This window comes from Nicotiana tabacum, chromosome 6, assembly GCF_000715075.1.
Source record: "Nicotiana tabacum cultivar K326 chromosome 6, ASM71507v2, whole genome shotgun sequence".
NCBI lineage: Eukaryota > Viridiplantae > Streptophyta > Magnoliopsida > Solanales > Solanaceae > Nicotiana > Nicotiana tabacum.
Window position 1 is genome coordinate 218,729,037 of NC_134085.1, and position 144,179 is coordinate 218,873,215.

Below are 144,179 nucleotides of genomic sequence, written 5' to 3' on the forward strand. Positions count from 1 at the left end.
GGATATAATAGGCTTATAGCCCAGCCAAAAACAAAAGCAAACCAAACATTATGGGATAAAAGGTTAAATAAGAAATGGGCATAGAAGAGAAAACATATGAGAATCCAGAAATATAGAAACCATGGATATATGTATCAACAGGTATACATCTCAGTATTAATATGAACAAATCAAAAATTGATAGTTACAAATATTTTAAGTACTGGTTAGAAATTCTAAAACATATAAATATGTCAAAAATAATATTAGAAAAAAATATAGAAGAATATCAAAAAACTAAAGATATTAAATACTTAGAATACACACTTGAAAATATAAAAGAAATTTCAAGGTTAATTTCGCTAGCTACAGATAATCATGAAAAAGCATTTAATGAACAGCGCCTCAACTCTGTGTAGGTTTACATTGATATGTGGCTTTTTGCTAACTTGTTTGCTTGTACCTGCAGCTGTATATAAAGCAACTGTGTTATGGGTTTTTTGGAGTTTCCCAACGTCTCCTTCTACCTCTGGAAGTTTAGAGTCTTCCGATTGACTTAGCTCCGCATTTTTATAGTCATGCTGCTGACTTTCTAGCTGTTGTAATCTTTTTCCCATACTCTCCATCTGTAAGGATAGAGTAGTAAGGATTGTAAATATGTCTTTTGATTCTTGGCTTTCATCTGTTTGGGTACCTTTGTCTTGATAGGTAGTCTGCAATAACATTCTTGTTTATTTCCTTTGTAGTTACTGAATCCTGTACTTTCCGAGTTATCCACCATTTTACTTGTGTATTATCTGTTCTTACTATAAATTTGTTATAAACAATATATGGCTCAAATGCTAACAAACATTTATATAATCCAAATAGTTCTTTCCTATTTATTTCCCATTTTAATTGTGGTTCCGTGTATGATCCGGAATAATATCTACAATGGTGTTCAATTTTTTCATTATCATATTTATATTTTAGAACTCCTCCGTAGCTGTGATCACTGTATTATACTGGAAAATGTCTGGAATAGAATTAGCACCAGGAAGTAAAATATTCACAGCAAGATGTAAAAATCTATATGTCTTAACAACAAAACATAAGATAACAGCTAAAAATAAAATAAATAAAATAAAAATAGAAAATCCATTCGAAAGAATAGTATCAGTTATAGACAACAATGATTACAGTTATACAGAAATAGACATGGATGAAGATTTAGAAATAGTAAAAGAAAGATTAAGCACATCAAAACGAATAAATAATGAAATGCCAGAAACATCATCAAGAAGTACATCAAGAAGTACATCAAAAAGAATAAATTATACCACTCCACAAAAATTAATAGAACAAAAAATAGAACGTCATAGATAACTTTTTATCTGTAACAACAACTAGTAACATCAATTTTCTCATCAGAATGTGTTAAATGAATTAACACATTACCATACCTCCAATGAGAGATTGCTCATAGCAAGATATGCCACTGACAGCAGGATCGCCATGGATGACCCAAAGACATAAAACTTCAAAAAATTGGATCTACTTCTCTTTCGACCTAAATATAACAAGAGAAAATGTCTCATTAAAAGGTGAAAAATCAAATAATTAGGTCAATGAGATCCAGTAGCAAACCTAGTTCCCCTGCCAGAATAGACACCAAGCCAATTGCAAGGGAAAAAATAGAAACTCTATCACGAGACTCCTTCTTTGACAATGAAATAAATACATTAGCTGCTATCATCAATTGAGTGACTGCCTGCAGTACATGATACAAGTTTATAAACCACTCCATAAAGATACTACATTAACGGTGGCACAATTCAAGTCAAGATCTTGATGTTGAATTAGTAATATCTTAACGAGCAACTAACTAAATCAGCTTATTTTAACCATTTCTCAACATCAGAAAAATAGCCTTGAAAAAACCAATTCGAAGTTTATGCAATAATAACAGAAATTCAATCTAACAAACCTGAGCGAAGATCAATTTGGCAAGACGATACTTTGCCTTTGCAACTTTCGTGTATCCTACCAAAATGTTTTTTTAAAATAATTAAGAGAGAGCGAGAAAAGAAGTTGGGAAAATGGAAAAGGGGGAAAGTATACTGGAATCGACGACCATGCGGTAGGAGAAATCAGAGCCATCGGTTCCGGACGGCCTCCCTCTTCCTCCTGCCCTTTGATTCATGTTCTCCGCCTTACTTCTTCGAGAACCCCAGTATCGTCTCCGTTGAATATGAATAAGCCTCTATTTTGGCCCAAAGCCACGCACGCAGAAAAGACTAGCAAGTGTGTAGCACAGTGAAATAAACTAGAAACTAGAAACCGAGTTGCCTAAAATCCTTTTTACAATGTAGCGGACAAATATCTATATCTATATATATATCTATATATATTTTAAAGCAAGACCAAGAAGCCAAGTGACAAGCTAATAAATGTTAATAGTATATGATAACTTTATTCTACATTTGACTATTTTAAATATATATATATATATATATATACGAAATTTGAATTAAAAGACAATTTTGAATTTATAGATAAAGTTCTAAAATTTAAATTTAAATTAAAAATAAAATTTATCTTTTTTTATCATGTTATCATACTTAATTCGGTTAATGATCATATGCAATCATGTTAGGAACTTTTGTTATTTTTTCTAATTATTTAAATACTACTTCGCCTCTAGCAAAAAAAAAAACTACTCCATATAACTATAAAACTCTTTCACATTTAAAATCCTATAAGTATAGTTCTTTGAAACACTGTAGCTAGATTTGAATAAAACGAAATTCTTTTAAAATAAATGTAATATATAGGACACACATCTATGTTTATCTAAATAACAAAAAAGTTTACAAAACCAAATAAAAGTTTACTTACATATATAATAAAGTAAACATACATGCTGGAGAAAAAAACATCAGTCAATATTAAAACAAAAGTTGTTTCTTTTTTCTTCTTAAAGAATATTTGTTTGAAGAGTCAATTTGCATAAATGGACATCAAACAAATAACGTAACTTTGGCTATACAATTGCTATCATTAATTTCAATTTAGCATATTCAAGGAATTGAAGGGTATAAGCTGAAACCCCTTCATTAAGCTATAGTCAAGCCAATATTGCAAGGGTATAATATTTTTCCGTTGAAGAATATTAGTTTTTAATCATTAGATTATGTGAAAGATTTTTTTTTCAAACTCAACAAGAGATAAATTGGTTTTTATTTGATAGTTTCTATAGCGGCTTTTAAGTGTAGCAAAGAGTATATATAAAGAAAAAATTGGTATGACGTGAAATATTTTTTTTAAAAATGTAAACAAATTATTTCGAAAAAACTCTTTATTTTTTTAATTCAAAGATAATAAAAAGATAAGATATTTTTGAACATTAATAGAGAGTTTTAAAATTATTATAATAGAAGTTATATCATGGATAAACTCAAGAAACCGAAATCTTATGGAATATTTACATAATATTCGGCCATATTTATTGTTTACTTTTTATAGCTAATATAAATAGATGATATATCGACAACACACGATTACACACATATTATATATGGATTATATATAAATTACACATCATTCAAATTTTTAATATAACTGGTCGGGTGAGCACCTATTTAGGCTGATTAGATAAAGCCAAAAGAAAAATATGAAATAATTTCAACCAAAGACTAAAAATTTAATTAAAGTTCATATGTAGATAAAAAAAATTTAAAACTCATCCTTTTATAGTGAAAGAAATTAATTTTTTGTAACAAAAGAAATAATGACATAAAAAACAAGATAAAAGAAAATAAATATTGAAAATAATGTTAGAAAGATCTAAAAACGAGAAATAAAAGATGACAACAAATTTCTTCTTATGTTTCATCTTTGTTGAGTATAAATAAATTTGAAAGTTAATCACAACGATTTCAAATATAGTTTTTTCAACTCAAGTACATAAATTATAAGATAAGGATATCTTTCAATATTTTTTTTAATTTACATTATGTGTCATTTTTAAAAAATTATTACTAACAAACTGATATGATATTCAAATTTGAATTGGAATGCAATTTGAGTAGTTTGCATTGAGGTTAAGCCAAGTATGATGTCGAAAAATAAACTATTTGACAATTTTAAGACAATATATGCAATATTTTATAATAATAATTGTCACACCTCCTTTTTACCACCTCGAGAAGGGGATAGGGGAGTTTTTCCAATTTAATTGACAATCGAAACGGGATTATTTAATTTAAAATTCAGAGTCGCCACTTGGAATATTTTAATTGATGTCTCAAGTCACCAGTTTATTTTAAATCCCAAATCGAGGAAATTTCGACTTTCCTTTTGAAGTTTGTGAACCAGAAATTCTGAATAAGGAATTCTGTTAACCCGGGAGAAGGTGTTAGGCATTCCCGGGTTCCGTGGTTCTAGCACGGTCGCTTAAACTATTAAAATTGGCCTAATTATCTGATTTATTACACGTTTAAACTTATTGTCATTTTTAGCTTTTATAACCGCTTTTTAATTATTTAAAGCACTTTTAGGATTTATGAAATTATTTCTTGAACAAGTTACGATTGTCGTACACTTGCCGTTTTGGCACACACCGCGAACCACGCTACATGAAATGCAGCCGCGATTCGCGACATATTTATTTTATTATTATTTGAAGTCGTTATGATCGAGTCACATGAAATGCACCCCCGAATTAGGGAATTGGGTATCATAACTATGTCACGAGAACCGTACCCATAGCCACAATAATTTATTAACAATCTCGCGTAAAGCAAACTACGGTGTTTATGAATTAATTATTTTCCGAGTTTTATAATTGAAGTAAGGCATGACTATGGGAAGTGAAGGTGAACTAGGGAGTGTGCTTTTTATTATTTACACCATTTACTAATAAAGGGACGCATTTTTACACTTTAAACCTTTGAGGATAACTTCATTGTTATTAAGCTAAGTCAATGTGAAATTAATTAACAAAGAGGCTACTAAAACAAAAGTATGAGATGAATTTTTGGGATTACATTAATCTTATTCTAACATTTTTTTCATTTAGTGATTTTTCAAAATGGTCCTAACGTCTGAAATGGATCAGACGAGATACATACCCATAATTGGTACTTTAAGCAAAAGCAAAAAGCAAAACGGAGAAACGGAGCCCTTTCTAGATCTAATTTTCAGAGAAATAATCCTATTCTAAAGAGTTAAAATTAATTAAATGAGGGCGATGAGCTTAAGGGTTTTATTTGGCATGGCACACCTCAAACCTTTTTCTATAAGTGTTAGTTCCCGAATCTAATCTTATGAGGGCCATGAATTACAGGTTTTATTTGGCATGGCATGCCTCAAATTATTTTAACAGATTTGTATTTTACTAAAGCAAACTAAAGAGGTTCATATTTAAAATTAATTTGAAATTAGGTATCACAACTATGCCACGGGACCCGTACATGTAGTCGTGATGATTTATTATTAATCGCGCCTAAAGCAAGCTACGGTGTTTCATGAATATTAAAAAAACTATTTACGGACTACTAAAAGAGGGCAGTTATATGATATTAATGGACATAACATGCTCCTAACTATCAAATTACTAAATTAGAACCAAACACAATGGCCATTAAATCCAAGCATAATATGAAAGCAGAGGCCAAATCTGATTTTAAGAATATTATCCCCATGAGGTGAGAACACTAAGGATATGCAATCAAGAACTGCGCTATGTAACTCCAATTCTTCACTAACCATAGGCTCATCACCATGACGTATCAATGCATCCCTTGAAACATATTGGACTATCGTAACAAATCCCTTAAGAATTGTAATGAAACACCTATCTTTTTTGTAGCAAATGGCTCAAACAAGTAAAAAGACAGCTGCTTGGCAAAAATACTCGTCTTCGTGCCTTCGAGCTTATTATTGAGAACCTTTTGGACAAATTCAACCCCTATACTAATCAGCGAAATCCACAAGTCTAGATTTTCATTAGAAATACCCCCCAACTCCAGCTACGTGATCAAATAAATCACAAGGTTATGTGTTTTCAACAATTATGACCCAACCTCCTTAAGAAGAGAAGTGATTAACTTAAGTAGTAAACTAATTTTCTTAAACCAAATAAAATCAAATAAGTGTAAACACAACACCGAGCAGATATTTCAATCAATCGTTATGAATGAAGAGAGTTAAGAATTACACCTCACGAGAGCCAATTTTCAAAGCTAACAAAGAAATTTCGTAGGAAACATGAACTGCACCGATAAACCTCAACAAACCTCAACCAATTCGAACCAAAAGTGTACTGGATCTCAAACGAGACTCAGAATTTTCAAAATCGGAGCTAAACATTTTTTTTCCGATGGCGACGAAAATGAGTTAAAAAAAATCTGATTCAAAGGTCGTCGATAATGGAGTTGTGACCAAATTACGGCTGCTGGATTCGTGAGAGGTCAAGAAGCAGCAACAGCTATGGAGGGTGTTGCTATGTCATTGGCGTTGTATTTGGAGAAGAGGAAGATGATGCTTAGGGTGAGGGTTCAGGGTGTGGTTGACTGGAGGGTGGACATTGTTTTGTGCTCTGCCACTTGAGAGATGAAGAACGGTGGTCCTTGGATGTGGAATCATGAAGAAGAAGACATTATAGGGGGGGGGGGGGGGGTCCTATTTTTTGGTGCAAATCGGCGCTGCCTATCTCTTAGGTATAGATTTGCTGATCTTCCTTTTTTTGCTTTTTGTTCTTCTCTTTAGGTTTACGTAGGTCTAGGGTCTAGTTTTATATTTTGTGTTTTTTTGCTAATTAGTCCCTAGGTCTTTTGTGTATTAGGTCCCTAGGTTTTTAATAAAGGTGTTAAGGATATTGGGCTCGGGAAATAGGTTTGGGAATTATGAGCTAGATCCGAAAATTAAGCCTAAAAATGGGTTGCTCGAGCCCAAGTTTTATTCTTTCCACGCGAACGAGATTAAAAATACAACCTTATTTATTAATTAATCTTACTTAAGTAAAATAACTATTAAAATAAGACTGATCGTTAAAACAAAACTATTTTTGGTATTTTTCAAGATTAAAGATGACTACAAAACATTAATGAAACTATTTTTTTTGTAAATTTCGTTTTCTTGTAATAAAATAAAGTAAAAGAGTAAAAATGAGTTGAAATAGCTATATTAGGCCTAAATTAGATATTTACGTGCTAAAATATGAAAAATCTTGGGGAGAGTCAAAAATCACATGTCCACAGCTGCCCCCCTTTGACTGGAAACGCGAAGCGTTTTCGGACAAAGAACGACTAGACAAGTTTGTTGACCCGACCTTGTAACGACCCGGCCGGTCGTTTTTGAAATTTACGCCCCGATTCCCTATTAACTATTTCCCCTAAGTTCATTTCCACTATTTTGGTTTGCCGGGACGTTCTGTGTTGAGTTTTGGAAAGTTTTGGGACACTTAGTCCCTAAATAAGAGCTTAAGTGTTGGAAAATGGTCCGTAGTTAGAACAGTATGAAGACGGCCTCGAAATAGAAATCTGATGGTTCCGTTAGCTCCGTTAGGTGATTTCGAGATTGGGAGCTTGTTCGGAATGAATTTTAGAAGTCCGTAGCTAATTTAGGCTTGAATTGGCGAAGTTAGTATTTTGGCGATTTCCGGTTGATAGGTGAGATTTTGATTCGAGGGTCGAAACGGAATTCCGAGAGTTGTTGTAGCTTTGTTAGGTTATTTGGGATTTGTGTGCAAAATTTCAGGTCATTCGGACGTGTTTTGGTTAGATTTTTGATCGAATGCGTGTTTTGGAAGTTTTAGAAGAACTTAGGCTTGAATTCGATATAATTTGATGGTTTTGGCGTTGTTTGAGGCGTTTTGATAGTTGGAACAAGTTTGTATGATGTTTTAGAAGGTGTTGGTATTTTTGGTTGAGGTCTCGGGGGCCTCGGGGTGATTTCGGATGGCTAATGGAAATTTTTGAAGTTGGAAAATGCTGTAGAAATGCAGAAGTTAGTGCAGAGCAATTTTGCTCTATGCGATCGCATAGCAAGGGCTGCGATCGCATAGAAGGATTTTTGGGGCTGTTTGGTTGTGCTATGCGATCGCATAGCAGGTGTTGCGATCGCACGGTGTTGTTGGATGTTGCATTGCGATCGCAGAGGTCCAGTTGCAATCGCATAAGGTAATTTTGAGGCCTGGAAATTTTGTTCTATGCGATCACAGGAGCTCTAATACGATCGCATAGGGTTAGCTACAGTGCCCGGACATAATGTTAAAAAAAAAAGTTCATCCGCGAACCCAAACCCATTTTCCACCATTTTTGAGCATTTTGAGAGCTACTTGGGAGCATTTGAAGCGGGTTTCGACTGGGATTGATTGGAGGTAAGTTTTATGAGTTAAAAACATGATTATATTGTAGAATCATCTTTGAAATACTTGAGAATTTAGCCAAATTGTAAGAAATTAGGGCTTGAGTTTTGAATTCTAAATTCGATATTTGAGGGGCTATTTGTGGTCCGATTTGAGAGATTTTTATACGGTTAGACTCGTGAGAGTACGAGAGTTCTGAAAATATAAATTTTACCCGATTCCGAGATGTGGTCCCGAGGGGCATTTTGGTCATTTTATATAATTTCGCGTATTAGCTTAGAATTTAATTGTAGAATCAATTACTTGAATTATTATTTACAATATGCAATTTAATTGAATAGATTTGAGCAATTTGGAGTCGGATACTCGTGGCAAAAGCGTGGTTTCTTGTTAATTTGCACTTGTTCGAGGTAAGTGGCTTGTCTAACCTTGTGTGGGGGACTTTGTCCCTTAGGATTTGATGTTTGGTAATTGAATGCCTTGTACATGAGGTGACGAGTGCGTACTTGAGCTAATTGTTGAAAATCCGTTTTTATTTGAAGTATTTAAATTGAGTTTTCTTGCTTACTTGTTTTACTCTAATTGTAAATTAGCCTGTGTTAGTTTGAAGAGCATGTTTAGTTGACTTACTTGCCTATTTTCTTAACTGCCATGTTTGTAATCTAGGAAGCATGTTAGGCTAGAATTTTACTAGTATTCGTTATGAGTTTGGAATTTATTTGATATTTTGAGCTGTTATTGTTTGTTTTAAATTTGGGACTACGGGACGGCATCCCGGGAGATCCCCTGCACGTTTTATGTTCTGGATTGGGAGTGCGGGATACTAAGAGATCCTTGGCACATGTGTATATAATTATCGAGGATACCAAGAGATCCTCGGGATACCAAGAGATCCCCGAATTATTATTGAGGATACCAAGAGATCTCCGAATCATTATTGAGGATACCAAGAGATCCTCGGGATATCAGGAGATCCCCGAATTATTATGGAGGTACCCCAAATTATTATGAAGGATACCAAGAGACCCTCGGGATACCAAGAGATCCCCGATTATCATGCATGTTGTGAGTAGTATTTACCTTGTATTGTTTTGTCTCTGCTTTCTATTACTGCATTCCTTATTTATCCTGTTTTGATTCTCGTTGTAGACTTTATCTATATTGTTCCCTTCATCTTATCATTTATTATATTTATCTCAGTAGGGGCCCTGACCTTCCTCGTCACTACCCAACCGAGGTTAGGCTTGGCACTTACTGAGTACTGATGTGGTGTACTCATGCCTCTTCTGCACATGTTTTTCATGTGCAGCTCTAGGTACGCACTATCCTCGCGACGAAGACATCTAGCAGAGACTTTGAGGTATATCTGCCACGTCTGCAGACCAGGAGTCACTATCTTATTCCAGCCTTAGTATATGATTTTCTCTTGTTTCGGTTGTGTAGACATTCTGGAGTTAGAGCAATATATTTCATTTCTATTAGCCTGTGTTTCCTGTGAGTTTCCGGGTTTTGGGAGTTTGTTTTGGATTTCGTGATCTGAGTTGTATTATGCCAAGTGGCACTTATATACAATTTTCTCTTGACAGTAAAGTTTTCGGTTGTTTGCTTCTACAAGTTAGTTTTGTTTTCCGCAAGCTGTATAAATTCCGCATTGTTAGGCTTACCTAGTTGTAGGGACTAGGTGCCATCACGACATGTTCACGGAGGGCGAATTGGGGTCGTGACATTTTACTTGCTTTCTAGGTTAGTTTACATTTCTACATTTAGGTATAAATATTTTCTCAAAACAATTCTTAGTGTTTGACATTGCATAACAAGTGATAATTCTCTTACATTCCTAATTGTTTACATATTGTTCCCTATGGGATTCAACCCCGACTTATAGTTGGGTAAATTATATTGAATGCGACCATGTCCATTTACTTTTTAGTAGTGGATTTGGACGTCATCAAAATTGGCGTCGTTTCTGGGGAAGGATTTGGCGTAATTTAGGTTGTTTGAGAAATAAGCGTAAGTGCTTTGGTCCAAACTTGTGAATATTTGTGTAATTGTTTTTCTTACCTTGGTCTATTTTTCTTGTTTTTTTCTTGTTTATTTTCTTAGTTTTGAAAATGGCATCATTTAATGTGTTTACCGTGAAAATGGTAATAACAATTAAATTTGTTAGGGGGCTCTAAAAATACGTGATCTATTTTTATGCTAGTTGTTTAAGCAGTTGATGCTAGATGTAAGAAGTTAAAAGATGAAATGCGAGCTAAAATGGAGCTATAATCGAACTGGGGGTTTATTTATTCGAGCCTCGAACAGATCGATGAGGGGCCTCAAGGTCGATGCCTGGGCTCGGGCTCGAGCTATCGGGGATAATCGAGAAAGGGTTAACAATTAGAATATAATTAATGGAGGCTCTTTATGGCCAATAACAAGCGATAAATGAAGAACAAGTATGAACGTAATAAATGAAAGTGGTAATCTCGAGCGAGTAAGTTAGAGAGAAAAGAGAGAGTTATTATTTTTCTTATGTAGAATAGTTGGAGCTGTGAGCACGTGATTTTTGCCTTACGAAAACTACTCCAAAATAAAATCAAAAAATAAAATAAATTTCTTTTACTGTGTAATTTTTGAATTTGCGTGGTGTTAAATATTTGTGTTATGACCATAAATGTTTACTTTGTCATAAATAAAATGAAAAATAAAATAAAATACATGTTGCATGCATATAGGATTTAATTATGCATTTAAAAGATAATTTAAATAAAATCACAAAAATATGCAATAATTCTATTTTAAATATTCCACTATGTGATTGATGTTTTATCTATGTGTTAAATAATTGTTATAGAATAATTAATATATTTTTTGCGAAGTTAGATTTATTTTATAATTAAAAATTTAAATTAGAAAAAATGAAAAAAAAATAATAAAATAATAATACATATACACAAAATCGGACCTGGATTAAAATCCAGGCCCAAATCGAATTAATTTCCCCCTCACAGCCCAATCCAAACCAACCTGTCCGGTCCAACTCATGAGTAAATCCAAACGACGACGTTTGGTCACACTCCATCAAGGACCGTTGGATGAAATCAATCCAACGGCTGATATCCCCTACCCTTACCCGCAACCCGTAACCCGACCCATTGACCCGATTCAGTCCGACCCCAACGTTAAACCAAACGACGTCGTTTGGTTAAGTGAGTTGATCCTGGCCCTTCATTCTATCTAATCCAACGGACAATATCAATCCACCCCACCCCTATATAAGTCCCAAGCCCTACCCCGGCCCCAAACTAAGCACCCCCCCTCCTACACTGTTCATCATCGTCCCCCAAACCCCCACTCCTAACCCTAGCCGCCCTAGGATCCCACCGCCTGAAACCCGGCGGCATCAACGCCGCCGGTCACCAAAATAACACCCTAGAATCCCCTGAACATCCTCTACACAAATCTAACATTGGTTTCCTTCGAATCAGGTCCCAACTCTTCGAATCTTAAATCGAAGGTTGGCCTGAAAACCTTACCTTCTCCGATGGCTTCCAAAATAACACCACAACTTCCCCTAGATACCCTCATCACGGATCTGTTAGTTGCATGGCTCGAATCCTACTAGAACTGCTCGAATCTTCATTTGAAGATTCGAGTAAAACCTGAACCTACCCCAACCTACCTCAAACTAACACCAAATGACCCCTAGGCCTCCTTCACCCTTGTATCATCTTTGGTTCCCTTCGAATCTACCCAAAAGTGTTCGGATTTAAGATCCAGGAATTTGAAACCCTAAAAATTTTCCAATCTTGGAATTTTTCCGATTCGAGTGAAGGACTGAGGTCTAAGAGACTTTAATCGAGGTATTCTCAACTGAGAATACTTCGAGTAAAGTCTGTTCAGCCTAAAAAATGTCCGAATCCAAGTTGAGTTGAGTTCGGTTGAATTCGAAGGTTCAGAGGTAATTTCTATTTCTTTTATGTGCATTCTGCGTGTATTCCATGTTCATTTCATTAGTTTGTTTGATTTTTTATAATTTTTCTAGTCAATTTTGTTATACTGTCCCCTACCCGTCTACTTGATTCCAAATGAATTGTTTTTGTTGATTTTGTTTGTTTACAATGTGTGTAATCGACTCGATTAAGTTCGTCGATTAGTTATATTACGAATTTTCATTTCTGAAAATGCTGACTGAAACAGTCTGCTTCTATTGTTTTAGACTGATTATGGACAAATGTTGTAAATAGCCAACTGATTAATACTCGTCAATTAAATCATGTTTGTTTGTGAATCAGTGAATTCAAATGTATGCTGTATATGTTGTTTTCTGAACAGGGCATTGTCAGTATATTGACAATGCTCCTGTGTATGTTTGATCTTAGTTCAATTTGAAGATCAGTTTGAATTATTATGCTGAACTCAGTGTAATATTGTTGTAATGTCAAGTTTGAATTCAAGTTTACAAATGTTGATTGGATATAATTGTGTTAGGGGGTTACATTCTTAGTCAGGATTCAGTCCAAACTTTAGGATTGGTTTGTAGCTGTTGTAAATCAGACTAATAATCAGGCTTATACAGATTTTAAAATCTGTATTGTTAAGATGCTGAATTTAAGGCAGTAATACCAGTATAAAACAGTAGGTCAGGGACATTTCTGGGATAGAACAATGAGGATAATATGTTAATAGCAATGTGCTGAAAGTGGAAGTTAATGGTTATAATTTAAGATACTAATGGGGAACAAGGGATAATGGGCTGCTGAAAATCAGGATAAAAAGCACTCAATAGGATTTAAAGTATTCAAAAGTAGTTTTAATGGAACTTTTCTGATTATTTAAAAAAAAGAGAAAGGGTCCAGGCAGCATTTAAGAGAGCTGGACAGACCTGTATAAGAGAGAGGGGAATGGAGACTGATTTGAGAGAGTTTTTAGGGAGACAGAAAACAGAATTTAGGAGACTTTAAGAGTTTTCAGAGAGAAGAGTGATCAGTTAGACAGAGAAGAGAGTTTAGAGAGACTTCATAACAGATTTTGAAAGAGAATTTAAGAAAAATACACCTAGAGTGAGATAAAAGAGAAAAATCCAGTAGAAAAATCAGATTCTTCTTGGAATCTGAAGAGGAAGAGGAAAAAGAAAAACAAAAACAGATATAGAAACAGAAAAGAAAATCAGAAACATACTTTTCTTTGGATCTGTCCTGGTCTATTTGTTTGATATTACTTGGATTAAATCTGAAAGTTTTTCCAAAAATCCTGTTACTGTGCATCTGGGCTCCTCGAATCCTATTCTTGTTCAGATTTGTTGTGTTATCGGTACATTCTACTGATTTTGTTACTGCTGATACTGCTGAAATTTACTCCTTCTACCTTCATTTTCAGGTACTTATCTTTTAAATTCTATGTTGGAAAGAGATTCAACATGACAAATAAACAAAGTTTGAATTGTAATACTGTCTTCTATTCATTTGAGTTCTTTAGTTAAAAAATTTCAGCTTTGGTTTCATGTTGGTTAACCAGTAGTGAGTTCGAATCGATGGCTACAAGTTAATTGTCTTATTTTTGAAATTCACATAAAACTTTGTAATAATGTTATCCATGTCAAATTTCATTAGTTTAGTTATCTATGAGTTGTGTAAATAGGAAGCATTGCAGAAAGTTGGCTTTATTTACATTTTTTTGCGGTATTGTTAGATAGGTATAGCATAATATGGAAATATCAAGGAAAATATGCTATCAGTTTATTTTGTTAGTTAATTAGTTGTTGTTTAAAGCTAGATGATGATTGGTTGCAATTAGCTATCTTTTGGCATAACATTGGTTGTGTTCATAATCTATAGTTGAAAGACGAGTTAGTATAATCCGTTATGTTTATGATGTCAAATATGGTAAGTAATATTGCATGCAATATCATTTTATTAAGTCAATTAGATTTGTTCTCTTTCTTAATAATAAAAGGGTTTAGGAACTTATACGATGCGAAAGTTAATGGTTGTAATAATTCACATAGATTTAGAATCAAAAGGGTTTGATTACATATATAACTCAATCATAGGCATAATTAATTAAATTAATTTCGCCTATTGGATCAAAACAAGTATATAAGAGTAAGATACAAATTGCAAAACTTTATATCAATGGTAATTAGAATAGAACTTGCACTAATTAATAATAATAAAAGTTCTTGAAAATATTCTTTCCTTTATAATTCATTTTCAGTTTTATATACAATTCATTCTTTGGCATATATATGTTTTATAATTGTCAAAAATAGTATTAATCATATTTTTATCCTTTCACTGAGAGTTTGAATAGTCTTGGGATGAACATAATTAATACTCGGAAATTATAGTCAACGGGCAATATTTAAAAATTGTGAATTTCTTTTAAAAGAATTTAAAGACACCCCTTGAATATGAATTTCTCAGTATTTTCATATAAAATGTGTAGATACAACAAACAATTTGTGGAAAAATCCCTAATATCATTGCAAATATTTTGCGCAATTAGGGATACGTTCGCGTACCCTGATTATATTTTTAAAAGCAAAATTCGGATTATGCGTACGCGCAATTTCGAGCGAATATTTAATAAAAGGATTTTTTTTAAAGGCGTTGAATTAATTTCATAAAAACCCGCGATGTGCGGTTCAATATTTAGGAAAAACAAATATTCTTGATTCAACACAATCTCGAAAAATGATTGCTTAATAAATATATTATCAAAAGTTATTGTGTACACGTACGCGTGACACAAGTCCGCATTTTTATAACACGAATATACGTATGCGTAATTCGATTCAAGGAAGGGTCCTTAATCACAATAAGTAAAAGCGGTAGAAAAATCACGTAATAAAACGTATTTAATAAAATCAAGATAATTAAGCCAATAATAAAAACAGTTAAGCGACCGTGCTAGAACCACGAAATTCGGAAATGCCTAACACCTTCTTCCGGATTAACAGAATTCCTTACTCAGGATTTCTGGTTCGCAGAATAATAAACAGAGTCATATTCTCCTCGATTCAGGGATTAAAATTGGTGACTTGGGACGCCTTAAAACTCCCAGGTGGCGACTCTGAAACAAATAAACAAATCCCGTTTCGACTGTCCTTTAATTGGAGAAAACTCCCCACGCGCCCCGCGGGTGCGGTAAAAAGGAGGTGTGACAGCTCTGGCGACTCTGCTGGGGACTTTTGTGGTTTCTATCTTCCACTGTAACCCAGAACCACTGGTTCAGGGTTTAAAGAATTCGAGCTTAAAATAACTGCAATAATTGGCTTTATTTACTATATGATTTTCAACTGTTTATATGCTTAATATGCTAAATGTTTTTTTACCGCTTTAATATTATTTAATTGTGAATATATACAACTGATACGAAACCCCCTTCTTTCTGAGTCTTCTGAATTTATGGTGTACACGTGCGCGTGACCCACCTTTCTGTTAAAGTCATACCAAATAAGACGGAGTTGGGACAAGTAACTAGGTCGGGCAGACTTTCGTGCTCCCGGTACGTTGCCCCCGCTTCGGCTCAAACTGTCCGTTTGGGTAAGCCAGGTTTAGAACAATCAACCTAAGGTTTTACACTTAGAATAACTCAGCCATGTACCGGATCCCTAGTAGGAACGAATATTTGCATCATATGCATTTGGCCTTGGAGACTCAACACAGGGGTTGAGTCTGTCTAGGACAGGTGAACCCAAAATAAAAGACCATCATGATGCATCCTACTTGTTACTTGTGCATTCATTTGCCTCGAACATGCTTGTTGACCAGCTTAAATAAAATCATGGTGAGAAGAAAGGAATAAAATGGGTTGTTTTAAAAATTCCGAAAAAAAAATATATAATTTTAAATTTTGAAATAAAGGTATTTAATAAATAAAAATTTTCGAAAAATGTTTTTTTAGTATAAATTTTCAAAATGAATTTTGACTTTATTAAAATTAAATTTCAGATACAAAAATGAACACCACACAAGGCCCCTCATCCACGAGTACGGAAGAATTTCTATTTCAACTTCAAATATGGTGGTATGATTTAGGCGAAGATGGTCAAAAATGGGTCGTCAAGCATTTGGGAAATCTCACGGACATTATGAAAGTTAAACCCCGTGATGATCTGATTGCAGCGTTAGTAACTTTTTGGGACCCTGCTCACAATGTTTTTCGTTTCTCTGACTTCGAGCTTACTCCTACATTAGAGGAGATAGCTGGATATGCTGGTTTTGACGGAAGTCTAAGAAATCAAAGCTTGATATTCACAAAAGCTCCTTCGGTACATCGATTCTTCGGTTTTCTGAACATCAGCAGTCAAATCAGGAAAAGCAATGTCATCAATGGATGTTGTTCCTTCAACTTTTTGTATTCAAGATTCGGAAAGTCAGATGGGTTCGAAATTCATGAGAAAGGCCTTACTAATAAGCAAAACAAAGACACTTGGCAGATGCACCGTCGATTTGCTTTCATGGTGGCTTTTCTAGGAGTCATGGTCTTCCCAAATAAAGAGCGAACAATTGATATTCGCACCGCAAAAATTGTGCAAATCCTCACCACCAAAGAAAATCACACCTTTGTCCCCATCATTCTATCAGACATTTATCGGGCTTTGACTTTATGTAAATCAGGTGCAAAGGTCTTCGAAGGATGCAAAATTTTGTTGCAAATGTGGGTGATGGAGCATCTCCAACAACAACCCAAGATCATACAGTATGGGTCAAACAATGATAATTGCATCGAGAGCTATGAGGAAAGAACAAAAAATTATCAGGCTCCAGAAGGGATAGAAGCATGGGTATCTCATCTAAAAGCTTTAACGGCAAATCAAATTGAATGGACTCTGGGATGGCTCCCGATGAGGGAAGTAATACACATGTCAGCCTCAAATAGTTATCTACTACTATTGGGATTGAGAAGCATTCAGCCGTATGCACCACTGAGAGTCCTAAGGCAATTAGGGAGATATCAAATAGTTCCTGATGATGAAGATTTGAGTGTGCAAGTAATCGAATTACACCCAGAAGCCACTATTCCCGAGGCTCTACTTCAGCAGATGTGGAATGGGTGCCGATACTTGAAAAGTGATACTCAAGTCCCAGACGCTACAAAGGGTGAGATAAATCCTGGATATGCAAGGTGGTTTGAAAAACGGTCTCGCCTGGATGATGTACCAGAGCCTGAGCTAAGAAGGCCAACAAAAATACCCCATGTTCAAAACTTCAATGATAAAATCCAAGAACGGTTGATCTGGGGAGAAAAGGAAAAAGGGTACAAAGCAACTATCCATGCCCTAAAAGAAAATCTAAGAAGCCTCAGTTTGGAGAAAGATTTGCAAGAACAAGAAGCCGAAGGCGAGAGAAAGAGTCTAGCTTGTGAGAATGAAAATCTTCATGCTCGATTCCAAAAAATGAAAAGAGTTTCTGAAACGCCAAAGAGGAGCTGGAAGGATCAAAAAACTATCGCCAATCTCTTTGAAAAAATGCAAGATTATGATTCCATTCTTGCGGAAAACGAAAGGGCATTGAGCAAAGCAAAAGAAAGGATCCAACAATTAAACGAAGAAGCCAGATCTAACAAAGAACGCCAAGATAGGCAATCCAAAAAAGACAAGGCACAATTCAAGAAGGAAAAAGACTATTGGATGCGATCAGAAGACCAGCTTCGCGCACAACTAGAAGAGGCAAGAAGATGCAACAGAGAATATCAACAAGCAGACCTCGACAGGGAAAGATCGCAAGCAAGATTAGAGCAGGCCAGACTCCGAGCTCTATTAGAATCAGCTCTAGATCGTGAAAATCGTGTCAGAGATATAGCCACCACTCGTCAGCAGCAATTGTAAGACCAAGACCAACGTCTCCAAGGTTTCAGGGCACAAATCCACGACCTGGCAGTCTTCACATCTCAAAGTTATGTAAACTGCCAAGGAATGGATTATGAAAGGTTTATAGAGCATGCGCCCACTTTTGCTCGTCATCTAGCAATGGAGTTGGAAAGGATGTATCGTATGCTGGGAGGCCATCCGGGTCAAGCCCCACATTGAGCAGATAATCCAATATTTGACAACAAAAGTGGAAAGTGGGGCACGTTGTGAGATGTTAAGAATTGTATCTTTTATTTTGATTTAGGTGTGTGTTTTCAAGCCATTTTCTTAAAGTTTTCAAATGTAATTCCATCTTTGTGTAATGAATAAAAGTGATTGCCTTTGGTCCGAACTACGCAAGGTCTGATTCATGTAAGGCATGATACGTAGGCAATCTCTAAGATTCGACCACCACGATAAAAGATATATATAGTAAATAAAAGTGAATGACAATTTTCAATTTCAAGAAAGCTGGGACGACACAAGCAGCCGAGCAAATGCATAATAGAAAGGGATTATTTGTCTAGAAGCATTGCATCTCAACGTGTGATTATATATGTGTTAAACTCTCAAAACTAACAAGTTTGTTCATTTTCAGAATTCAAACAGTTAGTTTCTCTAAAGAGTATACTGGCATATTATCACTATCACACAAGATCAAAAGGACCAATACCCGAAAGTATGTCTATCCCAGATGTTGACACAGGTATGGAGATAGAGGAGATGGATGTCGGGAAAATGAAAGAAGAGATGTTTAAGCTCAAGCAGCAAATGGCTGAGATGTACCAAGCTTGGTCTACAGGACAGTTACCCCCATCTTACCCAAATAACCCTGCTCCATCAATGACTCAAACTCAGGATAATATCACCACTGAATTATCCCCAAACTTCCCCATTTACCAGCACTACCGAGGCACCACCTCTCAAACACCACAGTCTCCACCTCCGAAACCCGTTCCATATTTTCCTCCACCTATGACTCCTGTTTTCGTAGCACCTCCCCCTGCTACATTCCACAAATCTCCTAGTGAGCCTACATTCCAGGCCCAGGACAACCAATATTACCCCCCGGAGCCCACCCTCAAAGCCTCCGAAATTCATTCAACCACTCCTCGTTTTGATCTCCCAACCGAAATTGACAAGCCAGCCAAAAATGCTGAGCAAGAAGAGATGTTCAGGAAGGTCAAGAGTCTAGAACAATCGTTCAGAGACATGCGAGGATTAGGTGGGCAAGTCAGTGTAGCCTACAAAGATTTGTGCTTGTTCCCAAACGTACAATTACCAGTTGGCTTCAAGATGCCCAAATTTGACTTATACAACGGGCACGGTGACCCAGTAGCCCACTTAAGGGGTTTCTGTAGCAAGATGCGAGGAGCTGGGGGAAAAGATGAATTATTAATGGCTTACTTCAGTCAAAGTCTAAGCGGATCAGCTTTGGAGTGGTATACGCGCCAGGACCATGGGAGATGGTACACCTGGGATGACCTGGCGCAGGCATTCGCATACCATTTCCAATACAATCTGGAAATCATCCCAGATAGATTATCTTTGACAAAATTTGAGAAGAAACATAATGAAAGTTTCAGAGAGTATGGTTTTCGATGGAGAGAACAGGCAGCAAGAGTGGATCCTCCTATGAAGGAGAGCGAAATGGTAGACTACTTCCTCCAAGCCTTAGAACCGACTTACTATGCCCATTTGGTTTCAGCGGTTGGGAAATCATTCAACGAAGTAGTAAAGATGGGAGGTATGGTGGAAGAAGGCCTCAAGACAAATAAAATCATGAGCTATTCAGCAATTAAGGCAACTACTCAAGCTATTCAAGGTGGGGTAGGAGGAATCGGAAGAAAGAAGAGGGAGGAAGCAGCAGTAGTTGATTCAGGAATTTGGCCGGGACCCAGAGGTTCACCGCTTTACTATAATCAGCAACAACCTCGCCAATCAACCTTACCACCATGATTCATCCCAACACTACTATCACCCTTCAGAGCCTCATTTTTCCATTAACCATGCTCAAGCATACAATCAGCCACCTGTTCACACCAATTGGCGTGCTCCTGTCACACCAAATACTTACCCACGAGCCTATCCCGGACCAGGTTTCAGGCCTAGGCCAGCATTCAGGGGAGAAAGGGAACAGAAAAAGAAAACTTACACTCCATTGGGAGAGTCTTACACTAGTCTGTTCCACAGGCTGAGACAGCTAGACATGCTGCAATCCAAGCTACCCAATCCTCCTCCAAAGAATTTGGATTACACCATTAGCTGTGAATATTGCTCCGGTGCACCAGGCCATGATACGGAGAAGTGCTGGCATTTGAAAAATGCAATACAAGAGCTGATTGATACTAATAAAATCGAGGTTCAAACCCCCGAAGCCCCAAATATCAATAGAAATCCAATGCCAGCCCATCAAGAGGCTAATATGATAGAAATCATACAAACTGATGGGGAGACAAAGAAGCTGTCACAAACTGTCATGATGATCAAGTCTCATGAAACCAAGCCAGATAAGCAGTTAATGGAGGAGAAGCCGGTGTCTAAGCAGAACAAAAATGGTGATGAACCATCTATGATAGTCGATGAGGGATCATCGAGCAAAGTTGTCGCAAAACAAGAAAGGCCGAAAGTGATAGTACCAGGGGTTGCTAACAAACCCATTGTATTCGTGGAAGGAGCCCGTACAGATCGGGTTATTATTGCACCTGTAATCCAGCTGCCGGTCATCAACAACAAAGCCATCCCATGGAACTACGAACAAGTGACTGTAATGTACAAGGGAAAAGAAATCAAGGAAGAAGTGTGTGAGGTGCAAGGCTTGACTCGTTCGGGAAGATGTTTTACTCCCGAAGAGCTGAGAAAAACTAAAAACAATCCAATGCCAACAAAGAGAGCTGTGACGGAAGAAGAGGCGGAGGAGTTTTTAAGAAAAATGAAACTCCATGATTATTCTGTTGTGGATCAATTAAGGAAGACCCCCGCTCAAATTTCATTGTTGTCATTACTGATCCATTCAGAGGAACACCGTCTGGCGTTGATGAAAATCCTGAATGAAGCTCATGTTCCTGAAAAGATCTCTGTAAATCATTTGGGAAAAATAGCCAACAGAATCTTTGAGACAAACAGAATTACATTTGCTGATGATGAATTACCTATGGAAGGTACCGAGCACAACAGAGCTCTTTACCTCACCGTGAAATGTGAAAACTCCGTAGTAACCCGGGTATTGGTTGACAATGGGTCAAGTGCAAACATATGCCCTCTCTCCACTTTAAACAAATTAAAAATTAAAGAGGAGAGGATCCAGAAGAATAGTATCTGCGTACGGGGGTTTGACGGTGGAAGCAGAGATTCATTTGGCGACATAGTGTTGGAGTTAACTATAGGGCCAGTTGAATTCACAATGGAATTCCAAGTGTTGGACATAACTGTTTCTTACAACTTGTTGTTGGGTCGACCATGGATCCATGCTGCTAAAGCAGTCCCGTCAACACTACATCAGGCTGTCAAGTTTGAATGGGATCATCAAGAAGTAGTCGTGTATGGAGAAGAAAGTTTAAATGCTCACAGCAGTACCATTGTACCGGTCGAGGGAACAGAAAATGACCAGGGACCATGGGTATACCAAGTGACCGACACAGTATCGATAGAGAAAATTCCAGAGGGGAAATATCTTCCAAATCCAAAGATATCCTCTGCATCAGTCATGGTAGCTTATGAAATGTTAAAAAATGGCTTTATACCCGGCAAAGGTCTGGGTTTATCTTTGCAAGGAATTATACAACCAGTATCTCTCCCCGAGAACTGGGGAACATTCGGTTTGGGGTTCATACCCACTGCCAATGACGTAATAAGGGCTAGGAAGCTGAAACACCAAGCATGGGTTCTTCAAAAACCAGTCCCACATCTGTCAAAATCTTTTGTCAAGAACGATGCTAAAAATCGCCCGATAACAACAATTCCTAAATCCCGGGTCAATCCTGAGAAGAAATTAATTGAAAGGTTCGAGAAATTGTTTAGTGATGTGAACATGTTGGAAAGCGGAGAAGGGTGTAGCAACGCAGAAGTTCAATTCGTTGGGCCAGAAACAAAGCTCAATAATTGGAAAGCCACTCCTCTCCCAATTTGAAAGGAGTCTTGGTAGTTTTATTTTGATTTTCTTTCAGTTTGTTTGGGTTACTTCAGGGTTGTAATCCCAAAGCTTATCTTACAGTTTGTTTGAAGTGTGCAAACCTTGTTATCTTTTATCATCCAATAAAAAGCAGTTTCCTTTTTATTATCATTCCTAATAGCTTTCTTTTCTTTTTCTTCTTTCCTGTACAGTTCCTTTTACGCTGGCTCTAGTGATATGGCATGCATGAGGAATCCTCAGCCCAGTCTTAAAAATCAATCTGGTTCCGAAATATTAATTCAAGAAATATATTGTGATTATGAATCAGAATATGATGAAGATGAGGTTTTTGAAGAGATTAGTAAAGAGTTAATTCACTTTGAGGAAAAAATCAAACCTAACTTGAGTGATACCGAGGACATCAATATAGGGGACACGAGTAATATCCGAGAAACTAAAATAAGTGTCCATCTGGAACCAAAGATCCGAGAGGAGTTAATTAAAGCACTCATAAAATTCAAAGACGTTTTTGCATGGTCGTATGACGACATGCCGGGCCTGAGCACTGATTTAGTGGTTCACAAATTGCCCACCGATCCAACGGTGCCTCCTGTCAAGCAGAGGCTGAGAAAATTCAAGCCTGACATGAGTATGAGAATTAAGGAAGAAATCACCAAACAATTGGAAGCAAAGGTCATTCGAGTCACTCGATATCCTGTTTGGTTGGCTAATATCATTCCTGTACCAAAGAAAGACGGCAAAATTAGAGTATGCGTCGACTATCGCAATCTCAACAAAGCAAGTCCAAAGGATAATTTCCCATTACCCAATATCCATATTTTGATCGACAATTGTGCCAAGAATGATATAGGGTCTTTCGTGGATTGTTATGCCGGGTATCATCAAATTCTAATGGATGAAGAAGATGCAGAAAAGACGGCATTCATCACACCATGGGGAACTTATTGCTACCGGGTAATGCCATTCGGTTTAAAGAACGCCGGAGCGACCTATATGAGAGCAATGACCACAGTGTTTCATGATATGATACACAAGGAGATTGAGGTATACGTGGACGATGTGATCATAAAATCAAAGCATCAGGCCGACCACGTTGGGGATTTGAGGAAGTTCTTCTTAAGACTTCGCAGGTACAACCTCAAGCTTAACCCTGTCAAGTGCGCATTTGGAGTTCCGTCTGGAAAATTGTTGACATTCATAGTCAGTCGACGAGGCATCGAGCTAGACCCATCAAAGATCAAAGCCATCCAAGAACTGCCACCTCCAAGAAACAAAATTGAAGTAATGAGTTTGTTGGGAAGGTTAAATTACATCAGCAGGTTTATTGCTCAGCTCACAACAACCTGTGAGCCCATTTTCAAATTGTTAAAAAAGGATGTTGCGGTTAAATGGACCGATGAGTGTCAAGAAGCGTTCAATAAGATAAAAGGGTACTTGTTGAACCCACCCGTGTTGGTCCCGCCAGAGCCAGGAAGGCCTTTAATTCTTTACTTGACGGTTTTGGAAAATTCATTTGGTTGTGTATTGGGGCAACATGACCTCACTGGCAGAAAAGAACAGGCCATCTACTACCTTAGCAAGAAGTTCACAGCTTATGAGGTTAAGTATACTCATCTGGAAAAGACATGTTGCGCCCTAACATGGGTAGCTCAAAAATTGAAACACTATTTGTCATCCTATACTACTTACCTCATTTCTCGGTTGGATCCATTGAAATACATTTTTCAAAAGCCCATGCCAACGGGAAGACTGGCAAAGTGGCAGATATTACTCACAGAATTCGACATCATCTATGTGACTCGAACTGCAATGAAGGCTCAAGCACTGGCCGATCATTTAGCCGAAAACCCGGTCGATGAGGAATATGAGCCGTTGAAAACTTATTTTCCTGATGAAGAAACAATGCATATCGACGAGGTGAAGCAAATTGAAAAGCCTGGCTGGAAACTTTTCTTTGATGGAGCCGCCAACATGAAAGGAGTCGGAATAGGAGCTGTAATCGTTTCTGAAACAGGGCATCACTATCCTGTTACGGCTCAATTACGATTTTATTGCACCAATAATATGGCTGAATATGAAGCTTGCATTTTGGGGTTAAGGCTAGCCGCCGATATGGGTATCCGAGAAATCTTAGTCATGGGAGATTCGGATCTTTTGGTACATCAAATTCAAGGAGAATGGGAAACCCGCGACTTGAAGCTCATACCATACCGACAATGTCTACATGATCTTTGTCAGCGGTTTCAATCAGTGGAATTCCAACATATTCCAAGAATCCATAATGAGCTTGCTGATGCATTGGCTACCCTGACATCAATGTTGCACCATCCGGACAAAGCTTATGTAGATCCAATACATATTCAAGTCCACAATCAGCACGCTTATTGCAATATGGTTGAAGAAGAATTTGATGGAGAACCATGGTTCCACGACATCAAGGAGTATATCAGGATAGGGATATATCCTGCACAAGCCACAGGAGATCAAAAGAGGACCATTAGGCGATTGGCAAATGGATTCTTCTTAAGCGGATGAGTTTTGTATAAAAGAACACCAGATCTTGGATTATTAAGATGCATAGATGCTAGACAAGCTGCAGTTGTCATGTCTGAAGTACATTCAGGAGTTTGCGGACCCCACATGAGTGGATATGTATTGGCAAAGAAAATCCTCCGAGCCGGTTACTATTGGCTTACCATGGAGCGAGATTGTATCAGTTTTGTGCGCAAGTGTCATCAATGCCAAATACACGGAGATTTGATTCATTCTCCACCATCCGAGTTGCACACAATGTCGGCACCATGGCCCTTCATTGCCTGGGGCATGGATGTGATTGGACCAATTGAGCCGGCAGCATCCAATGGACACAGGTTCATTCTGGTGGCTATTGATTATTTTACCAAATGGGTTGAGGCCAAGACATTCAAATCAGTGACCAAGAAAGCTGTGGTCGATTTTGTCCACTCAAATATCATATGTCGATTCGGAATCCCGAAGGTGATCATCACAGATAACGGTGCTAATCTTAACAACAACTTAATGAAGGAAGTATGTCAACAGTTTAAGATTACACATCGTAACTCTACCCCATATCGGCCCAAGGCGAATGGAGCAGTAGAAGCAGCCAACAAAAACATAAAGAAGATACTTCGGAAAATGGTAGAAGGTTCAAAACAATGGCATGAAAAATTACCATTTGCATTATTGGGATACCGCACTACTGTTCGCACTTCAGTAGGAGAAACTCCTTATTTGTTGGTATATGGCACTGAAGCAGTAATTCCTGCAGAAGTTGAGATTCCTTCCCTTCGGATCATCGCCGAAGCAAAGATTGATGATGAGGAATGGGTCAAAACCCGTCTAGAACAGTTAAACTTGATTGATGAAAAACGATTGACCGCAGTATGCCATGGTCAATTATATCAAAGAAGAATAGAAAGAGCATACAACAAAAAGGTGCGTCCCCGGAAGTTTGAAGTAGGTCAGCATGTGCTGAAACGTATTTTTCCACATCAGGTTGAAGCAAAAGGCAAATTTGCCCCGAATTGGCAAGGACCATTCATTGTGACCAGAGTATTATCGAATGGTGCACTATGCTTAACAGACATTGAGGGCAAATGCATAGACATGGCGATCAATTCTGACGCGGTAAAGAGATATTATGCATAAAATTCTTGAATGTTTGTATTTAGCATTATTTCGAAGATTGGAATGACAAAGGCAATTTATTTTGCTATCCAAACACTATACCCTTTGTTTTCCCCCTTTGAGCCATACTTGTTTCTTTCTTACCCTCTCTTGGAATCAATGAAAATCAAATATGAAAAAGAAAAAAAAATTAAACCACTATTATTGTAGTGAACTACGTTTGACCTGATTCCTCAAAGAAGGATACGTAGGCGCCTCACGGCTCGGTCATAGGGTGCACAATATACATAATGTGCACAAAAAGTTATGTCAAGCAACCCCAATCAAAAACTGGGGCAGAGAAACTGTATTGCAAATAAGAGAAAGATTCCAAGAGTTGTAATTTTTAACTCATACCAAAGCTATTTAACTTTTAATACCTTTTCCATTTCTAACCCCATACCAAAAAGACCTTTCGATCAATCTTAGAAAAATGCTGAGTCAAGCAAATGAAGATGGCTCATAACACTCGGGTACAAACAAGAAAAGAAAGTAAAAATGAGAGAGTCTTATAGGTGAAAACCCACACGGGCACCATAAGGCGACGGAAGTTGAGAGAAAAGTAAAATGAGAGAGTCTTATTGGTGAAAACCTTCGTGGGCACCATAAGGCGAAAAGGAAGTGAGAAATGAACAAATGAGGAAAGTTTATCGGTGAAAACTCTTTAAGACGTTACAAGTCCAACAGGTCTGTGAAATGAAAAATGAAGTTGGGTTATGGAAATTTTGGCAAAAACAAAAATGAGACAATTGAAAGGAGATTGATTAAAAGACTGGGTTGATTAATCCGAAATGCATACCCTGATCATTGGTGCCAGTAACTCCAATCAGATAAGTTTTTATTCTTTCTCCAACAGTCATCCAAACTTGGATTTTTCTTTTCATTCTATAAATTGTCGAAATCAGCGTATTTCGTTACTAATAATCTTACTTTTCTAAAAAGTTTTGAGATAAGTTTTATTCCAAACAAATAAGAAGGAATGTCAAGGTATACTACCGAGATTCAAGGTTACAAAATACAGCCACGAAAGGTGGGAGATAAAAGATATGGGTGTAAGAAAGGTGAAATTAAAAAATGGATCAGCAAAGTCAGAAGGCACATATGATTACAGTTAAAAGGGTTTGAAGGAAAACATACAGAGGGGAATCCTATAGTCAAGGATCAATTACAAGGACAAAATAGTCTTTTCAACCACTCCAAGGCAACAAAGAGAAACGAAGAGAAGCATCACCATCAGCAAGAATACCCCAATCAACCACCCTGCTTTAAACTAACGAAGTTTTCTTTTATTTAAAACAGGGGCAAATACAATATTTGTGTCAGGAAATACCTGGATGAAGAAAAGAAGAAGTCAGGCGTCCACCTGGAGAATGAGGATGAAGAATTAAAGAAATCAGGCGTCCACCTGGAGAATGAGGATGAAGAATTAAAAGAAGTCAGGCGTCCACCTGGAGAATGAGGATGAGAATTAAAGAAGTCAGGCGTCCACCTGGAGAATGAGGATGAGAAAAAGAAGAAGTCAGGCGTCCACCTGGAGAATGAGGACAAAGAAAAGAAGAAGTCAGGCGTCCACCTGGAGAATGAGGATGAGAAAAAGAAGAAGTCAGGCGTCCACCTGGAGAATGAGGACAAAGAAAAGAAGAAGTCAGGCGTCCACCTGGAGAATGAGGATGAGAAAAGAAGAAGTCAGGCGTCCACCCGGAGAATGAGGACAAAGAAAAGAAGAAGTCAGGCGTCCACCTGGAGAATGAGGACAAAGAATAGAAGAAGTCAGGCGTCCACCTGGATAATGAGGATGAGAAAAGAAGAAGTCAGGCGTCCACCTGGAGAATGAGGATGAGAAAAAGAAGAAGTCAGGCGTCCACCTGGAGAATGAGGATGAGAATTGAAGAAGTCAGGCGTCCACCTGGATAATGAGGATGAGAAAAGAAGAAGTCAGGCGTCCACCTGGAGAATGAGGATGAGAATTAAAGAAGTCAGGCGTCCACCTGGAGAATGAGGATGAGAAAAGAAGAAGTCAGGCGTCCACCTAGAGAATGAGGATGAAGAATTAAAGAAGTCAGGCGTCCACCTGGAGAATGAGGATGAGAATTAAAAGAAGTCAGCCGTCCACCTGGAGAATGAGGATGAGAATTGAAGAAGTCAGGCGTCCACTTGGAGAATGAGGACAAAGAATTGAAGAAGTTAGGCGTCCACCTGGATAATGAGGATGAAGAATTAAAGAAGTCAGGCGTCCACCTGGAGAATGAGGATGAGAATTAAAGAAGTCAGGCGTCCACCTGGAGAATGAGGATGAGAATTGAAGAAGTCAGGCGTCCACCTGGAGAATGAGGACAAAGAAAAGAAGAAGTCAGGCGTCCACCTGGAGAATGAGGATGAAGAATTAAAGAAGTCAGGCGTCCACCTGGAGAATGAGGATGACAATTAAAAGAAGTCAGGCGTCCACCTGGAGAATGAGGATGAGAATTAAAGAAGTCAGGCGTCCACCTGGAGAATGAGGATGAAGAATTGAAGAAGTCAGGCGTCCACCTGGAGAATGAGGATGAAGAATTAAAGAAGTCAGGCGTCCACCTGGAGAACGAGGATGAAGAAAAAAGGAAGTCAGGCGTCCACCTGGAGAATGAGGATGAAGAAAGAAAAGAAGCAGTCAAGGCACCCACCTGAAGAACGAGGGAATGAAATTGAAGTGTTGAAATCAAAAGCCCGCTCATATGAAAAAGGAGCACACTTAGAATCAATAAAGCAGAGGAGTCCAACAGAATCCCCAGCAAGAAACAACAAGAGTCCCAAAAGAAAATACGGGACACAATGAAAAGGAATACGGAATAAGCCAAATGCCCAAGAGTCACCAAAATATCAAGACAACAAGAAACGCAAGGGCATGATCTAGATAAGATTTTTATAATTCCTGTACCATAATCTAGTTTAATTTTTGTATTTCCTTTAAAGTAAGGTGTAATAAGGAGGTCAGCAAGCAGTAAAAACAGCACAAAGCAGCAGTAACATCACAGTCCCATGGTAGTCCCAGCTACCCAAAATTCCCGAACTACATTGACCTGATTCCTTTATAGCCAAGGATATGTAGGAAACCTTTGAAGCAGAGGTTCGGTCAAATCTTTCTAAAAATGCTTCCCACGGAGTATTTGAACGGGCAAAAATCGCTCGTATCCGCTCACTTTATCTTTGCACGAAAACTCTTCGAGTTTCCGCACAAAGAGGGGCAGCGCCACATCAGGTCCTTTACAAAGTGCCAAGGATACCCCTTATAAAGAAAGCAAGATGGGACAACCAGACAGCACCAGGCTCTATCAATATCAGCTGCGTGCCTTAGGAACTCCCCTCTCCCCGTATTATAGCCGCTAGTATGCAATGCCCCCCGGGGCCGATACCCGATGGCTCCCAGGGTGAGTCTCGACCTCAGCTCCAAGCCTTGAGAAGCATGCCCGCGAGGTGACCTAATGATGGGGAAACCGGACCCTCAGTTTTACCGCATACAGATAGTCTCCGCATTTCTTAGAGTGGAAGTGACAAGAAACAACCTTGAATTTCTTCCTCCTTTGATGTTCTTGCAATCGAAAACGGCCATAAGATTCTAAGATACGACACGCGTGCTGCTCTTGCAGGTTCCCGCATTGACTATGGCAATTGGCTGCCTCTTGGCCTCCTTCAATGCACACATGGTGGTACGTTTACAAATACTCTCATTCTTATTTTCTATAACCCATTTTATGCCCAAATCCCTGAAAAGGTTTGCTCTTCTTTTGCTCTCGTTTTCTCTCAGGAACGCAACTCTATTTCTCCCTTCAGAATCTTCTCGGGATGGTGAAAACTTCCACCTTCTTTGCGGGAGGTTGTGGGCTCATCCTCTTATCTTCTTTCTCTAGGCGAAGTGGCTACACCTCCTCGTGCAGAGGAATGCATCCCAGGACCTTGTGCGATGACCTCCAATTTCAAGGTCGAGAGACCTTCATCGAAGCCAGGGCATTGCGAGCCCGTGACTCGGTATATCAGCTCGGTAAGCTTTCCAGTCTTGGAAGTTGATCCCCGTTGCCCAAAACCAACAAAGGTTCTAAGAGTCAAGTAAATGGTGGGACCCAGCAGAGTGGGTTTTGGCTTGCCCCTTTCTATCTTATTAGTCAAACCTAAAGATACGGAGGGCTTATGAGTCACAGAATTTTAAGCCCGAAAAAAATGTCGGGAGAGTGAGGGCTGACTGCCGCTGAGAGGATACCGTGCTTGTGGAGATTCCTGCTCGGGAAGAAGATCTTACAACTCATAAAATTGACTTTCTGAGTGTGTACACCTATCCGTTCACCTAGGGGCCGGTGGGGCCATCCTCGCCCTTGATCGACCCCGTGATTCTCGACTTCTGTCGAAGTTATCAGGTAACCTTGGGCCAAATTCATCCTTCGTTCTGGTGCATTGTTTATATGATCAGGCCTTACTCAAACATGATAGAGGAGATGCCCTTCACCATCAACCACCTGATCCGGATATATAGTCCATGTCTCCTCCGCGGGGGCCTAATAAAACTCTGATGTCGAGCCCCAAGGTCCCTTTTTGCCTGTACTGAAGAACTCGGAAGTGAAGGATGGGTGAGCTAATTCGTCCGTGTGAGGACCTCTGACCTGATTCTGGTGGAAAAGATCTCGTTCCCCGAGAAGTGGAACGCCGGGCGTAAGTAAATGTGTTGTCGGGTCTTCCTTTGCTTCTTTTTACGGTATTTCTCTAAGAGTCTAACTCTATTTCTCTTGTATTTTTAGCCGTGGCAACCTACCCCGGTGCAGTTTCGGACCTCCAGGACTGGGTCGACCATTTATACTCGATTTTCTCATATGCCAAACGAGTGTGGCAAGATTTATCCCGAGCCTAGTGGGAAGCCAAAGATCATGGTAAGCTTCGAACCTCGTTGCATCCGTATACTTTGATGCAAATCTCTATTAGTAGCATTATTCATTCTTTGTGTTCAACTTCTGCATTTGTGTAGGTCTGGAGGAAGTCCCTTTGACAAAGGAGTAGTCATCCGCTGATAGGGATGCCCTAATGCCTGGCGAGAAGAAGAGAAGGCAGGGGGGTCTGCTGGTCGGGCCACCGGAGTTAAAGAGGGTTAAGGTGGAAGGATCTAAGGTTTACCTGGCAGCTCTGACCTTGGAGACATCGAGAAACCCTCGAGCTGAAGGTGAGAGGGAGAACAGCTTCTTAACGGCCCCCGAGGAGTGTATGGACTGGGCTAATCCTCGGTCCGTGGGAATGGAAGCTTTCGAGCCGGAACCTGATACTGTTGTGGCCCATCTTTGTGGTGGAGAGGCAACGAATGGGGTATCGAGTACTACCCCTGAGTTTGCTGGTGGCCAGAATTCTCCCCGAGTTAAGACGCCCTTGGTGGGCAGTCTAGAGGAGCCCGACTCTGGGGCCCAGGGCGAACAAGGGATGGAAGCTTTGCCTGATCCTATATGTGATCGTTATTGGACCCCCTCAGGGAGTGACCATGCCACCTTCTGGAGTACAAGATGCCCCGCGTGAAGGGCCTTCTGATGTAGGGGCATTAGTCGAAAGTGGAGATGCATTCGAGGGGCTGCCGACGTTCTCGAGGGAAATCCCGATATTGACGCTTCGTCCATTTTCAGCGAGATGGGCAGACATTGCGAGCGGGTAATTTTTACTAACCCCGTCCGCTGCTCTAGGCTACTCCGATCTTTGTTTTTCTAACTTGTCCTTTTTTGCGGCTTCAGGTTAAAGTACTTTACAGTCAGTCTTCCACCCAGTATCAAGAGGATGTGAACCGTCGCGAGCATAAGAGATACTACCTTACCGAGCAGGTTACTCATCCCCCCATTTAGTATTATTTGAATCTTTGTGAGATTCTATTGCTTTTAACATTTTGGACCTGATTTTTACAGTTTGAGAAGGAAAATATCCCACTGAGAGAGGAGCTTCGGGCCAAAGATGCTGAAATTTCCGAGCTTAGTCGGTTCATAAGGGAAATGACTTCTGATAGGGACACCCTCCAGGGGAAGATAACCTTAACCAAGCGTCAGCTCCAGGGTGCGAAGGAGAATAGTGACAAGTATTGAGATCTCCATTCCGAGCTAGTGGCTGTGATATCTCGAATTAAAGCCGAAGCCGAGGCCCTTGTATCCTCGCACGGGGGGACGCTATTGTCGCAAATGCTTGCATTGAGGGAGCGTTTGAGGGAGCTAGCCCAAATTTACCTCGAGCTGCAGATTGTGCCTGGCCGGTTTCCCGAAAGCAGACTGCTGGAAATGCGTCGGATAGCAGCTCGGGTGATGCTAAACAATGAGGGTGGATCCTCGGAGAAGGAAGATGTCATTGAGAATGTAGGCTCGACAATGGATTAGGATCCTGTCAATTTTCTTGCTTGTATATAGTACTTTCATATTGGCGTATGCATAGAATGAACCCTGTGGCTTTGTTTCTTCCGCTCCCCTTTTTGTCCGGAACTCGATCGGGTGCTCCTTTTTTTAGAGTTGGCAAGAATATTTAGATTCGTGATATGCCCCTGGGCTTTTTAGACAGGCTCGGGGCTCTCATGCGTACGGGTGATGCGATCTTTAGTGCAGGCTGGAGACGACGACTCTTACAATTTGGGTCGAAGTGACCTTTTATGTGTGTGGCCCTGAGGCTCATGAAGCTGGCAACGATGGCTCTTATGCCTTGCCCTTAGGCATATATAGTTAACTATTTTGGGTCCGGTCTCCGAATCGGGTTACGACTCGAGCTCATTTTGACCCTCAAGCTTTCAACTTTTAAGCTGGCGACAGTGGCTCTTACACCTTGCCCTTAGGCATATATAGTTAACTATTTTGGGTCCGGTCTCTGAATCGGGTTACGACTCGATCTCATTTTGCTCCAAAAGCTTTCAAATTTTAAGCTGGCGACAGTGGCTCTTATGCTTTTGTGTGTGGCCCCAAGGTTCGTTAGGCTGGCGACAATAGCTCTTACGCTTTGACCTTAGGCATATGTAGGCTTTGTTTTCCTCTTGTTAAATACTTTTGCAATTATTTTGCCTGACCCGTCTTTGGTTCATGAAGAAACTTAATTTCAAGTCGTTAGCAGCGATGTTTGAGCACCTTAGAAGGTTTGGCTCGTAGGCTGAGTATCTCGAAGCCGTGTAATGGAGCTGACATGGTCGAAGCTCTTTTGCCTGTTGAGGGTAGCCTGTTTAACCGGTTCTTTTCGAAGTAGATTCGAAGTAATGGCCTATGATTTTGTAACGACGGTCGGGTGTCCCCGAGTCGCATTAATTTGGCTGGCACAGCCGTATGATCGTAGTCATTTATGTTTGGCCGTAGCCTTTGATCCCGAGTGTAGGTGTCTACATCGAGGGTATGACCTTTCGGGTGTCTTACAAATGCTACGTATAGCCTAAACTTCGGGTTGAGTTTATGCCTGTAGTAAGGTCTTACAAAATTTTCACGCATTTTGAGGTCTTACAATTTTGTTGATGCTTGGTACAAGCATGATTCATGCTTCGCTTGAGGTCTTACAATTTAGTTGATGCTTGGTACAATCATGATTCATGCCTTTCTTGAGGTCTTACAGTTTAGTTGATGCTTTAAATGGGTCTTACTAGACCGAGTTTGCCCGCTCGGGATCTTATGGCCTCGGGTTTTTTAAATGGATGGCGATTGGCGACAGTCTCCGAGTCATCGCGTTTACTCAGGCTCAGGGGCCGTTACTAGTGAGCTCGGAATTGCCTTATTGAAGTCTTTTATGACTTTGGAGATTCCGACACTGAGGTCATGCACTTCCTGAGTCTGTGATACTAGTCTCTAAGTGTTCGAGACAATTTCCCTTTTTGGGGATGTTTTGTAACTTCCGTATTGCCTCGTTAAGGGCTTACAAGTTTGGAGTCCCAACCCTGAGGCCATGCGGGCTCCGAATTATTGACGCTAGTCTCCGAGTATTTCGGGGCGTTCTCGGTGGAGGGATCCTCACTGTGAGAATGCTGAAATTTCTTTTGGAGTACGAGATGCTTTGGCAAAAGATATTCTTTGATTGCTTGGCCTAAGTACATGTTGTTTTGCTGCCGTGAGCCCTGCTTATGCGAGCACTGTTCACTTGATCGTTTGGCCCGGTACATCATTTTCCTAGTTGAACCCTGTTTGGCGCTCCTTGGTTCTTCCGGGTGGGTGGTCTTTCGAAGGATGCCCTCCAGTATTCGGGGTTGATTGCAAAGGAAATCCTTGTACGCTTGTCGGATCCTCCTTAGGTGGTACGTAGGTGTTTCCTCATTAAAAACCTTGCCGTAAAAACCCTCTTTGGGACAATACGGTCGAAGGAAAATAGTGCAGCATTTGATCGAGGATATTTGCAAAAAATTTTGCCCTAGCAATAATACCGTTTTTGCATCGATACATTCTAGTTGCTTGGAAGCTGTTCGCCCTCCATGGTGTCGAGATTATAAGACCCCTTTCTGACTATTCCGAGGACACGGTATGGTCCTTCCCAGTTCTGGCCCAGCTTCCCTTCATTAGGATTTCGGGTGTTGAGAGTGGCCTTACTTAGGACTAAGTCCCCGATCCCAAAATACCGGAGATTTGTTCTCCTGTTATAGTATCTTTTGATTCTTTGGTTCTGGGCGGCCATTCGGATCAGCGAGGCTTCTTGTTTTTCATCGAGTAGTTCGAGGGCCGTTGTCATAGCCTTATTGTTCGAGCCCTTATTGGTGTGCTAGAATCTGGCGCTCGGTTCCCCGACTTCCACAGGTATCAAAGCTTTAACATCGTATACTAGAGATAAAGGTGTTTTCCCAGTGCTTGATTTTGAGGTTGTTCGATATGCCAAAGCACCTCGGGCAGCGTTTTTCTCCATTTTCCCTTGGCACTCTCCAGTTTCTTCTTGAAGTTCTGAATGATAGTTTTATTTGTGGATTCAGCCTGGCCATTTGCATATGGATGGTAAGGCGTCAACAAGATTCTCTTGATCTTATGATCTTCAAGGAACTGTGTTACCTTGCTCCCGATGAACTGCCTCCCGTTATCGCACGTTATTTCGGATGGGATTCCGGATCGGCATATGATGTGATCCCACATGAAATTGATGACTTCCTTTTCTCTTATTTTTTCAAAGGCCTGCGCTTCTACCCATTTTGAGAAGTAGTCAGTCATAAATAAAATGAATCTAGCCTTACTTGGTGCCATCGGCAAGGGGCCGACGATGTCCATTCCCCATTTCATGAATGACCATGGTGATAAAACAGAGTGTAGTTGCTCGCTGGGTTGGTGGATCATAAGAGCGAATCTCTTGCATTTGTCGCATTTTCGGACGAACTCTCTGGTGTATTTTTGCATGCTGTCCTAATAGTAGCCCGCTCTGATCACCTTCCGGACCAAGGAGTCGACACTGAAATGATTTCCACAGGTACCCTCGTGGATCTCTCAGAGTATATAATCTGTGTCACCTATCCCTAGACATACCGCTAGGGGGCCATTGAAATTCCTCCTGTATAAGGTCTCATTTTCATCAAGCGAGAAACGGGCTGCTTTGGTTCGCAGGGCCCTAAATTCTTTTGGATCTGCGAGCAACTTCCCGTATTTTAAATAATCAATATACTTATTTATCCAATCCCATGTAAGACTGGTAGAATTAATCTTTGTGTGACCTTCCTCGACCACTGATTTAATCAATTGGACAACAGATCCGGGGAGTAGGTCCTCTTCTTCCGCAGAGGATCCCATATTCGCCAGGGCATCAACCTCGTTGTTCTACTCTCGGGGTACATGGACTAAGGTCCATTCTTTGAAGCGACGCAGTGCTATTTGGAATTTGTCCAAGTACCGCTGTGTCTTGTCTTTTCGAGCTTCATAGCTCCCATTCACGTGGCTTACTACGAGGAGTGAATCGTATTTTGCCTCGACGGTCTCGGCTCCTAGGCTTTTGTCCAGTTCTAAACCTGCAATCATAGCCTCGTACTCGGCTTCGTTATTAGTTAATTTTGCGGTTTTTATGGATTGTCTGATTATGCTGCCAACGGGTAGCTTTAGGACTATACCAAGCCCGGATCCTCTTATGTTTGTGGCGTCGTCTGTGAACAGGGTCCATACCCCCGAAGATGTTCCTGATTTTAATAGAAGTTACCTCTCTACCTCAGGTACGAGGGATGGCGAGAAACCGGCCACGAAGTCCGCCAGAATTTGGGACTTGATGGCCGTTCGAGGTTGATACTCGATATCATACCCCCTAAGTTCGATGACCCATTTGTCCAATTGGCCCAATAGCTCGGGTTTGTCCAGTATGCTTCGGAGGGGGTATATTGACAGAACGCAGAGACGGTGACATCAAAAATAGGGCTTCAACTTTCGCGAGGCGCTTATCAACGGGAGATCCCATTTTTCTAGATGGGGATACCGGGTTTTGGCATCCCCCAAGGTTCGACTTACATAATAAATAGGAAATTATGTACCTAGCTCCTCTTGAACCAGTACGCCGCTTACTGCTATTTCGGATACGGCCAGGTACAGAAATAGTGTTTCACCCTCTTTTGGCATGTGCAACAAAGGTGGACTAGTCAGGTATCATTTTAGTTTCTCTAAGGCATGTTGGCATTCCGGAGTCCACTCGAAGTTGCTCTTTCTTTTGAGTAAAGAGAAGAAATGATGGCTTTTATCTGATGACCTTGATATGAACCTGCCTAGGGCCGCTATCCGTCCTGTTAGTCATTGGACAACCTTTACATTGTTTACCACAGTGATTTCTTCGATGGCCTTTATTTTGTTAGGATTGATCTTGATCCCCCTGTTTGAAACCATGAAGCCCAGGAATTTGCCCGAACCCACCCCGAAGGCGCACTTCTTGGGGTTAAGCTTCATGTTGTAACTTCTAAGGATATCGAATGTTTCCTGCAAATGAGTCAAATAGTCCTCTGCGTGCAAGGACTTAACTAGTGTATCATCAATATATACTTCCATTGATTTACCTACTTGGCGTTCGAACATTTTATTAACTAGGAGCTGGTATATCGCCCCTGCATTATTTAGCCCAAAGGGCATTACGTTGTAGCAGTAAGTACCATACTTTGTGATGAATGAGGTTTTTCCCTGTCCTCGGGGTTCATCTGGATTTTGTTATACCCCGAGTAGGCGTCAAGAAAGGTAAGGGTCTCGTGGCCGGCCGTAGCATCGATCAGACGATAGATATTAGGCAATGGGAAGGAATCCTTGGGGCACACCTTATTCAAGTCTTTATAATCTACGCACATTCTTAGCTTGTTTCCCTTTTTAGGCACTACTACTACGTTGGCCAGCCATTCAGGGTATTTTACCTCCCTAATGGATCTGATTTTAAGAAGTTTCGTTACTTCTTCTTTGATGAAACTGTGCTTTACCTCGGACTGTGGCCTTCTCTTCTACTTTACGGGTTTGAATTTAGGATTGACGCTCATCTTGTGGGAGGTTATTTTTGGAAGAATTCCTGTCATATCTAAGTGGGACCAAGAGAAATAGTCGATATTGTTACTAAGAAATTGAATGAACCCTTTCCTGAGTTTGGGGGTTAAACCAGTTCCTCGAAATACCTTACGATCTGGGAGGTGTTCGATTAAAATGGTCTGCTCTAGCTCTTCGACTGTTGATTTAGTCGCGTCCGATTCTTCGGGGGCGACGGATGTTTGAGGAGCAAAGAAATCTTCTTCGTCGTCCTCGGGGGTCTTTGTGTTCCTAACATCGTCCGAGATCGGGCACATGGGGATCGGTGCCTTATGGTGGAGTGCGAACATTTCTTTTGCTGCCCGTCGTTCTCCATGTATGGTCGTGATGCCATCCTTTATGGGAAACTTTATTACCTGGTGTAAGGTTGATGGTACTGCCCTCATGCTGTGTATCCAAGGCCTACCAAGTAATGCATTGTACCTCATGTCGTCGTCGATGACTTGGAACTCGATGCTCTGAATTACGCCGTACATGTCGATCGGGATGGTGATTTCTCCTTTCATTACTTCGCCGGTCATGTTGAAGCCGTGGAGGACTCGAGGGATGGGGGCAACTCGATAGAGCAGTCCCAGTTGTCCTACTACCTCTGATCTAGTTATGTTGGTCGAGCTGCTTGGATCCACAAACAAACACTTTATCCTGGTATTGCTTAAAATAAACGAGATCACCAGTGCGTCGTTGTGCGGTTCTATCATGGCCTCGAGGTCCTCCTCGCTAAAAGCGAGGGTATCTTCAGGCAAGTGGTTTCGGGTTGGTCCCTTTTCCGTGATGGATGTTCTTGTCCGTTTGAACATGGGCCCTTGGGGAACGTTGGTTCCTCCAGTAATCATGTGGACATTATGACGGAGAGTCTCCCCTTTCACCCGGGTTGAGTTCGGTGGTGTACCGACATCCAGAGTAGTCATGTACTTCTCTTTGATATTTTCGAGGTTGTTGTTCTCCACTCTGTTCACTGAGCCATACATTTTGACCTGAAATCGAAGATCTTGGACAAGAAAAAGTGTGAAAGATAACTTGTGTTGTGTAACAAACCCAGCAAGAAAAATAATCACTACTATTTTTAGCCCCACGGTGGGCGCCAAACTATTCACCGTGAAAATGGTAATAACAATTAAATTTGTTAATGGGACTCTAAAAATACGTGATCTATTTTTATGCTAGTATTTTAAGCAGTTGATGCTAGATGTATGAAGTTGAAAGATGAAATGCGAGCTAAAATGGAGTTATAATCGAACCGGGGGTTTAGTTATTCGGGCCTCAAATAGGTCGATGAATGGGCTCGGGCTCGAGCTATTGGGGATAATCGGGAAAGGGTTAACAATTAGAATATAATTAATGGAGGTTCCTTATGGCCAATGACAAGCGATAAATAAAGAACAAGTATGAACGTAATAAATGAAAGTGGTAATCTCGAGCGAGTAAGTTAGAGAGAAACGAGAGAGCTGTTATTTTTCTTATATAGAATAGTTGGAGCCACATCATGTCCTTTACAAAGTGCCAAGGATTCCCCTTATATAGAAGCGAATATCCCAACATAGTACAAGATACATTAATGATAAAGAAAGCGGGATGGGACAACCAGACAGCACCAGGCTATGTCAATATCAGCTGCGTGCCTTGGGAACTCCCCTCTCCCGTATTATAGCCGCTAGTACGCAATGCCCCCCGGGGCAGATACCCGATGGCTCCCATGGGTCAGTCTCGACCTCGGCTCCGAGCCTTGAGAAGCATGCCCGCGAGGTGACCTAATGATGGGGAAACCGGGCCCCCGGTTTTACCGAATACATAGTGAAAATTGGTCGGATGGTTGTTGTTCATACTTTGATGACCCTTGTCCTTATTATGGAGTACCACATTTGTGGCAAAATTATTTAAACTCTCCCCGGGGTGGATTGTGCGCACAATCTCAAACCCATGAGTGGAGTATTTGTGATAAGTGTGGTCGTCAAAATGGTCATTGGGAATATTGTGCTTATTTGTCCTTCCCTTCCCCAAGTCCCCGCTATGATGATTCTACTTTTTGTGATGAAAATGATAGGGCTATGGAAGTGGAAGAAGTTGAGCATGGTCAAAATTGAGAGTTCAAACTCATGTTAGAATGCCTAATTGAAGGAGGAAACAAAGAACAAAGTGCCTTGGAGGAGCTTTTGGAAAACAGTCTCCAAAATGACTTGGCACTTGAAAGGTTGCACTCACAAATGGGAGAAATGCTTGAAGCTTTAGAGTTCCAAAAAGCCTCGGAAGTTAATGATAGCCATGAATTTTCCTTAGATGTGGAAGCCGAAAATCCTTCCTTGGCGCTTGATCAAAACCAAGAAGTACTCTTAAATGCTCAAAATGAGAAGATGATGCTCATGTTGGAGACCATTCTTGCAAATGAGGAGAAGCACAACCTTGCACTCGAGGACTTGAAATAAAGCTTGACTCACAATGATGAACATATCCGCACTTTGGAAGATTAAATGAAAATATTGGTTGAGGCTCACTATGCCCACCAACTTGAGAGTGTGAAAGGAAGTCAAGAAGAGTCCGATTTTAAGGAAGAAAGTGAGCTCTACTTTGAGGAATCAAGAATTGGACGTCTGCCAACCGACTCCATGAGAGTTAATGATGCTGAGAAAAATATGGAATTAGAGTCAACCGGTGTAAATAAAAATTTGGTTGAAATTGACTCTAGTACGGGGGAAAAAGAGGATGTCATAATCCGGGAAAAGTTGCAATTTGGAGGGTTGATGTCACATTCCAAGCAGTTTTCAACATTGGAATTGTGTGGTGAAATGGGAATTGAACTACACGAGTCAATGAGGAATTGTGAGGAGGAAAGACAAAGGCCATACATTTTATAATTTGAGGGAACAAGAAGGCAAAATGACATTCCTCATATGAAAGCCAAGAAATGTAAAATGAAGAAATTGAGGTTTGGCTTGATCATCAACTTACCACCCTCCACCGCTCGTGGTCACATGCTTGACCAAGTTGGGTGCCCAATTCATATCGTCCAAGTGGCGAGAAAAGTGGTAAAGTTGAGTTGTGTCATACTACGACATTAAATGCGGTGCTTGGTGAGAGGCAACCCATCGTTTTTCAAAATTTTTAGTCATTTTTAAAATTTTCTTTTTTAGAATAGCTTAGTATATTATTTTTAACTAATCTGCCAAGTTTCAGATTTTTTGGAGTTGAAATAAGGAGTTTGGGACGTTGGAATGGCACAAAATAGTGGCTGCAAATCTGGGCACCAGTTTTCTGGTGTAGCCGCATCTACGGAACTTTGCTCATAGATGCGGGCACCTAGAAGCGATTTTCCTGCCGCAGATGCGGCCCTTTATACAGATGCATTTCCTTCGCCGCATAAGCGGTAAAATAACACAGATGCGAAAATCGGGCAGGATTAAAAAAATAGATCTCTCATTTCATCAGGTAGTCTCTGAATATTGTTCTTTTCCCAAAACCTCAAACTCTCTCATATCTCACACTACTACTGCTTACACTAATCTCACTCGAATTTATCAAGCACAAGACTACACAGGTAACTTGGCCTACTCCTCTCTTCTACTTCTACTTTCTTCTTTTTCTTCTCCATTTCTGAAGTTCCCATAGCTATTTTCCCTAATTCCCCGTTTCCCTCTAATTTATGTGAGATTAGGGTGAAATAATTGGTGGAGAGTGCATGTGTGTGTGCTTCTACTGCTGAATCAAAATGATGGGAAGTCTGAGTACCAATTTTAATTCAAAAAGCATATGTTATCACTGCTTGCAATGTGTTTGATAAATTGTCCAAAAGAAAATTGTATGCTAAGTACCACAAAATCGGTCTCAATAGAATCAAAGTTTCATGTAGTGCACTAATTTAGAATACTTGAGTATAAATTTGGTGACAAAATTGGGTTTAAGAATTGAAAAATGTTTAATAAAATCTAGGTGTATGAACCCTTGTATGAACACCGCAGATGCAGAAATTCTACCGCAGATGCAGTCTCGCACCTACATTGAATGTTCCACAGGTGCGACTTCTGGCATATTGAGAAAAACCACAGGTGCGGAAGAAAACCCGTAGAAGCGGGACCACACCTGCGAGGGTATTTCCTCAGGTGTGAAACTGGGCAGACTGGCAATTTCTAGTAGCTTTGCAACTGGCTTTTCCCGGGCCCGTTCAACTTGATTCTTTGGCCAAATTGCAGTGTTTTAAATTGCTTAACATGATTCTATTGCTCGACTAACAATTTTTGATTTTGTGAAGGTATTTTGAGCTAAAATGGACCCAAACATGACCGCAAATGCTCCGCAACATCATGAAATTGAGGAGAAGGTAGATGAACCATTTGATAACTCATGCCTCATGTCGGCTAACTGTCAACGCATACATTATGACAACCTCATCACCAAAAAGATATTGCTTGAAAAAGGGATCGCCGAGGAGAAATTGGCAGAGAGGCTCCCAGAGTTCTATGCCCGTCTCCAAACCTCCGGGTGGTCATGTTTCATTCCCACTCCGTGCAAAGCCAATGATGAGTGGGTTCACGAGTTCTACGTGAATCTAAAGCGCACAAACTTCGCCGACCCATAACTCATCATTAGAGGAAAATTAGTGAGGTTTGGGATGGAGCATATTAATGACATACTTGGTATTCTTAACTATCCACTTGAGCAGGTGCGCGAGAAGGACCTGTGCGACAACGGGGAATGGCTTGTCTCAAAACTCTACCCTCCAAGCATGAGAGAAAAATGGGGAAACAGGAAAAAGGGTTATAAGTCAATTGACTTTACAGCTGAAGCAAAAATGTGGCTCTACATCCTCTGCAACAAGGTGTCACCTTGTGGGAATGTCTCATATGTCTCCTACACCAGGGCCTTGATCATTGTATGCATCCTGGATGACATTCCTGTGAATGTTGGTTACTATATCCTGCGGGAGCTGAGAGAGTATTTGTTGGACAATGATGCAGGGTTGATCTTTCCTTCGCTGATCACACAGTTATGCATGAGGGCAGAGGTTGATGTGTGTAGCACCGATCATTGGTTACTGACCGATAAACCCTTTCATCCACAGAGAGTGACAGGAGAGGGTAGTGTATTCAAAAGCAAGAAAAGGAAGGTCACCACTACTACTGCCGATCCAGAGTCATCTTCACAGTCAACTGCACCTGAGGGACCATTTGGGATGCTAAACTCTCAGCTTACATCTATTAGGGAGTTAGTGTCACAGCTTCCGAGTGGGCCCTCATCATCCCATCCTGGGCCCGCATACTTCTCCAAGGAAGACATGAGGAGTTATTTAGATGCACATAAAAGTCAGGCAGTGTCTCAGGAGAAGATGGCAGCATCAGTTGGCAGACTCGAGACAGCCTACGACATCTTGGCCAAGGCGCATGCAGATCTCCAGTTAGACTTCCAAAAGGAGAAGGAGAAGAATAAGAAGAAGAGCAAATTCATGATCAAGATGTGGAGAGGCATAAAGGCCATCTTCAAATGGGGTCAGTCGGGCAAGAAGATAAAGTGGAGGCTAAAGATGATAGCAGGAGTACTCCTTCATGTCAGACGCTGCTGGTGATGGTGATGACAATGATGAGACTGATGATGATGAAGCTACGAGTTCAACATAGTAGTGATCAGCCTTCCTCCCACAGTCTGCTAGTCTGATGCACACCTCAAAGAGACCCTCAAACTATTTGTGTTTTATTTTTGATATTGTGCAGTGAGGACACTGCGATGTTGTTAGTTGGGGGTGGCGTACATTTTGTCTATACATTGCTACTTTGACTTGTGCCCTTGCCGGGTTTATTCTGTTGTATGGATATTTTGTGCCCTTGTCAGGCTTGTTTTGATATTTTGTATCATGTGCTCTTGCCGAGCGCAGTGTGAGTAGCTATATATATGTGTAGATTAGTCACTTTTGTTGTCCTATTTTAATTTTTCTTTCCTTTATGTATTGTTCCTTTAATATTAGTTGTTGATGTTAATTATTGTTTTAGTAGTTTTCATTGTTTTCTTTCTTTAGTAGTATTTCTTTGGGTTTTCTTTATGCTACGGTTCTTTTCCGAGGAACATTTTGTGTTGAACCGGGTAATTTTTTCCTATGATGGATGGCGTGATGACTTTCTTAAGGGAATTAGTCTTATTTTGCTAGGAGGAGACTTGTGGATTATTTGGTACTAACAAAATTAGTCTCTTGTATATGAAATGTGAATTAAGAATACCCCTCCGAATTTTGGTTTTGAATTAAAACAAGTAAATTGCATGGTGAAGAATAATTTTTGTGATAAACTTTTGGCTCTTTTAGTGACTCTTTGCCCACTAGTTTGAATAATATTGCTCTAAATACTCTTATTAGAAAATAAAATTGATCTGTCTTGATTAATTCATGTGCCATGTGTGTTAGTGCTTGTACAAATAATTCTTGTGTTTACTTCTATCATCTAGAACTTGCCCGGTTGGTCTTTCAACGCTAATGTTAGTTATGTTTGGTTAGAGGGATGACCTTAGGCATTCTTTGTGATATTTGTAAAACCTCTTTAGCCTTTCAAGCTTACCATTGCATAAATACTATCACTAGTACCCTATTTGAGCCTTCAACCTTTTCTTTGGCCACCTCATTACAAACCTTTCCCCTTTTGTAAAATAATTCCTTCTTTTGAACCCGTCCCTCCTTGAACATTGAGAATGAGGCAAAAGCCTAAGTTGGGGGTGTGGTGTCAAAGTGGAAATTGGTAAAGTTGTACATCATATTAAATTATTCAAGCTCCAAAAGAAAAATATGTATATAAGAAAAATAAAAAAGAGAAATATATGTATGTATATAAATATGGAGTCTTGAAGAAAATTAGAGAGGTATTTAAGGTGTTTCTATGTTGGTAACTAGATGCCAATGAGGCTATGTGGTTTGAAAAGAAACAAAGTGCAAAAAGAAAGACAAATGTGAGTAGTGTTCAAGGAGGGTGTAGTCACTTGTATCCCAAATGCTTATCCGACCCTTCCCTAAACCTACATTATAAGCTTAAAAAGTCCTTATGGGATCTCCAACCTAATGTTCTTGAATAGGCGATGAATTAAAATAAGGGCAAGCTTATGGCATGAGATGTTGTAACACTTGAAATTCTTTGTGAGTGTCTTTGTCAATTTGTCCCTTATGTTGCATTGTAAATATAGTGGTTTGGGGACTTTCTTTCTTGTGAGGGCACATGAATTAGGATTGATTGGTGAAATTGATACACCCGGAAATGAGTAAGTTGAGCATATGTAGTGGACTAGTGCTTTTGAGTCACTTCTTGAGGCTTATTCTAGTCACTTGATTATTTTGAAACTCCCTTGAACTTCTTGAAGTTGTATTTAAATGAGGGAGTTATTCGAGAAAGATGCACACACTTGAGCCTAATTATTAGTATCAACCAAATCCATGAGTATAATGCTTAATTGGAGAATGTGATTTGAAAATGCTAGCAATATGACTTGTGCTTTAAATGGTAGAACCTCATTAAATTGTTGGTTTTGATTTACTTGAGGACGAGCAAAAGCTTTAAGTTGGGGGTGTTGATGAGTGGTAATTTTACCAGTTATTTTAGCCTTTTTTCGTTAGATTTTGCATCCTTTAATGATAACATGAGGTCGTTTATAGTATGTTTTGTTCGACTTTCAGGAAAATGATGTCATGAAGTGCTTTGCGTTGAATTGAAGTAGAATTGAGCAAAAATTGGTTGAAAGAGTACAAAACTCTCCAGGAATTCCGCATCTGTGGAACACAGATCGCAGAAGTGATCTCGCACCTGCGGGAAGAAGTCCGCATCTGCGGAACTGAACATTTTTTCCTGGAATCGCACCTGCGAGTCAAGAACCGCAGAAGTGGTTACGCATCTGTGCTTGAAATACCGCATTTGCGGATCCAGCACTCAGCTTCACCTTCTGCTTCTGCGATGGGCTATCCGCATCTGCGGAGCCGCACCTGCGAGTATTCTTCCCCGGGTGCGGTCAACGGGTATCAGACCTGGGCATTTTAGGTATTTCACATGTTCTCAACCCCAAACCATTTAATACACAAAACAACTCATTTGTAGAGGGATCTTTGGCTTATTTTTAGTTCAAAACACTAGAGAGAACAAGGTTCGAAGCTAGGGTTTGCACACACACTTTGGTCTTGAAGATTTGAAGCTTTTGGTTGAGAATTTCTTACCCATTTATATTCATTTCTTCATTTTCTTGCTTTGTATTGTATATCTAAGTGTGTAGTATTTCATTCAATACTTGAATCTTGTTTATGGAAATAATCATATTTAAAGTGTGGATTAAATACCTTGTTGTGCTTATGTATTGAATGATTTTTATTATTTTATGAAGTGAGTTATTGTTACTTTAATTATTCTTGTTCTATAATGTTTCCAAAGGGATTAGATAACCCTAGGACTCGCCTATTAACTCCGAATTAATTTTGGGAAAGATTATGCGGGGTTGGAAAAGATTAATTAACAAGAACTTGAGGTTTTAACCCTCATTTTATAGATTCTACTTAAGGATAAGATTGAACTACTTGTAGCCATATCCGGGTGTGCTTAATCTATTAATTGTTTTAGGGATAATTCAACTAGGAAGTCTTGTTAGTCTTTGGAAGAAGCTAATATAGAATTATTACCCGTGGCTAATTAACATAAACTCGCTCATAATTGTAAAATCGTAAAATACATTGGATCATTACTTGAGTGTAATTCCCGATGCATCCATACTTGTAGACATTGATCATTTTACTTGCTTTCTAGGTTAGTTTACATTTCCGCATTTAGATATAAATATTTTTCTCAAAACAATTCTTAGTGTTTGGCATTGCATAACAAGTGATAATTCTCTTACATTCCTAATCGCCTACATATTGTTCCTTGTAGAATTCGACCCCGACTCATAGTTGGCTAAATTATATTGCATGCGACCGTGTCCATTTACTTTTTAGTAGTGGATTTGGACGTCATCACTAACCTCGACGAGGTAGCGACGAGGCTACGGCAGGGCATATACAATATAACCTGTAACAATATATAATAAAGCAAAAAGAAAATACGGCACGAATTGGAGCAGTAACTTGCAACAAAATAAATACGGAACCCAATTATCTTGCCAGTACTTAGCTATAACCCATCCTTAAGAGAGATACATTACTACAGGAATAAATCACAGCAGAAGAAGAATACATAAACAACAAATGATGCGGCGCGTATCCCGATCCCATCATATAACTAGTAACAATATGAACATTCACCCTTATTACTTCTGTTGCGGCATGCAACCCGATCCCACCAGTCCACCCTTATTTCTCCTCAATATATCACCCTTATTCCTACTGTTGCAGCGTGACACTCGATCCCACCTATCCACCCTTATTACTCATGTTGCGGCGTACAACCCGATTCCACCAGACAATCATATTTCACCCTTATTCCTCCTATTGCGGCATGCAACCCGATCCCACTATATCAGTAAAAATCATACCATAAGAACAAGTATTTCACAATTTAGCTCAAATCCCTCTACAATATTTGTGCCTCAAACCAAAACAAACGGAAATCTATACAAGTATGAAAATTCATCAATTAATGCTACACAACGAGACCAACCAAAATGTTCCATGAAATACCGATAGGCCAACTTAAGGCAATAATGAGATACAATGAACTACGGAACATCTAATACCTTCAATAAGGAAAACAACATCTATCAAAAAGAAATTAAACATGGAAACACCAATAAGCATGTAGAAGTTAAGACATGAAAACAATATATTTGGAACGGGGAAGGGAATAGATAAATAGATAATTTGGTGGCGCATAGGTAATCGTCACCTCACCTGTACGCCACACACAAACATCAGAAGTTAACTTTTTACATGCTTATCTATCTAGTAGAATTGGTGCCACCAATCATCTAGAACAATGTCTTTTATTCCATTCATTAGTGCTAGTTCCAAAAAGTCACTGTTATCTGCGTTAAGATATGAGAAGTCACTGTTATCTGTGTTAAGATCAGCTTCAGCACAATATTGCTCGTGAATACCAGGCAAGGATAATTGACCATCTGATTCTTCTTATCCCCTCGCTGCTGTATTTGCTTCTTCTGTCATCACGAGCACTCTGTTGGTGTTGGACCCATGATTCTCCATTGTAGTTTCATCTCTGTCATAAGTGGTCAAAATTTGGCTATTTTTGTTAAGTCCTCTCAAATAATTATCCTGTTGTTCAGCATACTCTGCCTTCATAAGCTGATGTCGTTGGGAAATTGTTGTTGATTGTGAACTGTTGTAGTCAGGTTCACAACATAGCTTCTATTGCTTGAGCAACTTCTTGTTCCTCCATATTAACCCCATTCTTCCTATTTCTCTCTGTTATGTTCTTCTTTATTCGGCAGAGAACAGTATCTTGTTTAGGAATATTATTTTCCCAGAAGTAATCATCCCCCACGTAATATTCTCTCATCAGCCAATTAATTTTATCTTGCTTTGATCCTTTACTACTCCTAGTTCGATAAACATAATTTTTTCTGAATCCCACAACAGCTCCCTTACTATTCTTGATAGGATCACCGCCGATTTGGGCTTTCCATGTCCCGTTAGCGCAAGTTCGGCGAAACATTTATGTGATTCCTTCCGCTTCTTCAAAGGAGAAATAAAGTAGCCTATTTTCTCTTCAGGTTGATCAGAAATCTCCCATGGTGGCCGGTCTCCATAGATTTCCCCAAGTCGAATAGGGCATTCACTGGGCAAAGACTCACCCTTCAAAAACTTTTTCAGAAAGTAGATCAACTCTGCATCGGTAGGGTAAAATCGAACACTGGGAAGCTGTGATACCATCGACATGACGGTCTTTGATTTGCTATTATTAATAAAGAAATTAAAACAAGAAGGAGAAAAGAATCACAAGAAAAAACAACCCTTGAATTATCGATGATCTGCTAGTTTTCTTTCAATGAGTCACAGATTGACTCTGCTGTGAAAATACAGAGAGAACAAAGAAAATATAAATTCGCAGTGAAAACAGAGGGAGAAGAAAGAATGAATTATTACTACTATGGAAGAAGAACCTGAAAGAGTGCAGCAGCGGAGGCTAATGTTAAGGTTCTTTATAAATAAATTAGGTTTCTAAAATAAATTCACGCGAAAAGACTAATTTTTTAGGAAAGAACGGAGTTTAGGAAAAATAGGAAAGTATTTGATTTGATAGTGTATAAAGCTGGGTATTAGGAAAGAACACACGGTTGTTGCTTTTGACTGTAGTTTTCAGAGTATTTTTTTCGGAATTACACTCGGGGACTCTAGTTATCTTACCTCTTTTTTCATATTAGAACTTATTTATTTTAAATTTTTAACTAACTTTGTCCTATCAAATACTAGGGATTTTTAAAAGTAACAATTGATTTTACAGGGAAAAAATGAAAAATCGTTTTTTCCACTTTCATTTGCAAGTTAATTGTCAAACTCAACATTCTTTTCACAGAGAAGGAAAATCAAGTTGCTTTGTTTTTAATTTGAAGTTATTTACAGTAAAATTAAAATTTATCATTTTATTAACTGATGAGAAAAGGAAATATAGGTTGCCACAACAATAAATGCCAAAGGTGAAAATCAGAATTTAACAATATGAATTTGTATGCTTCAAGAAACACCTTTTCTAGGAAGTAACTTCACCCACCAGTAAAAGAGAATTATAGCCTCATTTTCTCTTGTTTGTTTACCTCCTTCATTCTTCATCTCCCCTTTTCTGAGAGAAACTAATACTGTTATAGAAGTCACTGCAAGCCTCCATATAGAAAGAACAAAAAATGTTAATGTTTTTATAGTGTGCATATATAAATGCATATGTTTAATGTTTGTATGTTGTGTTCCATTCACCAATCAACATTGTTATTTCACATTAAGTAATATTCAGACTGTCTGACTATGGTTATTCACTACATGAAACCAAGGGGTGTCACTTACGATGCCCTTATGATTAAAGCAAGCAATTAATTTACATTTGTGAAGTAGTTAACCACTATGTAGTAGTGAATCAATTGGTAGTAACGGTTTCTTTTGGATAACAAGAAACATCAAAAGGTGACCTGTGAACAAGTAACAGGGCAACAAGCAGCCCAAAGACTAACTCTAACTTCGATCCAAAAACAAGAACTGATTCATCAGTGACTATGGCGTTCATCTTTGATCATCAGAAAAATCAGGCTCGTCAGGCTTAAAGAGTTTAGGCATACGTAAGCTGGATTCACCAGGGTCCACCCGTGCCACCTTGCCTCTTCTGGTGTTAGCAGCAAATCTTGATGCCAATATTGTAGCTCCAAGATGCTGAATACTGCTTTCTGTTGCATGATCCGAAGCATTTCCACCGTCATAACCAGCTTCTGGATATTCATGACCATAATCATCATCTTGGTCCATCCCTCGTGAGAAGTACAGGCTTTCTTCTCTTGACAATTCCTCCGCTAGTTTTTTCCTCCGATAGCGTCTCCATGCAGCTTGTATGTAGCAAGCTCCCCATGTCCTCCATTGGTGTGAGTAGAACCGGAATGCATGCTGTAATTTCTTACTATGGAGGCGTCTGAACTGGTTTGCAACAAACTTGAGCTTTTCAGCTTTAAGTGCAAATGCTTCAACTTCTTTAAGGCATTTCACTGTTCGAGTTGAAATTGGAAGATTAACATTTGGATTAGGCACTAAGGCCCATGTTAGCAACTCTTCTCCACAAAAATCACCCTGCTTTAACGTAATGGAGTTGAAGAAGCCTGACCTTCCTCCATTAGTTGTTGAACTCTCAAGTTCACCTCTAATTATGAAAAGCATCTCATTCACCGGATCTCCTTCCCGAACAATATACGTGTCTTTCGTGTTCAATGATGAAACAAGGCATTCGCATATTGCATCTAACAACTGATCATCCATCTGGGAGAAGAAAGGGACCTGTAAAATCCAGCAAGCATGAGGTTACTAAATATGAGAACCGTAAGAAAATCTTGGAAGTTCAAAACAGATGGTTGTCATTTTTTTTTCTTTCTTAGATGAGGTCAAGACAGATGGTTTATACAACTGAAATCAGTAGAAAAGAAGATTTTTGCTATTTATTTCACAAAAGTTGAGTCTTAAAACTAGCTATGCAGATTTCGTTAACCATGTGCTACTCTATTGTTTGGTGCAAAAATGTGCGCAATAAAGAGAGCAAAGCTGCATATCCATAAACTGCATCGTAGAGCAATTGCCAACGCATGCTTAACAAGAGACCCACCTCAAGAATAGAAGCTCTCCACAGAAAGTTAAGCTACGAAGTATTTTTAGCCAACAAAAAAGGAAGACCAAACTACACGGCTCCGAATGATCGCAATGTTCCCCTTTGAGAAAGTACAAAACAATAATGACACGGAAAAACTTACACGACGAACAAGAGCCAGGCAGAGGTGCCTCTGAATCTGGCGCCTTAGATCCAAGGGTAAGGAACGCAATATTTCTTCTTCCTCTACACCTCTTGTAGCTACCCATTTATACTGAACAAACCGACGAACACGATCTTGCAGATCTTCAGGCAGTTGACGGTGCCTCATCCACTCTTCTGTGTCCCTTCTTTTAACTCTCCATTGTTCAAGTCTTGCTGTCATGGATTGTAGATAGCTCTTCACAAAATACAACAGTAGAAGCAGTGTCACTTACAAATTCAACAAGATATTCATTCCCTCTGAAGTAGTTCCCCGTTTGCACCCCCCATCCCCACCCCAGAGCCCCCAAAAGAAAAAGACGTATTTGATGGACATAACCTGGATCCTTATTTGATGAACAAGTACACAAGTCACTAGCAATGAATTTGTCAAATGTTGCTCCGACAAGGCAGTTTAGGTGCCGCACCCGTGTCGACACGACACTAGTATGGGTGTGGGTATGAGATCCTTACCGGATCTGGTCAAGTAATTTTGGGTACTTTGACCACGACGGATGAAAAATTCGAGACGAGATACAATGTGATTCCCGAAATCAAAACCACAACTAGGGTAAATTCGAATAAAATAGCATACCTTATCTAGCAAATCAAACCTTTACTTATCTATAACTTGAGGAAAAAAAAGAAAAGAAATCCACATTTTACAAGCTATACTTAAGTATTACACCAAATTTCTCATAATTTAGAGATTTACTTTTTTCTTTTTTCGAATTATTTTTAGCCAAATCCCTGCAACTGTATCCATACTAGGATCCGTATTCCTGAATCTAAGAATTTACATCTCGAAGGATCCGACCTCTATATCCGCACCTGTGTCGGACACCCGCACCCATGTCCGAGCTTCTTAGTTAATAAAATTTAAGGTCAACAGCCATAGTTGCAACCTTAACTCAAATAAGTAATTACTGTAATGCTGTGCATTGGTCATCAACAAGAAAACTTCAGCTTTGTTAAGTTGTATCAAAAGATAATACTGAACAACAATGGGTAAATAAACTATGTCATTGTCTACCATTTCAGAATCCTGCCACCTAGTAGTTCAAAAAGAAACTAACCACTTCCTGTACCACATGGTCCATGGAAAACAAGAGTTGTGAGGGCCGTCAAAAGTGAAAAATAAGAGCAGACCCAAACCAAAAAGTGTTCTCACTTTGATATCTGGAGATTAGGATAACTTCAGCAAGTTGGACACAATCATTTGCACAGATTAAACTTGGCTGTTAATTTTTTATACTTTAAGGTATGTGCATTCACAAACTTACTCAAAAGAAAAGGAGTTTCCTAACTCAAAGGAGGAGCTTTCTGTGTCCATGAACTAGTCGTACAGTCCCATGGTTTAAATTCCCATTCAGAGCAATCAACCTCACACCCCCACGCTGGAGGGGAGAGAGAGAGCACGCACACACGCGTAAAGGGCTATCAGAGTAAAATACCAAGATGCTAATGCATGGTACATGGTTAGGATATATTCAAGCAAATTCTCATTAATTGATCAAGATCAGTCCACAAGAACCAAGGGACTTAATCAACGGGCTGATACTGCTTTTGTTTTATTTTATTTTGAACAAGGACTAATAATCTTTTTTAACACTATTCCCATTAGCTATTTCGCTTACTTTATCAAGTTCATCACTTATTGACAACTCAATTGAAAACCAAGACTATTAAGTTTTCAGGTGTTTCATAGTGCATCTATCAAAAATCTAGGCTTCTTATATGATGTAAGATCTCTTCGTCTGACCTCTCTCTGTCCTTGTCAGGTATATTGAGAGCGTCTTTTACTAAATCTATATTTCTCCAAGGGTGGATGCATTCGTTGATTTTTCGACAAGTATGATTTCATGAAATAAGAAACTCAACATTGTCTATTTCAAGTTGTCCACTTTAAAGTCCAACTCCCAAGTTTTCCTCCTTTTAGTCAATATCCAGTAGCTTAAATTCATCAACGTACATCAGAGACTAAGCAATAGTGTAAAAGAATAAGAAGAAATGTGAATAAGAAAACACATCGTAATTTAGTTTTTCACATGAGAAAATACCTGCATGTTGCCTATCAGCAGTGCAAAGAAGACCAAACCCAGAAGACAAATAAGACTGGAAAAGAGCGTCTCAACAATGTTTATGCTTGTAGTTATACTTTGTCCGTATGAACTGAAAATCAAGATATTGAGGGATCCGTTAAGCATAAATCCTAATGAAATATGGAAAAAAAAACTTTTGCGATAAATATCTTGCACTTGTCACCAATATCTTTTCAGGGTGACACAAAGGACAGTGAGTTCCGAACCTTGCCTCTACCTAATTAGCCCCAGAACCACCATTTAAGCTAAACTAGTAGGTCATGGACTTTTCTCCACATTTTCCTTCAAAATGGCCCCTTAATTCATATTACCGAGGAAAGCTAAGAAAAAAAGGAATTACCAAAGAAAGTTGCACAGTTTTTTGTGTCACAATGCCATTAAATTTTCATTTTTATTTGTTCTCAAAACAGTTAGTGCAATGCACCCACATTTTTATGCCACAGTAACATCCATCTTTCATTCAGTATATAATCAAGAAATGCTTTATAAGCTTTCCATAAAGTCCTGCAGACTAACGCATGATTGGCAGGGATAAAAATTCTTCATAAGAAAAAATCAAGAGAAAATTAAATTTAACATTCCTACTATCACAAGTTCGTATACTAGAATAAAAGATGAAATGTTTCTTGCCACATTGAAGACTCCTTTCTTTTTTCTCGCAAGGAGTAAAAATTGTGGTCCAGTACTTCAACCTGACTACATGAAGTATAAGTTGCAACTCAGATACTTAAAATTGAGTGAGAGAGAGGGCTATTATTTAACAGTCCAATATCAGAACGGATATGGAAGACCAAACCTGTTGTCTAAGCCAGGCTTCTCTAGACACGAATTATTATTATTATTATTATTATTATTATTATTATTATTATTATTATTATTATTATTATTATTTTGATAAGTTCAAGGAATTATCTATATAATGGTAAAAAATCGTATGACTATGTATATGACAAATATTAATCTTCAGCATGCTTGGTTTAAGTAAATGCACAACTCTGATGTTAGGTTCTGCTCCAACTTTAAAAACAAGTTTGCGAAGATGAAGAATTTGCTTTACAGTTTTCTGACAACAGTTGAAATAAATATTTTCTGAGGAGAGAGAGTTCTCAGCTGACTCACGAAGACTAGTTCCTGAACAACTTTTCAGGCCCTGACTTACGATCTACCCACATGTCATTTGCGAAGTATCTTTCGACCACTTGATAATGATTTATTGAGGTGCAGAAGTCCATTAGATAAAGAGTTTTTTATATTGATATGCAGACTATTTTCTAATTAAGAAAATTTAGAAAATAAATTAAGACAGAGAGACCACAAAGGATTTGATAACAAAGAGAATACCTTAGGCTCTTTAAACCCCACCATAGGCAGTAAAAATATCGATCAAAGATGCCAGCAGATGTAACTTCTTCAGTATTTGCATCACCAAACATTCCAAACTCAAAGCTTATATCAGCATTAGCATCGCAATTCTTGAACACCTCAGTGGTTTCCGACCACTCCTGACGCCCAGGTTTACCAAGTGATGAGCAATCAAGGTAGTCTTTATAACAAGCTGGAGCACCCTCCTGCTGCTTTGCGCACTCATCCTTCCAGCATGAAAAGTGCCTCTCAATAGCCATCAGATACCATATAGCTCCTAAAACCTGCACTGACAATTCAAAAACCAGATTAATCACTGATTCAATCTCCAATGAATTAGAAAATATAGTCTGAAAGGCTGCAGGTGCAACTTTTCAATCCAGCTTAAGGAGAAAAGGCAATATTATGTTATGGATCATAGCAATATCATAGCATTTATTATATCAATAACAATGAAAAAGACGTCTTCGACATAAGAAAATTTTTGCTGCTAATTTAGTTTCTTCACTTTTTCCTCTCTTTGCTAGCGCACAATCAGCAACAACCACAATATACATCACCATAATATTTCATGCAAACTCAACTGCAATATTGTAGCTACTACCACCGAAACTATTGCAACATCTGTGACCACTAAGCACCCACCTTTGTTTGGTTTTCCACCCGGTTGCTGGTACCCGCTTTGGGGCCCGACTAAATCTGAATTCGCATGGAGAAACCCTACTTCCTACTTCCACTCCACCACAACTATTTGATGGTCTAACACCCACTTACTACACCAGATGGGACTCTAACCTCCTCAAGCCCTCAAACTATCCCATATTCCGACTTCCTGATTCACTGAAAGAGCAAATGTGTGTGGACATCCTGGTACCATTATCCTTCATTTACCAGCAGGACCTCTTTTAAGGCATAAATCATGGAGATATATTTCAACAGCATTGGCGGTGAGACTTAAACTTATGATATCTATCTACTTAACTTGATAATGAGTTCTATAGTTCCACATCATTTAAAAGCTTGAGTTGCTTGGGAAATATTAAATTTAAAGCTTAAGGTTTCAGAGAAGAATTTTTTTTATTTACTTATTTAATTAGGTCTGTAATAACAACCACATAAAATAATTGGCATGACAAAAAAAAGCACTACAAAGAACTGAAGCAAACCTTATTGTTGAACTACCACTGTGACATTTTCATCAGTAGCCTAAATCAGTGACTTATAGTCCAGGAGTCAAATTACAAAAGTCTCACTGCTTCCTAAGGTGAGGTATTTTCACCATCTGTTAGGTGTTGAGAAGATCCAAATCTTGAAAAGATAATGAAAAATTGCTTTTTCATTACCAATGCTATTGATTATGCTGACAAGGATTAAATATGACAATTAAAGAAAATGTGAGTCTGGAGTGTGGATAATGGATAGATAGCTTCTAATTTGTCAGTTGAGAATATCAACGCGGGGAAGAATGCATGGAATAATGGTAGACAAAAGAGGTATCACCAAAATGTGGACTTGGAACATTACTTGTAGATACTACTTTTGTTTCTCTCAGTCAACCAATTTCCAAAGATTTTTCCTCCAGAGGACCATCACTTAAAGGCAAAAGCTTTTAAAACCTGGGAGCTTTCCCAATTATATACACAGTAGAGTTAATACCAATGACATGCTATAGCTAAACCTGTTAGCGAGCTCAGCTCATATCGGCATCACATGAGTAAGGAGTGTAACAAGCCTGTACTTTGTTTACATTGCTCCTTAAAAAGGCGATATCACATAAACTATAGGTTTTGAGGAGTCCTATCATTCGGTATTTGTTTTTAAGTAATAGAGCTTTGATTTAAGGCAACAAGGGAGGGATAGTCTAATAGTAAGACTCTCCACATCCAACCATAAAGTTGGAATTCGAGTCACAATGGGGCAAAGTGGGAAAGGGCCAATTGGGAATGGACAACAAATTGCATTCAGAAAGATTAGTTCACACCTCTCAAAACTATAATTCATGCTCTGAGAATTTATAGTTGATGAATTCAAAGCCTATAGTTGCCCTTACAATCCATATTTGGTTGAGTAATGCCCAGACCTGATTTGCAGCTTTCTTCACAGCCTGGTCCTCAAACTGGAAAAGTTTACTAATTGGAGTTTAACTGACAGCTGAAAGGTGAGGGTCAATCACAAAATCTATTTGACATGTGTCCCTTCTTCATCCGTTCTAAACTTGTCACTTTTTCTAATCGGTCAACTTCCATTCACTTTCATCCACTAAAATAAGTTGATTTTTCCCCTGCCTGCTATTGTGCGCTAGTGACACCTTTAGTCTGTCCAAAATATGTTATGTCTTGTTTATGGGTTCCTAATTTAGCTACAGGTCTATTTAATGATATCATTTCCAGATTAAAATGAGATAAGCAGAATATGGTTTATTGACTAACTTTACCTTCTCTTGTTGACAACCCGTATTCTATACTTTCTGAAAAAGGATTCCTTTTAGAGTTGTCAACTGAATTTAGGATCTGAATTTAGGAAGGGAGGTGCCTTGTGCACTATTTTGATAAAAAAGAAAAAAAAAATACTATCAAAGACTGCAGAACTTACATGACCTGCCAGCAAGTACAGGAGGAGATTGTATGCTGCACCAGACCAAGCTGTCTTTGCCACAACACCTGTATTCCTAATAATCTTTGAATTTAAGGGGAAAATGACTAACAATCTTGGCACATACTGAAGCATAATAATCAAAGAGATGGCATGATTAGCATGAGTGGCGGATGAGCCATTCAATGGCATTATAAACCAAATAACAATCTGCAAAACCAAAAATAAGACAAAGTTACTATTCATCATACCACCCTCAAATTAATAAACATACTTTTCCAATAAGGCATAATAACAAAATTTGATTTCAGCCTTCAAGTCCAACTATGTTGCACAATGAAAGTATGTCACAAAAAGAAACGGTTGGGCGTGCGAACAAAAGTCACACACTGGTAGCTAAAAAGAAAAGGAAGCTACAAATAAGGTGTTGGGATAATCTTAATGGTGTGAGGTCTTTTGGGAAAAACCATGCAGGTTTGGCACAAAGCAGATAGTATCACATCATATTGAGAAATATCTTTGGGTGACAATGGTTTCGGGGGACGAGTATGAAGATAGCAGAGTGATGGCAAAAGGCTCGCTTACTACCTTTTACCAATCGCAAAGGTAAGTTGGAGTACAAACACATAAGAACCTATCCTCTGGGCTTCGGTGGCTATAAATACTCGAATAATGTGAATGGCACGACAGTAAATCTTCAAATAAGCCCATGAGGTAATGGGACATGTGAAACATAGTTCGGGGGCTTGGAGATGGACCATGTGACACTTAATTTGAGAGGAAGATTGTTGGTGTGAGAATAAAAGCCCCACATTGGTAGCAAAAAAAGAAAAGTAAGCTACATATAAGGTGTGAGGCCTTTTAGAGAAAATCAAGCAGACAATATCACTTAAACCCAGCTCGAAACCATGGATTCATTCAAATGCTAATCCAGAAGTACAACATTAAGAACAAATTATTATGATTACAACGTTGACAAAGAAACATGATATAATGTATGTAATAGACTGACTTGTGGGAGCGGGAGGGCAGCAGCAAGATCAATGGCAAAGTCATTCTTCAAGTAACGGATAGCAATCAATTTCTGATCCATCACCAGCTCGCCCTTACCAAAAACCCGGGTTTTCTTGGAAACAAAAGCCGTACGGAACTTCATAATGATCTGAAACAAGGCGAAGATATCAACCAATACGCGAAAAGTTAATATGGTGTATCCCAAAACATTATCGGTGCTCATGCAGGTTTCCCGAATAATTGGAAGCAACAAAAAAAGAGGATCAACAAATAGACCGACAAAGGAAGTGACCAAGAAAATGTGGTTCCATCTGGCAACGAACTCGCCATTTGGATCGAGAATTTGTTGCCACCAGGGCTTCTGACGGTCGTAAATTAAGGAAGGTTTGGAGAAACGGTGGAGATGGTGCTGGAGAGTGTCCATTTTTTGTTACAGAAGAAACCCTAGGACAGAAGGTCGATGATTGCCATGGAGATTTGAGTATTATCAATGGGTGGAGAAGGAAACGGAGAGCCATTACAATGGAATGCTGCATTGCGAACACGAGGAGTTGTGTCTGTGTCCCCGATATGTGCGTGCAGTTCGTTGAATCAGCGCGCCAAATCAAAACCCCCAACTCACTTAAAACAGATTAGTACTAATATCATAACGGGGAAAAGGGCTAATATATCCCTCTGCTGTGGAATATTGTTACTTTAAAATTTGGGACTTTTACCTAGTTATATTATATTAGAAACTTATTTATTAATGTTCTCTATGTTTTATAGTTTTTAATAAATATCTAGGTTTTTCTTACAAATTGTGTAGATTTCTCCTTAAAAGGCTCCCACCCCATTATTAGTGTCTTCAGTTAAGGGATTCAATTATATCCTTTCCTTTTTTTCCCCTCTCCTCTTCTCTCTCCTTTTTTTACAACAAAATTCCTTAATCTACGCCCAGAATCTCCATCTTCTCTCTTCCCACAATTGTCAATAATTTTATATTATTAAATCATCAATTGCATTGTTCTTTTGTTGGGAGACCGGACTACACTAAAAATGAAGAAATATTCAGGAATTGTATGATACATGTATCATAATTGTATTTAAATTGTATCAGATACATCAATACGTAAAATGTAATTGTATCATATTTGTATCACAATTGTATATAACTTGTAGATGGTACACTAATATCTAAAATAATACCTGATACAATACTAATAAATTAATATATAATTATCATATATTTGTAATACAAACTGTGAAATTCGTCACGATCTCACAACTGCTCATAATTCAAATACAAATTTGATACAATCCTGAAAGAATTCTTACACAATTATGATACAACTTAAAACCGACTCTAAACTTAAACTGATACAATATCGTATTATACTTGTATTAGTATTGTATCATGTATTGTTTTAGGTACAAATTGTAATACAATTCTAAATTATGATACAACTTTGATCTTCATCTTTTTCAAGTTTCAATGTAAAACATCCACCTAGAACCAACTCTAAACTTAAATTATAATACAATATTGTATTTTAATAGTATTAGTATTGTATCAGAATTGTCTTAGGTATTGATGTATCAAATACAACTCAGATACAATTAGATATCTTTATCATACAATCGTAATATAATTCCGAAACTTCATCTTCCTCGAGTTTCATTATGAAATTCAACCTAAAACCAACTTTAATGTAGAGTGAAACTTACCAACAACTTGATTGTAGAGCAAATTTTTGAATTTCTTCTGTATTGTATAAATAAAAAAGAGATTTTGGACGATTAAAGAGAGAAATTGTATATCAACAGCTTTAGAAGAGGAGTGAGTAAGCTAGATTTTTGGGTTAGAAAGATTATGGGTATCAATGGATTTCTTACTATGGGTAAGTACAAAGAGAGGTGATGATTTTGGGGTGCAGTGGGTTTCTTACGGTGATGATTTTGGGTAAATACAAAGAGAGGTGATGATTTTGGGTAAGTACAAAGACATATATAGCTTTCCTTGGAAAAAGGAAGAGTATCTTAAATGTAAGGGATTATGTGTAATTGATACCCAATATTTAATGTATGTTTCATTTCCTCTTTTTTATGGTTTTGTATAAAACTAGTAAATATAGGTATATAAAGTAATTAATAAAGAACCTAAATAAATATAGTAAATAGGTTTCTATTATAGTATAGCTAGGTAAAAATCCCTTAAAATTTTCCCTCTGTCCATCAGGTGATCCATAATCTCCCAAATTATTTAAATTAAGTCGCTTATTCTTTTTCTTGATCCACTATTTTTGAAATAATACCTGCTTTCTTAATTGAAAAAAATAAATAAGAGAAAAAATATTAAAAGTACAACTATTAGTAAGCAAAGTATAGTAAATTGAAGAATCTAAATTAAGTAGCTTGTCTGATTTCCAAAAGTATTTGCAACATTCCTAACTTTAATGAATTCGTTGCACCAAAGATATGGAGACTTTGTAAGTATTAGTGATAGAAATTGAAGTTCCTCAGAGACTTTACATTATTGAATTCAAAGTTCCTTTAATCAAATGTCTACGCATTATCCACTCTTAAGTTAGTCAATCAAACTCTATACTAACCAAACAATAACAAAATATATTTGAATATACATGTACATATATGATGATCAGCTGCATATAATATACAATAAATAACCAACTGAATTGTACGGTGTGTATATTGTTGAAAAATAAATAAAATTTTAAACCAATTCCAAACTCATTATCACAAGAAGAGAAGTGGGTGCGTTGGCAATTAAAAATAGCCATGGACAATTTGTATTGTCTAGTACCTGTAGCATTCACATCCAGTAACAGATTTAGAATTTTAAAGTTATGGGGTGCTAACCGATACAATTTCCAAAAGAAGATAAAAAAGAAATTTAATTGTGGGTGCTACTCTATATATTTTTATAATTGCCTATGCAAATTTACTACATATAATTAAAGGTTATGGGTACTTAAGCACCCACAAAAGCTAATGTAGATCCACGACTATTCATATCAATAATAATTTTTGAAAATAGTGGAGCAAGAAGAACAACAAGTAATTTAATTAAAATAAAATTAGGAGATATTGGATTACTTAACAGATCAAGGAGCAATTTTTAAAAGTTTAGTGATGGTGTAGGTAAATTTTGTTAAATAGTATAAGAATAGGAATAAATTTAATCGAATAATATAACATAGGTTAAATGTAAATAATATCTGAAAATAAAAGGCGTATATTTGACCCTTTTCCCCATTATAATTTACCTAACTGATTGAAAAGCGGTAGCTAATTTTTTTCGGTCACTCAATCACTTCTTATTGACTTGCCAGGTGTCAATTAGAATATCTTATGTAACCGATATCGATCCATAAGTTAACCTCAAAACATTGGAAAATTAACATTTACATTGTGTCCAAGAACTATTGTTTTTCTTAGTATCTCGTTGGTTCGATAAAGTCATACTAACAAATAAGAGGGAAAAGGTCCAAAAATGATTCTGTGATTTGCATTATGGTTACTTTTATCTTCCGTTTAAAGTTGGGTTTAATTATATCCTCGCCATTACAGAACTGGCACACAATTACTCTTATTTTTCAACTTAACTAGCCGAATATTACAAAATAAATAAAAAAGGTCCACAATTGCAATTGTGGATTACAATATTATCCAAACTTGTCTCTTTAACTATTTTTGTTCACGAGTTATTTTATGTTGCTTATATTCACAGCATTTGTTTGATGTGAGATATAGGCTTGCTTATAGTTAATTCAGTTTGAAAGATTTTAAATATTCCTCTATAGTGTACTATTAAAGTTTACTATTTAAATAACCTTCCTATAAGAGTCTCAAGCTCATTAATTCAAAAAAAAAAAAAAAAAGGTTCCATACTGTTTATAAAAGGATAATTCCTCTCGGTTTTGATGTATTTTAAATTTTACTGTGATAAAAATGTTATACTATATTAAACCTCTTTGTTATTTTTTTGGAGAAATATCAGGTATGTCCATTTATAAGTAGCTTATTACAAAAATCGGTTAATTCATAAAATATATTAGCCAAATATTAGTCAATTAGCTATTTGTAGCCAAAAAGGTCAAATTTTTGCTTTCTTTCGAATGAGTGTTATTAGAATAGATTGGGTACATCTTAAGAAACTTGAATCTCAGTTTTGGGATAATGTGGTGGAGTTTTGAGGTGGTTTGAATTGGAAATTCAAAGTAGAAGATGAACACAAAAAATGGTTGGTGTATCACACTGTGTATCACATGTCTATCCATGTATACCTGTGTGTAGATACATGTATCACAGAAGAATTTTTTGAATTCGATTTTAACTACGAATTTGATACTAAAATCAGTCTAAATCACTTCCAATCTTTCTCAAAATTTGTATATTCAGATGTTTTCAATGAATCTCAACTGCACCCATTGAAAAAAGTTATTTTTTTGCTTAGATTTTTGGAACATTGTATATATATATATATATATATATATATATATATATATATATATATTTTTTTTCTTATATTTCATCACTTTATTTGCTAACTCATCCATGAAATTTTCTTTCCGGCTTGCATCTGATGCTATTAATCACGCTTGAACATATGGAAGGAGATTTTTGTGTGCAATTCTTGGAGAGAAAGAACCTTATTTCTTTGGGTTTTCAATTTTTATATGTGCTTGGCTAGTTTTGGTAAGTCTATGATTAACGGCTAGAGGTTGGTAAGTTGGTACTTTTTTGGGACATTTTTGTAAGATTTCTGCTATTTTTTATACTTAATAAAATATATTTTTAATAAAAACGCTATTCAATAACAACAAAATATATATATATATATATATATATATATATATATATATATATATATATATATATATATATATGGAAAGTACCATCCATCTGAAATATAAAGATCACAAAATATTGACCATTTTACCATTGTTTCACTTATTCATTTCTTCTACATCAAAATCGTTATTACACAATTGTGTCCATAAGTTTGTCATAATATATTTTTATAATATTTTTTTTTCATTGACAAATGTGGGGAGAATATTTTATCTCTTTTACTTTCAATATATAATTTTTTTTGTGGAAATTAATTTGCTCGAGGGCAATTTCCAAACATAGGCCAAAACTACACCATTTGGACCTTATATTAGGCCAAATTTTAACCGGAGGATACATATAAATATATTTTCAATGTACAGTGATAAATTTGATTTCGTTTTTTTATTTTTAATGATTTTTTAGCCGAGTTAGAAAATAAAGATGAATGCGTATGTTTTGTAACGGTGAGCATAATTGACCCCAATTTTAAACAAAGGGCAAATATATATTTGCAGACCATAAAGGCAAATTTTCTCATTTCCTCATTATTCAATGTTATTAACTTATCCGCTTGATTCTTATTTTTCACTTTTTCTCATTTAAAATGAAATTTATTCGTTGCATAACTAAGTTCATAAGAAAAATAAGAAAATATCATGATGAGGGAAGGTAATTAATTTTCTTATTTCACATCTTATAAGTAGGGGTGTTAGTGTATGGTATTTTAAAAACCGATTGAACCATTCAAATTGAACCGTAACGAGCCGAGTTTTGGATTTTTTTTACCAAAACTATAAGTTTCGTTATAAATATGACACTACATACACTTGCAACATCGAAAAATACCTAACCAAATCGATAGTTAGATAGATCTTTAAAATACCGAACCAAACTGAATGGTTTCTCATTTTTTTTTTTTGTTTCTCATTCTTCTACTATATTTTTTCTAAATTTTAGAGTTGCCTCTTCCAGATATATGATAAGACAAATAAGTGTTAAATACATTTCAGATTGTTTCGTCCAACAAGAAAGTGAACACCCGGGGAGTTTTTCTTCAACTAGTCAAACAACCAAGCAATACCTGTGAACACACAAAAGCTATAAAAAGAACGTGTTTTAATAGTAAATATTTTGCATCATCTGTAAGGATCTTGTTTACTATATTAGGCATATCCATTTAATTGTGAGAAATCAGTTCTCTGATTATGAATTCGCAAGTTCCACTTGTTGGACTTTAAGCCATTGGGCTTTAAAAGAGAAGAAGTGTGAATTGGAAATGGAGGGAAATAAAATGGAGGGAAAATGAAAATTTGAAGAAGTGAACTTTTGTCTTGCACTTTGTCCCTCATTGGTGAGGGACAATCACATTTATGTGCTTATATATAGATTCACTTCTTAAAGCTCTTAAAAGGAGTTGAAGAGAATGAACCCTCGCGTCGTCGTCGCTCGCTCGGCTTCGGCTTTGGAAAACGATCGATAAGATTATTTTTGGACAAAATTTATTTAATTATTTAATAATTAATTAAATGCCAAATCACTGCTGAACGTTCAGAGGGCCTCACTGGCCGCGGTTCTGCCGCGACCGCGATAGAATCGCGGCAGTCAGGTTCAGAGGGCCTCACTGGCCGCGGTTCTGCCGCGACCGCGGTAGAATCGCGGCAGTCAGATTCAGAGAAGCTCTCTGGCCGCGGTTCGGCCGCGATCGCGGCAGGCCGCGTATTTTCTGAAAAGGCACCTTTCCAGACACCTCTTCTGATATTTGCCTATAAATTATGTGGCAAGGCTGCATCTTCCAGATACGAAAAAGACTCTAGAACTTCTTTCTTTCTGAATATACTGCATCCTAATTCGCAGTCTCTCTCTCTCAAATTCGTAAGTGTGATTTTGCTCCGTTCTTTGAGTTCGTTGGTATCCTGCAGTTTGTATTGCCACTGTTGCAGGAAGGTTTATTCCGTTTTATCCTGGGAGGATTTAATCTATTACCTTGGCAACGTGTGAGGGGGTTAAAATTCCTTAAGGACGCACAAGAAAATTGTGGACTCGGAAAATTTCTGATTCTTTACTATTTGATATATTTCTTTATTCTTCTAACAGTTTCCTGAATTTCCTGAATTTTGTTTTAACTCAGTAATGTTCACACCACTAACCATTATGGAACATGCATTAAAGAAAATATTTTCTATTGATGAGTTTTCCTGATCTGTATTTATTAGTGGATTCAACGCTGATTTTGTTATGATCTTTTATATATGGGGAAGCCCTATGCGAAGTAGAACTTCACCATTTACTGTTCCTGCTCCCAAACCTGGTAGAACAGAGATCATCCAAATGAAGAATTTATTCAGCAACGCAAGACCTTTCATTGCAGCAGTCTTTCTGCAATTTGCTCTAGCAGGATTTGACATCCTTTCAAAAATTGCTCTGAATGAAGGATTGAGTTGCTACGTATTTACCGTCTATCGACATGCAGTGGCCACTCTCATCATTGCTCCTTTTGCGATATTTCTAGACAGGTATATATGCCTCTCTCTTCCCGTGTTCATTTAACATGTTTGAACTTCGATTCTAGCATCAGTAAAAGAAAGCCAAATACAAAAAGTCACGTCTGCTTGATTATCATGTCTTTTCACAGGAATACATGACCAAGAATGACTTTTGCAATATTTGCTAAGGTCGTAGCTCTTGGCATACTAGAGAGTCTCAAACACTAAAATCAGTTTTTTTCTCCAAGCAATCAGTGTCTAAACATTTTTGTCTTGATCAATAGGCCAGTCATCGGCCAGATTTTCTACTCTCTAGGCTTGAAATACACAACCGCAACTTTTAGTGCTGCAATGGGAAACATTCTTCCTGCCATTACTTTATAATGGCCTGGATATGCAGGTAAACTATAGCTTGTCTCGTTCAGATACGCACTCTGTATTTTTAAATCAAACAATTACATTTTGTTCTCGAACGGTCAACGTGATCAATTTAAGACCAAATAAATCATGTTCATTAGAATTACATATGGAATAGGATAACAAAATCAGAATGCTCCACTGAGGGGAATTAATCTCTATGAAATGGATAACAAACCATCATCAAAAGATTTAGGGGCCCCTTTTCAATCAATTTATTTACCCTTGAGATATGCTAGTAGTGAAAAAAACTAGCTATAACCAAAACTAGGTGGATCAATTCCTTTCATACTGAAGTAAAGACTCAGTAAGAAAAAGAACAAAATATAGAGCGCGAGAGGCAATGAAAATTATGTAAAGGAGGAACTCAAAATATTCTGGCAATTATACCCACTCTATGAGTCATGCTTTGACATTCTAATAAAATCAAAACAAGTTTTCACATCCTTCTTTGATTTTAATTCTTGACAGATCTTAAGCTTCTCTCTCTGCGTTATCTTGTTAAAGTATTATGCTGATAAATAAGATTACAAAAGGACAGATTAATGCTATGTGAGATCTAGAATATGGAATTAGAGATCTCTATAGGCCTTCTTGCATTATATGGGTTCGTTTAGTCTTTCTAATACACTGTGTATTAAGGAGTATTTATTGCAACTGAATTTCGTTTTACACATGTTTTGTTTATTCTAGACTTGAGAAGATGAAGCTTAAAAGCATTCGCAGCCAAGCCAAAATAATTGGGACAATTGCTGCAGTTGGAGGAGCCATGATCATGACGCTGGTACATGGACCACTTCTTGAACTTTGGACAAAAGGAAAGCCGAATCATGAATCTCAAAGTGGTGGGGAAAATCCAAATTCAAATCATCTTATCATAGGTGCCATCCTGATTATAAGTGGATGCTTGAGTTGGGCCGGCTTCATAATTTTGCAGCTAAAGATATACTTAGTTACAAATAAGTTGTTAGAAATAAGCAACAAATCTGACTCTCGTATCGCTCTATGCCTAGGCAATCACATTGCGGACCTATCCTGCTGAGCTCTCGCTCACTGCGTGGATATGTTTGTTGGGAACAATTGAAGGAGTTATAGTAGCAATGGTAATGGAGAGAGGAAAGACAACAGTATGGGCCATACATTGGGATGCTAAGTTTTTAGCAATTGTATACAGTGTAAGTCAAATTCACGCCGATTGCTCTAATCATCCTTTTTCTTTTCTGATAATGGTATATATAGACATTAATATAACGATCAACTTTTCCTAACAACTCTAGGAAGAGAAATATTTCCTCTGCAACATGAGATAAGTGAGAAAAGAATCGAGAAGAATAGTTTTTCAAATCACTCATAAATTAAAAGCTAGCTCCTCACTTAACATGTCTCAAATCCAGGGAATATTTTGTTCAGGACTCACGTATTATATACAAGGAGTTAGTAATGAAAAACAAGGATCCTGTTTTCCTGACAGCGTTCAATCCATTAAGCATGGTTATTGTAGCTGTAATGAGTTTATTCATTCTACGCGAACAAATGACCCTCGGAAGGTAATTCTTGTAACCCTTAAAAGTACTCTTATAATAGTTGCGACCAACACTAAACGAATGTAACGCTTTTTTGCAGGATACTCGGTGCTATTGTCATTGTTTTAGGCTTGTACATTGTCCTGTGGGGTAAAAGCAAGGATAACGGCACGGACAATAGATCTCCATCAACAGATGAACAATTACCAACACAGGAACAAGCAATTGGCCTCACAATCTTGGATAGTAATGTAGAGAAGAAGGAAGAACATGGCGGAGAAGATACGTAGATGGGGAGACTTGGGGAACCACTGTAGTAAAGAGAAAAACACACCACTTAACCCAGAGAACCTAACCCTACAAATAAACAATCTCCATCTTCACATTAAAGCCAAAATATTTCTTTGAACCTGCTTAAGTTTAGGGTGAAAGCATAGTCATTAAGGAGAGCATTTAAAGATGGGTTTGAGGATATTTCCAGCAAAATATAGGCTACCCTTTGTAAAAATATGCATTTAAAGAAACACACACTCTTCTTTGAACCTGATGGACAGGTCGGATTAAATTGATAGCAAATGGCAGCACCTCATTTCAGAGTAGTACTTTTTGTTGGTTTCTCCTATGTGAAGATAAATTTGGAGTGGTCCTATTTCTTGGTAAGTATTTTGATGTGAGTACCTTAATTACTCCATAGATGATCTTTGTTTTTGTTTAATCTCCATGATAATCCCATAAATTTTGTTTAGTTTGATTTTGGGATCAAATTGTTCTGCATAACATGATTAGAGATGGAAGCAATGGTAGCAAAGTGAGGGTGGTTCTTCCGGAATGTTAAGACAATTATTTATTCAACCGTTAAGTCAATTATTAACCTTAGCAATGCTGTAGTGGTAGTCACTTTTCTTTGGTCTATTCCAGGTAATAGGGAACCCTATTTCCCTCATTGACAATATACTTTATTTCAAATAATGTTGTGATTATCATTCTCGATAGATTCACAAGCATTGTATACTATAGGTATGCAAAATGTGAATTGTGTGCCTCCAAGGTATCCAAAATATATAATGCTATTGGGTAAGGAAAACCGGAGTACATTCCCATATTAACTGTATACTTTATTTCAGATAATGTTATGGTTCTGTTCTTGCATAGGTTCACAGGTAGTATTATATACTATTGATGTACAAAAATGTGAATTTTATGCCTCGAAAGTATCCAAAATATATAATTCTATTGTAAATTTTTTAGGGGCAAAATTTATAAATAAATACCAACTGATTAAAATATTTTAGATCGGTTGATTAATTATGAAAAATCTCAAGTTTTGACGAGGTTCTACTCGTCTTATATGACTTTCGATTCAAATTATAATTAAATACAAGAATAAGGGATCTCCTTGATATGAATCCCTCTTGAGGGATAGAAATAATCAGGAGTACCATTATGTTAATAGCTATTTGACTCATGGTAACACAAAACATGACAAGGTTAATTGATTTTATGATCAAAAAGTTTAGAAGGTGAAGGATTTCCTTATAGATGACCATTGCAATCGATAAAGGCTTTCTTTAAATCTAGTTAAATCATCATGTAAGCATTGTTACCTTATGTTTTCCTGGTTAATGACATCTTGGACGATAATTGTATTGTCTGAAGCTCTTCTATTTTTTTTTTTTTTTAACTAAGTTGAGTTTGGGTTATAAGTTAAAGTAATAATGGGCTAATCCAATTAACAAATCACTATTTGTGATTATTTTATGCAGCTTCTTTCTTTTTGTTCTTTCTATCGTGTTAAATGAGTAACTTCCATTACTTACTTTTTAACTTTGTCATTTATTCAAAATCATGCTTCTAGCTTTCACAAGCATAATATTTATAGTATACTTACGGTATCTAGACAATTACTATGTAGTAGTAGCTCATAATATCAAAAGTAATAGCAATATATCAAGTGAGATTCTCTTCCATACGAATTGAATCTTTCTGGGCTTAATAACTGAGTGAGGACAAGACCATCAAGTTGCTCGTTTTTACTGTATAAACAACAAAATAATAAGCTATTGAAATTGATAAATACTTTATATATAACTATATCACTTCACTTACAAGTCGTAATGTGTTGACATTCCATGATGGACATTATCCTATTGGTGATGACTCCCGGATGGACCACCGTGATTCAACATACCAAAACTACGCATATTCCAACTGGGTGTGGCTTCATAACTTGTAAAATTCATATATGGACAGTACCCTGTAGAATATATGAGTGTTAATACAAATTCAACACGACAAAAATAAACATTGTAACACAAAGGAAAATTGAAGTTTACCAGTCGTCTTATGGATTATGTAAAGTAGGAGAGAAATTATTTCTTCGCTCCTCGTTCGCCCGTGGAGATAAGTTTAGATCCGTCCAAACTCTTTCAAATGGAACTTGTTGGGCTAAAACTGCTCCAGAATAACCACCTGATGATTGATGGTTAACCCTGCTTTGCGCAACATCATTATTGCGAATGTCTTCAACCTTCACGTATTTTTATCAAAATAAGTTCTTGGTATTCATCCGGAGTCTACAAAAAATCTCTCAGAGTTTCATCATCCTCGATGTTAAACTCAGCATAACAAGCAACCCCTTGCGGAGTCACAAAATACGTGTTTACCGTGAAAATGGTAATAACAATTAAATTTGTAAATGAGATTCTAAAAATACGTGATCTATTCTCGAGCTAGTTGTTAAAGCAGTTAATGCTAAGAACGTGAAGTATAATGATGAAATACTAGCTAAAACGAGGCAGTAATCAAACCGAAGGGGCCTGTTGCCCGGGCGCAAAAATGGTCGATGGGACCTCGGGGTCGGCATTAGTATCGATCTCGAACTATCGGGGACAGTCGGGGATGGGATAGCTGTTAAAGATATAATTAGATAGGGCTCTTTCGGCCAATATTAAGCTATAGAATGAAGAACAAGTTCAGAAAACGATGAATGCCAAAGCGGCCTTGGGCCAGTGAGAATGAGGAACATAGAAGAGAGAGAGAGAGAGAGAGAGAGAGAGAGAGAGAGAGAGAGAGAGAGAGAGAGATTATTGCACTTGTGGAGAAATGGAGCAACATCAGCCCTTTACAAAATGGCATGGGTTCCTCTTATATAGGCGAGGGAACATGATATGGTACAGAGTGCATTAAATGTAAAGATACGAGGATGAGACGGTTAGACAAGACACCAAAGCCTATTGATTCTAGCTGCTTGCCTTGTGTCACGACCCTAAACCCGAACCCGGTCGTGATGGTGCCTCTCGTGAAGACAAAGCCAGCCAATTGAACCAAATTCTCATTTTTAAATAGTTAAATAGCATAAATAGCGGAAATATAGATAACAAAGCGAAAATCCAACCCGACATAGCCCTAACCGGGGTGTCACAAGTCATGAGCATCTACGAGTCATAATACAAGTCTGCTAGATCCAATAACTAGTACAAATGTTCAAAGGAATAGAAATGACAAGATAATAGAGACATGGGGCTGTGGACCTCAACAGCTACCTCGTAATCCCTGAAAGCCGCCTGGAACTGGAGGAATCAACACTCAGGAGCGGAACTAGCAACGCCTGAATCTGCACACATGGTGCAGGGAGTAATGTGAGTACTCCGACCCAGTGAGTAATAAATATAAATAATGACTGAAAGTAAGAAATCACGAAAAACACAAGGCATTTCATACTGAAGCAGTAAGATCACTTAAAATAGTAAAACAGTGAGAAGTCAAGTGAAAATTCCTTTTTCAATAAGTAAAACAAATAATCAACCGGTAAGTAAACAAATATAAATCCGCCCCTCGGGCACAATATCAACAAAACCGCCCCTTGAGCAACATCTCAGAACAGTACCAGCCCATCAGGCTCAATATCAGAACAATGCCAGCCCCTCGGGCTCAATATCAGAACAGTAACAGCCCCTCGGGCTCAATATCACATCACAATGGGTACCCGCGCTCACTAGGGGTGTACAGACTACGGGATGTGCCCCTTACGACCCAAGCGCAATATCAAGCCATCTTGTGGCATCAAATCTAGGCCCTCGACCTTATGTCACTCAAGCCACCTCGTGGCATATATATGTATCTCAGGCCTTCAGCCTCATATCAGCACCAGTGTATCCTCACAACTAGGCCCTCGTCCTTACTCAGTCCGAAAATCATCACAAGCCCCTCGGGTAATAGTAAAACAGTATTTCTCAGCCCAAAACATCATTTAAAATATTATTTAAGTCTCAAAACTATGTAAAAGTGACTGAGTAGTAAAACAGTGAAAAATATCGGGACTGAGTTCGAATAATAATTCAAAATAGTGAGGAAATGGCAATAAAAATCCTCGAAGGGTTCAAATAGTTGGCGTGAAGCCCAAATATGGCGTTCAGCCCAAATAATGATGATAGCAAATAAGTTTCAGTCAAATGCGCGGTAAAATCATCAACCGGAATGGACCAAGTCACAATCCCCAATAGTATACGACCACACGCTCGCCATCAAGCATGTGTCTCACATCAATATAGCACTACGATGTGCAATCCGGGGTTTCAAACCCTCAGAGCATCATTTACGATCATTACTCACCTCGAACCGGCTAAATCCCTAGCCCACGACGCCTTTGTCCCTCGAATTGGCCTCCACGCGCGTCAAATCTATCCAAAATCAGAACGAATACATCACAATATGCTAAGGGGACAAAGCCCAAGCGAAAACAATCGAAAATACCAAAAATCCCGAAATTAGCAAAACCTGAGCCTCGGGCCCACTTCTCGAAACTCGGAAATTTTTACATCAACGGTTCCTTATCTCCCCACGAGTTCATACATATCAAAAGTTCTCAAATCCGATCCCAAATGGTCCTCCAAATCCCCAATTAGAATTTCAAAATCCTAAGCCCTATTTCTTCCATTTTTAGCAAGACTTCAATGATTTTCTAGGTGTATTTCGCAATATAAACGAGTTTTAGGTCCGAAATTCTTACCTCCAATCGATTATCCTTGAATACCTCATTAATTTCCTTCAAGAACCTTCAAAAATGAGCAACTATGAGTGAAAATATACCCAAAATCGCGGACAAGAAGACTTAAAAACATTCTGGCCAGGCTTCATCGAGTTGTACCTTGAGCTGTGCAGGTTGTACATCCTCTTACCATTTTCCCTTGCTATATACCTTCTGTTAAAACGCCCATAACCCCTTGTGAAAATATCTAAATGACCAACGATTTGACAATTTAGAAACTAGACTCGAAGATCTTTCATTTGATAGGTTGTACACTATATAACTCTTTATATATTCCGAGATTTGAGCTTCTAAAGTGCATCAGAAAATTCTGTCGAAATTGCTCAACCAGCCAACTTCGATCAATCATAACTTTCTCATAGAATAACCAAATCATGAATGGTTTAACTTTCTGGAAACTAGAATGCAAGGACTATAACTTTAGTGTTTTGCAATTTTTCTGATTCCTTATAGATTACAAGATATGAGCTTCCAAACTAGACTCCTCGCATCAGAAAGTTTCTGGTGCACAGCTGAAGCTAAAAAGAATCTGCAACTTTTCCAAATATGAAATAGTCCGTTTAACCACCCAAAAATCACCCGAGGCTACTGGGACCTCAACCAAATATGCCAGCATATCCTATAACATCATTCAAACTTGTTCCAACCTTCGAAACGCTCAAAATAATATCACAACACCGAATTCGAATCGGATTCAAGCCTAAGAATTTCAAAATCTTCTAAATTACTTTTTTGATCAAAAACCCGACCAAACCACATCCGAATGACATGAAATTTTGCACACACACATCCCAAATGACACAACGGAACTAGTGCAACTCTCGAAATTCCATTCCGACCACTATATCAAAATCTCACCTATCAACCGGAAAACGCCAAAAATATCAACTTCGCCAATTCAAGCCTAAATCTACTACGAACCTCCAAAACACCTTCTGATCATGCTCCTAAGTCATAAATAACCTCCCGACGCTAACCGAACCATCGGAACTCACATCTGGGCCCTCTAACACATAAGTTAACATCCGGTTGACTTTTCCAACTTAAGTTTCCTTAAATTTTTGCTGATTCACCCTATTCCTCTGTCGCAGGTGTCGGGGGTTCATTCGAGGCGAGATTGGGTTCCCCGAGGGAGGAGGAGAGATTGGTGACCCAGGAATCAAGGAGCGCTAGCAAAAGGAAAGATGTTCCGTGGTACGAGAAGGCTTGCGGTGAGACGCCTCTGCAGTGGTTGAGGGGAAGCGATTCGGTCAGATGGAAAGCTTCCGGGATTGATGCACCATCGGAAGTTGCTTTGGCCCTCGGCGAGGCTCATCGTCTTGGCCTTTTGGTGAGTTTTCGGCCGCGGTAAGGATGTTCTAGCCTCGTGCTCCTTTCTCTTCCCTTTACTCACCTGGCTTTTCTTCTTCAGGATTTTTATAGGCTCAAAGCCGAGTTGCTTCGTTGCGAGGCCCCATTCCGGGAGGCTCAAAATCCCTCAAACTTCTCTGTGCAGCAAAGGAAAATGAGCTCGTTTCTTTACGGCGTGGGGCGGACCGAAGCCGTGCCCAGGAGGCCCTCTTAGAGAAACATGTATTCTGCATTCCATGCTGGCCTGTATTCCCTTTTTTGTCTTGTCGTCTTTGACGTGTTGCCGTTTCAGTTGAAGGACAAGGCGGATAAGCTGGAACAACTCTGAGGCGAGGTCGGCAAAGCCAAACATGAATTCACTGAGCTGCAAGCGCGTGTTAGTGACCATTCTGAGGCCAAAGAGAGGGCTCAGGGCGCGACATCCGTTCTTGAGGCGCAGATTCAGGCCGCTCGTGCGAATGATTCCGCTCGGGCGAAGATGATCGCGAGACTCTCATCTGAGCTATCGAGGGCAAAAATCGAGGTGGTGAACGTACGTGCCGAGGTTGTAATGAATAATACCAGGGCGAGGCAAAAAATGGTGGCTTATTCAAGGAGTGCCGCTGCCGCTAAGGCTGAGCTGAAGAAGGCCCTCGATCGTGTAAACAATAGCAGAGAGTATGAGAGGTGCAGATCCCGGAGGGAGACCCTCGAGGAGATTCATGCCAGAGACTTTGATCTTTCAGAGGAGATCGAACAATCCAGAGGAAAAGAGTTCCATGCAAAGTTCCTGATATCCGATAATGAGGATGATGAGGAGGAGACCGCCAGACCGTAGCTACCAAAAAAAAGGGGGAACGAATATTCCATACCTTCTTTATTATGTAGATATAGCTTTCATTATACGGCACAGGCCGAGATTGCGCTTCGTCATCAATATGTAGTAATAAGAGGGGAAACCCCGCAATTTGTATCGTTTGTATTTCTTCTTGTTGGAGTTTCCATTGGGTCGATTCGACCTTGGATTTGCCCTTAGGCTTGCATGCTTTGACTATATTCGGGTTCAATCTCCGAGTCGGGATCCAACTCGAGCTTAATATACCCTCGAGTTTTGCGTTTATTCAGGCTGGTGATGATGGTTTTTACTTCCTGCCCTTGGGCATTTGGTTGTTTTAATCAGCTTCGGGTCCAGTCTCCGAGTCGTGTTGCGACTCGAGCTTTAATTGACCCCAATGTATTTTTGGACTGGCGATAGTGGCCCTCATGTCGCGCTTTTAGGCATGTTGCAGTTTTCGGATCCAGTCTCCGAGTCGCGTTGCGATTCGAGCTGTAATCGACCCTTGAGTTTCTGGCCGGCGATAGTGGCACTTATGCCGTTTGGTCATTGAGACCTTTCAGTATGTGGCCCGGAGGCTTGCATAGTTAACTATTTTGGATCCGGTCTCTGAATCGGGTTACGCTTCGCGCTCATTTTAATCCTCAAGTTGTCAATTTTCAAGTTGACGACAATGGATCTTACGTTGTTTGGTCGTAGAGACCTTTCAATATGAGGACCATAGGCTTGCTTAGCTGGCGACAATGGCTCTTACACTATTTTTTGCCTGTGGGATTTTTTGTAGGCTTTGTTTCCGCTCGTTAAGGTCTTTTAGAGTATTTTTGCCTGACCCGTTGTCGGTTCTAGAAGAACCTCGATTTCAAGTCGTTGTCGGCAATGTTTCGAGCACCTCGTAAGGTTCATAGCTCGTAGGTCGAGTAGATCGACGCTCTTGCATTTTGGAGTCGACATGGTCGGAGCTCGTTTTTGCCTGTTGAGGGAAGCCTGTTTTAACCGGTTCTTTCCGAAGTATTTTTGGAGTAGTGGCCTACGATTTTTAGCGACAGTCGGGCATCCCCGAGCCGCATTATTTTGGCTGTATCAGCCGTTTTGACCGTAGTCATATGCATTTGGCCATAGCCATTTTTGATCCCAAGTGATAGTTTAGGCGTCTACATCGAGGGTATGCCCTTTAGGGATTCTTACAAATGCGATGTATAGCCTAAACTTTGAGATTTTCATGTTTGTTGAGGTCTTATAGTTTGTCATGCCTGTTGAGGTCTTACAGTTTGTCATACCTGCTGAGGTATTACAGCTTGTAGAATAGATCTGGTTACGCCGAGGCTGCCCGCTAGGGGTCTTACAGTTTCGGGTTTTCCAATCGTATGGCAATTACCGACAGTCTCCAAGTCATCGAGTTTGTTTAAGCTTGAAGATCGCTTCTTGTGAGCTCGTATTTTCCTTATAGGGGCTTGATGAGCCCAGAGTTCCAACCCTAGGGTCGCGCAAGTTGTCGAATTGTTGATGCTAAGTCTCCGAGTATATCGGGACGCATTTGATGGAGAAGCAATTGCTACGAGTATGTTGAAATCGCCTTTTCCGAAATACTAAATGCCGAAAAGATATTCTTTATTGCTTGGCGTAAATATATGATGTAAATACATATTGTCCCGTTGTTGTGAGCTCGGCCTGCACGGGTACGGCTCCTCTGATCATATGATCCTTTTACATGATTCCGTTTTGAAACTTAGCATGCCATTTATTGGCCCTTCCGGGGGGACGGTGTCCCTAAGAGAAGGCCATCGCACGTCATTTGACTGTAGAAGAAAGGCTCGCAATCTCATCGGATCCTCTCCTGGGAGGCAGGCTGCTCTGCTAATAATCTTGTTGGATGGACCTTCTTTAGGTTGGAAGCCCGATCGAGGGAAGAGAGCTCGGCGGGTCCCGCAAAGGCCTCAGATCTCCGAGTGGAGTTTAGAACTTTTGAATGCCTCGGCTGACTGTCTGCGTATAGGTTAGCAAAAGAAAAGAAACAATCAAGGGAGTGGAGTAGTTCTTCCCTGCTGCGGGGTGTGTAGGCGACGTTTCGAGGTCTGGTACGTTCCTACCGTTTTGAGGCACGAGCCCTAATACAGCCTTCCGATGCGTTCAACCAGCCTTGGCCGAAGATGTGGTTCTGCTTACCCTTTGATCCCTTCGAGGGCGGAGGCATTGATGTCGGCGATGGGTAATATGGTGAGGGACCTCTCGTCGCGTGTAGCTTCTTGTCGAATGCCTTAGTCCCACCTTTGTCGGGGAGTTTCATCCCTTTGGCGGAGTGGGGTCGAAGTCGCCTCCGGTGCGGTGTGCCCGTTGTTGTTTAATTGAAACGTTCGTGTTTTACGGGCTCGGCGTTCCAGCCCGAGCTCAGACGGGCTGTATAGAGGGAGCGGCCTTCTTGATTGTTGTGGGGACCGGCGTCTGGAATCCATCAAAAGATTCGAGGTGTGGGAATGATTTGGTTCGATAGTCTGAACCGTCCCGTTGGCTTTGGCCTAACATCGTCGGTATAGTTGACCGAACCACCTGTACTCATGAACACGTTTTTTATTTGAAATAGGTCAAATGAGGGAGGGGGTTACCATCGCGTTAATATGAGGCCGAGGCAAAGTCTCGGCGTCCCCTTCCTTGGATGCAAGGGTGTCCTTTGGGTATATTCCCCGAACCTGTCTTTTCCCGGCAATAAGCACTTTCACTCTGCATTTTATGGATCTTTGAAGGGTGCCTCCGCCCCTTTACTGTCGTGGCAATACGTCGTGGCTTGTCAGCTTAGTTTTTCCCGATCCCCTTCCTCCTCTAGAGCTGGATTTGAGCCTGACCGCTCGATGATACTTGGTGGCGACCTATATTGAATAGCACAGTTGTCGTTCTTTTGAGCCAGTGACCGTGCGCGCCCCGCGGTTCCCGCGCCGGGCCATAGTTCTCCTGAAGGGTTTTGGTCGAATAGGTCTGAGCCGCCTGGCGTTCCTGGTTTCGCTTATAGTGATCACGATGTTTGGTATAGCAATGCTGAAATCGTACTCGGCTGGGCGGAGTTTTCCTTCCAGCTGTGCCTTATTGAATCTGGTTCCATTGGAGGTTCCTCGAGGGTGTTGTCCTCGGGCTATTTCCCTATTGTTGAGAGGTATGTTGCATCTCGAGTCGTTCCTTCCATTTACAGTGCACGGATGATACCTTCATCTGTTTGGCATCAACTTCTTTGTCGGGAATCTGCTTGGATATACCGAACCCGAGGGGGTTCCTGGACGCTTGTCCACGGCCCCGATTCGGGGCTGGTGCCGGGTGTGTGCATCCAACCAGACCTCGGTTGGGTATCTGATCAGGCTTTGCTTGAAATATCCTGAAGTTGTTAGGCATGCTTCGTTTAGGCTTTGGGTGAAGGCTTGTGTTGTCTGATAATCCGAAACCGGGAGCGATCACATTCGTCCTATCAAGTAATAGGGTGCGGCTTTCCGCGACATTTCATTTCTTCTTCGTTTGGCCTCAGGTGTATCGGGCCCTCTCGATATTGCTTTGAGGCACCGGCGCGTGCTTCCGTGGAGGACCACGCTGGTAAGGTAAGCGAGTCTGTGAGGTCAGGTGCCAGGCAGTGGCGCTGCGTCATGGTTTCTTTCGAGAGAGTTTCCTCGAATTTCCTCAACGAGACAGGCTCAAACTCATCATCTTGGATGTCGCTGCCTCTGAATGAGCACGCGCAAGTGGTGGTACGCCCGTAGGGATCCGAGGTCCTATCGCGCCTAGGGAGTTTCGGCGTTCCGGATTGCTGTGAAGCCCGTTTCCTCGGGGGACGGTTGCTGTAAGTGTAAACACCTAATTTTTGACCACACCCAAATTCTATACTATTTTAGTGTAAATATTTCTTTTTAGGTCTAATATTGATATTTTAAACTTTTATCTTAATCTTAATAGGCTTTATTTAGGAAAATTAAAAACTACAAAAATTATTCACATTCTTAGAGTATAAGTTTTGTTCTTATTTTTAAATAAAATAATATATATATATATATATATATATATATATATATATATATATATAGTCTAGAGTTAGTTAATTAATATTTTTTATCTTAATACTTATTTGAATTCTATTAAAAAAAGAAAATAGAAAAAAAAAAGGAAGAAGAATAAGCAACAACTACTCACGTGATGTTTTTAAAAGAGTTTGTAACAAATTTGAATTCAAAAGTTTTGCAACTCATCCATGACTCCTCTGTCACTTCCTTCCCCATTTTCACTCACGTCCCAACCCCATATCCCATTTCTGTCACACACACACACGACCCTCCACCTCCCCACTCTTCACGTCTTTCACTCTAGCACACAAACTCAATTCCTCAACTTCACTTCAAAACAAACGTTCCCCACTCCAAATTGGAGGGAAAAAAAAACTACTAATATTCTTCTCTATAAAGAGAACACTTAGCAAGAGAAAAAAAGTCTCGGCAATCTAACTAAAAGAAAAATATTACATGCACAGAAACACCATCCTTAGGAGATTTTAAAGGAGAAAGAATTTTATTTAGAGGAAACGAAAGTTCAGTCCAGTTTCAAGATCCGATTCGCGGCTATAATTTTCGCTCATGTATTGTAGTTGCTGGAATTTATATTTTGACATTGAAAGCTTAACTAAGGTTCATCTATACTTTCTTTGTTATTCATTTTGATATTATTTGCCTGCTGTTTGAATATGCAATTTGATGTGTTTTAGAGCCTATTCTTTCTATTGTTTTAGTTATATTTGACTCTTAATTTTTGTTTGTGATAATGTAATAAGTAGTATTTTGTTAAGTGAGTTAAAATAGTTTCGATTGTAAAAATTTGCATAATTTTGGCTTTTCTTATTTAAAGTTGTTTAGGATATGCGGTAGAGCATTAAGTTTAAAGAAATATTTTTTTTATTATTCAAAATTCATTTTGGGTATATACCCGATAGTCTACAAATTTAAAGAAATTACAGGTTCTTTATTCCTAAAAGTCATTCCGTTAGTATCTTTAACTTCAGAGTATCTGTAGTATTTTTCTTAAGAATTTAATATATCTAGTCTTTATATTGAAAGCCTATTAATTCTTTTAACGATTTGAGTTTAACAGTTCTTTGGCTCTTTATGTATAGCTTTAAGTTTAGTTTCTGCTAAAAAGTTAATACATAAGAGTGACACAATTAGTAATATTAGTTTAAACTTTAAATGTTTATTATTAAATATCTTTCTTTTCCTCGGATGATTTTGGATCAAAGCTCATCATGTTTTTTTTGAACGTTTAATGCCTTAGCTTACAAAATTGTACATAAGGTTAAATACAATTCTTTGAAGATAAAGCGTAAAATTTTGGGCCAAATGAATTTATTTCCTACTGGCTTAATACTAATAAAAACCAAAGTTGTCCCATTTCTTTTCATGACTAAAAAATAACATACATTAACTCAAAAAAAAAATATTAAACCAAATAATAAAAATATAAAAATAAATATCTCAGATCTAAAAAGATAAATAAATGAAATATGCTGAATAAGCTAGTATGGTTTAGGCGAGTGTTAACCAATCAGTTATCATGCTTATGTACATGTTCGCGTGACATAGTTATAATTTTCCAAATTAAAGGCATAGTATGCGTTTGTGCAGCTTTGACAAAACAATCTTAATAATAATAAAGTACTATTAATTGTGTACACGTACGCGTGACATGATTCCTGACATACCAAACAAAATGAATACACGTACGCGTGATTCGTTTCAAGATAATTCTATAATTACAAATAATCAAGCAATTAAAAGCGGTTTGAGGCAAAAGTGCATAAATTTCTCTAGAACATAAAATATCCCGAATTAGTTAAGCCAAGTATAATTATTAAAGCGATCGTGCTAGAACCACGGAACTCGGGAGTGCCTAACACCTTCTCTCGGGTTAACAGAATTCCTTACCCGGTCTTCTGGTTTCGCGTACTTTAAACATAGTCAAATTTCCTCGATTTGAGATTTAAAATAAATCGGTGACTTGGGACACCATAAATTATCCTAAGTGGCGACTCTGAAATAAATAAATAATCTCATTTCGATTAACGTCACTTTAATTGGAAAAACTCCTATCCCCGTCGGGGAAAAAGGAGGTGTGACAGTAAAAGCTTCCACGAACCTGATTCAATCCTTTCGAAGAGGTTCCCAAGCATCCTCACTGCGGCGGGGTTGGTTACCGATCTGTCGTTACTTGATCTCTCGGGTACTAGCTCGACGTAAGGAGATGTTTCCGGCGCTACTGCGTTGGGAGTCTCCGGGTGACTTTGCAGCCGAGCGATAGCCAACTGTCGTGCCTGCAACATTTCAAAAATAACATGAAGACTAACTTCTTGTTCTACTCGGGCTGGGGTTTTTTGAGCTTCCTGTCGGTCAACACGTTGTATGTTATCATTGGTGCACGAGGCTTCGTTGACCTGTTGCGCGCCTTGCAAGTCCGCGTTCGTTTGAATCGATTCGGATGCGTTATCGGGGTCCTGCGGTGTCGCGCCAACCGTTAGAGCAGCCATACTATTTTCACTGTGATTTTCGGGGTAGTCATTCTCGATTTTGCTTACCGAGCCAGAGATTAACCTGAAATCAAAAGATCTTGGGCAAGAAAAAGTGTGAAAGATAACGTGCGTTCGTGTGACGAAACTAGCAAGAAAATAATCATTATTATTTTTATCCCCACGGTGGGCGCCAAACTGTTTACCGTGAAAATGGTAACAACAATTAAATTTATAAATGGGATTCTAAAAATACGTGATCTATTCTCGAGCTATTTGTTAAAGCAGTTAATGCTAAGAACGTGAAGTATAATGATGAAATGCTAGCTAAAACGAGGCAGTAATCAAACCGAAGGGGCCTGTTGCCCGGGCGCAGAAATGGTCGATGGGACCTCGGGGTCGGCATTAGTATCGATCTCGAACTATCGGGGACAGTCGGGGATGGGATAGCAGTTAAAGATATAATTAGATAGGGCTCTTTCGGCTAATATTAAGCTATAGAATGAAGAACAAGTTAAGAAAACGATGAATGCTAAAACGGCCTTGGGCCAGTGAGAACGAGGAACTTAGAAGAAAAGAGAGAGAGAGAAAGATATTATTGCACTTGTGGAAAAATGGAGCAACATCAGCCCTTTACAAAATAGTATGGGTTCCCCTTATATAGGCGAGGGAACACGGTATGGTACAGAGTGCATTAAATGTAAAAATACGAGGATGGGACGGCTAGACAAGACACCAAAGCCTATTGATTCTAGTTGCTTGCCTCGGGAGTCTCCTGTCTTCGTAACCCTTGCTGGGCCGCGGACAGATCCCTTAACCTCGGAGCCACTGCAGGGCCGCAGATGATCCTCGAGATAGGGAGTCCGATCATGATCCCACAACCTCGAAATGTTGTCATGATATTCCGAATATACCTAAATGGCAGGAAATGGATTCCCCTGACTTCACCGCATACAATACAAATATCTTTTGGTTATTTTAAGATTCACTGAATGTTTGCTCAACCGTATTTTATTGCATAACAACGATACCAGTCTATCGTACTCCATTTTAAGTGGCAACTTAACATGACTCTGTGGAGATAAACTATAATTCACTGAGTTATTCGTCACCACAACCTCACCCTCCCTTCCAATATAATGAAACCTTTACTTTTCGCTCTTCAGACATTATGAAAAAAAGCTTGAGAATTTAACAAGAAGAAAAATTTATCAAGAGTTGAAACTTGTTTCTGAATAAATTTTTGCAAAACCCTTAACGCCTTTAAATAAGGCAATGCCCAATCCGGGGGGGGGGGGGTCAAATTTTTGAAAGTAAAACACGGTTTAAAAGGGCGTTTTACATATTTGAATTATTGTTATGTCAGTTAAACGTAGAAGAGTTATTGATGGGCCCACAAAACAGGTAAAAAGCGTTTACAAAAAACGTTTTATTAAAACGCAATATTGAAACGTGTTTTACCTTAAGGTAAAATGTGGTTCGCAATTGTATTTTACATATTTTGGTTATTAATTTTTTTAAACTTATTTATGTATTTTAAGTCCAAAAACACAACATTTATGTTCCGAACTCTCTAAAGCATAATTTAGTATACTTTGACACGACCTAAACTCGAGGAATAAAGTTCATTTTTATTTTTCATCCTAGGAGTAAAGTGGATTTACCCTATTTTTCACCCCATAGCCCCTAGACTAGAGACCTCGATCGACTCAGCTTAACTCCGTCGCCGTCGACTAAGGATAGTTCACCGGAATATGAGCTATCTCCGGCAAGTCATCCGCTCCCTGTTACTTGCTTTCGTCCTCTACTCTCCTCTTCAGGTAAAACCCTCGATAAAAACTGATGAACGATAAAGTTTGCTTATTCTTAGAGTGATGTTGAACCCTAACTTTTTTGACACCATTAATTGCAGGCTCAAGCAAATACCTCCGTCTCTTCAAGACCCACTTCCCCTTTCTCAATCGCTCTTCAAACCCTTCAAAATCAAATCCAGTAAATTTCTTTGACTGTTTTAACTTTTAATTTCTAACAGTATTTTTTAAAGTTTTTCTGTTCAGTTAACTAAACGGTGGTTGAGAAATTAAGCTCCTGTGTATGCATAAAGGTACACATTTCAGGATGTGGAGCTACTACGACGTGCCATGACGCACGCATCATACTCAGGAGAGAACAACAGAGCTTTGAGCGTTTTGGGGGAGAAGGCAGTTGAGGGTTCGGTTTCTCTGCAATTGCTTAGAAAGAATATCGATATGTCACCCAAGGATCTAAACCAGGCTATTGCGGAGCTGTCTTCTAATGTGGTAGCATCTTGTGCAGCTGACGGAGAGCGCTTAGGTTTGCAGAAGATAGTCAGGGTTTCACCCAAGACAAATTCCTCAGCTCCTGCGGTGGTTTGTGGTGCTTTCAGGGCAATGTTCGGGGCAATTGCGATTGACACGAGTAATTTGGACAGTGCTGGGAAGGTATTTTTTGGAATTCACGGGCAAGGCATGGGGAAAGCTATGGCAATGTAAGTACCAACTGATGTTAATGTTGGCTGATATATTAATTACTAGTGTGAGGGGACTTTGTTTGTTGGAATGTGTTAAAGAGTAGCGACTCTGTGTTTAGCTTAGCATGCGCTATGTAATTACTCGACTTGGTAATATATAACTTATATTGTGTATCTAAATCGTTTGTGTGCCCTGCAATTGGAATATCTTTCGAGCTGCAAAACTAGTATACAGATTGATTGAGTCATCTGGGGGTAATTGCATGCACAATTTCTAGCAGTCTATTATTTAGACAAAAGTACTTGTTTAACAGAGATCATGCGGGTAATGATTATAATTGAGTTAATGAAGACATGCTTCTTAAAGTGGAAAAAAATTACTCCATAATATTGGCTTTGCTAATAGTTAGAATGTATTGGGGTGGCAATTTCTACTATTCCATGTGGATGGTAATGCCAGAGTAGTTTGACATGGCAGTTTCCATGTGATCACAAGACTGGCAAGTATGTCCGACTGATGAGACTTGATGAGAACTACTGCTAGTTTGAGAACTATGTTGAGTCTCAAAAGAAATGTCTTGTTTCAGAACTGGCAAGCTTAAACATGCCTTTATGCGTGAGAGAGATAAATCAAAATTCAAATTTATGTCAGCTTTCTTGACATAAACTACATAAGTCAGCTTTCTTGACAAACAACACAAGTCAGATGTTTAGTGATTCTTTGTGGAGTATTCTTGTATTTATTTCTGATATAGTTACTCTTTACCTTTTCTGTAGCAATTTCTAGACCTTTTTTGCTCCCTATGAGTAGGCTGTTGGACACTATCGAATCCATTTGATTATAGCAATTAGGTACTTATTAAAATGCACTAACATTCGATTATCTTCGCTTGCATATAAGTTTTTGTTATCTTGGTCGGCTTTGCCAGTAGAATTGGATATGGCTTTCAGTGACTTCTAAGCCAAGACTTGTATGTCCCGCAAGTTGGTAGTATGTGATGCTTAGGTGGCCCGAGCCATCTTTGGCAACAATCATGAGTTGGAAACCAAACCACATTTGCAAGTTGATAAAGTAAAAAAAGATTGATTCCTTTGTCCGTGCTTTTTATGCCATTGGAATTTGACATCACCTTATACTTATGTGCATGTCCATTTCATATTTCTTTGCCTTAGTGTGGCTTTCTGTGTTTTAGGCTTGTACTGACTTTCAATATGTCCTTTTTAAGGATGAAAAGTCATCTCAGAAAATCATCTGGACGTCTTTATGGTTAAAACCCTTCTTTTATTTGATCTTATCAGTTTGTAATCGCAAACTTAAGCAGACCTCAACTTTGTTCGCTAGGGAATCTGATCAGTGATTTCTTTTGATTTTTCATTCTAAAGAGGCTACCAATATCCAGTGAGGTTCCACATAAAATAAAATAAAAAGATAGAAAAGGAACAATGAAGATTGAAGAGAGGTCCTTTCAGTTAGAAAAAGTCGAATTTCCTCTCAAAATCTTGTACAAATCCACTTGATTTAATGCATAATTATGTGTTGGAAATGCGAACGGAATATTAGGTGGTCCTCAACCCATCTTCTATTACAAGGCCGGATATTTGTACAAAAAGCTAACATTAGATATTTATAATTGAATTGAAAGAAAAAAAAAGATATTTTATAATAAAGCGGTATTCCATCAATTTGAAAAGGAAAAAAGAAAAAAACAAGCAGTAACCATACACGTAGCATGAAAAATACAATTTACGCCCAATGGTTGTCTCTCTCTAACTTGCAAAGTAAAACCTTTTACTGAATGGTGACAGCCAATTCCAATTGGCGCAGCTGTTGCATACGTCAACTGCGCAGTACTGGATTCTCATCCTTATCCCGCTAATCAGAAGTCCCCTTGTAAAAATCCACAAAGCCGGTCATATCTCCATAATCTGTACTCAAAGTGAGCTTTTGAGCAGCAAGCCTAGTATTATTTTATACCGGTATTTGCCAGTCCCAGTCACCCCTCAACAGTTACAACTTTACATATTACAACCCTCCCACTATAAATATTCGCAAGTGGAACCTATAGAACTCTGAATTCTGTAAATTCGTATTTGAAACGATTTGGCTATGGAGGCACGTGAATTTTCACACACATATGCGGAGCCGAGCGATGAGACGTCGGAGACGCTATTCCAAAAGCGGCGTTGCTGTTTTTGCTTCCCATCGCCAGGAGGCATCGGCTTTAAGTGGTGGCGTAGGATACGGACTCGGGAGGTGGAGGAAGGCTCTGTTTGGGCAAAGGGAATTAACGCTGTACTGAAGCTACGAGAGTGGTCGGAGCTCGCGGCGGGGCCGAGATGGAAAACTTTCATCCGACGTTTCAATCGGAGTAAAAGTGGAAAGCAAGGGAAATTCCAGTATGATCCTCTCAGTTATGCCCTAAACTTCGACGAAGGTCATAGCGGGAATAACGGAGAGGAGGATGAGTACGGGCTCCGGAATTTCTCGACGAGATACGCCTCGATTCCGGCGTCGGCCGTGGGGTCCATGGATTTGGGTAAGGATGGGCCCAACTTCGTTTGAGTTGGCCTTTGAATGGTGCCAACTGCCAATAGCTCAAAACGAGTTCAGTGGTGGAGAATGGGGATGAGGTCATGAAACCTCAGAGCTCACAGCTCATTTTTCGTAATCTTTAATAATGTAATTAATTTACTAATATAGTACTCATATTTTAGTTTTGTACATTTGAGTTGGCCAATGTAGCGACATGTAGTAGGTCAATTTGTGCATAAAATAAAAGATTTAAAAAAGATGTAAATGTTATAAATAGAATTTTATTTATGGTGAATGTCTATATTTAGAGATATTCTATGGATTATTACTTAGTCGCTAAGTCACTCTTTCCTATAAATAGAGAGTTCTACTCCATTGTAATTCATCTCATATTAATAAGAATTCTCTTCTCTCTACTTTTATCTTTAATATTCTTCTTCTTTTATTGTTTCATAACAGTAAATTAGAAATATGCAATTTTTGTACTCCCTTTGTCCCATTTCATCTAACACCTTTTTATTCCAAATTTTTTTTAAATATTTTTATATATATTTAGCAATAATTTAATTTTGAATTTTATTTTGTTTTTAATGATATAATTTTGTTAGTTTCTTAAATATTTATCACATGCATTAGACCTAAAGTTTTAAGGGGTATTATCACTTTTAGCCCGCGCTAGAAGCTATTTACATTCAGTAGCCGAAAAAGTGTATAAAATTTGTATATAACATACAGAATATATATATATATATTTTAACTATTATTTTTAGAACGGCTATACATTGTCATTTTCCCAAGTTTAGTCTAACACCTTTAGATAAAATGGGACGAAGAGATTGCTTTATTATTGCGATATTTCTTTTTGTTGGGCGATAAAGATTTTCTGGATAAATAAAGAGTGTTGCTCACGAAGTTGTCAATTTCACAAAGTGGAGATAATCCTCCTTATCAATAAAGAAGTGGAAACAAGGTAATCCTTTACTTTGCTCTCCACCCTTTATATGAGTTCTTTTTGTGCTTTTATCCCTACTCAACCAAACTGTCAACTGTCAGGCACTAGTATTACGCAGTATTTCCAGTTTTTTTATTTCTAAATTAAATTCATTGGAAGAAGATAAAGATAAGGAGTGATTGGTAAGATATATTTTAGATATCTGGATAAGTGGTGCCTCCTCAGCTATAACATAGATAGTACTTACAATATCGAACCTAAACTTGAATTTGGTTTTACATTTTTTACATGTTTGACATATATGAAGAACTGAGAAATGAGGCATCTCGTTATGCTGACTCCTGTTTGTTCCAATGTTGGGGGTTTGAGGAAATTATGACCAATTTTGCATGAAAATATTGCTATGCTCCGAAAACACTAAGACATCTAATTGTTAGGTCGGATGCAGATTAAGTCAAGAGCACTTCCATCAGGAAATGTCAAAAGTCTACATTAAGCACAGGGCTATACATCTTTTTTAGTAAGGCAGGATTACACATGTTAATAGGGGCAAGCAATGCATAAAGTATCTTTCATGGTTGAGAACTAGGAGGTGATTTTTCTGGTATTATGCAACTTTATATCCAGCAAAATGTCACCTACCACCCAGGGAAAGCCCAGGCAATTAGCACTTCCTTCGCAGTAAGAAGGATGATAAGTAACATGATACCACGCCGATGCCAATTTCTTATGCTCATCCTCCTTGCAGTAACCAGTGAACCACCCTTTGACCTCCTTCTGTAGGCTTTTGGCAGAAACCAAGATTCGATCTTTTAGTTCAAAATACCTCCTGTTGTCCCGCTGCAAATACACAGACTTCTGGCGCAAATTGCCCGTCAGTATCTCAACCTCTTTTTCTGCTCCATAGTAGTTGAGTAAGCTGTTCATTCTATCCAAGTACATTTCTTTGTGATTTTTAGCTGTTTCGATGAATGCCTCGTAACCTTCGAACAAAAGGTCATGATCATAAGCATCTTGGATAGCTCTCACAGAGCCAAGGTCATCTGAGTTACCGCGAACAGAAGACTTGACTATAGCACGATAAAGCTTCCCTAGTACACCTTCAGATATATACATGGGTTTGTCCCACCTCTCCAAGAAATCAGGAAACTCTCTTGGTTTTAGAAACCTGGGCATCTCAGCTGCAGCTCCAGTTTTTGCGAAGTCCACAGCCATAGAGTGAAGGGTTGCTAACTGGAGGCATTTCGGATTCAGAGCTTTATCTGGTTCACGATCTGCATGAACCAAATGTGCAGTAGAGATAGCACCAAGAGTGTCGCTAATCATGTAATCAACAAAGAATCTCTGAATTTCCTGCAAAAATCAGGAAAGAAACCAAAAATCAGAGAGGTATTCAGAAAAAAAACAAGTTTCTTCACTCGTGGAAGAAATAGTTCAAGCTACCTCTAGAGTGACTTCGTGATCCATTATGCGAGGTCTTCGCCCAGTGTAGTCCATGGGTGTCACAGTTTGACGAGGAATGAGGTTTTCAGCCCAGCTTATGAAATAAAGATCTCCATCAAGATCACCACCGGAGCATTCATTTGGATGAGGCCTGTACATGACAATTCAATACTCCTGAGTACTCAAAAGAACATTTAATCCCCTTTGAGCAGTACACAGAACTTAAAAGTGTTCTTGATTTTCTCTCAGAAATGTTTTCTTCATCTATTATAATTTCCCTTTAAGGGGTTAAGGAGGAGGGATGTGGAAGCACAATAAAAATAATAAGTTGGGAAAGGGAAAATGTCGAAAGCAGACTTCTGCTCCAAGACTAACCAACTCTGCTCAGAACTCTTTTCAACTCTTCACACATGCTAAAACATTATGATGAAATATGTTAAGACGAAAAACATGAAAGACAGTCTTTGTGAAAGGGTAACGAAAACTAATGTTTCAGTTGCCAAGCAAGCTCCCTAATGGTATTAAAAGTTTCTTCTTCATTACAGAAGTCTGGCAACTGCATATACACACTAGGTTAAAGTTTGTGGTATAGCTTCATCTGATCTCAGAGCTGTTATTATGGACAGACAAAGCTACCTGAACACCTCTGAAATAACACTATTAGTAACATCATAGAATACATGAATCTCCAGCTGTAGAAGATAAGATATGCAGCGCAACTACTGGAACATCTTAGTAATTAGTATAATTTATAACAAAAAGTGCAATGCCTCAACCACAAGGTAGTAGGGTTAGGCTATTAGTACTAATCAAAAATATTAAATTGAATCTATTAGCACTAGCCACTTAATTTCAGTTATGTCCTATCATTAAACATCCAAAACTTTGCAAGAAGACTTTCCATCGGTCTTCATGAAGACTAGAAAAGGACAGAGTGTACGGCAGACAAGTCAAGTCAAGTAAAATAGTTTGGATATGAAAGTCCCACTGAACTACCGTATACTGAACATTTTCTACTCAAATATCGTATACTGAGCATCTAAACTATACCTTTCACCTTTCTGAGGAAAAATAATGCAATCCACCCAGGCCTTTTCCTCCAATGCCACCTCATACACAGCTTCAAGTACTCTTACATCTCCAGGATGAAGACAAGGGTTTTTTGTTACCACAACCTTGCCTCTTACTACTGCAGTTGTTTCATCCACCTGCTGGAAGAAATTTTGCTGACCACTTTGTAGCTCGGCCTTAGTCATGGTGATTCGTGCATAAACCTGGCCATAATTCAATATACCTGTTTCATCTAGGCATCCTACTAGAACTCGACCTTTGGGTATGAATATACGACACCTACTTCTTAGGTCTGAGAGCTGATTCTCAAAATGGGATTGAAGCATCATCGAGAGATAAGGCTCCAAATTGGGCGCATATCCTTGGTGCAACATCCTCATTAAGATTCTTTTTACGTCACCCCCACCTATGCTCTCCAAAACGTCTAAGGCTGCCTCATTAGTGGTCAACATCTTGCCCAGAAGATGGAGATGATTATCTAGCAGGTCTTCTAATACTTTATCCTCCACTCCCAACGTAGATAAGAGGATAACAATCTCCCGGTTCAGATAGCAAGGCATGGCATCACTCCACTTGGTAATATTAAGCATCCTGTTCTTTGATTCAAATTTGAGCATACTGCCCCGTAGAGATAGCTTTCGAAAGGAATTGCGGTCAACAGCTATCACGCCTTTATAACCACCATATCGTATTTGAAATGCTGATGGGGTATAACTCAATCCACATTTCTGAGCTACTTGACTGGCAAAAGCTTGAGAAATCTTTCCAATGCCATCTGAGAAGCAATAACTAACGCCATCAGAGGTTACTTCAATATCTGGAAGAATCTCAACATGCGGCGATTGGACCTCCATGGTTTGAAAAGAGGTGCTAAACAACTGACCCATCCTTGCAGCACATTTCGAGACACTACGAATCTTGTTGAAGCAGCCCATCCACTCTCTGATATCTTCTGCCTTGACATACTCATTGGAAGCAAACATCCAAACCGAATTTGAACGTAGCTGACTAGCCGAGAACGCCAGGAAAAGAAATTTTTTAGTTCCAATATCAAGTCCATCTCGAAGGATAGACAAAATCCGATGATAGATTTTAGTTCTGTAAGGCTTTGCAAAGATACCTTGTTCAACACTCATAGAAATGGCATTAGGAGAAAGTTTACTCCAATCCTCTTCTACAAAAGTTACTCTCAAGAAATCAGAAGCATGTGATGCAAAGTTCTTCACGATGTAATTGGAGGTTTCAAGCTCTGGGCCCAGGCAGTAAACCTTTGATGGTGTTACCAAGACTCTGTGAACACTCATCATGTTTTGATTCACTAACCTGCTGTAAGATGATGAAGGTTGGTTCTTACTGGTTTTACCCAATACATGCAAGCGTGTCTTGATGAATGGCACGGGCTCGAAACAGGTTGACTGCAACTTATGCATTTTCTGAAGGATCATCATTGCAGTGTCCAATTCTAACTTGCTAAGAACTTCAATAAGATCAGTTTTAACAGCACCAAGACTAATTTTATGTGAGTGTACGAGAGAGTTAAGCTGGAAAAGGATCTCATATGGTAGCTTCAGATCTGATGGGAAACTTGCAAGAGGAACTAATTCAGAAGCAGAATAAATATCTCCTACTTCATCCAGAACAAGATCCATCACATCATTGTTACAATATGGCAAACTAGAAAGCAAATCTGAATTTAACAATCCGTCTTCGATTTCCCAACAAAGAGAGGATGAGCATCCAATAGACTTCATGGCGGAAAAATCAGTTGTGCGAACCCAAAGGAACTCACAATCCTCCTTGCAAACATGGTACCGGTCAGAACTGAACTTTGAAGCAACACCAGGTCCAGAAACTCTTTGGTATAGCTTTGGTGCATGTTTTAGCTGAAAGCAAAAACTCACTGAAATGAAAATCAAAGAAATTGGCTTTGCCTCAGAAATAAAGGTTAAAGAATCTAAAATTCAGCAATGCCAAGATTTCATTACCGCATAATGTTTCTCCATTTCCCTTCAGAGGATTTTCACCTTTTCTTTTTGGTTTGCTCCGGGATTTTTGTTTCTCTTTTTAAGGTTATGCCATAGGTGTATTTTTTTCATAAAGTAATCTCTCGGATAGGATGTTATCTATTGTTATTTTCCATTGCATGTACCAAATACATCAATAAAAGAACTGTTATCCCTTTATTCTGTTCTCTACATAAGACAATATATAGTGGAAGAAATTAAACTCTGAGACTAGTCAATGCATAATAAATGTTTTCTTAGACCAAAAAAATGTGTTCTTAGAACAAATGGTGACAGAAGCATCCGCGACAGATGCACAATCCCGTCTAATTTACCCTGCCATGAAAATAGCCTTATTAGCCCCAAAATTATTATTAAGACTTTTACTGAAACTGTATCCAAGTACTTCAGAACCCCCTTGTTCATTAGTCAAAGCTGCCACAGACTTTTGGTAGGATCAGCTAACTATTCAGAAACCATACAGACTGTGTAAACTGTATGATTCTGTAAAACAAGTTTCATAAGAAATCAAAAGATATCTGATTTAATTCAATACAGCAGAAGAATGCTCTGCACAGTACTGATTCTTCTATCTAAGTTCTACCTCTGACTCTCTATATTATATCCTTGACTTGCTATATAATAAAAGTCTAAAATGTCTTTTATATAGTGAAAGACACAACAACATACGGAGTACTATGTTTTCCCAGCACACTCTTAAATCATATCTTCCCCAAAGCTCGCTCACGATCTGCAGACTTTGCAGCTTATTTTAACTTATGACTGACTTTTAGTTGCATACACAACCAAGAATGCCCTTCTCCTTCGAATTGGATATTTTCAAAAAAAGAAAACGTGCAACTGCAAGTGCAAGTGCAAGTGAGGAAGAAGAGGAACTTCATATAGGCCACTTTATAAAGGTTAGCCCTAGCATCCTTCCTAAATCATAAAATGTGCTTATGGAAAACTTGACACAACTTTAAAATGGAAGTGGAAGAGGGAGGTTTTGACTAGCTTGCATGGGTCGTACGTCCAGCTAGCAGAAGCATGTAACCATTGGGTTCATTAAGAAAACTCAGTTGGTTATATGTTTTGGGAGTTAACACCATAGAACTCCCGGATTCTTTTACATTAGAAGTTTCTATTGTTACACACTAATCCAGTTGATAACTTTTTTATTAGGACTCCATCCCTGTGAATAGTGAGATTGTGTGCTTTGGATTCGTGCTGATTCCCTCTTTCTTCTTACTTAAAGCATTGTAAATCCATTTGCAGAGCTATAAATAGCTCTTACTCTTCAATTTATATTTTGTTCAAACCTTGAGAGTGTATCACTATTATTGGAAGTCTAATATAAACAAACACAGATATCAGTGGCGGAGCCAGGAATTCAAAAAAATCCAAACATGCGAGCTAAAGCAATTTTTGAACTACCTTTGCCACTACAATGAAAACTTCCCTTATGTCGAGAGGATTCATAAATTTATATATACACAAAAGAATTGTTTATGCCCCATTTATGCAGTACAATTATTCAACAAAGGGGGTTCAATTGAACCCCCTTCATTGGCTGTGGCTCTGCCACTAACTGATACACACAATATTGAAAAGGCACTGAGCTCCCAGCACTTGTCAGTGGTCACCTTAGCTCTTGGCAAGCCCTAAAATCAACATAAATTAAAAGGATGTAAAAATAACAAAACATTTCAAGAAGGGTAACATAAAAATCAAACCTTTAAAAGGAGTGCAGGTTTTTCATCTTCCAAAGAGCACCCACAAGTCTCTATAATGTCACCAAACTGGACCTCCAACCTATAACACTCCCCCTTTGCATAACTAACCCAGAACTCAAGGCTCTTCCTTTCAGGCATGATCAACGTCTTCACATTTTCCCAAGTCTCCAAAACTTCCATGTAATCATTCTTTAACAGTACCCCAGTATGCAAGATTCCCTTTTGAAACCTGTAGTTGGGCTCAATGGGCCTGACAATAATATCATCAAAAGACGAGGTTAGAATAAGTTGGTGCCCTTTAAAGATGAGCTTCCCTTGTTCAGATAGTGATAAAGCTTGTAACTTGGATTGCGATGTTTCGAATTGGACTCGACCATGGCCTCTTGATTTCCAATTCTTGTGCTCTGAGAAAATATCGCAGGCAAAGACTGATCCTTTCCTAATTGAAGACTCGAAGAAGTCGAAGAGTTGTTTGGCTATGGCTGTTTGAGGAATGTTTGAGACCCTCACAGTTGCTGTAACTCTCTTCTCTACACCCATTGCTTGAATGGGAATGGCTAATGGGAGCGTTTAATGGGGTTTTTAGAGGGTTTTATTTTTCATTTTTTGTTTTCCAGTCTTGTGAAAATAAACAATTAATTTGATGTGGGCTCAGAGTTTTTCTTTTCATCTTTTCCTAGGTATTGTCTTGTCCACGAGATTTATATCGGGCATTTTTTCATTCATGTACCATATATGAAACTTTATTATCAAATATGTGTATAGTATTTAAATTATCCGCCTAGTCCATATTTTTCCTACAAATTCTATACCATTCGTTTATTAGGAATTAATAGGGCAGAATTTTCCCTTAATAACCCGCGAAAAATCAGGAAAAAATCTCGGGATTGATTGATTCCTCAATTTAGCTCGACAAATTAGGAATATTCAGCTACTATTAATAGTTTAAGAGTAAATCAGAATATTCTAAAAAAATTTGGCATAAATCAGATCAAATCATATTCTTCCAAATATTCTTATTTAGGCACGCTACAATTATGGAAGTAAATATTCATCCAGATATTTTCCACCATTGATAACCATTAAAAAGCTTGAAAGCTTTGAATTCAAATTTGGGTTTTTAAAAATCATTATTTGTTTGGATTGAGTGTTGTTGAAAATAATCGGGAATATGATTTGGGGTTTATATCTCAATTTTGAGGGGTTTTGGTGAAGATTAGACTTGGTTTTGACTGAATTTCATATTGAAACTCGAAGAAGAAGAAGACATATTGCAGAAATTGTAGATAATTTGTAGATTATTTGTATTCTGATTGTAGATGCTTTATTTTCTATTTTCACAAATAAAAAAATGACTAAAACTTCTACGAATCTTCTGAAAAAACGCAATTATGTTAAAAATCCCAATTATGCTACAATTGAATGGGAATTGGGATATTAAAATTCAATGTACCTAGTTTGTAGATAATTTGTAGATTTTTAACATAGATTGTAGTTTAATTGTACTATAAATGTAGTAATTATGTAGATACCCTTACAAATAATACTGTGTTATACATACTTAAACTGATTTGTAGTATATTTGTAGAATTTTTGTAGAAAATTTGTAGATGAAGAGAAATTATTTGTAGTCAACATTTTTTCAACATAGATTGTAGTTTAATTGTAGTATAAATGTAGTAATTTTGTAGATAATTATGAAAATAATATTGCTTTATACATCCTAAAACTGATGTGTAGTTTATTTGTAGATAAATGTAGGAATTTTATAGATATTAACGTAAAATCAGACTTCCATAGAATTTGAAATATATGTGGCATAGGAATGTAAAAATCTCTTTTATTTATTTCAAATTCTGATCAATCCAACCGTAACTACTTCATATTTTTGTTGTATCAAATGTGTGTATAAAGTGTGCGAAATTAAGAAACTCGGATTAGAAATATAAAAAGTAAAACAGAAGTAAAAATAAGAAATGGAAAATGGAGAAGTAGAGAACAAAGGAGTTTCATCGTCGGAAACCGTCAACGGAGGCGAAGATGTATTTAGTTCAAATTATGATCAATCCAACTGTAACTACAATTTATCTACAATTCCTGCAATATGCCTTCTTCTTCTTCTTCTTCTTCGAGTTTCAATATGAAATTCAGCCAAAACCAAGTTTAAATCTTCACCAAAACCCCTCAAAATTGAGATATAAATTCCAAAACATATTCCTAATTATTTACAACAACACCCAATCAAAACAAATAATGATTTTTGAAAACCCTGATTTGAATTCAAAGCTTCAAAGCTTTTTAATGGTTGTCAATGGTGGAATTGCTGCTCTCTTGTCTCTTTGAAGGTTTGTTCTTCTTTATTGAGAAAATTTGAAACTGAAGGTAAATGTGTGTATGAACTTTGAAGATTTGACTTTAATTTTGATGAACTTTGTTGTTCTTCATTGATGAACTTCAACTGGAGTAAAATGGGGAACCAACTTTGTTGAAGGGTTTCTTCAATTTTCTGTGAATTTAGAGGGAGAATTTGGTTTCACAAGATAGAAAATGGTAAAAAGAACGTGGGTATGGGTAAAACGTGGGTGAGACTGAGGGGTTAGGAGAGAGAAACGTGCAGATTCCTTTAATTAAGGAGTAAAAAATGTACAATTAATTATATCATTAATTAATTATGGTATAGAATTGGTAATTTGGTATACTAAGTGTAATTAAGTCAAACCTTAAACATTGAGGGTAATAAGGTTTCCTATATGGCATAGGAATGTAAAAAAGATCGCATAAAATTTAGTCCTTAAATTTATATATATATATATATATATATATATATATATATATATATATATATATATATATATATATATATATATATATATATATATATATATATATATATATATATATATATATATATATATATATATATATATATATATATATATATATATATATATATATATATATATATATATATATATATATATCATAAATCATTGATTATGTAGTTAAACCAAGTGGCAAACTAATAAATATCAATAGTATATGGTAACTTTATTCTATATTTGACTATGTTAGTCAAATTTATATATATATATATAAATTTTTTAAATTTGAATTAAAAATAAAAAAATCTTTTATTACCATATTATCATGCTTAATTCGGTTAGTGATCATATGCAATTATATTAGGAACTTTTGTTATCTTAATTCAAATTATGTAAATACTACTTCGCCTCTGGCAAAAATAAATAAATAATACTCCATATAACTATAAACTCTTTTACAATTAAAATCCTAATTATAATTCTTTAAAACTCTATAGCTAGATTTGAATAAAGCGAATTTCTTTTAAAATAAATATAATATATAAGGTACACGCCTATGTTTATAACAAAAAAAAAGTTTAAAAGTTGATAAAAATTTACTTGCATATATAATGAAGTAAATCTACATGCTGGAGAAAGAAACATTACAAAAATCAATCAATATTTAACACAAGTTGTTTTTTTCTTTTTGAAAAATATTTATTTGAAGAGTCAATTTATATAAATGGACATCAAACAAATAACAAAACTTTGACTATATAATTAATTAATTTCTATTTAACACCTTCTAGGAATTAAAGGATATAAGCCGAAACCTTTTCATTTAGCTGCAGTCAAACCAACATTGCAAGGGTGTAGTATTTTTCTCATTGAAAAATATTAGTTTTGAATCATTAGATTATGTGAAAGATTTTTTTCTCCAATTCAAAAGGAGGGATATTGGTTTCTAATTGATAGTTTCTATAGCAATTTTCAAGTGTAATGAAAACTATATTTAAAAAAATTGGTATGACGTGAAATAATTATTTTTAAAATGTAAACAAATTATTTCGAAATGGGATTATTTTTAAATTATAATGTAATTTTTAAAATAAAAAATAAGATATTTTTAAATTTTAGTAGAGAGTTTTTAAAATAATTATAATAAAAGTCATATCATGGATAAAATCAAGAAACCAAAATCTTATGGATTATTACATAAATATAAAGCCAGATTTATTACTTACTTTTTATAGCTAATATACATAGATGATATACCTATTGCACACGATTATACACATGTTACATATGAATTATAAATAAATTACACATCCTCAATTATTTAGTTTAAGTGGTTGGATGAGCTCCTGTTTAGGTTGATAAGATAAAGCCAAAAGAAAAATATGACAAAATTTCAACCAAAGATTAAAAATATAAATAGAGTTCTTATGTAGACAATTTCTATTAAAACTCATCATTTTATTACAAAATAACTTAATTTTGTGTAACAAAAGAAAGAAAAACATAAAAAATAGAATAAAAGAAAATAAATATAGAAAAAATGTATGAAAAATCTAAAAACCAGAAATAAGAGACGACAACGAATTTCTTCTTCGTTTCATCTTTGTTGGGTGTAAAAAATTTGGAAGATGATCTCATCGATTTCAAATATTTTTTTCAACTCAAATACATAGATTATAAGATAAGGATATCTTAGAATAGTTTTTTTATTTACATTGTGTGTCTTTTTTAAAAATATTACTATTGCTAACAAAGTGATATGATATTTGAATTTAAATTTAATTATAATTTAAGTAGTTTGCATTGAGGTTAAGCCCAACATGGTGAAAAAATTGCTTAGCAATTTTAAGACAATATATGCAATGTTATATAATAACAATCAATTAATCTAACATTTAATGATTCAAAGAACAAAAAATCTGTATATGTAAGGATATTCAAAATTTGAAATTTGTGGCTAGATATATCGATAAACTCAAAATGGAATCATACTGAAATAAAATATACCGACTAAAGAATCATTTAAACTTTTAGCTCGCCGATTAAAGTGAATTTTAAATTAAGGATAATATCTTCACTTGCATCATTATAAAAACAATTATTTTATTGAAATATATATAATGTTGTAGAAATTGAAATTTTAAAATAGAAATATTTTTTTAAACATAATAGCATACCAAATAAGAATTTAAGTAGTAGTAAAAGAGTCACGTCGTAACCAAAGAACCGTTCATATTGTGCCAACCTTTGTGCTTTTCCAGAGCTCATAAATACGAGTTATTATTTCGTGACTATTTTTAGGTTCCAATGACACCAATAAGAATGGTGCAAAAATAAAATTATTATTACGAGATTTGAGAAAATGTTAGCATTTTTTCATATAGTGTCATAAACAATATCTAAGGATTATCTATAATTACCTAGAACATTTAAATTTTAAGGTTATTTACATATAATTCAAATAACTCACATATTTAACATGGTTAATGTCAAATATCAAAATGGAATCATACTAGAAAGAAAATCACTGGCTAAAGAACTTTTTAAATTTTAGATAGCTGACTAAAATGAGTTTTGAATTAAGGATAATATTTCACTTACATTGTTATAAAAATAATTATTATTGAAAAATAAAATTGTAGAAACTGAAAATTTAAAATAGAAATAATTTTAGAATATATCAACTCACCAAATAAGAGTTCAAGTAGTAGTAAAAGAGTCAAGTCGTATCCAAAGAGTCCTTCATAGTCTCAACCTTTGATTGTTTTGCCATAAATATGAGTTATTATTTTGCTTTCTGACTATTTTTTTTGATCCAATGACACCGGCGAGAATGGTACTAAAAAAGAAAAATAGAATTATAACTAGGAGATTTGAGAAATGTTTAATCATTTTCATGTCTTAATTAATATCCAATGATTATCTATATTTATCGAGAAGGTTTAAATTTTAAGATATTTTACGTATAATCCAAAAAACTCAAATATTTAATAGGGTTAGTGTCCGCGCATCTACGCGGGTGCTAATACTAGTTTTTTAGATAAAACGTAAATAATACTCTAGCAATAAACATACAAAAGAAATTAAATATTACAGCAAATATTAACTATAACTTGGTAGATTAATCAAACTCTTCCCGTATGGATTTTTCCAATAACAATAAGTTCTTGATATCATGAAAAATAATAAGTTCTTGATATAGTTAAGCAAGTAGCATATCTATTTTAAAACTACTAGTTAAACCTAATATTTAATTGATTACAGAAACTTAAAAATATGTAAAATAGCTTATTAAAGAACACTATGTGTACCGGTAAAGTCGGGGGGGGGGGGGGGTTTCCCCAACTCCCCGATGAGAAAACGAAGGGGAAGCATGGATCGACGTACTCGGACCAAGTATAGGTTCTGGACCCTCGGAGGCGCGATGAACTGGATATTACAGCGTGAATCCTCTCCCTCAACTGGATATTACAGTGGTAGGGGGCCGTAATACTCTCCCTCAACTGGATATTACAACGTAAATCCCGTTCAGTATCAATTGTAAATCAACATTTACCAAAAAAAAGAAGATGTTTACCTTTTTTAGACTTGTACTTGGACGAAATTCTCCTACTATATAAACGAGAATGTTTTCTTTATTCTGATATATTGTAACACGCAACTCAAAGCAATAAAAATTTACCTTTGTCTTCTAGCTATTGTTCAAGACATTATTCATTTGTTCTATTCTTTACTTGCGATCGAGCTTGAATTGTGGGTCCAGTCGAGGACGAATTCTACTGTTCAATCTAGATCAAGCTTGGTCATTACATCGTGATTGGTTTGATCATTTATTTTATCTTTATCTCATTTACCTGTTGTTCTTATTTATTCGTACTGAATTAAATCACGTATCCTACCGCGTACAAATTTAATTGTTACTCATTTTTGGGGTAAACAGTTTGGCGTTCACCGTGAGACTAAGGATAACAGTGGTGCTTTGATACGAATCTCCATAACACACTCTATTTTATGCATATTCTTTGAAATCTTAATTCTAGGTTAGCCTAAGAATGTCATACTCTCAGTCAGCTCACTTCAACGTTGGTGCTCGGTCAGGCCATCACGACGAGAATAATAATGTGGTGCCTAGTAATGATGTTCCTCCTGTCGATCTCAATGGTGTCCCAGCCGCCGACCCGGTCGATGCTAACTCGTAGGTGGCCATCAGCATCAATTTGCCAATTGATCCCGAAAAGAGTGTTCACGGGAGACCCTGGGCAACGGCTCGAGAAGCGTCTGAAGGTGAAGGTGATGGGGTGAGCCTACTATTGATTTTCAAAATATTGCAGGCTCAACAAACGGCAATAGCAGAGCTGCAGAACCAAAGTCACGCCCCTAACAAGGTCGAGCCTAGTTGGACCTATATTAGGTGAAGGTGATGGGTGGAAATTGTTTCTTATGCCGTATTTGATGTCCGGGACAAATATTAGGCGATTCCACGACGGATCCATCCGGGCCCAAGGCGGAAGGCATGGGCTATAGCACACAAAAAATTGGGACTCGCGCGGATTTGCAGTTTTATGGCTGTAAAATGCCAAAAAATATAATGTGGTCATTTCGAGTGGGTGGAAATTGTTTCTTATGCCGTATTTGATGTCCGGGACAAATATTAGGCGATTCCACGACGGATCCATCTGGGCCCAAGGCGGAAGGCATGGGCTATAGCACACAAAAATTTGGGACTCGCGCAGATTTGCAGTTTTATGGCTGTAAAATGCCAAAAAATATAATGTGGTCATTTCGGGTGTGTGGAAATTTTTTCTTATGCCGTATTTGATGTCCGGAACAAATATTAGGCGATTCCACGACGGATCCATCCGGGCCTAAGGCGGAAGGCATGGGCTATAGCACACAAAAATTTGGGACTCGCGCGGATTTGCAGTTTTATGGCTATAAAATACCAAAAAATATAATGTGGTCATTTCGGGTGGGTGAAAATTATTTCTTATGCCGTATTTGATGTCCGGGAAAAATATTAGGCGATTCCACGACGGATCCATCCGGGCCCAAGGCAGAAGGCATGGGCGCACACAAAAATTTGGGACTCGCGCGGATTTGCAGTTTTATGGCTGTAAAATGCCAAAAGATATAATGTGGTCATTTCGAGTGGGTGGAAATTGATTCTTATGCCGTATTTGATGTCCGGAAAAAATATTAGGCAATTCCACGACGGATCCATCCTGGCCTAAGGCGGAAGGCATGGGCTATAGCACACAAAAATTTGGGACTCGCGCGGATTTGCAGTTTTATGGCTATAAAATGCCAAAAAATATAATGTGGTCATTTCGGGTGGGTGGAAATTGTTTCTTATGCCGTATTTGATGTCCGAGACAAATATTAGGCGATTCCACGACGGATCCATCCGGGCCCAAGGCGGAAGGCATGGGCTATAGCACACAAAAAATTGGGACTCGCGCGGATTTGCAGTTTTATGGCTGTAAAATGCCAAAAAATATAATGTGGTCATTTCGAGTGGGTGGAAATTGTTTCTTATGCCGTATTTGATGTCCGGGACAAATATTAGGCGATTCCACGACGGATCCATCCGGGCCCAAGGCGGAAGGCATGGGCGCACACAAAAATTTGGGACTCGCGCGGATTTGTAGTTTTATGGCTGTAAAATGCCAAAAAATATAATGTGGTCATTTCGGGTGTGTGGAAATTTTTTCTTATTCCGTATTTGATGTCCGGGACAAATATTAGGTGATTCCACGACGGATCCATCCGGGCCCAAGGCGGATGGCATGGGTAGCACACAAAAATTTGGGACTCACGCGGATTTGCAGTTTTATGGCTATAAAATGCCAAAAAATATAATGTGGTCATTTCGAGTGGATGGAAATTGTTTCTTATGCCGTATTTGATGTCCGGGACAAATATTAGGCGATTCTACGACGGATCCATCCGGGCCCAAGGCGGAAGGCATGGGCGCACACAAAAATTAGGGACTCGCGCGGATTTGCAGTTTTGTGGCTGTAAAATGCCAAAAATTATAATGTGGTCATTTCGAGTGGGTGGAAATTGTTTCTTATGCCGTATTTGATGTCCGGGACAAATATTAGGCGATTCCACGACGGATCCATCCGGGCCCAAGGCGGAAGGCATGGGCGCACACAAAATTTGGGACTCGCGCGGATTTGCAGTTTTATGGCTGTAAAATGCCAAAAAATAGAATGTGGTCATTTCGGGTGGGTGGAAATTGTTTCTTATGCCGTATTTGATGTCCGGGACAAATATTAGGCGATTCCACGACGGATCCATCCGGGCCCAAGGCGGATGGCATGGGTAGCACACAAAAATTTGGGACTCGCGCAGATTTGCAGTTTTATGGCTGTAAAATGCCAAAAAATATAATGTGGTCATTTCGAGTGGATGGAAATTGTTTCTTATGCCGTATTTGATGTCCGGGACAAATATTAGGCGATTCCACGACGGATCAATCCGGGTCCAAGGCGGAAGGCATGGGCGCACACAAAAATTTGGTACTCGCGCGGATTTGCAGTTTTATGCCTGTAAAATGCCAAAAAATATAATATGGTTATTTCGGGTGGGTGGAAATTTTTTCTTATGCCGTATTTGATGTCCGGGACAAATATTAGGCGATTCCACGACAGATCCATCTGGGCCCAAGGCGGAAGGCATGGGCTATAGCACACAAAAATTTGGGACTCGCGCGGATTTGCAGTTTTATGGCTATAAAATGCAAAAAAATATAATGTGGTCATTTCGGGTGGGTGGAAATTGTTTCTTATGACGTATTTGATGTCCGGGACAAATATTAGGCGATTCCACGACGGATCCATCCGGGCCCAAGGCGGATGGCATGGGTAGCACACAAAAATTTGGGACTCGCGCAGATTTGCAGTTTTATGGCTGTAAAATGCCAAAAAATATAATGTGGTCATTTCGAGTGGATGAAAATTGTTTCTTATACCGTATTTGATGTCCGGGACAAATATTAGGTGATTCCACGACGGATCCATCCGGGCCCAAGGCGGAAGGCATGGGCGCACACAAAAATTTGGGACTCGCGCGGATTTGCAGTTTTATGGCTGTAAATTGCCAAAAAATATAATGTGGTCATTTTGAGTGGGTGGAAATTGTTTCTTATGTTGTATTTGATGTCCGGGACAAATATTAGGTGATTCCACGACGGATCCTTCCGGGCCCAAGGCGGAAGGCATGGGCGCACACAAAAATTTGGGACTCGCGCGGATTTGCAGTTTTATGGCTGTAAAATGCCAAAAAATATAATGTGGTCATTTCGGGTGGGTGGAAATTTTTTCTTATGCCGTATTTTATGTCCGGGACAAATATTAGGCGATTCCACGACAGATCCATCCGGGCCCAAGGCGGATGGCATGGGTAGCACACAAAAATTTGGGACTCGCGCAGATTTGCAGTTTTATGGCTGTAAAATGCCAAAAAATATAATGTGGTCATTTCAAGTGGATGGAAATTGTTTCTTATGCCGTATTTGATGTCCGGGACAAATATTAGGCGATTCCACGACGGATCCATCCGGGCCCAAGGCTGAAGGCATGGGCTATAGCACACAAATATTTGGGACTCGCGCGGATTTGCAGTTTTATGGCTATAAAATGCCAAAAAAATATTATGTGGTCATTTCGGGTGGGTGGAAATTGTTTCTTATGCCGTATTTGATGTCTGAGACAAATATTAGGCGATTCCACGACGGATCCATCCGGGCCCAAGGCGGATGGCATGGGTAGCACACAAAAATTTGGGACTCGCGCGGATTTGCAGTTTTATGGCTGTAAAATGCCAAAAAATATAATGTGGTCATTTCGAGTGTGTGGAATTTTTTTCCTATTCCGTATTTGATGTCCGGGAAAAATATTAGGCGATTCCACGACGGATCCATCTGGGCCCAAGGCGGAAGGCATGTGCACACAAAAATTTGGGACTCGCGCGGATTTGCAGTTTTATGGCTGTAAAATGCCAAAAAATATAATTAGGTCATTTCGGGTGGGTGGAAATTTTTTCTTATGCCGTATTTGATGTCCGGGACAAATATTAGGCGATTCCACGACGGATCCATCTTGGCCTAAGGCGGAAGGCATGGGCTATAGCACACAAAAATTTGGGACTCGCGCGGATTTGCAGTTTTATGGCTGTAAAATGCCAAAACATATAATGTGGTCATTTCGAGTGGGTGGAAATTGTTTATTATGCCGTATTTGATGTCCGAAACAAATATTAGGCGATTCCACGACGGATCCATCCGGGCCCAAGGCGGAAGGCATGGGCGCACACAAAATTTGGGACTCGCGCGGATTTGCAGTTTTATGGCTGTAAAATGCCAAAAAATAGAATGTGGTCATTTCGGGTGGGTGGAAATTGTTTCTTATGCCGTATTTGATGTCCGGGACAAATATTAGGCGATTCCACGACGGATCCATCCGGGCCCAAGGCGGATGGCATGGGTAGCACACAAAAATTTGGGACTCGCTCGGATTTGCAGTTTTATGGCTGTAAAATGCCAAAAAATATAATATGGTTATTTCGAGTGGATGGAAATTGTTTCTTATGCCGCATTTGATGTCCGGGACAAATATTAGGCGATTCCACGACGGATCCATCCGGGCCCAAGCCGGAAGGCATGGGCGCACAAAAAAATTTGGTACTCGCGCGGATTTGCAGTTTTATGGCTGTAAAATGCCAAAAAATATAATGTGGTTATTTCGGGTGGGTGGAAATTTTTTCTTATGCCGTATTTGATGTCCGGGACAAATATTAGGCGATTCCACGACGGATCCATCTGGGCCCAAGGCGGAAGGCATGGGCTATAGCACACAAAAATTTGGGACTCGCGCGGATTTGCAGTTTTATGGCTATAAAATGCCATAAAATATAATGTGGTCATTTCGGGTGGGTGGAAATTGTTTTTTATGCCGTATTTGATGTCCGAGACAAATATTAGGCGATTCCACGACGGATCCATCCGGGCCCAAGGCGGATGGCATGGGTAGCACACAAAAATTTGGGACTCGCGCAGATTTGCAGTTTTATGGCTCTAAAATGCCAAAAAATATAATGTGGTCATTTCGAGTGGGTGGAAATTGTTTCTTATGCCGTATTTGATGTCCGGGACAAATATTAGGCGATTCCACGACGGATCCATCTGGGCCCAAGGCGGAAGGCATGTGCACACAAAAATTTGGGACTCGCGCGGATTTGCAGTTTTATGGCTGTAAAATGCCAAAAAATATAATTAGGTCATTTCGGGTGGGTGGAAATTTTTTCTTATGCCGTATTTGATGTCCGGGACAAATATTAGGCGATTCCACGACGGATCCATCTGGGCCTAAGGCGGAAGGCATGGGCTATAGCACACAAAAATTTGGGACTCGCGCGGATTTGCAGTTTTATGGCTGTAAAATGCCAAAAAATATAATGTGGTCATTTCGAGTGGGTGGAAATTGTTTATTATGCCGTATTTGATGTCCGAAACAAATATTAGGCGATTCCACGACGGATCCATCCGGGCCCAAGGCGGAAGGCATGGGCGCACACAAAATTTGGGACTCGCGCGGATTTGCAGTTTTATGGCTGTAAAATGCCAAAAAATAGAATGTGGTCATTTCGGGTGGGTGGAAATTGTTTTTTATGCCGTATTTGATGTTCGGGACAAATATTAGGCGATTCCACGATGGATCCATCCGGGCCCAAGGCGGATGGCATGGGTAGCACACAAAAATTTGGGACTCGCTCGGATTTGCAGTTTTATGGCTGTAAAATGCCAAAAAATATAATGTGGTTATTTCGAGTGGATGGAAATTGTTTCTTATGCCGTATTTGATGTCCGGGACAAATATTAGGCGATTCCACGACGGATCCATCCGTGCCCAAGCCGGAAGGCATGGGCGCACAAAAAAATTTGGTACTCGCGCGGATTTGCAGTTTTATGGCTGTAAAATGCCAAAAAATATAATGTGGTTATTTCGGGTGGGTGGAAATTTTTTCTTATGCCGTATTTGATGTCCGGGACAAATATTAGGCGATTCCACGACGGATCCATCTGGGCCCAAGGCGGAAGGCATGGGCTATAGCACACAAAAATTTGGGACTCGCGCGGATTTGCAGTTTTATGGCTATAAAATGCCATAAAATATAATGTGGTCATTTCGGGTGGGTGGAAATTGTTTCTTATGCCGTATTTGATGTCCGAGATAAATATTAGGCGATTCCACGACGGATCCATCCGGGCCCAAGGCGGATGGCATGGGTAGCACACAAAAATTTGGGACTCGCGCAGATTTGCAGTTTTATGGCTGTAAAATGCCAAAAAATATAATGTGGTCATTTCGAGTGGGTGGAAATTGTTTCTTATGCCGTATTTGATGTCCGGGACAAATATTAGGCGATTCCACGACGGATCCATCTGGGCCCAAGGCGGAAGGCATGTGCACACAAAAATTTGGGACTCGCGCGGATTTGCAGTTTTATGGCTGTAAAATGCCAAAAAATATAATTAGGTCATTTCGGGTGGGTGGAAATTTTTTCTTATGCCGTATTTAATGTTCGGGACAAATATTAGGCGATTCCACGACGGATCCATCTGGGCCTAAGGCGGAAGGCATGGGCTATAGCACACAAAAATTTGGGACTCGCGCGGATTTGCAGTTTTATGGCTGTAAAATGCCAAAAAATATAATGTGGTCATTTCGAGTGGGTGGAAATTGTTTATTATGCCGTATTTGATGTCCGAAACAAATATTAGGCGATTCCACGACGGATCCATCCGGTCCCTAGTCGGAAGGCATGGGCTATAGCACACAAAAATTTGGGACTCGCGCGGATTTGCAGTTTTATGGCTGTAAAATGCCAAAAAATATAATGTGGTCATTTCGAGTGGGTGGAAATTGTTTCTTATGCCGTATTTGATGTCCGGGACAAATATTAGGCGATTCCACGACGAATCCATCCGGGCCCAAGGCGGAAGGCATGGGCTATAGCACACAAAAATTTGGGACTCGCGCGGATTTGCAGTTTTATGGCTGTAAAATGCCAAAAGATATATTGTGGTCATTTCGAGTGGGTGGAAATTGATTCTTATGCCGTATTTGATGTCCGGGACAAATATTAGGCGATTCTACGATGGATCCATCCGGGCCCAAGGCGGAAGGCATGTGCACACAAAAATTTGGGACTCACGCGGATTTGCAGTTTTATGGCTGTAAAATGCCAAAAAATATAATTAGGTCATTTCGGGTGGGTGGAAATTTTTTCTTATGCCGTATTTAATGTTCGGGACAAATATTAGGCGATTCCACGACGGATCCATCTGGGCCTAAGGCGGAAGGCATGGGCTATAGCACACAAAAATTTGGGACTCGCGCGGATTTGCAGTTTTATGGCTGTAAAATGCCAAAAAATATAATGTGGTCATTTCGAGTGGGTGGAAATTGTTTATTATGCCGTATTTGATGTCCGAAACAAATATTAGGCGATTCCACGACGGATCCATCCGGTCCCTAGTCGGAAGGCATGGGCTATAGCACACAAAAATTTGGGACTCGCGCGGATTTGCAGTTTTATGGCTGTAAAATGCCAAAAAATATAATGTGGTCATTTCGAGTGGGTGGAAATTGTTTCTTATGCCGTATTTGATGTCCGGGACAAATATTAGGCGATTCCACGACGAATCCATCCGGGCCCAAGGCGGAAGGCATGGGCTATAGCACACAAAAATTTGGGACTCGCGCGGATTTGCAGTTTTATGGCTGTAAAATGCCAAAAGATATAATGTGGTCATTTCGAGTGGGTGGAAATTGATTCTTATGCCGTATTTGATGTCCGGGACAAATATTAGGCGATTCTACGATGGATCCATCCGGGCCCAAGGCGGAAGGCATGTGCACAAAAAAATTTGGGACTCACGCGGATTTGCAGTTTTATGGTTGTAAAATGCCAAAAAATATAATGTGGTCATTTCAGGTGGGTGGAAATTGTTTCTTATGCCGTATTTGATGTCCGGGACAAATATTAGGCGATTCCACGACGGATCCATCCGGTCCCAAGGCGGATGGCATGGGTAGCACACAAAAATTTGGGACTCGCGCGGATTTGCATTTTTTTGGCTGTAAAATGCCAAAAATATATAATGTGGTCATTTCGTGTGGATGGAAATTGTTTCTTATGCCGTATTTGATGTTCGGGACAAATATTAGGCGATTCCACGACGGATCCATCCAGGCCCAAGGCGGAAGGTATGGGCTATAGCACACAAAAAATTGGGACTCGCGCGGATTTGCAGTTTTATGGCTGTAAAATGCTAAAAAATATAATGTGGTCATTTCGAGTGGGTGGAAATTGTTTCTTAAGCCGTATTTGATGTCCGGGACAAATATTAGGCGATTCCACGATGGATCCATCCGGGCCCAAGGCGGAAGGCATGTGCACACAAAAATTTGGGACTCGCGCGGATTTGCAGTTTTATGGTTGTAAAATGCCAAAAAATATAATGTGGTCATTTCAGGTGGGTGGAAATTGTTTCTTATGCCGTATTTGATGTCCGGGACAAATATTAGGCGATTCCACGACGGATCCATCCGGGCCCAAGGCGGATGGCGGGTAGCACACAAAAATTTGGGACTCGCGCGGATTTGCATTTTTATGGCTGTAAAATGCCAAAAATATATAATGTGGTCATTTTGTGTGGATGGAAATTGTTTCTTATGCCGTATTTGATGTTCGGGACAAATATTAGGCGATTCCACGACGGATCCATCCGGGCCCAAGGCGGAAGGTATGGGTAGCACACAAAAATTTGGGACTCGCGCGGATTTGCATTTTTTTGGCTGTAAAATGCCAAAAATATATAATGTGGTCATTTTGTGTGGATGGAAATTGTTTCTTATGCCGTATTTGATGTCCGGGACAAATATTAGGCGATTCCACGACGGATCCATCCGGGCCCAAGGCGGAAGGTATGGGCTATAGCACACAAAAAATTGGGACTCGCGCGGATTTGCAGTTTTATGGCTGTAAAATGCCAAAAAATATAATGTGGTCATTTCGAGTGGGTGGAAATTGTTTCTTAAGCCGTATTTGATGTCCGGGACAAATATTAGGCGATTCCACGACGGATCCATCCGGGCCCAAGGCGGATGGCATGGGTAGCACACAAAAATTTGGGACTCGCGTAGATTTGCAGTTTTATGGCTGTAAAATGCCAAAAAATATAATGTGGTCATTTCGGGTGTGTGAATTTTTTTTCTTATGCCGTATTTGATGTCCGGAACAAATATTAGGCGATTCCACGACGGATCCATCCGGGCCTAAGGCGGAAGGCATGGGCTATAGCACACAAAAATTTGGGACTCGCGCGGATTTGCAGTTTTATGGCTGTAAAATGTCAAAAAATATAATGTGGTCATTTCGAGTGGGTGGAAATTGTTTATTATGCCGTATTTGATGTCCGGAACAAATATTAGGCGATTCCACGACGGATCCATCCGGGCCCTAGTCGGAAGGCATGGGCTATAGCACACAAAAATTTGGGACTCGCGCGGATTTGCAGTTTTATGGCTGTAAAATGCCAAAAAATATAATGTGGTCATTTCGAGTGGGTGGAAATTGTTTCTTATGCCGTATTTGATGTCCGGGACAAATATTAGGCGATTCCACGACGAATCCATCCGGGCCCAAGGCGGAAGGCATGGGCTATAGCACACAAAAATTTGGGACTCGCGCGGATTTGCAGTTTTATGGCTGTAAAATGCCAAAAAATATAATGTGGTCATTTCGAGTGGGTGGAAATTGATTCTTATGCCGTATTTGATGTCCGGGACAAATATTAGGCGATTCCACGATGGATCCATCCGGGCCCAAGGCGAAAGGCATGTGCACACAAAAATTTGGGACTCGCGCGGATTTGCAGTTTTATGGCTGTAAAATGCCAAAAAATATAATGTGGTCATTTCGGGTGGGTAGAAATTGTTTCTTATGTCGTATTTGATGTCCGAGACAAATATTAGGCGATTCCACGACGGATCCATCCGGGCCCAAGGCGGAAGGCATGGGCTATAGCACACAAAAATTTGGGACTCGCGCGGATTTGCAGTTTTATGGCTGTAAAATGTCAAAAAATATAATGTGGTCATTTCGAGTGGGTGGAAATTGTTTATTATGCCGTATTTGATGTCCGGAACAAATATTAGGCGATTCCACGACGGATCCATCCGGGCCCTAGTCGGAAGGCATGGGCTATAGCACACAAAAATTTGGGACTCGCGCGGATTTGCAGTTTTATGGCTGTAAAATGCCAAAAAATATAATGTGGTCATTTCGAGTGGGTGGAAATTGTTTCTTATGCCGTATTTGATGTCCGGGACAAATATTAGGCGATTCCACGACGAATCCATCCGGGCCCAAGGCGGAAGGCATGGGCTATAGCACACAAAAATTTGGGACTCGCGCGGATTTGCAGTTTTATGGCTGTAAAATGCCAAAAAATATAATGTGGTCATTTCGAGTGGGTGGAAATTGATTCTTATGCCGTATTTGATGTCCGGGACAAATATTAGGCGATTCCACGATGGATCCATCCGGGCCCAAGGCGGAAGGCATGGGCTATAGCACACAAAAATTTGGGACTCGCGAGGATTTGCAGTTTTATGGCTGTAAAATGCCAAAAAATATAATGTGGTCATTTCGAGTGGGTGGAAATTGTTTATTATGCCGTATTTGATGTCCGGGACAAATATTAGGCGATTCCACGACGGATCCATCTGGGCCCAAGGCGGAAGGCATGTGCACACAAAAATTTGGGACTCGCGCGGATTTGCAGTTTTATGGCTGTAAAATGCCAAAAAATATAATTAGGTCATTTCGGGTGGGTGGAAATTTTTTCTTATGCCGTATTTGATGTCCGGGACAAATATTAGGCGATTCCACGACGGATCCATCTGGGCCTAAGGCGGAAGGCATGGGCTATAGCACACAAAAATTTGGGACTCGCGCGGATTTGCAGTTTTATGGCTGTAAAATGCCAAAAAATATAATGTGGTCATTTCGAGTGGGTGGAAATTGTTTATTATGCCGTATTTGATGTCCGAAACAAATATTAGGCGATTCCACGACGGATCCATCCGGGCCCAAGGCGGAAGGCATGGGCGCACACAAAATTTGGGACTCGCGCGGATTTGCAGTTTTATGGCTGTAAAATGCCAAAAAATAGAATGTGGTCATTTCGGGTGGGTGGAAATTGTTTTTTATGCCGTATTTGATGTTCGGGACAAATATTAGGCGATTCCACGATGGATCCATCCGGGCCCAAGGCGGATGGCATGGGTAGCACACAAAAATTTGGGACTCGCTCGGATTTGCAGTTTTATGGCTGTAAAATGCCAAAAAATATAATGTGGTTATTTCGAGTGGATGGAAATTGTTTCTTATGCCGTATTTGATGTCCGGGACAAATATTAGGCGATTCCACGACGGATCCATCCGTGCCCAAGCCGGAAGGCATGGGCGCACAAAAAAATTTGGTACTCGCGCGGATTTGCAGTTTTATGGCTGTAAAATGCCAAAAAATATAATGTGGTCATTTCGAGTGGGTGGAAATTGATTCTTATGCCGTATTTGATGTCCGGGACAAATATTAGGCGATTCCACGATGGATCCATCCGGGCCCAAGGCGAAAGGCATGTGCACACAAAAATTTGGGACTCGCGCGGATTTGCAGTTTTATGGCTGTAAAATGCCAAAAAATATAATGTGGTCATTTCGGGTGGGTAGAAATTGTTTCTTATGTCGTATTTGATGTCCGAGACAAATATTAGGCGATTCCACGACGGATCCATCCGGGCCCAAGGCGGAAGGCATGGGCTATAGCACACAAAAATTTGGGACTCGCGCGGATTTGCAGTTTTATGGCTGTAAAATGTCAAAAAATATAATGTGGTCATTTCGAGTGGGTGGAAATTGTTTATTATGCCGTATTTGATGTCCGGAACAAATATTAGGCGATTCCACGACGGATCCATCTGGGCCCAAGGCGGAAGGCATGTGCACACAAAAATTTGGGACTCGCGCGGATTTGCAGTTTTATGGCTGTAAAATGCCAAAAAATATAATTAGGTCATTTCGGGTGGGTGGAAATTTTTTCTTATGCCGTATTTAATGTTCGGGACAAATATTAGGCGATTCCACGACGGATCCATCTGGGCCTAAGGCGGAAGGCATGGGCTATAGCACACAAAAATTTGGGACTCGCGCGGATTTGCAGTTTTATGGCTGTAAAATGCCAAAAAATATAATGTGGTCATTTCGAGTGGGTGGAAATTGTTTATTATGCCGTATTTGATGTCCGAAACAAATATTAGGCGATTCCACGACGGATCCATCCGGTCCCTAGTCGGAAGGCATGGGCTATAGCACACAAAAATTTGGGACTCGCGCGGATTTGCAGTTTTATGGCTGTAAAATGCCAAAAAATATAATGTGGTCATTTCGAGTGGGTGGAAATTGTTTCTTATGCCGTATTTGATGTCCGGGACAAATATTAGGCGATTCCACGACGAATCCATCCGGGCCCAAGGCGGAAGGCATGGGCTATAGCACACAAAAATTTGGGACTCGCGCGGATTTGCAGTTTTATGGCTGTAAAATGCCAAAAGATATAATGTGGTCATTTCGAGTGGGTGGAAATTGATTCTTATGCCGTATTTGATGTCCGGGACAAATATTAGGCGATTCTACGATGGATCCATCCGGGCCCAAGGCGGAAGGCATGTGCACAAAAAAATTTGGGACTCACGCGGATTTGCAGTTTTATGGTTGTAAAATGCCAAAAAATATAATGTGGTCATTTCAGGTGGGTGGAAATTGTTTCTTATGCCGTATTTGATGTCCGGGACAAATATTAGGCGATTCCACGACGGATCCATCCGGTCCCAAGGCGGATGGCATGGGTAGCACACAAAAATTTGGGACTCGCGCGGATTTGCATTTTTTTGGCTGTAAAATGCCAAAAATATATAATGTGGTCATTTCGTGTGGATGGAAATTGTTTCTTATGCCGTATTTGATGTTCGGGACAAATATTAGGCGATTCCACGACGGATCCATCCAGGCCCAAGGCGGAAGGTATGGGCTATAGCACACAAAAAATTGGGACTCGCGCGGATTTGCAGTTTTATGGCTGTAAAATGCTAAAAAATATAATGTGGTCATTTCGAGTGGGTGGAAATTGTTTCTTAAGCCGTATTTGATGTCCGGGACAAATATTAGGCGATTCCACGATGGATCCATCCGGGCCCAAGGCGGAAGGCATGTGCACACAAAAATTTGGGACTCGCGCGGATTTGCATTTTTATGGCTGTAAAATGCCAAAAATATATAATGTGGTCATTTTGTGTGGATGGAAATTGTTTCTTATGCCGTATTTGATGTTCGGGACAAATATTAGGCGATTCCACGACGGATCCATCCGGGCCCAAGGCGGAAGGTATGGGCTATAGCACACAAAAAATTGGGACTCGCGCGGATTTGCAGTTTTATGGCTGTAAAATGCCAAAAAATATAATGTGGTCATTTCGAGTGGGTGGAAATTGTTTCTTAAGCCGTATTTGATGTCCGGGACAAATATTAGGCGATTCCACGACGGATCCATCCGGGCCCAAGGCGGATGGCATGGGTAGCACACAAAAATTTGGGACTCGCGTAGATTTGCAGTTTTATGGCTGTAAAATGCCAAAAAATATAATGTGGTCATTTCGGGTGTGTGAATTTTTTTTCTTATGCCGTATTTGATGTCCGGAACAAATATTAGGCGATTCCACGACGGATCCATCCGGGCCTAAGGCGGAAGGCATGGGCTATAGCACACAAAAATTTGGGACTCGCGCGGATTTGCAGTTTTATGGCTGTAAAATGTCAAAAAATATAATGTGGTCATTTCGAGTGGGTGGAAATTGTTTATTATGCCGTATTTGATGTCCGGAACAAATATTAGGCGATTCCACGACGGATCCATCCGGGCCCTAGTCGGAAGGCATGGGCTATAGCACACAAAAATTTGGGACTCGCGCGGATTTGCAGTTTTATGGCTGTAAAATGCCAAAAAATATAATGTGGTCATTTCGAGTGGGTGGAAATTGTTTCTTATGCCGTATTTGATGTCCGGGACAAATATTAGGCGATTCCACGACGAATCCATCCGGGCCCAAGGCGGAAGGCATGGGCTATAGCACACAAAAATTTGGGACTCGCGCGGATTTGCAGTTTTATGGCTGTAAAATGCCAAAAAATATAATGTGGTCATTTCGAGTGGGTGGAAATTGATTCTTATGCCGTATTTGATGTCCGGGACAAATATTAGGCGATTCCACGATGGATCCATCCGGGCCCAAGGCGAAAGGCATGTGCACACAAAAATTTGGGACTCGCGCGGATTTGCAGTTTTATGGCTGTAAAATGCCAAAAAATATAATGTGGTCATTTCGGGTGGGTAGAAATTGTTTCTTATGTCGTATTTGATGTCCGAGACAAATATTAGGCGATTCCACGACGGATCCATCCGGGCCCAAGGCGGAAGGCATGGGCTATAGCACACAAAAATTTGGGACTCGCGCGGATTTGCAGTTTTATGGCTGTAAAATGTCAAAAAATATAATGTGGTCATTTCGAGTGGGTGGAAATTGTTTATTATGCCGTATTTGATGTCCGGAACAAATATTAGGCGATTCCACGACGGATCCATCCGGGCCCTAGTCGGAAGGCATGGGCTATAGCACACAAAAATTTGGGACTCGCGCGGATTTGCAGTTTTATGGCTGTAAAATGCCAAAAAATATAATGTGGTCATTTCGAGTGGGTGGAAATTGTTTCTTATGCCGTATTTGATGTCCGGGACAAATATTAGGCGATTCCACGACGAATCCATCCGGGCCCAAGGCGGAAGGCATGGGCTATAGCACACAAAAATTTGGGACTCGCGCGGATTTGCAGTTTTATGGCTGTAAAATGCCAAAAAATATAATGTGGTCATTTCGAGTGGGTGGAAATTGATTCTTATGCCGTATTTGATGTCCGGGACAAATATTAGGCGATTCCACGATGGATCCATCCGGGCCCAAGGCGGAAGGCATGGGCTATAGCACACAAAAATTTGGGACTCGCGAGGATTTGCAGTTTTATGGCTGTAAAATGCCAAAAAATATAATGTGGTCATTTCGAGTGGGTGGAAATTGTTTATTATGCCGTATTTGATGTCCGGGACAAATATTAGGCGATTCCACGACGGATCCATCTGGGCCCAAGGCGGAAGGCATGTGCACACAAAAATTTGGGACTCGCGCGGATTTGCAGTTTTATGGCTGTAAAATGCCAAAAAATATAATTAGGTCATTTCGGGTGGGTGGAAATTTTTTCTTATGCCGTATTTGATGTCCGGGACAAATATTAGGCGATTCCACGACGGATCCATCTGGGCCTAAGGCGGAAGGCATGGGCTATAGCACACAAAAATTTGGGACTCGCGCGGATTTGCAGTTTTATGGCTGTAAAATGCCAAAAAATATAATGTGGTCATTTCGAGTGGGTGGAAATTGTTTATTATGCCGTATTTGATGTCCGAAACAAATATTAGGCGATTCCACGACGGATCCATCCGGGCCCAAGGCGGAAGGCATGGGCGCACACAAAATTTGGGACTCGCGCGGATTTGCAGTTTTATGGCTGTAAAATGCCAAAAAATAGAATGTGGTCATTTCGGGTGGGTGGAAATTGTTTTTTATGCCGTATTTGATGTTCGGGACAAATATTAGGCGATTCCACGATGGATCCATCCGGGCCCAAGGCGGATGGCATGGGTAGCACACAAAAATTTGGGACTCGCTCGGATTTGCAGTTTTATGGCTGTAAAATGCCAAAAAATATAATGTGGTTATTTCGAGTGGATGGAAATTGTTTCTTATGCCGTATTTGATGTCCGGGACAAATATTAGGCGATTCCACGACGGATCCATCCGTGCCCAAGCCGGAAGGCATGGGCGCACAAAAAAATTTGGTACTCGCGCGGATTTGCAGTTTTATGGCTGTAAAATGCCAAAAAATATAATGTGGTTATTTCGGGTGGGTGGAAATTTTTTCTTATGCCGTATTTGATGTCCGGGACAAATATTAGGCGATTCCACGACGGATCCATCTGGGCCCAAGGCGGAAGGCATGGGCTATAGCACACAAAAATTTGGGACTCGCGCGGATTTGCAGTTTTATGGCTATAAAATGCCATAAAATATAATGTGGTCATTTCGGGTGGGTGGAAATTGTTTCTTATGCCGTATTTGATGTCCGAGATAAATATTAGGCGATTCCACGATGGATCCATCCGGGCCCAAGGCGGATGGCATGGGTAGCACACAAAAATTTGGGACTCGCGCAGATTTGCAGTTTTATGGCTGTAAAATGCCAAAAAATATAATGTGGTCATTTCGAGTGGGTGGAAATTGTTTCTTATGCCGTATTTGATGTCCGGGACAAATATTAGGCGATTCCACGACGGATCCATCTGGGCCCAAGGCGGAAGGCATGTGCACACAAAAATTTGGGACTCGCGCGGATTTGCAGTTTTATGGCTGTAAAATGCCAAAAAATATAATTAGGTCATTTCGGGTGGGTGGAAATTTTTTCTTATGCCGTATTTAATGTTCGGGACAAATATTAGGCGATTCCACGACGGATCCATCTGGGCCTAAGGCGGAAGGCATGGGCTATAGCACACAAAAATTTGGGACTCGCGCGGATTTGCAGTTTTATGGCTGTAAAATGCCAAAAAATATAATGTGGTCATTTCGAGTGGGTGGAAATTGTTTATTATGCCGTATTTGATGTCCGAAACAAATATTAGGCGATTCCACGACGGATCCATCCGGTCCCTAGTCGGAAGGCATGGGCTATAGCACACAAAAATTTGGGACTCGCGCGGATTTGCAGTTTTATGGCTGTAAAATGCCAAAAAATATAATGTGGTCATTTCGAGTGGGTGGAAATTGTTTCTTATGCCGTATTTGATGTCCGGGACAAATATTAGGCGATTCCACGACGAATCCATCCGGGCCCAAGGCGGAAGGCATGGGCTATAGCACACAAAAATTTGGGACTCGCGCGGATTTGCAGTTTTATGGCTGTAAAATGCCAAAAGATATAATGTGGTCATTTCAAGTGGGTGGAAATTGATTCTTATGCCGTATTTGATGTCCGGGACAAATATTAGGCGATTCTACGATGGATCCATCCGGGCCCAAGGCGGAAGGCATGTGCACACAAAAATTTGGGACTCACGCGGATTTGCAGTTTTATGGTTGTAAAATGCCAAAAAATATAATGTGGTCATTTCAGGTGGGTGGAAATTGTTTCTTATGCCGTATTTGATGTCCGGGACAAATATTAGGCGATTCCACGACGGATCCATCCGGTCCCAAGGCGGATGGCATGGGTAGCACACAAAAATTTGGGACTCGCGCGGATTTGCATTTTTTTGGCTGTAAAATGCCAAAAATATATAATGTGGTCATTTCGTGTGGATGGAAATTGTTTCTTATGCCGTATTTGATGTTCGGGACAAATATTAGGCGATTCCACGACGGATCCATCCAGGCCCAAGGCGGAAGGTATGGGCTATAGCACACAAAAAATTGGGACTCGCGCGGATTTGCAGTTTTATGGCTGTAAAATGCTAAAAAATATAATGTGGTCATTTCGAGTGGGTGGAAATTGTTTCTTAAGCCGTATTTGATGTCCGGGACAAATATTAGGCGATTCCACGATGGATCCATCCGGGCCCAAGGCGGAAGGCATGTGCACACAAAAATTTGGGACTCGCGCGGATTTGCAGTTTTATGGTTGTAAAATGCCAAAAAATATAATGTGGTCATTTCAGGTGGGTGGAAATTGTTTCTTATGCCGTATTTGATGTCCGGGACAAATATTAGGCGATTCCACGACGGATCCATCCGGGCCCAAGGCGGATGGCGGGTAGCACACAAAAATTTGGGACTCGCGCGGATTTGCATTTTTATGGCTGTAAAATGCCAAAAATATATAATGTGGTCATTTTGTGTGGATGGAAATTGTTTCTTATGCCGTATTTGATGTTCGGGACAAATATTAGGCGATTCCACGACGGATCCATCCGGGCCCAAGGCGGAAGGTATGGGCTATAGCACACAAAAAATTGGGACTCGCGCGGATTTGCAGTTTTATGGCTGTAAAATGCCAAAAAATATAATGTGGTCATTTCGAGTGGGTGGAAATTGTTTCTTAAGCCGTATTTGATGTCCGGGACAAATATTAGGCGATTCCACGACGGATCCATCCGGGCCCAAGGCGGATGGCATGGGTAGCACACAAAAATTTGGGACTCACGCGGATTTGCAGTTTTATGGCTATAAAATGCCAAAAAATATAATGTGGTCATTTCGAGTGGATGGAAATTGTTTCTTATGCCGTATTTGATGTCCGGGACAAATATTAGGCGATTCTACGACGGATCCATCCGGGCCCAAGGCGGAAGGCATGGGCGCACACAAAAATTAGGGACTCGCGCGGATTTGCAGTTTTGTGGCTGTAAAATGCCAAAAATTATAATGTGGTCATTTCGAGTGGGTGGAAATTGTTTCTTATGCCGTATTTGATGTCCGGGACAAATATTAGGCGATTCCACGACGGATCCATCCGGGCCCAAGGCGGAAGGCATGGGCGCACACAAAATTTGGGACTCGCGCGGATTTGCAGTTTTATGGCTGTAAAATGCCAAAAAATAGAATGTGGTCATTTCGGGTGGGTGGAAATTGTTTCTTATGCCGTATTTGATGTCCGGGACAAATATTAGGCGATTCCACGACGGATCCATCTGGGCCTAAGGCGGAAGGCATGGGCTATAGCACACAAAAATTTGGGACTCGCGCGGATTTGCAGTTTTATGGTTGTAAAATGCCAAAAAATATAATGTGGTCATTTCGAGTGGATGGAAATTGTTTCTTATGCCGTATTTGATGTCCGGGACAAATATTAGGCGATTCCACGACGGATCAATCCGGGTCCAAGGCGGAAGGCATGGGCGCACACAAAAATTTGGTACTCGCGCGGATTTGCAGTTTTATGCCTGTAAAATGCCAAAAAATATAATATGGTTATTTCGGGTGGGTGGAAATTTTTTCTTATGCCGTATTTGATGTCCGGGACAAATATTAGGCGATTCCACGACAGATCCATCTGGGCCCAAGGCGGAAGGCATGGGCTATAGCACACAAAAATTTGGGACTCGCGCGGATTTGCAGTTTTATGGCTATAAAATGCAAAAACATATAATGTGGTCATTTCGGGTGGGTGGAAATTGTTTCTTATGACGTATTTGATGTCCGAGACAAATATTAGGCAATTCCACGACGGATCCATCCGGGCCCAAGGCGGATGGCATGGGTAGCACACAAAAATTTGGGACTCGCGCAGATTTGCAGTTTTATGGCTGTAAAATGCCAAAAAATATAATGTGGTCATTTCGAGTGGGTGAAAATTGTTTCTTATACCGTATTTGATGTCCGGGACAAATATTAGGTGATTCCACGACGGATCCATCCGGGCCCAAGGCGGAAGGCATGGGCGCACACAAAAATTTGGGACTCGCGCGGATTTGCAGTTTTATGGCTGTAAATTGCCAAAAAATATAATGTGGTCATTTTGAGTGGGTGGAAATTGTTTCTTATGTTGTATTTGATGTCCGGGACAAATATTAGGTGATTCCACGACGGATCCTTCCGGGCCCAAGGCGGAAGGCATGGGCGCACACAAAAATTTGGGACTCGCGCGGATTTGCAGTTTTATGGCTGTAAAATGCCAAAAAATATAATGTGGTCATTTCGGGTGGGTGGAAATTTTTTCTTATGCCGTATTTTATGTCCGGGACAAATATTAGGCGATTCCACGACAGATCCATCCGGGCCCAAGGCGGATGGCATGGGTAGCACACAAAAATTTGGGACTCGCGCAGATTTGCAGTTTTATGGCTGTAAAATGCCAAAAAATATAATGTGGTCATTTCAAGTGGATGGAAATTGTTTCTTATGCCGTATTTGATGTCCGGGACAAATATTAGGCGATTCCACGACGGATCCATCCGGGCCCAAGGCTGAAGGCATGGGCTATAGCACACAAATATTTGGGACTCGCGCGGATTTGCAGTTTTATGGCTATAAAATGCCAAAAAATATTATGTGGTCATTTCGGGTGGGTGGAAATTGTTTCTTATGTCGTATTTGATGTCTGAGACAAATATTAGGCGATTCCACGACGGATCCATCCGGGCCCAAGGCGGATGGCATGGGTAGCACACAAAAATTTGGGACTCGCGCGGATTTGCAGTTTTATGGCTGTAAAATGCCAAAAAATATAATGTGGTCATTTCGAGTGTGTGGAATTTTTTTCCTATTCCGTATTTGATGTCCGGGAAAAATATTAGGCGATTCCACGACGGATCCATCTGGGCCCAAGGCGGAAGGCATGTGCACACAAAAATTTGGGACTCGCGCGGATTTGCAGTTTTATGGCTGTAAAATGCCAAAAAATATAATTAGGTCATTTCGGGTGGGTGGAAATTTTTTCTTATGCCGTATTTGATGTCCGGGACAAATATTAGGCGATTCCACGACGGATCCATCTTGGCCTAAGGCGGAAGGCATGGGCTATAGCACACAAAAATTTGGGACTCGCGCGGATTTGCAGTTTTATGGCTGTAAAATGCCAAAACATATAATGTGGTCATTTCGAGTGGGTGGAAATTGTTTATTATGCCGTATTTGATGTCCGAAACAAATATTAGGCGATTCCACGACGGATCCATCCGGGCCCAAGGCGGAAGGCATGGGCGCACACAAAATTTGGGACTCGCGCGGATTTGCAGTTTTATGGCTGTAAAATGCCAAAAAATAGAATGTGGTCATTTCGGGTGGGTGGAAATTGTTTCTTATGCCGTATTTGATGTCCGGGACAAATATTAGGCGATTCCACGACGGATCCATCCGGGCCCAAGGCGGATGGCATGGGTAGCACACAAAAATTTGGGACTCGCGCAGATTTGCAGTTTTATGGCTGTAAAATGCCAAAAAATATAATGTGGTCATTTCAAGTGGATGGAAATTGTTTCTTATGCCGCATTTGATGTCCGGGACAAATATTAGGCGATTCCACGACGGATCCATCCGGGCCCAAGCCGGAAGGCATGGGCGCACAAAAAAATTTGGTACTCGCGCGGATTTGCAGTTTTATGGCTGTAAAATGCCAAAAAATATAATGTGGTTATTTCGGGTGGGTGGAAATTTTTTCTTATGCCGTATTTGATGTCCGGGACAAATATTAGGCGATTCCACGACGGATCCATCTGGGCCCAAGGCGGAAGGCATGGGCTATAGCACACAAAAATTTGGGACTCGCGCGGATTTGCAGTTTTATGGCTATAAAATGCCATAAAATATAATGTGGTCATTTCGGGTGGGTGGAATTGTTTTTTATGTCGTATTTGATGTCCGAGACAAATATTAGGCGATTCCACGACGGATCCATCCGGGCCCAAGGCGGATGGCATGGGTAGCACACAAAAATTTGGGACTCGCGCGGATTTGCAGTTTTATGGCTGTAAAATGCCAAAAAATATAATGTGGTCATTTCGAGTGTGTGGAATTTTTTTCCTATTCCGTATTTGATGTCCGGGAAAAATATTAGGCGATTCCACGACGGATCCATCTGGGCCCAAGGCGGAAGGCATGGGCTATAGCACACAAATATTTGGGACTCGCGCGGATTTGCAGTTTTATGGCTATAAAATGCCAAAAAATATTATGTGGTCATTTCGGGTGGGTGGAAATTGTTTCTTATGCCGTATTTGATGTCTGAGACAAATATTAGGCGATTCCACGACGGATCCATCCGGGCCCAAGGCGGATGGCATGGGTAGCACACAAAAATTTGGGACTCGCGCGGATTTGCAGTTTTATGGCTGTAAAATGCCAAAAAATATAATGTGGTCATTTCGAGTGTGTGGAATTTTTTTCTTATTCCGTATTTGATGTCCGGGAAAAATATTAGGCGATTCCACGACGGATCCATCTGGGCCCAAGGCGGAAGGCATGTGCACACAAAAATTTGGGACTCGCGCGGATTTGTAGTTTTATGGCTGTAAAATGCCAAAAAATATAATTAGGTCATTTCGGGTTGGTGGAAATTTTTTCTTATGCCGTATTTGATGTCCGGGACAAATATTAGGCGATTCCACGACGGATCCATCTTGGCCTAAGGCGGAAGGCATGGGCTATAGCACACAAAAATTTGGGACTCGCGCAGATTTGCAGTTTTATGGCTGTAAAATGCCAAAAAATATAATGTGGTCATTTCGAGTGGGTGAAAATTGTTTCTTATACCGTATTTGATGTCCGGGACAAATATTAGGTGATTCCACGACGGATCCATCCGGGCCCAAGGCGGAAGGCATGGGCGCACACAAAAATTTGGGACTCGCGCGGATTTGCAGTTTTATGGCTGTAAATTGCCAAAAAATATAATGTGGTCATTTTGAGTGGGTGGAAATTGTTTCTTATGTTGTATTTGATGTCCGGGACAAATATTAGGTGATTCCACGACGGATCCTTCCGGGCCCAAGGCGGAAGGCATGGGCGCACACAAAAATTTGGGACTCGCGCGGATTTGCAGTTTTATGGCTGTAAAATGCCAAAAAATATAATGTGGTCATTTCGGGTGGGTGGAAATTTTTTCTTATGCCGTATTTTATGTCCGGGACAAATATTAGGCGATTCCACGACAGATCCATCCGGGCCCAAGGCGGATGGCATGGGTAGCACACAAAAATTTGGGACTCGCGCAGATTTGCAGTTTTATGGCTGTAAAATGCCAAAAAATATAATGTGGTCATTTCAAGTGGATGGAAATTGTTTCTTATGCCGTATTTGATGTCCGGGACAAATATTAGGCGATTCCACGACGGATCCATCCGGGCCCAAGGCTGAAGGCATGGGCTATAGCACACAAATATTTGGGACTCGCGCGGATTTGCAGTTTTATGGCTATAAAATGCCAAAAAATATTATGTGGTCATTTCGGGTGGGTGGAAATTGTTTCTTATGTCGTATTTGATGTCTGAGACAAATATTAGGCGATTCCACGACGGATCCATCCGGGCCCAAGGCGGATGGCATGGGTAGCACACAAAAATTTGGGACTCGCGCGGATTTGCAGTTTTATGGCTGTAAAATGCCAAAAAATATAATGTGGTCATTTCGAGTGTGTGGAATTTTTTTCCTATTCCGTATTTGATGTCCGGGAAAAATATTAGGCGATTCCACGACGGATCCATCTGGGCCCAAGGCGGAAGGCATGTGCACACAAAAATTTGGGACTCGCGCGGATTTGCAGTTTTATGGCTGTAAAATGCCAAAAAATATAATTAGGTCATTTCGGGTGGGTGGAAATTTTTTCTTATGCCGTATTTGATGTCCGGGACAAATATTAGGCGATTCCACGACGGATCCATCTTGGCCTAAGGCGGAAGGCATGGGCTATAGCACACAAAAATTTGGGACTCGCGCGGATTTGCAGTTTTATGGCTGTAAAATGCCAAAACATATAATGTGGTCATTTCGAGTGGGTGGAAATTGTTTATTATGCCGTATTTGATGTCCGAAACAAATATTAGGCGATTCCACGACGGATCCATCTGGGCCCAAGGCGGAAGGCATGGGCGCACACAAAATTTGGGACTCGCGCGGATTTGCAGTTTTATGGCTGTAAAATGCCAAAAAATAGAATGTGGTCATTTCGGGTGGGTGGAAATTGTTTCTTATGCCGTATTTGATGTCCGGGACAAATATTAGGCGATTCCACGACGGATCCATCCGGGCCCAAGGCGGATGGCATGGGTAGCACACAAAAATTTGGGACTCGCGCAGATTTGCAGTTTTATGGCTGTAAAATGCCAAAAAATATAATGTGGTCATTTCGAGTGGATGGAAATTGTTTCTTATGCCGCATTTGATGTCCGGGACAAATATTAGGCGATTCCACGACGGATCCATCCGGGCCCAAGCCGGAAGGCATGGGCGCACAAAAAAATTTGGTACTCGCGCGGATTTGCAGTTTTATGGCTGTAAAATGCCAAAAAATATAATGTGGTTATTTCGGGTGGGTGGAAATTTTTTCTTATGCCGTATTTGATGTCCGGGACAAATATTAGGCGATTCCACGACGGATCCATCTGGGCCCAAGGCGGAAGGCATGGGCTATAGCACACAAAAATTTGGGACTCGCGCGGATTTGCAGTTTTATGGCTATAAAATGCCATAAAATATAATGTGGTCATTTCGGGTGGGTGGAAATTGTTTTTTATGTCGTATTTGATGTCCGAGACAAATATTAGGCGATTCCACGACGGATCCATCCGGGCCCAAGGCGGATGGCATGGGTAGCACACAAAAATTTGGGACTCGCGCAGATTTGCAGTTTTATGGCTCTAAAATGCCAAAAAATATAATGTGGTCATTTCAAGTGGATGGAAATTGTTTCTTATGCCGTATTTGATGTCCGGGACAAATATTAGGCGATTCCACGACGGATCCATCCGGGCCCAAGGCTGAAGGCATGGGCTATAGCACACAAATATTTGGGACTCGCGCGGATTTGCAGTTTTATGGCTATAAAATGCCAAAAAATATTATGTGGTCATTTCGGGTGGGTGGAAATTGTTTCTTATGCCGTATTTGATGTCTGAGACAAATATTAGGCGATTCCACGACGGATCCATCCGGGCCCAAGGCGGATGGCATGGGCTATAGCACACAAAAATTTGGGACTCGCGCGGATTTGCAGTTTTATGGCTGTAAAATGCCAAAAAATATAATGTGGTCATTTTGAGTGTGTGCAATTTTTTTCTTATTCCGTATTTGATGTCCGGGAAAAATATTAGGCGATTCCACGACGGATCCATCTGGGCCCAAGGCGGAAGGCATGTGCACACAAAAATTTGGGACTCGCGCGGATTTGTAGTTTTATGGCTGTAAAATGCCAAAAAATATAATTAGGTCATTTCGGGTTGGTGGAAATTTTTTCTTATGCCGTATTTGATGTCCGGGACAAATATTAGGCGATTCCACGACGGATCCATCTTGGCCTAAGGCGGAAGGCATGGGCTATAGCACACAAAAATTTGGGACTCGCGCAGATTTGCAGTTTTATGGCTGTAAAATGCCAAAAAATATAATGTGGTCATTTCGAGTGGGTGAAAATTGTTTCTTATACCGTATTTGATGTCCGGGACAAATATTAGGTGATTCCACGACGGATCCATCCGGGCCCAAGGCGGAAGGCATGGGCGCACACAAAAATTTGGGACTCGCGCGGATTTGCAGTTTTATGGCTGTAAATTGCCAAAAAATATAATGTGGTCATTTTGAGTGGGTGGAAATTGTTTCTTATGTTGTATTTGATGTCCGGGACAAATATTAGGTGATTCCACGACGGATCCTTCCGGGCCCAAGGCGGAAGGCATGGGCGCACACAAAAATTTGGGACTCGCGCGGATTTGCAGTTTTATGGCTGTAAAATGCCAAAAAATATAATGTGGTCATTTCGGGTGGGTGGAAATTTTTTCTTATGCCGTATTTTATGTCCGGGACAAATATTAGGCGATTCCACGACAGATCCATCCGGGCCCAAGGCGGATGGCATGGGTAGCACACAAAAATTTGGGACTCGCGCAGATTTGCAGTTTTATGGCTGTAAAATGCCAAAAAATATAATGTGGTCATTTCAAGTGGATGGAAATTGTTTCTTATGCCGTATTTGATGTCCGGGACAAATATTAGGCGATTCCACGACGGATCCATCCGGGCCCAAGGCTGAAGGCATGGGCTATAGCACACAAATATTTGGGACTCGCGCGGATTTGCAGTTTTATGGCTATAAAATGCCAAAAAATATTATGTGGTCATTTCGGGTGGGTGGAAATTGTTTCTTATGTCGTATTTGATGTCTGAGACAAATATTAGGCGATTCCACGACGGATCCATCCGGGCCCAAGGCGGATGGCATGGGTAGCACACAAAAATTTGGGACTCGCGCGGATTTGCAGTTTTATGGCTGTAAAATGCCAAAAAATATAATGTGGTCATTTCGAGTGTGTGGAATTTTTTTCCTATTCCGTATTTGATGTCCGGGAAAAATATTAGGCGATTCCACGACGGATCCATCTGGGCCCAAGGCGGAAGGCATGTGCACACAAAAATTTGGGACTCGCGCGGATTTGCAGTTTTATGGCTGTAAAATGCCAAAAAATATAATTAGGTCATTTCGGGTGGGTGGAAATTTTTTCTTATGCCGTATTTGATGTCCGGGACAAATATTAGGCGATTCCACGACGGATCCATCTTGGCCTAAGGCGGAAGGCATGGGCTATAGCACACAAAAATTTGGGACTCGCGCGGATTTGCAGTTTTATGGCTGTAAAATGCCAAAACATATAATGTGGTCATTTCGAGTGGGTGGAAATTGTTTATTATGCCGTATTTGATGTCCGAAACAAATATTAGGCGATTCCACGACGGATCCATCTGGGCCCAAGGCGGAAGGCATGGGCGCACACAAAATTTGGGACTCGCGCGGATTTGCAGTTTTATGGCTGTAAAATGCCAAAAAATAGAATGTGGTCATTTCGGGTGGGTGGAAATTGTTTCTTATGCCGTATTTGATGTCCGGGACAAATATTAGGCGATTCCACGACGGATCCATCCGGGCCCAAGGCGGATGGCATGGGTAGCACACAAAAATTTGGGACTCGCGCAGATTTGCAGTTTTATGGCTGTAAAATGCCAAAAAATATAATGTGGTCATTTCGAGTGGATGGAAATTGTTTCTTATGCCGCATTTGATGTCCGGGACAAATATTAGGCGATTCCACGACGGATCCATCCGGGCCCAAGCCGGAAGGCATGGGCGCACAAAAAAATTTGGTACTCGCGCGGATTTGCAGTTTTATGGCTGTAAAATGCCAAAAAATATAATGTGGTTATTTCGGGTGGGTGGAAATTTTTTCTTATGCCGTATTTGATGTCCGGGACAAATATTAGGCGATTCCACGACGGATCCATCTGGGCCCAAGGCGGAAGGCATGGGCTATAGCACACAAAAATTTGGGACTCGCGCGGATTTGCAGTTTTATGGCTATAAAATGCCATAAAATATAATGTGGTCATTTCGGGTGGGTGGAAATTGTTTTTTATGTCGTATTTGATGTCCGAGACAAATATTAGGCGATTCCACGACGGATCCATCCGGGCCCAAGGCGGATGGCATGGGTAGCACACAAAAATTTGGGACTCGCGCAGATTTGCAGTTTTATGGCTCTAAAATGCCAAAAAATATAATGTGGTCATTTCAAGTGGATGGAAATTGTTTCTTATGCCGTATTTGATGTCCGGGACAAATATTAGGCGATTCCACGACGGATCCATCCGGGCCCAAGGCTGAAGGCATGGGCTATAGCACACAAATATTTGGGACTCGCGCGGATTTGCAGTTTTATGGCTATAAAATGCCAAAAAATATTATGTGGTCATTTCGGGTGGGTGGAAATTGTTTCTTATGCCGTATTTGATGTCTGAGACAAATATTAGGCGATTCCACGACGGATCCATCCGGGCCCAAGGCGGATGGCATGGGCTATAGCACACAAAAATTTGGGACTCGCGCGGATTTGCAGTTTTATGGCTGTAAAATGCCAAAAAATATAATGTGGTCATTTTGAGTGTGTGGAATTTTTTTCTTATTCCGTATTTGATGTCCGGGAAAAATATTAGGCGATTCCACGACGGATCCATCTGGGCCCAAGGCGGAAGGCATGTGCACACAAAAATTTGGGACTCGCGCGGATTTGTAGTTTTATGGCTGTAAAATGCCAAAAAATATAATTAGGTCATTTCGGGTTGGTGGAAATTTTTTCTTATGCCGTATTTGATGTCCGGGACAAATATTAGGCGATTCCACGACGGATCCATCTTGGCCTAAGGCGGAAGGCATGGGCTATAGCACACAAAAATTTGGGACTCGCGCAGATTTGCAGTTTTATGGCTGTAAAATGCCAAAAAATATAATGTGGTCATTTCGAGTGGGTGAAAATTGTTTCTTATACCGTATTTGATGTCCGGGACAAATATTAGGTGATTCCACGACGGATCCATCCGGGCCCAAGGCGGAAGGCATGGGCGCACACAAAAATTTGGGACTCGCGCGGATTTGCAGTTTTATGGCTGTAAATTGCCAAAAAATATAATGTGGTCATTTTGAGTGGGTGGAAATTGTTTCTTATGTTGTATTTGATGTCCGGGACAAATATTAGGTGATTCCACGACGGATCCTTCCGGGCCCAAGGCGGAAGGCATGGGCGCACACAAAAATTTGGGACTCGCGCGGATTTGCAGTTTTATGGCTGTAAAATGCCAAAAAATATAATGTGGTCATTTCGGGTGGGTGGAAATTTTTTCTTATGCCGTATTTTATGTCCGGGACAAATATTAGGCGATTCCACGACAGATCCATCCGGGCCCAAGGCGGATGGCATGGGTAGCACACAAAAATTTGGGACTCGCGCAGATTTGCAGTTTTATGGCTGTAAAATGCCAAAAAATATAATGTGGTCATTTCAAGTGGATGGAAATTGTTTCTTATGCCGTATTTGATGTCCGGGACAAATATTAGGCGATTCCACGACGGATCCATCCGGGCCCAAGGCTGAAGGCATGGGCTATAGCACACAAATATTTGGGACTCGCGCGGATTTGCAGTTTTATGGCTATAAAATGCCAAAAAATATTATGTGGTCATTTCGGGTGGGTGGAAATTGTTTCTTATGTCGTATTTGATGTCTGAGACAAATATTAGGCGATTCCACGACGGATCCATCCGGGCCCAAGGCGGATGGCATGGGTAGCACACAAAAATTTGGGACTCGCGCGGATTTGCAGTTTTATGGCTGTAAAATGCCAAAAAATATAATGTGGTCATTTCGAGTGTGTGGAATTTTTTTCCTATTCCGTATTTGATGTCCGGGAAAAATATTAGGCGATTCCACGACGGATCCATCTGGGCCCAAGGCGGAAGGCATGTGCACACAAAAATTTGGGACTCGCGCGGATTTGCAGTTTTATGGCTGTAAAATGCCAAAAAATATAATTAGGTCATTTCGGGTGGGTGGAAATTTTTTCTTATGCCGTATTTGATGTCCGGGACAAATATTAGGCGATTCCACGACGGATCCATCTTGGCCTAAGGCGGAAGGCATGGGCTATAGCACACAAAAATTTGGGACTCGCGCGGATTTGCAGTTTTATGGCTGTAAAATGCCAAAACATATAATGTGGTCATTTCGAGTGGGTGGAAATTGTTTATTATGCCGTATTTGATGTCCGAAACAAATATTAGGCGATTCCACGACGGATCCATCCGGGCCCAAGGCGGAAGGCATGGGCGCACACAAAATTTGGGACTCGCGCGGATTTGCAGTTTTATGGCTGTAAAATGCCAAAAAATAGAATGTGGTCATTTCGGGTGGGTGGAAATTGTTTCTTATGCCGTATTTGATGTCCGGGACAAATATTAGGCGATTCCACGACGGATCCATCCGGGCCCAAGGCGGATGGCATGGGTAGCACACAAAAATTTGGGACTCGCTCGGATTTGCAGTTTTATGGCTGTAAAATGCCAAAAAATATAATATGGTTATTTCGAGTGGATGGAAATTGTTTCTTATGCCGCATTTGATGTCCGGGACAAATATTAGGCGATTCCACGACGGATCCATCCGGGCCCAAGCCGGAAGGCATGGGCGCACAAAAAAATTTGGTACTCGCGCGGATTTGCAGTTTTATGGCTGTAAAATGCCAAAAAATATAATGTGGTTATTTCGGGTGGGTGGAAATTTTTTCTTATGCCGTATTTGATGTCCGGGACAAATATTAGGCGATTCCACGACGGATCCATCTGGGCCCAAGGCGGAAGGCATGGGCTATAGCACACAAAAATTTGGGACTCGCGCGGATTTGCAGTTTTATGGCTATAAAATGCCATAAAATATAATGTGGTCATTTCGGGTGGGTGGAAATTGTTTTTTATGTCGTATTTGATGTCCGAGACAAATATTAGGCGATTCCACGACGGATCCATCCGGGCCCAAGGCGGATGGCATGGGTAGCACACAAAAATTTGGGACTCGCGCAGATTTGCAGTTTTATGGCTCTAAAATGCCAAAAAATATAATGTGGTCATTTCAAGTGGATGGAAATTGTTTCTTATGCCGTATTTGATGTCCGGGACAAATATTAGGCGATTCCACGACGGATCCATCCGGGCCCAAGGCTGAAGGCATGGGCTATAGCACACAAATATTTGGGACTCGCGCGGATTTGCAGTTTTATGGCTATAAAATGCCAAAAAATATTATGTGGTCATTTCGGGTGGGTGGAAATTGTTTCTTATGCCGTATTTGATGTCTGAGACAAATATTAGGCGATTCCACGACGGATCCATCCGGGCCCAAGGCGGATGGCATGGGCTATAGCACACAAAAATTTGGGACTCGCGCGGATTTGCAGTTTTATGGCTGTAAAATGCCAAAAAATATAATGTGGTCATTTTGAGTGTGTGGAATTTTTTTCTTATTCCGTATTTGATGTCCGGGAAAAATATTAGGCGATTCCACGACGGATCCATCTGGGCCCAAGGCGGAAGGCATGTGCACACAAAAATTTGGGACTCGCGCGGATTTGTAGTTTTATGGCTGTAAAATGCCAAAAAATATAATTAGGTCATTTCGGGTTGGTGGAAATTTTTTCTTATGCCGTATTTGATGTCCGGGACAAATATTAGGCGATTCCACGACGGATCCATCTTGGCCTAAGGCGGAAGGCATGGGCTATAGCACACAAAAATTTGGGACTCGCGCGGATTTGCAGTTTTATGGCTGTAAAATGCCAAAACATATAATGTGGTCATTTCGAGTGGGTGGAAATTGTTTATTATGCCGTATTTGATGTCCGAAACAAATATTAGGCGATTCCACGACGGATCCATCCGGGCCCAAGGCGGAAGGCATGGGCGCACACAAAATTTGGGACTCGCGCGGATTTGCAGTTTTATGGCTGTAAAATGCCAAAAAATAGAATGTGGTCATTTCGGGTGGGTGGAAATTGTTTCTTATGCCGTATTTGATGTCCGGGACAAATATTAGGCGATTCCACGACGGATCCATCCGGGCCCAAGGCGGATGGCATGGGTAGCACACAAAAATTTGGGACTCGCTCGGATTTGCAGTTTTATGGCTGTAAAATGCCAAAAAATATAATATGGTTATTTCGAGTGGATGGAAATTGTTTCTTATGCCGCATTTGATGTCCGGGACAAATATTAGGCGATTCCACGACGGATCCATCCGGGCCCAAGCCGGAAGGCATGGGCGCACAAAAAAATTTGGTACTCGCGCGGATTTGCAGTTTTATGGCTGTAAAATGCCAAAAAATATAATGTGGTTATTTCGGGTGGGTGGAAATTTTTTCTTATGCCGTATTTGATGTCCGGGACAAATATTAGGCGATTCCACGACGGATCCATCTGGGCCCAAGGCGGAAGGCATGGGCTATAGCACACAAAAATTTGGGACTCGCGCGGATTTGCAGTTTTATGGCTATAAAATGCCATAAAATATAATGTGGTCATTTCGGGTGGGTGGAAATTGTTTTTTATGCCGTATTTGATGTCCGAGACAAATATTAGGCGATTCCACGACGGATCCATCCGGGCCCAAGGCGGATGGCATGGGTAGCACACAAAAATTTGGGACTCGCGCAGATTTGCAGTTTTATGGCTCTAAAATGCCAAAAAATATAATGTGGTCATTTCGAGTGGGTGGAAATTGTTTCTTATGCCGTATTTGATGTCCGGGACAAATATTAGGCGATTCCACGACGGATCCATCTGGGCCCAAGGCGGAAGGCATGTGCACACAAAAATTTGGGACTCGCGCGGATTTGCAGTTTTATGGCTGTAAAATGCCAAAAAATATAATTAGGTCATTTCGGGTGGGTGGAAATTTTTTCTTATGCCGTATTTGATGTCCGGGACAAATATTAGGCGATTCCACGACGGATCCATCTGGGCCTAAGGCGGAAGGCATGGGCTATAGCACACAAAAATTTGGGACTCGCGCGGATTTGCAGTTTTATGGCTGTAAAATGCCAAAAAATATAATGTGGTCATTTCGAGTGGGTGGAAATTGTTTATTATGCCGTATTTGATGTCCGAAACAAATATTAGGCGATTCCACGACGGATCCATCCGGGCCCAAGGCGGAAGGCATGGGCGCACACAAAATTTGGGACTCGCGCGGATTTGCAGTTTTATGGCTGTAAAATGCCAAAAAATAGAATGTGGTCATTTCGGGTGGGTGGAAATTGTTTTTTATGCCGTATTTGATGTCCGGGACAAATATTAGGCGATTCCACGATGGATCCATCCGGGCCCAAGGCGGATGGCATGGGTAGCACACAAAAATTTGGGACTCGCTCGGATTTGCAGTTTTATGGCTGTAAAATGCCAAAAAATATAATGTGGTTATTTCGAGTGGATGGAAATTGTTTCTTATGCCGTATTTGATGTCCGGGACAAATATTAGGCGATTCCACGACGGATCCATCCGTGCCCAAGCCGGAAGGCATGGGCGCACAAAAAAATTTGGTACTCGCGCGGATTTGCAGTTTTATGGCTGTAAAATGCCAAAAAATATAATGTGGTCATTTCGAGTGGGTGGAAATTGTTTCTTATGCCGTATTTGATGTCCGGGACAAATATTAGGCGATTCCACGACGGATCCATCTGGGCCCAAGGCGGAAGGCATGTGCACACAAAAATTTGGGACTCGCGCGGATTTGCAGTTTTATGGCTGTAAAATGCCAAAAAATATAATTAGGTCATTTCGGGTGGGTGGAAATTTTTTCTTATGCCGTATTTAATGTTCGGGACAAATATTAGGCGATTCCACGACGGATCCATCTGGGCCTAAGGCGGAAGGCATGGGCTATAGCACACAAAAATTTGGGACTCGCGCGGATTTGCAGTTTTATGGCTGTAAAATGCCAAAAAATATAATGTGGTCATTTCGAGTGGGTGGAAATTGTTTATTATGCCGTATTTGATGTCCGAAACAAATATTAGGCGATTCCACGACGGATCCATCCGGTCCCTAGTCGGAAGGCATGGGCTATAGCACACAAAAATTTGGGACTCGCGCGGATTTGCAGTTTTATGGCTGTAAAATGCCAAAAAATATAATGTGGTCATTTCGAGTGGGTGGAAATTGTTTCTTATGCCGTATTTGATGTCCGGGACAAATATTAGGCGATTCCACGACGAATCCATCCGGGCCCAAGGCGGAAGGCATGGGCTATAGCACACAAAAATTTGGGACTCGCGCGGATTTGCAGTTTTATGGCTGTAAAATGCCAAAAGATATAATGTGGTCATTTCGAGTGGGTGGAAATTGATTCTTATGCCGTATTTGATGTCCGGGACAAATATTAGGCGATTCCACGATGGATCCATCCGGGCCCAAGGCGGAAGGCATGTGCACACAAAAATTTGGGACTCACGCGGATTTGCAGTTTTATGGTTGTAAAATGCCAAAAAATATAATGTGGTCATTTCAGGTGGGTGGAAATTGTTTCTTATGCCGTATTTGATGTCCGGGACAAATATTAGGCGATTCCACGACGGATCCATCCGGTCCCAAGGCGGATGGCATGGGTAGCACACAAAAATTTGGGACTCGCGCGGATTTGCATTTTTTTGGCTGTAAAATGCCAAAAATATATAATGTGGTCATTTCGTGTGGATGGAAATTGTTTCTTATGCCGTATTTGATGTTCGGGACAAATATTAGGCGATTCCACGACGGATCCATCCAGGCCCAAGGCGGAAGGTATGGGCTATAGCACACAAAAAATTGGGACTCGCGCGGATTTGCAGTTTTATGGCTGTAAAATGCTAAAAAATATAATGTGGTCATTTCGAGTGGGTGGAAATTGTTTCTTAAGCCGTATTTGATGTCCGGGACAAATATTAGGCGATTCCACGATGGATCCATCCGGGCCCAAGGCGGAAGGCATGTGCACACAAAAATTTGGGACTCGCGCGGATTTGCAGTTTTATGGTTGTAAAATGCCAAAAAATATAATGTGGTCATTTCAGGTGGGTGGAAATTGTTTCTTATGCCGTATTTGATGTCCGGGACAAATATTAGGCGATTCCACGACGGATCCATCCGGGCCCAAGGCGGATGGCGGGTAGCACACAAAAATTTGGGACTCGCGCGGATTTGCATTTTTATGGCTGTAAAATGCCAAAAATATATAATGTGGTCATTTTGTGTGGATGGAAATTGTTTCTTATGCCGTATTTGATGTTCGGGACAAATATTAGGCGATTCCACGACGGATCCATCCGGGCCCAAGGCGGAAGGTATGGGCTATAGCACACAAAAAATTGGGACTCGCGCGGATTTGCAGTTTTATGGCTGTAAAATGCCAAAAAATATAATGTGGTCATTTCGAGTGGGTGGAAATTGTTTCTTAAGCCGTATTTGATGTCCGGGACAAATATTAGGCGATTCCACGACGGATCCATCCGGGCCCAAGGCGGATGGCATGGGTAGCACACAAAAATTTGGGACTCGCGTAGATTTGCAGTTTTATGGCTGTAAAATGCCAAAAAATATAATGTGGTCATTTCGGGTGTGTGAATTTTTTTTCTTATGCCGTATTTGATGTCCGGAACAAATATTAGGCGATTCCACGACGGATCCATCCGGGCCTAAGGCGGAAGGCATGGGCTATAGCACACAAAAATTTGGGACTCGCGCGGATTTGCAGTTTTATGGCTGTAAAATGTCAAAAAATATAATGTGGTCATTTCGAGTGGGTGGAAATTGTTTATTATGCCGTATTTGATGTCTGGAACAAATATTAGGCGATTCCACGACGGATCCATCCGGGCCCTAGTCGGAAGGCATGGGCTATAGCACACAAAAATTTGGGACTCGCGCGGATTTGCAGTTTTATGGCTGTAAAATGCCAAAAAATATAATGTGGTCATTTCGAGTGGGTGGAAATTGTTTCTTATGCCGTATTTGATGTCCGGGACAAATATTAGGCGATTCCACGACGAATCCATCCGGGCCCAAGGCGGAAGGCATGGGCTATAGCACACAAAAATTTGGGACTCGCGCGGATTTGCAGTTTTATGGCTGTAAAATGCCAAAAAATATAATGTGGTCATTTCGAGTGGGTGGAAATTGATTCTTATGCCGTATTTGATGTCCGGGACAAATATTAGGCGATTCCACGATGGATCCATCCGGGCCCAAGGCGAAAGGCATGTGCACACAAAAATTTGGGACTCGCGCGGATTTGCAGTTTTATGGCTGTAAAATGCCAAAAAATATAATGTGGTCATTTCGGGTGGGTAGAAATTGTTTCTTATGTCGTATTTGATGTCCGAGACAAATATTAGGCGATTCCACGACGGATCCATCCGGGCCCAAGGCGGAAGGCATGGGCTATAGCACACAAAAATTTGGGACTCGCGCGGATTTGCAGTTTTATGGCTGTAAAATGTCAAAAAATATAATGTGGTCATTTCGAGTGGGTGGAAATTGTTTATTATGCCGTATTTGATGTCCGGAACAAATATTAGGCGATTCCACGACGGATCCATCCGGGCCCTAGTCGGAAGGCATGGGCTATAGCACACAAAAATTTGGGACTCGCGCGGATTTGCAGTTTTATGGCTGTAAAATGCCAAAAAATATAATGTGGTCATTTCGAGTGGGTGGAAATTGTTTCTTATGCCGTATTTGATGTCCGGGACAAATATTAGGCGATTCCACGACGAATCCATCCGGGCCCAAGGCGGAAGGCATGGGCTATAGCACACAAAAATTTGGGACTCGCGCGGATTTGCAGTTTTATGGCTGTAAAATGCCAAAAAATATAATGTGGTCATTTCGAGTGGGTGGAAATTGATTCTTATGCCGTATTTGATGTCCGGGACAAATATTAGGCGATTCCACGATGGATCCATCCGGGCCCAAGGCGGAAGGCATGGGCTATAGCACACAAAAATTTGGGACTCGCGAGGATTTGCAGTTTTATGGCTGTAAAATGCCAAAAAATATAATGTGGTCATTTCGAGTGGGTGGAAATTGTTTATTATGCCGTATTTGATGTTCGGAACAAATATTAGGCGATTCCACGACGGATCCATCCGGGCCCTAGTCGGAAGGCATGGGCTATAGCACACAAAAATTTGGGACTCGCGCGGATTTGCAGTTTTATGGCTGTAAAATGTCAAAAAATATAATGTGGTCATTTCGAGTGGGTGGAAATTGTTTATTATGCCGTATTTGATGTCCGGAACAAATATTAGGCGATTCCACGACGGATCCATCCGGGCCCTAGTCGGAAGGCATGGGCTATAGCACACAAAAATTTGGGACTCGCGCGGATTTGCAGTTTTATGGCTGTAAAATGCCAAAAAATATAATGTGGTCATTTCGAGTGGGTGGAAATTGTTTCTTATGCCGTATTTGATGTCCGGGACAAATATTAGGCGATTCCACGACGAATCCATCCGGGCCCAAGGCGGAAGGCATGGGCTATAGCACACAAAAATTTGGGACTCGCGCGGATTTGCAGTTTTATGGCTGTAAAATGCCAAAAAATATAATGTGGTCATTTCGAGTGGGTGGAAATTGATTCTTATGCCGTATTTGATGTCCGGGACAAATATTAGGCGATTCCACGATGGATCCATCCGGGCCCAAGGCGAAAGGCATGTGCACACAAAAATTTGGGACTCGCGCGGATTTGCAGTTTTATGGCTGTAAAATGCCAAAAAATATAATGTGGTCATTTCGGGTGGGTAGAAATTGTTTCTTATGTCGTATTTGATGTCCGAGACAAATATTAGGCGATTCCACGACGGATCCATCCGGGCCAAAGGCGGAAGGCATGGGCTATAGCACACAAAAATTTGGGACTCGCGCGGATTTGCAGTTTTATGGCTGTAAAATGTCAAAAAATATAATGTGGTCATTTCGAGTGGGTGGAAATTGTTTATTATGCCGTATTTGATGTCCGAAACAAATATTAGGCGATTCCACGACGGATCCATCCGGGCCCAAGGCGGATGGCATGGGTAGCACACAAAAATTTGGGACTCGCGTAGATTTGCAGTTTTATGGCTGTAAAATGCCAAAAAATATAATGTGGTCATTTCGGGTGTGTGAATTTTTTTTCTTATGCCGTATTTGATGTCCGGAACAAATATTAGGCGATTCCACGACGGATCCATCCGGGCCTAAGGCGGAAGGCATGGGCTATAGCACACAAAAATTTGGGACTCGCGCGGATTTGCAGTTTTATGGCTGTAAAATGTCAAAAAATATAATGTGGTCATTTCGAGTGGGTGGAAATTGTTTATTATGCCGTATTTGATGTCCGGAACAAATATTAGGCGATTCCACGACGGATCCATCCGGGCCCTAGTCGGAAGGCATGGGCTATAGCACACAAAAATTTGGGACTCGCGCGGATTTGCAGTTTTATGGCTGTAAAATGCCAAAAAATATAATGTGGTCATTTCGAGTGGGTGGAAATTGTTTCTTATGCCGTATTTGATGTCCGGGACAAATATTAGGCGATTCCACGACGAATCCATCCGGGCCCAAGGCGGAAGGCATGGGCTATAGCACACAAAAATTTGGGACTCGCGCGGATTTGCAGTTTTATGGCTGTAAAATGCCAAAAAATATAATGTGGTCATTTCGAGTGGGTGGAAATTGATTCTTATGCCGTATTTGATGTCCGGGACAAATATTAGGCGATTCCACGATGGATCCATCCGGGCCCAAGGCGAAAGGCATGTGCACACAAAAATTTGGGACTCGCGCGGATTTGCAGTTTTATGGCTGTAAAATGCCAAAAAATATAATGTGGTCATTTCGGGTGGGTAGAAATTGTTTCTTATGTCGTATTTGATGTCCGAGACAAATATTAGGCGATTCCACGACGGATCCATCCGGGCCCAAGGCGGAAGGCATGGGCTATAGCACACAAAAATTTGGGACTCGCGCGGATTTGCAGTTTTATGGCTGTAAAATGTCAAAAAATATAATGTGGTCATTTCGAGTGGGTGGAAATTGTTTATTATGCCGTATTTGATGTCCGGAACAAATATTAGGCGATTCCACGACGGATCCATCCGGGCCCTAGTCGGAAGGCATGGGCTATAGCACACAAAAATTTGGGACTCGCGCGGATTTGCAGTTTTATGGCTGTAAAATGCCAAAAAATATAATGTGGTCATTTCGAGTGGGTGGAAATTGTTTCTTATGCCGTATTTGATGTCCGGGACAAATATTAGGCGATTCCACGACGAATCCATCCGGGCCCAAGGCGGAAGGCATGGGCTATAGCACACAAAAATTTGGGACTCGCGCGGATTTGCAGTTTTATGGCTGTAAAATGCCAAAAAATATAATGTGGTCATTTCGAGTGGGTGGAAATTGATTCTTATGCCGTATTTGATGTCCGGGACAAATATTAGGCGATTCCACGATGGATCCATCCGGGCCCAAGGCGGAAGGCATGGGCTATAGCACACAAAAATTTGGGACTCGCGAGGATTTGCAGTTTTATGGCTGTAAAATGCCAAAAAATATAATGTGGTCATTTCGAGTGGGTGGAAATTGTTTATTATGCCGTATTTGATGTTCGGAACAAATATTAGGCGATTCCACGACGGATCCATCCGGGCCCTAGTCGGAAGGCATGGGCTATAGCACACAAAAATTTGGGACTCGCGCGGATTTGCAGTTTTATGGCTGTAAAATGTCAAAAAATATAATGTGGTCATTTCGAGTGGGTGGAAATTGTTTATTATGCCGTATTTGATGTCCGGAACAAATATTAGGCGATTCCACGACGGATCCATCCGGGCCCTAGTCGGAAGGCATGGGCTATAGCACACAAAAATTTGGGACTCGCGCGGATTTGCAGTTTTATGGCTGTAAAATGCCAAAAAATATAATGTGGTCATTTCGAGTGGGTGGAAATTGTTTCTTATGCCGTATTTGATGTCCGGGACAAATATTAGGCGATTCCACGACGAATCCATCCGGGCCCAAGGCGGAAGGCATGGGCTATAGCACACAAAAATTTGGGACTCGCGCGGATTTGCAGTTTTATGGCTGTAAAATGCCAAAAAATATAATGTGGTCATTTCGAGTGGGTGGAAATTGATTCTTATGCCGTATTTGATGTCCGGGACAAATATTAGGCGATTCCACGATGGATCCATCCGGGCCCAAGGCGAAAGGCATGTGCACACAAAAATTTGGGACTCGCGCGGATTTGCAGTTTTATGGCTGTAAAATGCCAAAAAATATAATGTGGTCATTTCGGGTGGGTAGAAATTGTTTCTTATGTCGTATTTGATGTCCGAGACAAATATTAGGCGATTCCACGACGGATCCATCCGGGCCCAAGGCGGAAGGCATGGGCTATAGCACACAAAAATTTGGGACTCGCGCGGATTTGCAGTTTTATGGCTGTAAAATGTCAAAAAATATAATGTGGTCATTTCGAGTGGGTGGAAATTGTTTATTATGCCGTATTTGATGTCCGGAACAAATATTAGGCGATTCCACGACGGATCCATCCGGGCCCTAGTCGGAAGGCATGGGCTATAGCACACAAAAATTTGGGACTCGCGCGGATTTGCAGTTTTATGGCTGTAAAATGCCAAAAAATATAATGTGGTCATTTCGAGTGGGTGGAAATTGTTTCTTATGCCGTATTTGATGTCCGGGACAAATATTAGGCGATTCCACGACGAATCCATCCGGGCCCAAGGCGGAAGGCATGGGCTATAGCACACAAAAATTTGGGACTCGCGCGGATTTGCAGTTTTATGGCTGTAAAATGCCAAAAAATATAATGTGGTCATTTCGAGTGGGTGGAAATTGATTCTTATGCCGTATTTGATGTCCGGGACAAATATTAGGCGATTCCACGATGGATCCATCCGGGCCCAAGGCGGAAGGCATGGGCTATAGCACACAAAAATTTGGGACTCGCGAGGATTTGCAGTTTTATGGCTGTAAAATGCCAAAAAATATAATGTGGTCATTTCGAGTGGGTGGAAATTGTTTATTATGCCGTATTTGATGTCCGGAACAAATATTAGGCGATTCCACGACGGATCCATCCGGGCCCTAGTCGGAAGGCATGGGCTATAGCACACAAAAATTTGGGACTCGCGCGGATTTGCAGTTTTATGGCTGTAAAATGTCAAAAAATATAATGTGGTCATTTCGAGTGGGTGGAAATTGTTTATTATGCCGTATTTGATGTCCGGAACAAATATTAGGCGATTCCACGACGGATCCATCCGGGCCCTAGTCGGAAGGCATGGGCTATAGCACACAAAAATTTGGGACTCGCGCGGATTTGCAGTTTTATGGCTGTAAAATGCCAAAAAATATAATGTGGTCATTTCGAGTGGGTGGAAATTGTTTCTTATGCCGTATTTGATGTCCGGGACAAATTTTAGGCGATTCCACGACGAATCCATCCGGGCCCAAGGCGGAAGGCATGGGCTATAGCACACAAAATTTGGGACTCGCGCGGATTTGCAGTTTTATGGCTGTAAAATGCCAAAAAATATAATGTGGTCATTTCGAGTGGGTGGAAATTGATTCTTATGCCGTATTTGATGTCCGGGACAAATATTAGGCGATTCCACGATGGATCCATCCGGGCCCAAGGCGAAAGGCATGTGCACACAAAAATTTGGGACTCGCGCGGATTTGCAGTTTTATGGCTGTAAAATGCCAAAAAATATAATGTGGTCATTTCGGGTGGGTAGAAATTGTTTCTTATGTCGTATTTGATGTCCGAGACAAATATTAGGCGATTCCACGACGGATCCATCCGGGCCAAAGGCGGAAGGCATGGGCTATAGCACACAAAAATTTGGGACTCGCGCGGATTTGCAGTTTTATGGCTGTAAAATGTCAAAAAATATAATGTGGTCATTTCGAGTGGGTGGAAATTGTTTATTATGCCGTATTTGATGTCCGGAACAAATATTAGGCGATTCCACGACGAATCCATCCGGGCCCAAGGCGGAAGGCATGGGCTATAGCACACAAAAATTTGGGACTCGCGCGGATTTGCAGTTTTATGGCTGTAAAATGTCAAAAAATATAATGTGGTCATTTCGAGTGGGTGGAAATTGTTTATTATGCCGTATTTGATGTCCGGAACAAATATTAGGCGATTCCACGACGGATCCATCCGGGCCCTAGTCGGAAGGCATGGGCTATAGCACACAAAAATTTGGGACTCGCGCGGATTTGCAGTTTTATGGCTGTAAAATGCCAAAAAATATAATGTGGTCATTTCGAGTGGGTGGAAATTGTTTCTTATGCCGTATTTGATGTCCGGGACAAATATTAGGCGATTCCACGACGAATCCATCCGGGCCCAAGGCGGAAGGCATGGGCTATAGCACACAAAAATTTGGGACTCGCGCGGATTTGCAGTTTTATGGCTGTAAAATGCCAAAAAATATAATGTGGTCATTTCGAGTGGGTGGAAATTGTTTCTTATGCCGTATTTGATGTCCGGGACAAATATTAGGCGATTCCACGACGAATCCATCCGGGCCCAAGGCGGAAGGCATGGGCTATAGCACACAAAAATTTGGGACTCGCGCGGATTTGCAGTTTTATGGCTGTAAAATGCCAAAAAATATAATGTGGTCATTTCGAGTGGGTGGAAATTGATTCTTATGCCGTATTTGATGTCCGGGACAAATATTAGGCGATTCCACGATGGATCCATCCGGGCCCTAGTCGGAAGGCATGGGCTATAGCACACAAAAATTTGGGACTCGCGCGGATTTGCAGTTTTATGGCTGTAAAATGCCAAAAAATATAATGTGGTCATTTCGAGTGGGTGGAAATTGTTTCTTATGCCGTATTTGATGTCCGGGACAAATATTAGGCGATTCCAAGACGAATCCATCCGGGCCCAAGGCGGAAGGCATGGGCTATAGCACACAAAAATTTGGGACTCGCGCGGATTTGCAGTTTTATGGCTGTAAAATGCCAAAAAATATAATGTGGTCATTTCGAGTGGGTGGAAATTGATTCTTATGCCGTATTTGATGTCCGGGACAAATATTAGGCGATTCCACGATGGATCCATCCGGGCCCAAGGCGGAAGGCATGGGCTATAGCACACAAAAATTTGGGACTCGCGAGGATTTGCAGTTTTATGGCTGTAAAATGCCAAAAAATATAATGTGGTCATTTCGAGTGGGTGGAAATTGTTTATTATGCCGTATTTGATGTCCGGAACAAATATTAGGCGATTCCACGACGGATCCATCCGGGCCCTAGTCGGAAGGCATGGGCTATAGCACACAAAAATTTGGGACTCGCGCGGATTTGCAGTTTTATGGCTGTAAAATGTCAAAAAATATAATGTGGTCATTTCGAGTGGGTGGAAATTGTTTATTATGCCGTATTTGATGTCCGGAACAAATATTAGGCGATTCCACGACGGATCCATCCGGGCCCTAGTCGGAAGGCATGGGCTATAGCACACAAAAATTTGGGACTCGCGCGGATTTGCAGTTTTATGGCTGTAAAATGCCAAAAAATATAATGTGGTCATTTCGAGTGGGTGGAAATTGTTTCTTATGCCGTATTTGATGTCCGGGACAAATATTAGGCGATTCCACGACGAATCCATCCGGGCCCAATGCGGAAGGCATGGGCTATAGCACACAAAAATTTGGGACTCGCGCGGATTTGCAGTTTTATGGCTGTAAAATGCCAAAAAATATAATGTGGTCATTTCGAGTGGGTGGAAATTGATTCTTATGCCGTATTTGATGTCCGGGACAAATATTAGGCGATTCCACGATGGATCCATCCGGGCCCAAGGCGAAAGGCATGTGCACACAAAAATTTGGGACTCGCGCGGATTTGCAGTTTTATGGCTGTAAAATGCCAAAAAATATAATGTGGTCATTTCGGGTGGGTAGAAATTGTTTCTTATGTCGTATTTGATGTCCGAGACAAATATTAGGCGATTCCACGACGGATCCATCCGGGCCCAAGACGGAAGGCATGGGCTATAGCACACAAAAATTTGGGACTCGCGCGGATTTGCAGTTTTATGGCTGTAAAATGCCAAAAAATATAATGTGGTCATTTCGAGTGGGTGGAAATTGATTCTTATGCCGTATTTGATGTCCGGGACAAATATTAGGCGATTCCACGATGGATCCATCCGGGCCCAAGGCGGAAGGCATGGGCTATAGCACACAAAAATTTGGGACTCGCGAGGATTTGCAGTTTTATGGCTGTAAAATGCCAAAAAATATAATGTGGTCATTTCGAGTGGGTGGAAATTGTTTATTATGCCGTATTTGATGTCCGGAACAAATATTAGGCGATTCCACGACGGATCCATCCGGGCCCTAGTCGGAAGGCATGGGCTATAGCACACAAAAATTTGGGACTCGCGCGGATTTGCAGTTTTATGGCTGTAAAATGTCAAAAAATATAATGTGGTCATTTCGAGTGGGTGGAAATTGTTTATTATGCCGTATTTGATGTCCGAAACAAATATTAGGCGATTCCACGACGAATCCATCCGGGCCCAAGGCGGAAGGCATGGGCTATAGCACACAAAAATTTGGGACTCGCGCGGATTTGCAGTTTTATGGCTGTAAAATGCCAAAAAATATAATGTGGTCATTTCGAGTGGGTGGAAATTGTTTATTATGCCGTATTTGATGTCCGGAACAAATATTAGGTGATTCCACGACGGATCCATCCGGGCCCTAGTCGGAAGGCATGGGCTATAGCACACAAAAATTTGGGACTCGCGCGGATTTGCAGTTTTATGGCTGTAAAATGCCAAAAAATATAATGTGGTCATTTCGAGTGGGTGGAAATTGTTTC

At 40.0% G+C, this 144,179-nt stretch overlaps 4 protein-coding genes and 1 pseudogene across 5 annotated transcripts in view; 2 read left to right on the plus strand and 3 right to left on the minus strand.

The window, feature by feature from the left end:
- Positions 1-2,321, minus strand: part of LOC107778164 (uncharacterized) — a 5,889-nt gene extending 3,568 nt beyond the window's left edge. The window contains exons 1-5 of one of the 2 annotated variants that reach the window (XM_075256727.1): positions 2,080-2,307; positions 1,946-2,001; positions 1,606-1,729; positions 1,422-1,528; positions 263-692 (exon numbers count right to left, since the gene is read on the minus strand). In XM_075256727.1, the coding sequence (XP_075112828.1) occupies positions 342-692; positions 1,422-1,528; positions 1,606-1,729; positions 1,946-2,001; positions 2,080-2,161 (720 nt within the window). In that variant the 5' untranslated portion in view covers positions 2,162-2,307 and the 3' untranslated portion in view covers positions 263-341. Of the gene's footprint in view, positions 1-262; positions 693-1,421; positions 1,529-1,605; positions 1,730-1,945; positions 2,002-2,079 lie in introns of those variants that run through there. The other variant, XM_016598369.2, reaches the window with a different exon arrangement.
- Positions 2,322-49,360: 47,039 nt separating this feature from the next.
- LOC107778166 (putative cyclic nucleotide-gated ion channel 16) lies at positions 49,361-58,546 on the minus strand. Its single transcript, XM_075256728.1, has 6 exons — positions 57,929-58,546; positions 56,917-57,126; positions 54,304-54,608; positions 52,921-53,032; positions 50,823-51,059; positions 49,361-50,355 (listed from the first exon to the last, which is right to left on the minus strand). Exons 1-6 carry the CDS (start codon positions 58,352-58,354, stop codon positions 49,597-49,599), a joined length of 2,049 nt encoding a protein of 682 aa, XP_075112829.1. The 5' UTR covers positions 58,355-58,546; the 3' UTR covers positions 49,361-49,596.
- Positions 58,547-65,025: 6,479 nt separating this feature from the next.
- On the plus strand, positions 65,026-68,065 carry LOC107814199 (WAT1-related protein At2g37450-like; annotated as a pseudogene).
- A 14,460-nt stretch (positions 68,066-82,525) lies between these two features.
- Positions 82,526-83,632, plus strand: LOC107814203 (protein NUCLEAR FUSION DEFECTIVE 2). Its single transcript, XM_016639564.2, has 3 exons — positions 82,526-82,737; positions 82,830-82,909; positions 83,022-83,632. Exons 1-3 carry the CDS (start codon positions 82,672-82,674, stop codon positions 83,428-83,430), a joined length of 555 nt encoding a protein of 184 aa, XP_016495050.1. The 5' UTR covers positions 82,526-82,671; the 3' UTR covers positions 83,431-83,632.
- Positions 83,633-87,345: 3,713 nt separating this feature from the next.
- On the minus strand, positions 87,346-93,767 carry LOC107814202 (RNA-dependent RNA polymerase 2). Its single transcript, XM_075256729.1, has 4 exons — positions 93,144-93,767; positions 89,387-91,290; positions 88,337-88,487; positions 87,346-88,246 (listed from the first exon to the last, which is right to left on the minus strand). The coding sequence occupies exons 1-4, from the start codon at positions 93,681-93,683 to the stop codon at positions 87,479-87,481; spliced, it is 3,363 nt and encodes a 1,120-aa protein (XP_075112830.1). The 5' UTR covers positions 93,684-93,767; the 3' UTR covers positions 87,346-87,478.
- Between the last annotated feature and the right edge of the window lie 50,412 nt (positions 93,768-144,179).

Coding starts and splice junctions, on each gene's coding strand:
- LOC107778166 (XM_075256728.1), bottom strand. CDS start 58,354: ATGGACACTCTCCAGCACCATCTCCACCGTTTCTCCAAACCTTCCTTA. Junction 54,609..56,916: donor TGTACTTGCTGGCAGGTCAT/GTAAGTTCTGCA, acceptor TTGTCAGTGCAG/GTTTTAGGAGCTATATGGTA. Junction 50,356..50,822: donor GCCTGGCTCTTGTTCGTCGT/GTAAGTTTTTCC, acceptor TGGATTTTACAG/GTCCCTTTCTTCTCCCAGAT.
- LOC107814203 (XM_016639564.2), top strand. CDS start 82,672: ATGAGCTATCTCCGGCAAGTCATCCGCTCCCTGTTACTTGCTTTCGTC. Junction 82,738..82,829: donor TCCTCTACTCTCCTCTTCAG/GTAAAACCCTCG, acceptor CATTAATTGCAG/GCTCAAGCAAATACCTCCGT. Junction 82,910..83,021: donor ACCCTTCAAAATCAAATCCA/GTAAATTTCTTT, acceptor GTATGCATAAAG/GTACACATTTCAGGATGTGG.
- LOC107814202 (XM_075256729.1), bottom strand. CDS start 93,683: ATGGGTGTAGAGAAGAGAGTTACAGCAACTGTGAGGGTCTCAAACATT. Junction 91,291..93,143: donor AACCTGCACTCCTTTTAAAG/GTTTGATTTTTA, acceptor TTTTGCTTTCAG/CTAAAACATGCACCAAAGCT. Junction 88,247..88,336: donor ATCACGAAGTCACTCTAGAG/GTAGCTTGAACT, acceptor TGATTTTTGCAG/GAAATTCAGAGATTCTTTGT.